Source organism: Meriones unguiculatus, chromosome 6 (genome assembly GCF_030254825.1).
Source record: "Meriones unguiculatus strain TT.TT164.6M chromosome 6, Bangor_MerUng_6.1, whole genome shotgun sequence".
Classification (NCBI taxonomy): domain Eukaryota; kingdom Metazoa; phylum Chordata; class Mammalia; order Rodentia; family Muridae; genus Meriones; species Meriones unguiculatus.
In genome coordinates, this window is record NC_083354.1 from 51,873,749 (window position 1) to 52,017,927 (window position 144,179).

A 144,179-nucleotide genomic window follows, 5' to 3' on the forward strand; every position below is an offset into this window, starting at 1 on the left:
ATACCTTCTCGAAAGCAGCGGCTGGGCCATTTAGGAAAATTAAAAGGGAAGAGAGGAACGGAGAGCGGGGAGATTAAAAGCAAGTGTGATAGTGTTTCCAGTGCTGTGGCAATTAAGAGACCTCACATATGGCCTTTCACTTTATCCTCCTCTCGACTTATCCTGCCTCTGCACCCGCTCAGAGGCCTGCTCATCATGAAAGTGTTTTTGCAAAAAGGGGACTCAGATTTCCAGCTCTCTGTCATCAGGCCAGCCAGGTAATGGGCTGATGGCTGAGCCGAGATTGTGTGTCTCCAGGCCCGGTACACGTGCTCTGGAGCCCCTGTGTCAGAAAAAAAAAAAAAAAAAAAATGACAGCATGGAGAGATTTCTGTAAGGCAGCAGGTTTCAAGGGTTGTCTTCATTCAAGTACAGAAAAGCAAAGAAACTGGCTGCCAAGCCAGGGAAAGAGCGGTTCCCTTTGCTCTTGCCCATGTGGTACTAACCTAACAGAGCACCCCAGGGGCACAATGTTTTGTTTTGTTTGTTTTGTTTTTCCTGATTGTATTAACAGGCTGGGACAATGGAACACGTCAGCGCTGTAGGACGAAGGAGAAAGTGTGTGTACCACCAATAGGGGCATGTGGTGTGCGGTATGTGTGTGCGCTGTGTAGTTGTGTGTGGCGTATGCTGTGTGCGGCGTGTGTGAGTGCTGTGTGTGTGTGTGTATGTGTGAGGTATGTTGCGTGAGGTGTGTGTAGTTGTGTGTGGTGTATAGTGTGTGTGTGTGTGTATGGTATGGGGTGTGTGTGATTATATGGGGTGTGTGTGAGTGCTGTTGTGTATGTATGTATAAGATATGTGATGTGTGTATGTGGGATATGGTGTGTGTGTGTGTGTGTAGATATGGTATAAAAAGTCAAACACAACCTTAAAAAACATGCTGATGAGCTTTCTCTCCTCTGATGCCAGAGAATGACAAACTTGAAGGCCTGTCACCATTTGTCAGCGCAAAACCATCCTGATGTACATTTAAAAATTTTAGAGGATCATTAGTATCGTTTTTCCTAGTGATAGCTTATACACTTTACTGAGTCAACTCTGCAGTCATATTCTTGTGAAAAGAGCACATTTTTTTTTCTTTGTTCCCCCCTTAAGTTGCTCAGTGGCCTTGAACTCACTCTAGGCCAGGCAGCTTGGTCCTCCTGAGCCACATGATCGATCTTTGCCGTTCGACCAACTTTTTGATACGCTTTGCACCAGGCTTTCTCTGTATAGTTCACTTTGGTCTCAACTGTACGTTCTCCTAGTTTAAGCTTCTTGAGTGCTGGATTACAGATGTGCATTACCACACCTCACCGGTAATGTGATTTCAAATTCTAGTAACAGTGGCTGCATGTTGTATGTACATGTTGCTCGTGTATTTACGTGCACATACCTGCACACACATGGGCGTGGAGGTCAGAGGTGCTGGGATGATACCTGGTGTCTTCCTCGGTCACTCTCCACCTTATGATCATTATTTTTATATGTGCGTGTGTGTGCGTGCATGTGTCTGGAAGCTGCAGCATGTATAGAGGTCAGGGGGCAACTTGCTGATTATTGCCTTCCACGGTCTGGGTCTGGGGAGCAAACTCGGGTCATCCAGCGTGGTGGCAAGCCCTTTACCCACTGAGGTCTCTATCTTGCTGGCTCTGCACCTTCGTTTTTGAGACAGGGTTTCTCACTGAACCTGAAGCTTAACACATTGGCTAAGCAAGCCCCAGGCATCCATCTTCCTTCACATCCATCCTCACATCCTGGGGTTACAGATGAGCCAACATCCAGCCTTGACACGGGTGTGGGGCCTTCAGATTGAGGTCCTCAGATCCCAAGTGGAAAAATTTGAGGACATTTTATGTTCTAGTTTTTTAAATTGAGAATATGATTTAACTTTTTCTTTTTTTTTTTTAAAAAAGAACTATGACCTCACTATATCACCCTGGCTAGCCTGGGACTCTTAGGTGTGGAAGATCCTCCTCCCCAGCCTCTAAAGAAGCTGGCACTACAGGTATGCACCATCACACCTTCTTTGGCTAATTTGTTGGCTAATTTGAAATTTACTTAAGGTAAGGGGTTTACACATGGTTGCAAAAAATCCTAAGGATATCCACTGTATGCTTTGTGACAGCATTTTGTAAAACAAAATACAATATCAAAACCAGGACGTTTGCAACCATCCAATTCTTCGGTACCACTCAGATCTCCTGGATACTTGGGTGCTACTTGATTCATTTGTGTGTCCATTTGTTATTGGTTGTATACATTTCTAGCTTGAAAATGATCCTCTCTGTGTGTGTTTATTACCATAGTCACATTTTCTTTCTACCCTATGCTTTCTAATCACACAAAGTTATAAAAATCAGGTGATTATGTAGTAAACACATTAAAGGATTATGCATGAATCTGATCCCCTAAGCTGAAGCTTGCAGCGGTAATGGTGCTGCTACCATCATCATAATATAGCACGTGTGTGCGTCCGTACAAACACAGGTACATGTAGGGATCAGTGCAGCGTCACATAGCTTGTCTAATGCTGCCAAGTGTCAGTAATAGTCAAATAAAAGAAGTTAAAGAAGACATTATATAACGCAAAGCTCTTCCCTGCTCCTGGATTGGCAGAATCGATATTATGAAAGCGGCTATACTACTGAAAGCAATCTACATATTCAACAAAAACCCTATGAAAATTCAGCTGATACTCTTCACAGAAATAGAAAAGGCAATCCCCAAATTCATATAAAAAGCAAAAGCAAAAGACCACAAGTACCTAAAGCAGACGTAAGCAGAAAGCGTACAGCAGGAGCTCAAACTATACCACAGAGCCATAGCGATAACAGACAGCGGTACTGACAAAGGGGACCAGAGGATCCAGAGAGAAACCCACACAGCTATGGACAGCTAATTTTTTACAAAGGTGTCAAAGCCACTCAGTGTAAAAAAAAAAAGTCCTTTTAGTGAATATAGGTTCTTATAAAGACATAATGCTATAAAATGTATATAATAAACAGAAATTCCAGTCATCCTTTAAACACTAAAGGAAACACACCCTCCCAAATTGTTGCCACAACAAAAAATATCACAGGCAAGCTAGCTTCTGAAGGTTATTTAGGATAGTTGGACATTAATTTTACACAAATTCTGCTACAAGACAGAAAATAAAGGCAGTGACAAACTTACTTCCATGAGGCAAAGTCATGTTACTAAAACATGACGTGAATGACATGAAATAAAAAGGTGAGTCCAGTTTCACTCAAATATAGATTAAGATGTAGAATAAAATATACCTTGCACAAAACTCTTTGAATTTAACCCCAAAATGCAAGACTATCTTAACATTTAAAAGCCATCAATGTCATTCACCAAATTAACAGGAAAAAAAAAAACACATGGCATCTCAGTAGATAAAACATTTGATAGAATTTTATTTATTATTAAAACCAATCACTTTTAGAAAACTGAAATAGAAAGGCACCCAGTAAGAAGAAGCACCTGAACAAGCTCTGGGCAACACTATCGCAGACAGTGAGATTTGGGCTCCTTCACCCTTCTTCCCATAGATTAGAAATAAGGCATCTGCTCTCCCTGTTTAACATTGGTCTAAAAGTCCCAGCTAGAGCAGCAGGGGAAAAATACACAGACTTTATAAGGAAGTAAACAAACTGTTTTAAAGGAATGGGTCACATATGTAGAATATCCAAAAGCATTTGTGGGTGAAATTATTAGCCATAGTGAGAAAGTCTAGCTAGATCTGGAGACAGTCACTATGGCTTGAAAGTCTTCCAGTGGCAAGCCACAGTTGCAGGCTATAGAAACGGTGAGTTTGAGGTGAACTGGGAACTTCTGTCCTTCTAGCTGGCCCCCTTAGCACTGGAAGGCGCTGTGCACTTTGCTGGAGGAATACAATCAACAGCATCGCTCAGCCGTGGATCCTGTGTGCTGCAATACAGACTGGCCACCAAGATGTACTCACGTTTGCAATTGTGACAGGTCTGTTACTGGGTAATAGGCTCCTTTTGGATTAGATTAGAGGTCCACTCAACAGGAGGGGACCTGGTTAAAAGCCATGGCTGGGCAGGTTGTAGGTCCTATAGGGGATCTATTGAGGTTCCCCCAGCCCCAACCCAAATGAACATGATGTGCTTGTTAAATTGCCCTGCAAATAAATATGTCTATGTCCTAGGTGCCATAAGAAAGCAGAATGAGCAAGCCATGGGGAGCAAGCCAGTAAGCAGCACCTTTCTGTGGCCTCTGTATTAGTTCCCGCCCCCAGCTCCCTGACCTGATTTCCCTTGGTGATAGAGTGTAACCCGAGGGTTGTAAGAAGAAATAAATGTTTTCCTTCCACTTGCTTTTGGTCATGGTGTTTTATCAAACTCTAAGTCAGTAGCGGAATTACCTCATAGGGGCTCTGAACCTATGACCCAGAAATTCATTTCCTAGATATTTACCTCAGGTAAGTATATACTTATATTCCAGTATAGACACAATAAAGCTCATTAAAAGCTTACAATGAATTATAGCATCTAAATATGCTGTAACATTGTACAATGATTAAAAACAAGCTATTTATAACAACTATGACTAATAATGTGTGTAGTGAAAATGTATAAGATACACTTTAGGAGCCATTTATCTATATAAATCCATACATCCATGCCACAAGGGCAGCGGCTCTCAACCTTGCTAATCATGTGACCCTTTAACACAGTTCCTCATGCTGTGGTGACCCCAATAATAACAGTACTTTTGTTGCTATTTCATAGCTGTAATTTTGCTACTGTTATGAATCATAATGTAAATAGTGTTGGACACAGATGTTTGCCAAAGGGGTCATGACCCACAGGTTGAGAAGTACTGAACTAGGTTCTAAGGAAAGGCTGTGGTTAGAAAGTGACTGTGATGGCTAGTGTTACTTGTCAGCTTGATAGAATCCAGAGTCACCTGGAAGATGGGCCTTAGGCCATGACTCTGTGGGATTATCTTGACTGAGTTAACTGAAATTGGAAGGCACGCCCACAGTGGGCGGCTCCATTCCCTCAATGGGATCTTAGCCTTCATAAGCAGGGAAAGTTGCTGAGCAGCAGGATGCACTTAGCCCTCCCTGCCTCCTGACTGTGGGTGGCACGCGACCAGCTGCTCCTAAATCCTGAAGCTTTTTGCTCTCATGAGAACAGCATGAAACTCAGATAAATGCTTTCCTGGGTACCTGTAATGGGGTGCAAGATGACATTGCAAGGGGAGGGCCCAATTGCCCACTTCTGAGTCCCCTGAGAGGCAAACCTGATTGCATAGAGGTTGGTGTCTGATTACCCCTAACCACAACCTGCTGGGGATGCCCTCAGGTGTTGATGGGGTCTTCCTCTCCTCCCCAAAAAGGCACCCAAAAAGGCTGCAAAGTCCTTGGGAGGATCAGGTCACTACTTCCCCACTCTGGTTAATGCCCACTGTCTGCAAAAGACCTCATGTTCAAAATCTACCTGCTAGCCTCTTAAATTGTTTAAGAAGGGAGGAGCTTTTGACCTCTCCTCCATGATAGTTTGAAACTGCAAGCCAGAACAAGCTCTTTCTCCTTTAAGTTACTTTTGTCAGAGTGTTTGATCATACAGATATGGAAAGAAACTAAAACAATGACTTATGGTAGATTCTGGAACCAATCCTTTTTTTTTTTTTAACTTAGATAGAAATCCCATGGGTATTAATTTTATAGTATGTTACTTTTTTTTGCATGTGTGTACGTGTGTATGTATATGTATGTGTGTTCAGGTATACATGTGTGTGAATGAGCATGTATTATATGTATGGGCATGTGAAGGCTAAGAACTTACCTGAACTGTCATTCCTCAGGAGCTGTCCTCCTCCTGTTTTGAGACGGTTTCTCACTGTCTTGAATCTCACCAGGCAGCAGGCCCCAGGCTTGTGACCATCTTTCCCGTCAGAGTGCTGGGATTACATGTCACCATATCCAGATTTTAATTTTATTTTATCGAGACAGGGTCTCATTGTGTCGCTCTGGCTGGCCTGCAACTCTATATAGATCAATTTGGCCTCAAACTCATAGAGATCCACCTGCCTCTGCCTCCCAAGTGTTAGGATTAAAGGTGTGTGCCAGCATGCATGGCCATGTTCACTGTTTTTATGCAGGTCCTGGGAATGCAGCTCAGGTCTTCACATTTGCACGGTAGGTGCTTTATTTACTGAGATCTCTGCCTAGCCCACTCTGATACATTTTACAGTGCAAGCTGAAAATATGAAATCAAAATGCTGTATAGTCGGAAACCTTTTGTGTGCCAACATGTGGAAAATGTCACACCTGCCTCCCTGTGACAAGTCAGCTAAAATGCAGGTGCAAGAAATACTGTATAGAATTACCTTTGGGCTCTGTGTATATATTGTATATGTATGTATAGTATAGATACAGTAGAGATGCATATATAGTATATATTGAAAGATATGCCAACTTCATCTTTAGTCTTAGGTTCCATCCCAAGCAGTCTCATGAATGTATAGACATTATGAAATCCCACATCTAAAATATGTCTGTTCTCAAGCATGCCAGGTGGTGATACTCAGCCTGTAAGCCATTGTCACCCTCTGGCACTATTTTTGAATGTGAGTTATACTTAACATTGAAGTGCTTGAGAAGTCCTACCGTCTTAGAAACAGAGGGCTGGCGTGCAGGTAGACGTGGGACTAGAGAGGCTGAGGGTAGGCTCAATCTCTTTTGCACCCAGCCGATCTCTTTAGCATCTCCTCTTGTTGGACTTTGACACATCTGATTACAGGTGCATTAACGGAGGCCCCATGAGGTCCAAGCCAATTAAGGGAGTTTCTGTAGCTGATGTGTGGCTGAGCTGGCGTCAGACCTAGATCTGGCCTCTCCTGCTGAAGGGCCGCAGACTCTCCTGAATGAGAGGCTCGGCCACATTCTGCTGTTTGTCAGCAGCACAAAGACAGCTGCCATTGTGTTAGGACTCTGGAACTCCTCCCCTGTGAGTGCAGGTGAGCTGACAGTGTCTTCAGTGGAGTCAGCTCTGTCACTCAGCCCCGTCCCCGGCCACAGCTTCCGTGCTCTATGCTTTTCCATGGCCTTGAGAAAAGTTAAGGCACTGCTTTCTGATGCTCAGGCTTTTCCCAATTCTGCACAGCCTCTACTTTTCAGCCCTCTTGTTTTGGGCAGCTGACCTAGGCTGTATGTTTGCAGACAACCTGCTATGACAGGTGGACCCCTGCTGGCCAGGGGTCCCACCTGGTGAGGATCATCGTTGTACTGCAAGCAATGGCTTCCCTGCCCAGCAAAGCCTTCCACACAAACCTTGCCCCTTGGCCCCTCTGTTTGTTTTGCTTTGCACCGACCTGAATTGAATACCTTTACGGGTTTCTGCAATGAGGCTGACAGTGGTTGGGACATGCAGGGACAATGGCTGTGGCCACCTGTAGGTCAAGGGTCAGGCTTGGTGGAGCAGCCTTGTCACTGCTTCAAAAGCTGAGGCTTCTGTCCTTCTAGGCCCCACCCACAGATCAGTGACCACTAGCACACAGGTGTGCCTGGCTATTGATGTCCCTGTGGCCAGGACAAGGGGAGGTGCAAGGCTATGTGCAGGCAGCTTACCTGGGGATTAAAGCATGGACACAGGTGTCCAGTCAATGCCAAGGAAAGGAGGCTTGGTTGGACTCACACGAAGTCGGAGGGGTGGTGAACTGGATGCTTTGGGCTCCTCAAAAATTTTATACAACTGCTTCCCAGTTCTTGGCTGGCCTTTATGTTTTGTTTTTGCCTTCTTCTTCTCCTTCTTCTTCTCCTCTTCCTCCTCCTCCTCCTTCTTCTTCTTCTTCTCTCCTTCTCCTTCTTTTCATCTTCTATTCTTCTTCCTTCTCCTCCATACCTCCTCTTCTACTTTAAAGAAGAGCTTCTAGAACATAAGTTTGAATATAATCATTTCCTTCCTCTTCTCTTTTTTCTTTTCCCGTGTAGGTCAGCCTAGCCTGTAAGCTGAAATCTTGCCTCAGCCTCCCAAGTGCTGGGATTATAGTCTAAAGTCCCACTGTGCCACTCCTTTGTGCCACAGGGTCCCAGAGACATAGATGTCTCTCCCTTCCTTTCTTCCTTGCTTCCTTCCTTTCCCTCCTTCCTTCTTTTTTCCCTCCTTTCTTCAGCTGAAGGATCAGTATTCTTAAGTAATGATTCTGTCCTATATTCTGGGATAAATTTTGAACACACATAAATAATTTCCAAAAACCACGAAGTACCTGCCCTCAAGGCTTGTCTGTCCTTAAATAGAGACAAAAATATGAACAAATAACTGGGTATGAAATGAATTTGTCAAGCCATAGCAGGATGTCTGGGGAGGTGTGCCTTGGAGGAAGCCATAGTTTAAGCAGTTCTGATAGGATTCTGATCTGGGTTTGAAGGGCAGACAGAGAGGAGGGGAGGCAGGCGTAGGGGTTCCGGATCTGGAGCTCTGGGAAGCAGGCTGGCACTAAGGTGAGGAGAGGCAGGGTCAATGAAGCAGTTAGCTGGTGAGGCTAAGGATGTGTACCTAGCTTAGAGGGAGCAACTATGCTGAGGACTCCAGACCTAATTGGAGGACAATGAGAGCCAGGCTGGGTCTGAAACCCAGATGTGGCCTGAGAGATTCAGATGTGAAGGATGTTCTCAGACTGAAGCCAGGGTGCTGGGTGGTTGGGCTCTTACTTCAAGGGATTGAGAATCGACTGCTCTGAATACAGATGGTGGACAGCAGAAGTTCTTGGGAATGACATGTTTCTAGATCCCTGGCCAATGGCGTCATGGCACCTTAGAGGGGCAATTGTCCTAGGCTCAGACGAAGATTGTATCCTTGGGAAGGCAAGCTTTGCTGAAGATGCCTCACAGTAAATAATCAGATGACCCTGAAGCCTAGAGCAAGCCCTGCTGGGTCTACCCCATCACCTCCACAGGGATGGTGACCTTTGAACCACCCAGAGCTTAGGATGCCAATGTCACCGGAGGCACATCCAGCCTGCCGGTTGATTTGCTCATTAGACCTTGATACCTACTTTTTGCTAGGAACTGATATTGCAAGATAGAAAAGAAGAAAACATTTCCTACCCTGGTAGGCTGGCAGTCCAGTAAAACACCGGGAATTAAAGGAGTGATGATGTCAGTGCTAACACTGGCCCTCAAAAGCTGCTTGCTGCACCAGGCACAGTTCTGAAAACTTTATAAAGATTAACTCATTAACTCATTTTCACTGGATATGTTGACACATACCAGTATCTTCAATACTTAAGAGACTGAGGCAGGAGAATGGAGAGTTAAAGGCTACTCTAACTGGCTACATAGAGCGAGCCCATTTCAAATAACTTAAAAGGAGAAGTTATGTTGTTTTCAGAAAAATGGATAAGAGTTAGAGAACATTGTGTTAAGCAAAAGAAGCCAGACTCAGAAAGGCAAACATCCTATGTTTTCTCTCATATGCTAAGGCTGGGAATAAGAGAAAAAAAAATAGGGGCTGGAGTGAGCCCCAGTGGTTAGGAGTACCCGCTGCTCTTTTAGTTGCTAGAGTTCAGTTCCTAGCACTTGCACTGACAAGCTCAAAACTGTCTGTCACTCCAGCTCCCAGGGAATCCGACACCCTCTGTTGGCCTCTCCCAGGACTTGCACATACATGTCCACACACACATGCATGCAAATACACATACAAACAGAGGCATACACATGGCACACAACACTTACTTGCAGGCAAAACACCCGTACATGTAAAATAATAATAAATTAAGAACAAGAGCAACTTAAAAAAAATGAGGAGGGTGTTGAAAAGGTGGATAAGCCTACTGGGGAGATAATTTTATTCTCCATAGTCTAATTTTGGCAGATAGATGGGGCCCCAAAATGTAGAGGGTCCTTCTCAGTATGATGACTTCATACCATGATTACGTATTATCTTAGGGCTTCTATTGCTGTAAAGAGGCACCATGACCAAAAAGCAAGTTGGGGAGGAAACAGTTTATCATCTTACACATCCACATTGCTGTTCACCACCAAAGGAAGTCAGGACAGGAACTCAAACAAGGCAGGAACCTGGAGGCAGGAGCTGAAGCAGAGGTCATGGAGGAATGAGGCTTCCTGGCTTGCTTTGCCTTACAGTTGGAACTCATGGAGGTGTTTCCTCTACTGAGGCTCCTTCCTCTCTAATCACTCTAGCCCCTGTCAAGTTGACACAAACCTAGCCAGTGCACGTACTCTGATCTGTAACTCCCCTAAGAGAATGCCACCCCAGCTCTGCCCAGGGCATTTGAGAGGGCTGCTCTGCCAGCCCACTGGGTGTAGTTGGGATGCGGCACAGGCTCTTACAGGACTTGGGGTCTTGTGGAGGGACTCAGCAACATGCCTGTCGTGACCGCTGTGTCTCTCTCTCGGCCCTGCCGAATTTGTCTAAATAGCTTCATACTTTTGCCGGTCACATGCTTGTGCTTCAAAGCTACTATTTTAAACCATTGATGCACATTCCAAGTTGAAACCATAATTTAAAAATTATAATGCTGTGGAAATAACATGGGAATTAAAAATAGCACCAAACCTCAGAACTTCTGTTTTCTTTGTTTGGGGATAATTCACTGTGGTGGTGGGAAGCGGGGAGGAGCCCGGGGCTTTAAAAACTGAACGCAGTCCCGGGAAACAACAGCAGCCGCTGAAGAGAGTGGGGAGGCCCAGTGAGGTAGCAGCCAGTAAAAGTGAAAAGGAAACCGCTTTTGGAGTCAGCCAGCTCCTTTTTCAGACCCTCTCAGGGAATTGCTACGAAACAGGCCCGGCCCACCGTTATGTCTGGCATGTGCCTGAGACCCCATGCAGATCTGATTTTACGGTAGTCATGCCCCAGTGCGTTGGCAAGGGTGACCTGCAGGACGGAGAGTTCAAATGTTCCATGCCCTGCTGCATGTCCCACCTTCCAGAATCTGATCTCTGGAGAAAGTGACACCTTCCACGGAGGTCGGTGGGACTTGCATTGTCATTTGCTGGTGCACCTATAAAACATGGACCCTTTTGATTTTGGAATTTCTGTTGAACACATTTTAAAAGTTATGAAAACAACATTTTACTTTGTGGTGGGAAAATACTCTGCTGAGGATACCTATCACGTTTTTTTTTTCTTCTTCTTTTTAAAGATCATTTATTTTTTATGTGTAAGTGTGTGTGCTCACATGAGTTCCTGGGTACCTTTTGCATGCACCAGCTCACAGAGGCCAGAAGAGGGCAGCAGAACCGCTGGAACTGGAGCTACAGATGGTTGTGAGCAGTTGTGTGGGTGCTGGGAATCAAACCCAGGTCCTCTGCAGGAGCAGCCAGCACTCTAAACCACTGAGCTGTTTGTCTCTGCCTTCCTGTAATTTTTTTTTTTTTTTTAATGAGTGGATTCTTTTACTTAGTATGGTGTCCTCAAGGTTCGTACCTGGTATCATGTGGACAGTTTCCGCATATGACAGAATTTCTTTGAAAGGTTGATGAATATCCAGGTGTGTGTGCATGTGTGTGTGTGTGTGTTCACATATTCCTTATCTGCTCATCTATGAATGGACACTGGCTTGTTTCCATGTCTTGACTATTGTGTATAGTGCTTCTGTAAACATGGGGGTCTAAGTAGACCTATGAAGGACCAATTTTTACTTCTTTGGGCTATATAACCAGAACTGAATTAGTGGAGTTAATGATAATTTTACTTAAATTTGTGAGGGGTTTCAAAAATTGTTTATTTGGGTCTTTATTCCATTTTTTATTTCAATTTTTTTTGTTTGATGTATTACGTATTTTTTTAAAGATAGAGTCTTTCTGTGTAACTGCAGGTGACCTGGAGTTCACTATGTAGCCCCAAATGAAGAAGAACATGTGGTAAATCTCCTGCCCCAGAATCCTAAATGCTGAGATTGTGGGATTGGATTAACAGCTGAGCTCACCTCATTCCATTTTCACGCTTGGTCTTAGCTGGAGGGTGGAATGGACATCGCTGATTAGGTTGTTTTCTGTTTCAGTGTAGACATATAGGAATGTAGAGGAATTTTAATTCAGAGCAAGGCTGTTCTGGCAAGAGATCACATCCAAAGACCTTCTAGGTCTGTATGATCCAGATGTAACACAAACATGCCTTTAATCTAGGAGACAGAGGCAAGCAGACCTGAGTTTAAGGCCAGCCTGGTACAGAACAAGTGTCAGGTAAAGAAAAGCTTAGATCCAGGCCTGGTGGTACATGCCTTTAATCCCAAACAATGAAGGTTAAGTTAGTTTGTAGAAGGAAACATCCTTGTTTGAAAGTGATGTCTAATTGAGTCGTGGAAACAGTGATGAATCAAAGAATGACTTGGCAGAATAGGACATGCCCAGCTATTACAAAAAGAGAGAGGAAAGGGAAGCTGCTTAAGGGACAATGCAGAGGGGAGAGGAGACAATTTTTACCGGGACAGTAACAGAGAGACAGGCTGCAGAAAGAGAAGTCAGGTGAAGATGGAATGAGCCAGAGAATGAGAAGGAGCCAGGAGATTAGAGCAGATTGCTTGAGTTAGTTTGAGGCTAGGCAAAGCAATTCAGAAGTCAGGAAAAGCCAGATTGAATAAGTCAGCTGGGAGAGGAGTTTGAGCCAGAACAGCTGAGTTGAACCAGCCAGCCCAAAGCTCAGAAAGAACAAGAAAGGATGAGCTAATTAAGCAGTAAGTCTCAGAGGCTGAAAAAATTCTAGGCCTGGGTTAGATTGTATGGAGGCTGGAAGTTTCCAGGACCAGGCCTAGGTTAGCAGACTGAGCCAGTAAGCCCCTGGGACAACAATTGAAGCAGTGGAATAAAAGTTCCCTTTACATAGGAACTCTTTCTATCTCTTGAATGTTAGCCCTTTGTCAGGGATATGGTTTATGTTTAATCTCACTGTGCAGGCTTTCTCCTTCCTCCATGGACAAATGCATTTGATATGCAGAAGCTTTTTGGTTTGATGTGATCTCATTGTCTTTTGGGTTTTGTTGTTTGAGTACCAGGGGTCATAGCTTTAAAAAGTTATTTTAGAAAGTTTATGCTTATTATTGAATTTTCTGTACAATATATTTTGATCATGCTTTTCCCCTCTTCTACTCCTAGATCCTCTCTCCCTCCTTACCCACCCAACTTTATGTGATGTCTTTCTCAAAAATGAGAAACAGGAACCCTCCCACCCCACCAAAAACAAAACACAACACAACACAAAACAGAAAATCAAAGCAAACAGGAAAAAGATCAATAACACAAAAAATTTCCACAGCAGCATGTACAAGATTTGAAGAGGTTCAAGCCCAGATGAGGTCGCACTATTGAGAAGGGGGCAGAAACTATGGATCTTGCCCCTAATCAAGATGCTATCTGCAACTGCTATCTGCAACTGATACACACTGGAGTGTCATTGGATATATCAACAACACTCCAGGGTAGGCCCCAAGCCCAGGTGCAGTAGGCCAACACAAATGGATGCTAAGTTTTACCTTATTTTCATCTAACAATTATATAATTTCAGGTCCTGTGTATAAATGCTTAATCCATTATGAATGAATGTCTTGTATATGTGAGATGTAAGAACTTTGCACTTGTATTCATCAGGTATATTGGCTGATAACTTTCTTTTCTTAAAATGTTTTTATCTGACAGGATAGTGTTGACATTAAAATAAGACGTTGGACATCTACCCTTTTCAATACAACTTTTAAAAATAATTTGAGAAGGATTGATATTAATTTTTTGCAATATTTTTAAAAATTATAACCGCGTCCTTTCTCCCTTCTCCTTTCTCCTTCTAACCCCTCTTATTTAAGGTATGCCCTTGTTTTCTCTCTAATTCATAGTCTCTTTTCCTTAATTGTTTATATATATTGTTTTTCCTAAATATATATATGTATGTATGTATGTATCTATCTATCTATCTATCTATCTATCTATCTATCTATCTATATAAATACAACCTGTCCAGCCCATATAATGTTGCTTGTATGTATGTGATTTTCTCCTTCTCTATATTTCAGTCTTGGAGGTAGTTATGGTTTGAAGGACTTTTACTTCTTTTAACAGATGACTCACTGTTTTGGTATGCAGTTGGTCTTAGATTCCTATGATCCTTGGTGTTTCTTTGGTACCAGTTATAATTGTGTTAGGATTTTATCTGAGTATTTCCTCTTTTTTTTTTTAATTTAATGAGTTAGCTAAAGGTTTTTCTATTTTATCTTATCAACAAAACAAAAAACAAACAAAACAATGAGAATTCTCCAATTCTTAAAGTTGTTGACCATTTGTGCTTTTTCTAGTCTCCGCTTTATTTACTTCTGTCCTGAGTATTGTTACTTACTTTCTTCTGCTAAGTTTGGTTTTACATTTTCTTCTTTTGCTTGTTTCTTTATGAGTGATGCTAAGTTTTTTGTTTGGGGTCTTTCTTTCATCTTGGCTTAGACATTTGTTACTCTAAACTTCCTTCTCAGAACGGTGTTTACTGTATCCAATACATTTTAGAGTATCCCATTTTAGTTTCTTTTCTTTCAATATTAAAGAATTACATTTATTTAGCGTGTATGTGAGACACACACAACGTAACTGCATGCATGGGGAGGCCAGAGGATAATGTGTAGGAGTTGGTTCTTTGTTTTACTATGTGGGTCCCAGGGATTGAACTCAGGTCATTACCCTTGGCAGCAAGCACCCCTTACCCTCTGAGCCATCTTGCTGGTTCCTTTCTGAGTTCTTCTTTTGACCATTTGGTTGCTTTAGAACATGTTGTTAATTTCAATGCATGTGTGAAAATTTCAGGAATTTCCCTGCTCTTGAATTCTAATTTTATGCCATTGAGGTCAGAAAAGGAAATCATTATGATTCAGTATTATTTCAGTCTTCTTAGAAAATTGGAAGACATATTTGTGGTCAAACATGATGTATGGTGGATATTCTCTTTGTGCCCTTGGAAAGAAAGTTTATTGTGATGGTATTGGGTTAGATGCTCTATAAAAGTCTAAATGGATCATAGTGTTGTTCAAGCCCAGTGTTTCTGTGTTGTCATTCTGTCTGGGTTATTTTATATTCTGTACACAGGCTACTGAAGTCCTTCACATCCGTTATATTATTATTTCCGTTAGTATCTGATTTACATGTTGGATACCCCTATGTTTGCGGCATATGTATTTCCACTTGTTACATTCTCTTAATGAATTAACCTCTTTATCATGCTAGCTACCTTCTTTTCCTTTGATACAGTTTGTGACTTGAAGTCTATTTTATCTGATGCAAACGTAACCACACCCATACAGACTTATGGTTACCATTTGCATGGGACATCTTTCCATGTATTTTAATCTTAGTCCATGCGTGTCCTTAAAGCTGGAGCGAATCTCTTCTTAAATTTTTTATTTCCTTATTTTTTAGGTTTATCAGTTAAAAAATTTATGTGTATGGATGTTTGCACCTATGTATGTCTGTGTATCATGTTTTTGCCTGATGTCGCAGAGTCCAGAAGAGGGCGTCAGATGCCCTGGAACTAGAGTTACAGATGATTGTGGGCTGAGACTCAAAACTCGATCTTCTGGAAGAGTAACAAGTGCCCTTGACTGCTGAGCCATCTCTCTAGCCCTCCAGCATCTCCAGCAGTAAATATAATTGTATCTTGTACTGGTTTTAAAATCCATTCCACTCCTTTATAACTTTTGATGAAGGAGTTTAATTCATTTACATTTAAAATAATTATTGAGAGGTAAAGACTTACTGTTGCTATGTTATTGTTTTCTGATTTTGCTTTGTTCTTTTTTGTTTCCTCCCCCTCACCATTCCTCTCTTTCTCCTTTCCTCTCCACCCTCCTCCTTCCTTCTCTCCTTCCCTCTTTCTTTCTTGCTCTATTTCTTTGTGAGTTGCTAATATTTTGGTAGTGATATTTTGATCTCTTTCTTTTTATCTTTGTATTTCTGGTACAGGATTTATTTCTTTGTTTTACCATGAAGCATACATAATAATACCTTATACCTATAGTTGCCTATATTATTAACAACTTAATTTAATCACAGATGGAAACTACATTTGAACTTCTCCTTGCTCCACACTCGATGTTATTGGTGTCATGGGTTTTATGTTTTTATAATTGTGTACCTATTAGCAAGTTATTATACTTTCTTTTGTTTTTCTATTAACTTTTATGCTAGAGTTTAAATTAATTTGTATGCCGTTTTTCTGTATTAGAATATTTTGAGTGTAACACATCTTTGCCTTGAGTTTTATATTTTCTTATGCTTTCATGTTGCAAGCTAGTGTCCCTTCCATCTCTGTGTGAAGAACTCCCGTTAGCATTTCTTGTAAGGTAAATCTGGTGGGGGTGAACTTTTTGAGGCTGTTTGTTTGCAAAATACTTTTTCATTTCTTCAAGATAAGGGTTGTTCTTGCTTGGTGCTTTTTTAAAAGCTAATTATTTTTCAGCACTTTGGATCTGTTCTTCATCTCTCAACCTTTCAGGCTTCTGCAGAGTGACCCTTTGACAGTCCTCATAAGGTTTTTTTGTGTGTTGAGTTACTGATCTCTTTCAAATTTCTTTTTTTTGTCACTTCCCTCCCCCCCTCAGGCAGGATCTCACATGTATCTCACTCTGGCTTTTAACCTGTGTATCTCCTTTTCCCGCTCCTGTTTTTTGACCATAAAACATGTCAGGTAAACATCTCTTCAATTTGGTTCTGTTTAGTGCACTTTCAGGTTCATGGGTCTAGATATTCATTTTCCTTTACAAAGTTCATGGGTTTGGGTCATAATTTATTTAAATAAAATTTTTTTCTACTTTCTTGGTTTTCCTGGAACTATGATAATGTGTGCATTGCTTCCATAGGTTATGTCCCATGAGCCCTTGTCCTAGTTAGCTTCAGGTGTCAACATGACACAGCCTAGAGTCGTCTGAGGAGTCTCAACTGAAGGGTTGTCCAGATCAGATTGGCCTGTGGTCATGTCTGTGAAAGACTGTCCTGATAGATGTTGGAGAGCCCGGCCCAGTGTGAGCAGTGAGTCTGGGCTGGGTAGAAGAGTGATCTGAGCATGAGCCAAACAGGTAGTAAGACTAACCCTATATGTGCAAGCCAGGTTAATGCAGCTGTGCCCGGAGTACACCTTCAGGGAGACACATAAGAAGCCAGAGGACCCCGAGAGTCCTGTCCTAACCTGCCTTTTCCTGCAGAGTCTTTAATCGTCCGGCACAATAATGAAGCATGCTTCCTGTCTCCCTGGTTGATTCACTTCATTGTTTTCATTTATATATGTTTATTATGTTTTTATGTGTATGGGTGTGTTTTCCTGAATGTATATGTGAGTATCCCATGCATGCCCGTGGAGCTCAGAAGAAGGAATCAGATCCCCTAGACCTGGAGTTATGGGTGGTTGTGAACACACATGTGGGTGCTGGGAAGAAGTGCTTTTAACTGATAGGCCAATTCTCCAGCCTGCATTGTGTTGTTGTTGTTGTTAATAATAATAATAATAATAATAATAATAATAATAATTTTAGCCTCTCCATCTCACGACTGGGCCAACTCCTGAGAATGGGTTTTGTGTGTCCCACTTCATGGTCCCCATGCACAATAGATGTCCGAAAACATTTCTTCAAGGAGAATGAGCCCATGCTTCCAGTTCTCAGAGGGTGAAGATGGTGCAGGAGAAGATGGCAGAACAGTTGTGTGTGAGGAGGGTGCAATGTGGGGGGCTGGCATTCCTTTGCTGAGTCTTTGAGGGAACAGATGGGGTACAGAAAGAAGGCACTCTCTACACTTCTGCCTCTGGCTCTCAGTGTGGCTTTTGGAAGCTGTTTCCTGTGGCCCTTTCATCCTCTATAAGGGACAAGGGCCTCAGAGACGGTAAATACAGGCTCCACGAAAGCAGGCACCGTCTCTCTTTCCTCCACACATTTTCCCAAGTCCTCTGCATGTCAGTGGATGCCTGCTAATTATGTGCATGGTAGATGGATGAAGATGAACAAATGAATGGGCAGGCATGAATAACAATAACAATAATAACAGCAACAACAACAACAACAGTGCAGGCTGGAGAACTGGCTCACTGTGTCCTGGGCATCATATCGTGTCCCATGTGCCTGACGGGCATCGTTAAGTCCTCTCAGTTTTAGATGCACTTTTATCTTAGTGTGGCTGCAGTGGGCACTGGCAGTCACCCGATGTTGGTGGAAGAGAGAGACCCCTGGGTTGGCTCTGTGTTGGAGCATTGAGCTTCCTGGGGGAGCTCAAACAGTGCTCCTTTGAAGAATTCTGGTTTCAGAAGAGACTCTGGGCCAGCGTACCCAAGGACAGAGCTGTGGGCCCATCACACACTCTCTCCTGCGGGTAATTGCAGCTCAGTCCACCACGGCCCTGTTTTCCTTCATGATGTTTGTATTTATCATAAAATCAACTTGCTATGAGGGGGCCTCAAGGCCTGGGATTTTTGTAAGGAAATGGGAACAATTAATGGGCTTATCTGATGAAAAGTAATGCCGCTAATGATTTATTAATTATCACGAGACTTATCTTTCTGCTTCTTATTAATCAAAGATGTCGAGTGACTCTGGAACTACACATGAGGGGAGAACAGACTAGTTGCAGCCTCGTGTGTGGGGATGTGGGCTGGAGCCAGGTGTCCATAGCTCCTCCTGAACAGGCTCCAGCCTGCTGCAGCCTGTGGGGAAAGGCTCCCTGGATTGTGGACAGGAGGATGAGAGAGACAAAAAGAAGGAGGCCCCAGGTCGTGCTGCATGCAACGTGCCGGGAGTTGTTTAGAGTACCTCATGGCCTCTTCTGGGAACCACAGAAGAGGAGTTACTGTTTTAAATGTTACGTGGGGAAACTGAGACTCAGAGACATTAGGGGAGGTTGAGTAAGGAATGCAGTTAGAAGAGCCGGGGTTTGTGCTCGGGTGAGTATATCTGAGGCAAGAATGGATGCCTTTTAACTAGGAAGGCCTCAATTGTAACGGAAGAAGTATGGGTCAGTACCCTGGGTGTTGCTGAACTGGGTGTCCAGTAGGTGTATTAAAGCCTCAAGAGAAGCGGGAGGGTCACAGTTCTATCCTTGGTCCTCAAGCCTTCTGATATCTCATAGATGACACAAGATTCATACCTAGAATACAGGGCATACCTGTGTGGGTACAAGCTTGTTCCCAGGCCGGTGCTTCTCAGACTCAGGGGCTGCCTCACTGATGGCAGGGACTTAGAGATTGGATAGGGGCCGATAGATGGGAGACTGGCATCCTGGCTACTTTTAGGTCAACTTGACACAAGTTAAAAATCATCTGAAGGGAGGGAAACTCAACTGAAAAAAAAAATGCCTCCATAAGATCCAGCTGTAAGGCTTTGTCTCAATTAGAGACCAATGGGGGAGGACCCAGCCCATTGTGGGCGGGGCCACCTCTGGGCTGGTGATTCTAGGTTCTATAAGAAAGCAGTCTGCTCTAGCCATGGGAAACAAGCCAATTAGAAGCAACCCTCCATGGCCTCTGCATCAGCTCCTGCCTTCTGGTTCCTGCCCTGACTGAGTTCTTATCCTGACTTCTTTCAACAAGAGATTTTATGATGTGGAAGTGTAAGCCAAACAAACCCTTTCTTTCCCAACATGTTGCCTCTTCACGGCAATAGATCCCTAACTGAGACAAGTTGGTAGCAGGATAGTGGGGTATTGCTGTGACAGACCTGTGACAGATTCCTTCCAGAGGAATCTGGAAGGATTTGAAGCTTTGTGCTAGAAATGTCATGGAGTGTTGAGAGCTCAGTGGGCTATTCTGTCGGAGCTTGGAAGGTTAGCATGTTGATAGCAGCGCAGATGATAGAGCCCTGGCTTGTGGAGGTTCAGAGAGAAAGACTCTATCAGGCCTTTTGTGTGAAGAACCTGTGGTTTCTGGTCAGTTGGAGCTGAAGAATTGACCATGATTAACAAGAGACCAGAACCACCAAAGTAAAATCTTTGCTGGGACAACGGATGCTGATTAGCTGGGGCTGTGACGTGATGGATTGTGATGAAGAAGAGACTGGCATCATTGAGGCGAAATCTTCTGGGAAGTGTTTCCTAAGAGTGAGCATACAGAAGCTGTGTTCCAGAGGTGACCAAGGTTGTACCTGTGCTCGTAGCCAAACCTGATGTAAGAGTCATCCAGGAGGCATGGGAGGCATGAAAGAAGGGGTCATAAAGAGCAGCTGAGGCTTGGCACTGTGTGGCGGGACTGGAGTCTCTAAAGAGAGCCCAGGAGAGCCTATTGGTGAAAGTGCAGCCCAGGTGCAGCAGAAGACCCCATTGTTTTGGAGATGTCAGTATCACGGATGACCACAGCAATGGAGGAGAGGAGTCAGCCTGAGCCTACTTGGAGACAGAGAAGTCACCCGGGTCCTTGGGAGAGCCCAGAAGACAGTGAATGGATCCTGGACAATTGGGCCTTGAGTTACTTATACTTTTGGAGTTTGGTTTTGTGCTGTTCGGAATATGGCTGTGCCTTGGTTCTTCCCTTTTGCAGTTAAAAAAAAAAGTCTTTAACTATTTTGATTTTGAATTTATAAAGACTGGGACTCTAAATAAAAAGTTTGTTTTATATTGTGATGTTGATGTTAATATATGACCTTGGGGATGAACAAGAAAGAAAAGGTTTGTTGCAGGATATCTGATCCCATTGTGAATCCTCAAATTGTAAAACAGTTTCTTGTTTGGTGTGGTTGAGCACTACCGTACACCTTTAATCCAAGAACTTTGTTTATTGTAAACAGGTGATTATGGTGTGGTTCACTGAGCTCTAGCACACACCTTTAATCCAAGAGCTTTCTGTACACCGGCTTTAATAAAGTTAACCTTCGGTCAAGAAACCAGCTGACAGGAATTAAAGCATAGGAGGGCCTTTGAGTTGAGGGGTATTTACAGACATGGAGAAGGACCTTTGGCTTTAGCTCTCTGGCGTTTGGGCTTTGAGCTAGCAAGCCTCTGGGTTTTTTGTTGTTGTTTTGTTTGTTTTCTCCTGGGCTGTCAGCTGAGCTAGTGAGCCATTTGGTTGTTTTTTTTTTTTTTTTTCCATCTAAACCAGAGCTGAGAAGGAAGGTCAGCTGGGTCCCTTCTCTGCCTCTCTGAGCTAGCAGGTTTTCACCTCAGTATCCCGCTCTTGAGGCTTTATTGGTAAAATGGAATGGTTGGGACTTTCATTTTTTTTTAAAAACAACAAAGGTTGTAGCTTAATAGTGATGTTTGTGTGTGAAGCTGACAAGGAGTCCATTGTCCTGGCTGGTTTTATGTCAGTTTGACACAATCTAGAGTCATCTGAAAGGAGGGAACCTCAATTGAGAAAATGCCTCAAAAGATCCAGCTGCAGTTTCTTAATTAGTGACTGACATGGGAGGGCCCGGAGCACTGTGGGTGGGGTCACTCCTGGGCTGGGTGTCCTGGAAGCTATAAGAAAGCAGGCTGAGCAAGCCAGTAAATAGCATCCCTCTGTGGCCTCTGCATCAGCTCCTGCCTCCACATTCCTGCCCTGTCTGAGTTCCTGTCCTGACTTCCTTCAATAACAGACTATTATGTGGACGTGTAAGCCAAATAATCCCTTAGCTCCCTAGCTTGCTTTTGACACTGGAAGGTATTTTAAACAATGCAGATAGCCTGACTCAGGTGAAAAGGCTAAAAAATGATTATGGTTTACAAGACCGTGTAGCAAAGGAGATCCCGGATTACGTGTCTTAAGGGGCAGAGCTTCTGAAAGAGGCTTCAGTAGGCTGAGGTGAGGGGGTCTTAAGGAGCTGTGCCTGTAGTCTGAGGTTTCTACCCTCTACAGACTTTTCTGAGGCTGATGATAAAATGCTAATCTATAAGAATGTGCATGTGTGAGAGTTTGTACTCAGGTGTAGGGGTGTAAGCATTGTGGATCTGTGTACTTGTGGGAGTCTGTTCAGATAAATTCTATGCAAGGATTTGAAAAGCCCTGGGCTGGAAACAGGTTTGTTTTATTTTTTGGTATTTTTGTTTGTTTGTTTTTGAGATGAGGTTTCTCTGTGTAATGGCCCTGGCTGTCCTGGAACTTGCTTTGTAGTCTAGGCTAGCCTTGAACTCACAGAAATCTGCCTGCCTCTGCCTCGGGAGTAGTTTATGTTTATGTGTAAGAGTGTACAACATTTGTGTGAGAGAAAGAGTGAGAGAGAGAGAGAGAGAGAGAGAGAGAGAGAGAGGAGGAGGAGGAGGAAGAGGAGGAGGAGGAAGGGGTAGAGTGGGAGTACTTGAGCAAGACACAGCTCTGTGGACGCACATGAGGAAGTGTATGTGGCTCTAGAAAAGTCTACTTGTCTTTGCCCTGTGTGAAGGTTGTGTTTGTGTGTGTGCTGGGGGGACAGGGACAGTCTGAGATCCTGGCCAGTGGCAGAAGGAGCAGGAAGAGCTGTGAGTGGCAGAGAGGAGCGTGAGATGTCTCTGCTGAGAGTGAGAGAAGATCTGAGAACTGTCCTTCAGGCTTGTTAACTGAGGTGCCACCCTAGATGTGGCGTGGGGTACACAGACATTCAGACAGGGGAGCCATCTTTTCTTCCACTGAAGGGGGAGCCAGTTGGCCTATGTTTTCTTTGGTGATTTGTGGATACCCCAGAGAGAGACCCAGAGAAGGGGCTTAAGGTATCCTAAAACTCAGATACACCATCTTTAGGCTGAAGCCCATCTAGTCTTATCTCCTTCCCTCTGAACCCCAGTGGCTCCAAAGGTGACTCCTCCCTGTCTCCTGGATATGCTGTGAATGACAGCATGGCTGGCCTTTGTGGCAGAGAGAAGCATGTAAGATCAACGGTGTCTGTGGTGCCGGGGATCCCCGCTAGGAGGGGAAATTGGCGCTCTTGGCCAGGTTGTATCCTCCACAGCACACCTGGGGTCAGGAAATGCCCTTAATCCCTGAGTTCACATGAGTCACCAAGTTCTATCTCATGTGGATATCAACTGGGCTAAAGAGCTCCTTTGCTTCCTATCTAAAATGTCCCCTAGGGTAGCAATTCCCCTTCATGCTGCAGGGTGTTTGCGGTCATCTTGTGGAGCAGTGGGAGTGAGGAGGAGAGGCTCTGGGAACAGTGAGCCTCTGCCTGTCCCACTGCAGCCCTTCCTCTAGAGGGAGGGCTCTCTAGTGAGTGGCAGCTCTTTTCCTATTCGCTGTGCCCTCCCTGCTATCCGAGAAGCTGGCCCACTCACTTCCTGCATCCTGATCTTGGCCAGCCTGGCTGACACAGGATCTGTGGCTTTCCATGGGGGGTTCCCAAGGGGTGGTCCTAGCACATTGCAGGTCTAGCCCAGACCAGGTACCCCTCTCCTCAAAATGCTTGTCTGGCAGGCCTCTGCTCATGGCTAGGTCCAAAGGTGGGGGTGGAAAGGCCAGCCAGCCGCTTGCATCCGGGTGGGCCTGGCTCTCCTCAATCTCTCAGTGCTCCAGCTGTAAACTCCCAAACACATACTTTGGGAGGTCAGCCTGGCCTGAGGCTGGGGCACTCCATTATTCCTGTGACATATCTTTGAACATGCTACAATCCTTCCACTCCTGGCTCAGCCTCGTCTCCACCACAGAGCTGGCTTCCTTACCCCTTTGAAGGACTGCTTAGACCCGGACTGGCTCCTAGGTGGAAACAGCCGTACTATTGGCGGGCCCTGCCTGGAACCCCTCCTTTGTGGCCATCTGGCCTACACTGGAGGAGGATGCTTGGCTCTGCTTCTTAGATACGAATTCCCTTGAAGAGTAACATATGAGACTCTTAATACCCTAGCATGGGAGACTTTTTCTATCTTTATCTCCAGCACTGGACTCGAAGATGAAGGAGCCTGGAAAAGGGGAGATGAATGTCCTCCTTTTTGCTTCTTTGTTTCTTCCTTTGCCATGATCTAGCCTTGGGCCACTTCTGATTCCAACAACCCCGTCTACAGCAGTCCTTTTCACATGCTTTATCCTGAAGTATTGAAAATGTTTCTCTACTCATGGGATCCAGGGAGAAAAACCCTTGGGTAAGGACTTGTCTGTCTCGTAGACCTATCTTGCTATTATTTGCTGGGTAGCAGAAAGATCTGTCAGAGACCCTGTTCCTCAAGCATCCATATCCTGAAGCCTCTTTATCTACGGCCTAGGACCATATATGTACATGTATGGCATCTGCCTATGCTGCTGGACCCATCATACTCCTGTCTGTAGTTGGAAATCCTGCTGCCTATGGGGCTGGGGTAAAGCAGGTGACCTAATGTACTGGAGTGAGAATGATCTCAGGTCCCAGCCATGAGCTCCCATCTAGACTAGCAACTCTTGGATCCAAGGAATGCACAGAGGCCCAGACTGGTTACTTCCATGAGGCTGGCTAGTGGGCACACTCCACCTAGGGAACTGTTAGATCTTTCTCCCCAGCTCATCATCTGTTATGGAAGAATCAGAACTGTAGGAATGATCCATACAGTGGCTATTGTTTCTTCTTTTATGCAAGGGGAACTCGCTTATTACACACTTTGGGTCTTCACAAGGTTATCTCATCCTCATGACAAAGCAAATATTTGTGCTTTAGGTTCATAGGGTAGGAAGTTAAACATCAGGTGTTAAATATCTGCCGCGCGTGAGCCCAGAGGGATGTGGCTGGAATAGGCCCTGAAGCCGGGTCTGTCTCATGTCATCATTTCGGTGTGTCTTTAGGGTTGTCTGCAATATGGCTGGGCGTCCACTTAGAGACCCCTCTCTTCCCGTCAGTGCCTCAGTGCCCACTGCAGTATGCACTCGACTACACCCAGGCTTCCTGGTGATCGGCTCCCGTCATCTCATGATGATGTTAAGGAGTCAGGATGTGGCCAGGAAGTGATAGTTTTGAAGAGGAAAATCAGAAAAAAGGCAATATTCAATCCAGTGAAGTTACTTTTGGAATATTAGAGGCTGGTTCGGTTCATTCATAGCCACCTTCCCGGGCTCACAGATGACACCATATGCACTCTGCCTTCATGAAAAGCTACTCTTTCACTGAATGCCCAAATTCCAGTCTTTTTTTCCCACTGTTTCTAACTTTCCTAGACTTATTATCCACATGAAAAAGTTATAGTCAGTCTTAACAAATACAAAGGGGTAGAGAAGAGCTTAAAAATGCAAATGTGATCATTTATGTGGAGGCCTTGAGCAGGGCTTGCCCTCTGTCTGGGTTTTGGCACTTTCACGAGTGGAATTCCTAGGCTAGACCAGTCAGGACTATCCTATTTGCAGATGACCATAGTCTAAACTGATGAGGTAAAGAAGGGAATTGTACTGGCGCATGCAAGCGCAGACTGTCTGACTTCCCAGAGTGTGGGGCCCTGCTGGCTACGGTTGAAGTCCGTCATCTCCAGATAGCCATTTATCTGTGCTCAGTCTGTGATAATAGACTCCCTTTTCTCAGTGGGGTTTTAAAATTCTCCCTGATCTGGGTGATTCCAGGTCTTACAAGGAGGTCACATAGCCATCCCCTGGTAAGGAAACTGCTCTAGCAAGCATCTAAGAATTCCTAGAAACACCCCACCTTGCTAAGGATCTTGGTCCAGCAGTGATCTTCACTTGTACTCGGAGATTTTGGGGTGGGGGGCTTCCTCCCCTAAGATAATTAAGTACTTTATTTTTCTTCTGTGATAGAACCAAAAAGTATCCCTGACACCCTGACCCCAGCTAATCAAATACATTTACCCCTCCAAATCCCTCCCTCTGCCCAGGGTTTACATTGCCCTTGATTTTTTTTGTTTTGTTTTGTTTTTTAGAGATATTTATTATTTTTATTTTTTGCTCTTTATTTTATTTTTAAATTTTTATTAATTACACTTTATTCACTTTGTATCCCCCCCTGTAGCTTCCTCCCTCTTCCCCTCCCAATCCCACCCTCCTTTCCCCTTCTTCACGAATGCCCCTTCCCAAGTCCACTGATAGGGGAGGTCTTTCTCTCCTTCCTTCTGATCCTAGTCTATTTGGTCTCATCAGGAGTGGCTGCCTTGTCTTCCTCTGTGGCCTGGTAAGGCTGCTCCCCCCTTAGGGAGAGGTGATTAAAGAGCAGGCCAATCAGTTCATGTCAGAGACAGTCCCTGTTCCATTACTATGGAACCCACTTGGACACTGAACTGCCATGGGCTACATCTGTGCAGGGGTTCTAGGATATCTCCTTGCATGGTCCTTGGTTGGAGTATCAGTTTCAGAAAAGACCCCTGGGCCCAGAATTTTTGGTTGTGTTGTTCTCCTTGTAGAGCTCCTATCCTCTCCAGGTCTTACTATTTCTCTCTTCTTTCATAAGATTCCCTGAACTCTGCTCAAAGGTTGGCCCTAAGTCTCAGCATCTGCTTTGATACCCTGCAGGGTAGAGCCTTTCAGAGGCCCTCTGTGGCAGGCTCCTGACTTGTCCCCTGTTTTCTCCTTCTTCCGATGTCCATCCTCTTTGCCTTTCTGAATGGGGATTGAGCATTTTAGCCAGAGTCCTCCTTCTTGATTAGTTTCTTTGGGTGTACAGATCTTAGTAGTTTTAGCCTATATTATATATCTAATATCTACTTATGAATGAGTATATACCCTGTGTGTCTTTCTGCTTCTGGGATACCTCACTCAGGATTATCTTTTCCAGTTCCCACCATTTACTTGGAAATTTCATTATTTCCTTGTTTTTTTATTGCTGAGTAATATTCCATTGTGTAAATGTACCACAATTTCTGTATCCATTCCTCAGTAGAGGGGCATCTGGGTCGTTTCCAGCTTCTGGCTATTACAAATAAAGCTGTTACAAACATGGTTGAACAAATGTCCTTATTGCGTACTTGAGCATCTTTTGGATATATGTCCAGGAGTGGTATAGCCAGATCTTCCTAGTTGTTTGAGGAAGCGCCATATTGATTTCCAGAGTGGTTGTACAACTTCACATTCCCACCAGCAGTGGAGGAAGGTTCCCCTATCTCCACATCTTCTCCAACATGTGTGGTCACTTGAGTTTTTGATCTTAGCCATTCTGATGGGTATAAGGTGAAATCTCAGGGTCATTTTGATTTGCATTTCCCTGATGACTAATGACACTGAGCATTTCTTCAGGTTTCTCTGCCATTTGATATCCTTTATCAAGAATTCTCTGTTTAGCTCTGTACCCCATTTTTTTGATTGGATTACTTGCTTTGTTGTTCTTTAACTTCTTGAGTTCTTTATATATACTGGATATTAGTCCTCTATCAGATATAGGGTTGGTGAAGATCTTTTCCCAATCTGTAGGCAGTCGTTTTGTTCTGACAACAGTGTCCTTTGCTTTACAGAAGCTTTTCAGTTTCATGAGGTCCCATTTATTGATTGTTGCTCTTAGAGCCTGTGCTGTTGGTGTTCTGTTCAGGAAGTTGTTTCCTGTGCTAATAATTTCAAGGCTCTTCCCCACTTTTTCTTCTGACAGGTTTAGTGTCAAAGACTTGTATGAAAAAATGTTTCCAGTCTCTGAAGAAAGAATTAGAAGAAGATATCAGAAAATGGAAAGATCTCCCATGCTCATGACTTGGCAGGATTAACATAGTAAAAATGGCCATCTTACCAAAAGCAATCTACAGATTCAATGCAATTCCCATCAAAATACCAACACAATTCTTTACAGACCTTGAAAGAAAAATTCTCAACTTCATATGGAACAACAAGAAACCCCAAATAGCTAAAACAATCCTCTACAATAAAAGATGTTCTGGAGGTATCTCCATCTCTGATCTCAAGCTGTACTATAGAGCAACAGTAGTTAAAACTGCATGGTACTGGCATAGAAACTGACTGGTGGATCAATGGAATCAAATAGAAGACCCAGAAATAAACCCACACACTTATGGACACTTGATCTTTGACAAAGGTGCCAAATCCATACAATGGAAAAAAGATAGCATCTTCAACAAATGGTGCTGGTCTAACTGGATGTCTACATGTAGAAAAATGCAAATATATCCATACTTATCACCCTGCACAAAACTAAAGTCTAAGTGGATCAAAAACCTCAACATAAAACCAGACACACTAAACCTTGATCTCACATGAATAGTTTCCCTCTTTCTCACTTTAAGACTGTCTGAGGTTTGTCGTTTATCCTGTGCTGGCCTGTGTCTTCACCGGGCCTGCCCTCGGGCCCACTGGCGCTGGGCCTTGCTGGGCCTGGGCTTCACCAGGCCTGTGGCTTGGCTACAAGCTGAGTAGGCATGGGCCTTGCTTAAGCAAGAGCTGTAACACTTTGGGATTGCCATAGGCTTTGGAATGCCCCAGCTCCAAATATGCTAAAACAGCTAAACTGTAACACTGTGGAAAACCTCTCCACACCCTGGCATAGTGCACTCAGGCTTCACCCTAAAGTGCTCTAGCTGGCCGTGAGAGACACAGAGCCCCCATTCTCCATCAGGAAGCCTAGTTCAGGGACCCCAGCCGGAACCACAATAGAGGATGGACCTAGCTGTGCCCTCCCTCTGTGATCAGAACTCGGTCTCTATCTCAGTTTCCTTTTACCTGCTTTCTTAAAAGCTTTATAACATAGAGATAATACTGCCCTCTCCCAAACCTTGAGAGAGGCTCTGATTGGCTTTATTTTAGGTACCATCTATCTTTGAACCAATCACTGTGGCTAGAGATGGAACGCCTGTTGTCCAGGTCCTGTGACCTCTGTGGGTTGGGAGTGAGACGTATAAAGGCTTGCTTCATCCAAATGTAGCAAGGGAATGTAGAAGGAAGGACTGTTTGCATAAAAAAAGAATGGGTGCTGGCCAGGCCCCAACTATGCCATGTGTCATTGCTAAGTTAGTGATTTTTATCCCTGCTCTAGGGATCCCAGACCTCTGAGGCGAAACCTTAGGGCTATCTGTAAATAGTGAAGTCTTTTTCCAAATCTCAGCCAGGGTTTAAATGGTCTGAGGAACTGGTTTTTCTCTCTTGGCTGCTTTACTATTGGGATTTCACATAAGTTTTCATTTTGATAAATCTTTTTGATTTTGCTGATAAGAAAAAAGGCCTGGAAACCATTGCGATAGATGATATCTGAGGCTTCCATTTAGAATATCCTTGTGAGCTAGATGCCAAAGTGAATAATTTTCTCCAATTGAGGGCACATGTTAAAGAGTAAATCCTTAGCTCCACCCTGCCCTCTCTCCTCGCTGTCTACTTTTCCAAATGACCCGGCTGGCTTTATTACCATCTCTGTCAAGCCAGTGCCAAGCCTGCCAGCCCCCACCTCCAAGGACCCACCTGTTTCCTGCTTTGCAAATATCTTGCAGATGCAAAGGGAAGCCAGTTTTTAGTGCAGAAGGAGGACACTTTTAATTTAGCCGGGCGCCGATTCCTGCCTTCCACAGCCAGGATGCTGAGTTCCTTAGAGCTGGAGGAACAACACACGTGCCATGCTGCATTCTGCGCCACATAGACCAAAACAAACAAACAAACAGACAGACAAACAAAAACAGCTCTCTTGGAATGCGGATCCCAACATTTTGGATTCCAGGGCAAGATACGAATGAAGGCCTTCAAAACATACACGTATACATCATCACACACACGATCGCAAAGTAAAATGCATTTCTTTCCCGCTTTGATAAATGCACTTTTTTGACGGCCTTGAGGGAGGAGCTTCAAGTCAGAATTCTCAGACGGGACAGGCCTGCCCACTGCGGTGTGGCAGCAGAGGGTGAGCTGGCTCCCAATACACAAGCCACCCTGTTTTCCCACACTGCTCTAGGAGGGGTCCTGCATGCAGGAATGTAGACACTCCAGCTACTGTCCAGGCTCTGCAGACAGATATCCTGTGGGCCTAGAGCTACATACCCTGGTGGACAGCATCATGGAAGATATCCATCCCGTAAAGAGGTTGTTAAAATGCAGTTTAGAAACCCAGAGCATGTTCTGGAAGGAAGGATATGTGCTCAGCCATGCCCTGTTGGGCATGAGAAATCCCCATTTGGGAGCATCTGTACAGTTAGTAAAGGGCCGGATCAGAGCCATCTAAGGCCTGGGCTTTCGGTTCGGGATAGGCCCAGAGATCAAGTAGTGATTTATTACCATTCAGCGTTACTGGTGGCATCCAGGGTCTGGATGGTGCATTCTTAACTATTCACAGCAACTGGCTGGTGCCCTGTTGGTAGAAGGGGCAGAGGAATGGAATGACAGATTAGAGGTTTCAACTGAACTGCTAAGATGAAGTGGAGATTGGATACCCAAGTGAGAGGTGAGGCAATTCAAGGTGTGCGCCTTACCAGAGGGAATCAATCCTAGAACGCCTGCTTTGGTGACTTTAAGAAACCTCATTCCCAGAGGGACTTAGTGAAGGAAAAAATTTGATTTTGGAGGCAGCTATTGGAACAGAGGTAAGATGTGTCTGCTCTCACCTCAGGCTGGTGAGAGGGGCTAGAAGGCTTGCTCTAGAAGGATCTTATGAGGAAGCATGCCATTGTGTTCTGCACCTCTAAGATCTGTGAGTGCTTCCTGGCTACAAGGTTGGGCCAAGCCCATGAGAACCTGCCTGGAGCCATTTGCGCTTCTGCCCAGGAGCCCTGCGTGGAAACAGTCTTCAAAGTCTCCACCACCTCTTGAGTGCCGATATCGTCACCTGGGGAGCCAGGAAGAATTATCTTTCTCTCCTTAAATATCTCCTCCCTCTGTTCTGCCAGGACCCTGGCTATAGTCCTTTTAGCAAGTCTGTACTCTCAATGACCTGCTTGTCATCTAGAATCTACTCTACCCTTATTTCATGACAATGTTCTTGGGCACAAGGCTATATAGCTGGAAGACTGTATTTCTTAGCTTACCTCATGGTTATGGGTTGACCTTGTAAGTAAGACTTCACCAATGATTCTGGGAGGAAGAGCTGGGTAAAAGATGTGCTGGTAATTGCTTAACAACAGGGGTTGTTGCTTTTGTCAATTTCCATGGTGTAAATATCCTGACCGTGGCAGTTTGTGTTCCATATAAGGCACAAACACCTCTGCTGTTTTCTGAAGGGGAGAGCCAGTTAATGCCATGGAGGAGAGAAGAAAATGTGGGCTTTCTGTCTCAGCTTCTCTTGTTGCCCACTCTGCTTGTTGTCCTTTTCTATCTTTCTACAGAGATTCCGATGACTGGAAAATGTACCTGGTCATGACCAGAAATCAGTTGTGGGTTGTGGTTCGGTCTGATTTGCTTCATGGACACAATGGGCTCTGTGTTTTATTTGTACTAACCAAGTTCAGCTGCTCTTTTCCATTTTCCGCCTCACCTCTTGTCTCAGTGACTTTCCTTCAGGGTATGCTGTCCCACACACGTTTTTTTTTTTTTTTTTTTTTTTTTTCACGATCCCCCTGCAAACCTAGAAGTTCGGTGACTAAGGGCTGTTCTTGCCATGTGACAGAGGAGTAAACTAAAGCCCAGATAATCCATCCTGGCCTTGTAATCTCTTGCTTAATAGTCTGACTTCCTCAACTGGCCCTGGGAGGCAAAGATCTTATCTAATGTGTTCCTCCTCACAGCCTCAGCATCCAGCTTGTTGCCTGCTGTGGGTGGGGCTGGGAATGTTCCCTGAGGTCATTTAGGAAAAGAGCCCTTACTACAGAGCGGGTTACAGAGCTCAAGCTGCAGCTGTAGGTCTTCACAGACTTACAACTGCAAGAACTGTTGGCAGCACATGCGAGGTATCGGGAGGCCCACAGCACCTAAAAGCCAGAAGAAACCCCATCTGTCACTTTGGGGTGGGCTGGTGTTTCTGTGAGTTCCCCGGTACAGACTGCTTTTGAAGACTTGTGGACAGCCTCACTTTGCAGATGTGCTCAGAGCCCCGGGGGTCCCTCTTTGTCACAGTTATCAAGGGTGTTAGCTGATGTGCCATCTTTCTTTGGTACCAGCCGATGTTGGAATGAAGTCATCAGTGCTCCTTTCTTCTCCGGGTCATGTGACTACCAGTTCTGAACCAGCATCTTCACTCCTTTTTGAATTGGGCGATCGATCCCTTAGGCCAGTTGCTTCTGGTCTGGAGTTAGTCTTTTTTTCCTTCCCACAGGGAGCATGTGGCAGCATTTGGAGACATTCTAATTGTAATCGGGGAGCCGAAGATGCTACTGCCATCCAGTGGGTAGCCCCTCCTCCCCACTGCTGCTAAACATCCTACTGTGTGCAGGATATCTCCTACAGTAAAGAAGTATCCATAGCAAATGCTAGTTATGGTTGGGAAAGCTTGGGTTAGGCTTTGTAGAGAACAAGGAGCCCCTGCAGGGCAGGAATGGCTTCAGGCCCTTCTTTTGTCCACCATTTTCCCTCTTCAGACTTTCTGCAAAGCTCAGATAGTAATCCCTGTGAGCCCTATTTTGGACGTGGTCACTCTTAATGGGGGAAGGCAAATGTGGCTCCTCAAGTGGCCTATACACCATCCTACTCACCTGTGGCCTCATCCTCACACACCTGCATGCCATCAAGGACAGACACATCAAGAGTCAAAAAAGCACACACCCCCCAATAACCCCACCTTCTCTTTCCCTGTAACTTTTAGACTAAAACAATTTAGTTGGTGAAATACATAAAAAGTCGGTGGAAATAGACATTGTGGTATAGTCGTATAGTATATGTACACTCAGAATGCCTTCAATAAGGAACTATCACAAGGAGTTTATTATCGGTAACAGAAATCCAGGGTAGGCAGTTCAAGTCTGATGCAGCAGCCTTGAAACCCCGTTGAAAACTCATTCCATCTAATTTCTGTTTTCTTCCTTCAGGCCTCAGTATGGTTGCTGCTTCTTCAGGCATGACATTACCATTCAAAAGAAAGGAAAAAGAACCTGCAAAAAGGCATGACTAAATCTATTACTTTTTATAATCTTTACTGGAAGATTTCACCCAGGGATTCATCTGTTGGCTTCATCTATTGGCTGCAACATATCACATGATTTCCTAGCTACAAAGGAGTCTGGGAAGGTAAGAATGTGTGTTCTTTAATAAGAAAACCAAAGGAGTAAGAGGTTAGGAAACCAAAAGGCTGTTGAGTAGCCAATCTGCTGTGTTAACCACAACAAATCCAATTTTAGAAACTGCTTCGTAATGTGAAAAAATTTCTCTCTCATCTAAGCGCTAACCCAGCTCAGCCATTCTTAGCTTCTGAGGTCAGATGAGATTGAGCATGTCCAGTCTGACAGGTCCAAAGGCAACTCATTTCCCCAAACTCTAAAAGGCAGTCCAAAACTCCAACCCGGGATGTAGGAGGGTTTCTGATGGTTAAAAAGCCAGCATTCCTCAGGAACTTGTGAAACTGATTCCCCTCTACCAAAAGGAGTCATTTTCCTTACCTCAGGCAGAAGGGACTAACCGCTACCTGCGGTGGCCATCAACATAACAAAGCGAGTGAGGCCTCCAGGCTCCTTCAGTGCCTGTTAAAGCCCTGGCTAGCACCCTGGCTCTTCCTACTCTAAACTCCCTCCAGCTCACTGCCTTCTGCCCTCACAAATAGTCATTTCTTCTTAAAACTCTGCTATTCTGGCTCTCTCTCTCTCTCTCTCTCTCTCTCTCTCTCTCTCTCTCTCTCCTCCTGCTTCTCTCACTGTGTTTCTTTCTTCTCTTTCCCCTGATATTCTCCTCCTTCTCATAGATAGCCCTGACCATGTCCAGCCTGCTGTCTGCGTTCAGTCTACTTCTTTCTCTCTCTGCTCTAGTTTCTTTCAGATGCCTCTCGCTGTTTGTTTCTCTCATATTGATGATGAAAGTCTCCCCCATAACTGTACCATGGAGTGGTCATGTCCTTAGTTTATGCACAGTCTTGTCTGCATCCATCTACTCATGTCCACAGCTGCCTCCCTTGATCATTTTTCCACCTAGGTAGGGCCTGTAGTGTGCTGCCCTCAGATTACCTGGTTTATGATTGTTTCTGTTCTCAGGCCCTCAGTATAGTTCCCTAAACAATAGAGGGTGCCCAGCCACAGCCCTCTGAGACATGAGGAATAACAAGATGACACTATGTCATCAGTGCAGGAGTTCTTCAAAGCACTAACAATAGAACCTACACAAGATCCAACTATACCCCATCCTGGGTGTATACTCAAAAAGTTCTTAGACAGGAAGCTGAACAACCATGTTCATGAGCTCCACTCGCAACGGCTAGGAGATGGAATCAGCCTAAAGGTCTATCAACAGAGGAGTGGACAACAAAAATGTGGTTCAATGGAATTTCAGTCAGCTGTAAAAAGTGAAATTAGGTCATTTGAAGAAAATGATAGATCTGGAAAAAATTATACTTGAGTGAGGTAACCCAGACCCAGAAAGACAAATGATGTATATTCTCTCTCAAATCTGTGGATCTCAGCTTCAAAGTTATAGATTTCTGTATTTAAAGAAGAGTATCTAGATAGGCCAGGAGGTAGAAAAAGGAATCCTGGGGTGGGGTACTAAAACATAGGATATGATGAACTTGGGTATACTAGGCATGAAAATGCTTAAATGACGTTGGGATGGGAAAATACCAGTCACAGCAGATTTAACAAAAATTAAAGGCGAATAAAAAGGCGATACAGAAAATTTATAAACTAAAATAAAACCTAAAAGTTAAATAATAAGCTAAAAAATAAAAAAACATAAAAATTAAATAATAGAAATTAAATAATGGTGGCACATGCGTTTAATTCCAGCACCCAGTGAAGTGACCCAGATGGGTCACTGTGAGTCTGAGACCAGCCTGGTCTGCAAAGCAAGTCCAGGACAGCCAGGGCTACCCAGAGAAACCCTGTCTCCAAAACCAAACAAACAAAAAGTTAAACAATAATAATAAAATAGCTTGGAATAGATATACTTTTCATGGGTTACTGCTGCTTTCAGGGATTATAGGCCTGTAACCAAAACTCTACTGACAGGAGTGAGATAGATCCCTCTGAATTGTTGCCTGAAAGGTCCTATCGTCCCCAAAAGAATACTGGGCATTTTTGTCAATCATGCTTGTCCGAAGAACTAGATGGTAAGACCCTGTTGCTGAAGACATCACACGCTTTGGTTACAGGACAGAGAGAAATCTAGCTGGAATAGTTCTGGAAACTCTTCCTCTGCTGGTAGTGTTTATAGTGACAGAAGGTGTAGGTCACTGAGGAAGAAAACTCATCAACAGTCTTCTCTAGCTGTAGGCCATGCTTGGCACAATATGGACCTGCCAGGCAGGATATGCCTATTGGTGCAATGGTGCCATGACTGTATTGGGGTATTGTTATCAGATCGATCCTAACTCATAGAAGGGAATACACATCTATTACTATAAACTAGGTCAAAAGACTATGGTTAGGGTGGTTATGGGTTCAAGGCATAAGGTGAGGGCGATGTACCACCATTGTTTCTTTAAATGAATACATTATCAAACTTCTATCTAAATATTCATGTTTATACCCAGACACTAGTGACACTCTCAGCCTGGAGTGATGGTTAATACAGAGACTGTCAGAATGATGAGAATAAGCGACTGTTGAGCACTTAGCTCTAAAGAGGAGCATCCTGGAAGAGAGGGTTTAAAGAATGAAAGAGCCGGGGCTTACGCAATCTCAAAGTTTACTTGTGGGGCCTAGGTTTCAGGGCCAGTGTCCCGGGGTTCATCTTGTAACTAGAATTCTGACTTCAGTGGTTCCAGAATTTATCAGAGGACTGAGACTTTAATAACAGCAGCCCTAGACTTCACGAGGATGAGGGCTTGGGCTTCAGTGGTCCTAGAGTCACTGTTGAGAGTGGGGCCTGGGCTCCATTTGTCGCAGAATCCCTGTGGCACCGGAGTTCTGACTCATTCCAGGAATTCTACAGTTCACTGTAGGACCCGCAGAGCTTCATTCTAGTGGTCCCCAAACTGACCCTAGTTCTGGGGTTCCAACTCCAGTGATCCTAGAGTTCACTGCAGACTGCAGTTCTGAATAAAACCCTAAGTCAGTTTACAGAGTTCAGAGCAACTGGTGTTTTGACTGGAGGCCCCAAAGGGTTTATAGAATTCAACGTGTGGCCAAGGTTTGACTTCATCTTACTGTATTAGTAATCAGTGTGGGAAGCTGCTCTTGATCCTGCTGTCACTTAGTCAAAACCAGATTGCCTCAATGACCCTACCTAGAAAGGAGCTCCATGATTCCTCAGTCTCTATAGCTGAACTTCATGCAGACATCCCTCCAGGAAGACTTACAGAAAACAACACTAAATTGAGTTGTAAGGAAGGGGGAGTTAAAACTGAAAGACAAATCCATTCCAGGATAGGTACAAAACATAACTCACCTACCAACCATAACCCTTTCTCAACCTGCCAATTCAAGGACAACTGAAATGTCTGAGAAAGAATTCAGAGTCTTCCTCTTTAGAATTAATGACCAAACAGATACATAAGTAAGGAAATACATCCAAGAACGTAAAAGAAAGTCCCCAAAGGGAATGAAACGGTTAATACATTGGAGAAGAAAGCAAAAAAAATAAAAAATAAAAAAAAATCATCAAGGAAAATGAAACATTGATAAAGACCTGAATAAAAATACTGGGAATGAAATAAAGTGGTTGATCAGAAAGCATCACCAACAGACAACATCATACAGAACAAATTCCACGGATGGAGGGCAAAGTTGAGACACTGATACAAACAGATGTTTATAAGGAAAGCCTGGGCGGGAAGTAGGGAAATCTTCTGGATGACACATCTGGCTCAAGCTCCCAGGAATGAGGATGCCCTGGGTACCACCTCACAGCCTCATTGACTGTGAGTCTGGGAAAAGCCTTCTAGGTGAACGAGGAGAAATATGAAGATGAGGATGGGCAGTAACAGGCTGTCTTTCTGGCCTTGCTCAGGGCTGCTTCAGCTTAAATGTATCAGAAGAGCAGGGGCCAAGGAGGTAGGAAAACGCTGTTGCCAAGACTCCGAGACTTGCATCTGTCTCTTTCATGCCCAAGTGGCACTCAGTGATGAAACCATTAAGTCCCATTCAGTGAGCTCCCCACATTCCTGTGAGGAAGGCTCTCTGAACACACAGGTACAGAGGTCCATGATGCTCTGCTTGTTCTGAGCTGTGCCTTTGAGGTCAGGATCATCACTCACTAGTGCTGTGGTTGAGAAAATAATGGAGTTCTCCGTGTCTCATGTTCTATGAAATGAACATGAGAGCGGGGTCTAAGTGATAGGGCTACACAGACCCTCAGTAAACTGTCAGGTTTAAGCAATATTGGATTTTTGTGCAGAATAGAAGAAATGAAGTCCATAAAATGACAGGAACTCAGAATTTACACTATGTGGGTCTATATTAATATGCACAAAGTCTGTGCCATTCTCTCCTGAATTGGACCAACAAGGAAACTACAGCCTGGGGGACAACAAGGAAATTTCCTAAAGTCAACAAATATAGATCCTATGCAAGGTTTCTTGCTTTTCTAGAAAACTGCTCAGGCCTGTAATCCCAGCTACTTGGGAAACTGAAGCAGCAGGGACTGGAAGTTCAAGGCCTGCTTGGGTCTAGTTTGGGCAAGTTAATGAGACCTTGTTTTGAAAAACAGAAAGAAGTCTGGGGAAATAGCCCAGGGGTAGATGGCTTGGCGAGGTGAGCAAGGTCCTAGGTCGACTCCCCAACAGCACAAAACCCACACCAAACAAACCTGAAAACCAAAATTCACCAAAGACACTCAGGAAATTCTCTGGAAAACTTAAGTCAGACTACTATTTTTTTTTCTTTCTTCTTCTTGGTATTAGTCAGACTTTGGGTCACCGTGACAAAATACCCAACATAAACAACTTAAGGGGGAAAATTTTGTTCTAGCTCAAAATGTTGTAGGTTTCAGTTTGTCGTCGTTGGCTCTGTTGATTCCAGCCTGCAGTAAAGGGGACTTCCGTGGAGCAGGGAGTGTGGGCAGGAAAGCAGAGGGAGAGGAAGTGACTGGGGACAGGCTCCAACATTCAAAGGCACACCTCCAGAACTCTAGTTCCTCTCTCTAGTCCCGAACTCCTAAAATAGTGCCAGCCACTGGGGACAAAGCCTTCCACACCCAGTCCTGTAAGGAATACTTAGTATCCAAACCATGGTACATTTAAAAAGAGGAGTTGGCAAAGCACCTGGGGCAGGGCTCCATACCACTGCAAGGTGGGAGATGGGCTTCAGGAAAGGCTGAGAAGGAATTTGCCACCACAGAGACCCCTCCGCAGATTACTGCTGTCAGGGAGAAGCCACAGAATGTCTACCCTCTCAGCCTCTTTCCTGGGGACAAAAGGTGTGTTTGAGCCACCTTGACCTGGCCTCCCCTGGAACAGAAGAAATGCTCACTGCTGTACCTGATCCTGTGCAATCACTGAGGCCTGCACACGCGCGCACACACACACACACACACACACACACACACACACACACGCACACACACACGCACACACCCACACCCTGCCCCTCAACACATCCCAGAGTTCCCCCCACTTGGCCTTCCCTTAGTGTCCCGTCCAGGAAAGCAGATGGAAAGTGAAACTGAGCAGTCATTGGCATCAAAAGCACAACTCTGGTGTCACAGACCCTGGGTCACTTGGAACCATTTACTGACCGAACATATTGTGGGGAGAGAGCTCCGAGGAAGCCTGAGTCTCTTCTGGCCCAGAGCCTCACCCACAAGTGAGGACTCCCAGAGCACCCCGCTCTTTGTGGGTGTGCAGCCACATGATGGGTGGTTGCGAGACACTGCTACGGAATTGCAGGTCAGTCCTTGAGGTTGGGTAGACCTGACCCAGGATGTTTTGAGGCTGATGAATAAGACTGAATGTGAAGAGAAACGTCTTCAAACATTTTAAAAAGCTGAAGAGAAAGCCAATATTAACCAGAATGGAGGGTTCTAGGTTGCCTAAAGCAGGTTGGCTTAGTCTGTGTGAATTCTGCATGGTTCTAGAGGCCAGACCATCCATAGTCCAATGTTCATGTTCATTGGCTTTGATGACATCATTAGACTTTGTTAAGTACTGGAGTGGAGTGGGGGGTGAGTGATGAGAGATGTTTTGTGAGGAAGAAGGTGGCGATCTCCAGGTAACGTGAGGTCACCCTGTGCCAGGGCTCACATGAGAATCTGTTTGCTATCCCAGCGTCAGAACTGATCCCTGGGCTGTGGATACAGCTCAGCTGATAAAGCACTTGCCTGGAATCCTGGGCTTGGGTTTAATTGCCAACACTTTAAAAGCTGAATACAGTGGTTCGTGAGTGAGATCTGGGGAGGTGGAGGCAGGAGGATCAGATACTAAAGGTAGTCCTCTGCTAGTTTGAGGGCAGCCTGGGATACGTGAGACAGTACCTCAACCCCTAAGCCCATCCCTCCCCAAACAAAACCACCAGCACCGGAGAACTTGGTCCTGAGTGCTGGCTGTTCAACCTGAGGCACACACGTAAGGATACTGGGCTGGTAAAGTCAGAGGCTAACATCAACCACATGCATTGTCTTCCACATCTAGAAGCAGTTGGTGCTGAAAACAAACTGAGAAAGAGTTGGGATGACCACAGTTTCCAAGATGTTCTGAATATTTTGCTGCCCATTCTGGCTCTGAGGTTTAATGTTCCTCTTTCCTTCTTTTGGGTGGTGAGATATGTTTTATCCAAGGGAATCTGGAGCCTATAAGGGACTCCAGGCACTGCTCTGGCTATGCTATGCTGTCAGCAAAGGGTTGGAAGAACTGACTAGCCCCTCTTCCCTCTCTGCCCCAGGACTGTATTTTATCTGGCAAGCCTAGAAAGAAGAGAGGTAGAGGGCAGGGCATGAAAAAGATTGGCCATCCCTAGGTTTGGACTTGTGCTGATACTGCTTGCCAGCCTGGGAGAGCACATGCCTGCAGGCACTAACTGCTGAATTCATAGAGCTCTGGCTAGGGCAAGGAGACCTTGGAATAGGCTGGGGTAGGGAATGGGCTCTTTCTTCTCCCACTCCCAAGGCCTGCTCCTGCCTTGGATTCTGCCAAAGGGCCTCAGCAAAAGTACTGAGGTGTGTCTCAGCTTCCTGTCTACCCTTAGCCATAGCAGATGGGGGCTGACAGGGAGCCTAAAAACACACAGCAGCCTGACGCCCCGATAATTTCCATGGCATTGGTGGGTGAGTGTCAACCCCAGAGGTGGAGAAGATGATTATAAAAAGCAGCAGTATTTCTGTGCAGAGGCACATCTAGCGAAGCGTGTTTTCAGGCAATTCACGCCAGCGGATTTTTTAATACCCATGAACCTCTGTCGGCAAGGGTGGGAGCAGCCTTGTGCCAAGCCCCTGGCTTTGCAATGGCTCTGGATGACTTAGGAGAAAGGGGTTGGGAGGAGGCGGGCAGCACTCCTGTTGGCTGGATTGTCCCAGTATGCTGACTGCTAAGTGCAGTGTCTACACTCCACTCCCCTGTAGGTTTCCCAGAAGCTCGGTCCTTATCCTTAGAGTTGCCACACCTAGGCAAATTCCCTGTCTAAATCGTCACTCTGGAAGTTTGCTTCGGAGGACATGCTTTCCTATGGCAAAATTGTTTGTGGTTCAGAGTCAGGCTGACAGCTTTTAACTGCTTGGTGGTAAATGTGATGGCTGGCCCAGCTGGATCCTACCTGGCTGTAATAGAAAATAATCTGGGCCCCAAAAGAACCAAAGCAGACAAGCATCTGGAGATGATGGGGATGGCAGGCAAAGCACTGGCGATTAGCTAAGGTGCTGGCCCGCAAGAGATTCCTGGTACGGTAGAGGTCACAGAAACAACCCAAGAGGCAGCAGTTAGTCAATTAGTCTTCACATAACATTCCCAGAAAGTTCAAGGAGCATAGGTTCCTTCCAAGAATGGTTTCTGATTTCAAGAAGCTAGTTAAGAAAATAAAGAAGAAAGCAAACACAGGTCGCCAGCTGAACAGTTAGGGGTATGTGATGAGGACAGCCCTTCCCCCAAAGTCAGGGGATGAACTGTCACTCTCTTGAGCTTACCAGAGAACGCTCTGTGGATACAGTGTCAAGGCAAAGGTGTGAGGTTCAGTTGCTGAGAATAGGCAGCAGACAGTTGAACCCTTGCCCTAGTCTGGGTATGGAGTTTGGATGTGGAGTAATGAATGGTGATAAGAAGAGAGGAGAATCCCATTTCCAAAAGCCCCCCCCTTTTTTTTTTCATGCAGAAACATAGGAGGCATCCAAGAGTTAGCCCCAAATGATCTCCAGCCGCTTATCTATAACAGCTAGGTAGGATCCGGCTGGACCAGGCATCATATCTCCCAGTGTTTGGAGGGAGGAGCTCTTTTAGTGAAGACATTACAGAGACCACAACTGGGTAGGTGGGGGGTTATTTCCAGTGGCTCAGAGGTCCTGAAAGAGTGCTGCATTACAGCAGGAGCACCAACATTGGGCATGATGGTGCTTAAGTAGCAATGTCAGAATACTAAGAATATTTCAAAATTGTAGACTGTAAAATGGTACATTCTTCTCATCTCTAGATTGCCACTGGCTCTTCACCAGCCCCAGAATTTGGCATCTTTATATATGGTGATGGCAGTCACCGTCATTCATTTGAAACAGACCCCACCCCCAAGATTTACCACCATGTAAGTCACAGTGATGCTTGTGCTCAGTACCTTCAATGGGTATAGAAGTGTGGCACAGTGATGTTTGTGCTCAGTACCTCTGGTGGATGTAGACAAGGTAGTCGGTAAAATTCAACATCTATTCAGGATGAAGCCCTTAGCAAACCACAGGACAGAGCTGAGGAAGTAGCTTAAAGAGCACATAGACTCAGAGAGATTCCATATGTTTGAACCCATTGGTTTCCCTCACCCTCTCAACCATGTCCTTCACTTGGGTCCCTTGTCCAGGAATAAGAGAGCTATGGCCTCAGTAAATCTGCCTTCGAAGCTCTTTCCTGGCACTGCAGCGCTGGGGAGGAAAAGCGTCAGATGCCTTTGGTAGCTTAGGGATTTTTGCGTTGTTTTGCTTATTTATATTTAATTCGGATAAACAAGTGCATAAATCCAACTTGTGATCAGAAGGCTGTGGACTCTGGAGGGTCCCTGGTCCAACCCCCTGTTCTTCATAGCCACTCACCCACAGGCATCTCTTATAAAGACATGTGATTGGCTTCTTCCCTGCCTGTGTTTCTTCCCAGACTACTTTAGGGGTAGAGAGAAGAGGAGAAGGGGATCACCTCCTTTCTCAGGCAGGCAAGGGAGCTGACCTCATGGACTTCACTCTTTCCTCTTGGCTACACATTAAACTGTAAATTTAATTTAAAAAAAATGTCAAGCCACAGCCTGGGAGAAAACATACCATTTTGTTTAGTTTGGGGTCACCTTGACACAGCTAGGGTTATCTGAGAAGACAGAATCTCAATTGAAAAAATGCCTCCATCAGATTGGCCTGTCATCAAGTCTTTGGGGGCATTTTCTTGATTAAATTGATGTAGGGGGCTCAGCCCAGTGTGGGTGGTGCTTGCTCCTTTGCTATATAAGAGTCAGCCTGAGTAAGCCTTGAAGAAAAAAACCAGTAAGCAGCAATTCTCCATTAGTCTCTGCATTAGTTCCTGTCTTCAGGTTCCTGCCTTGAGTTCCTACCCCAACTTTCCTTCATGATGGAGTGGAAATGTAAGCTAAATAAGCCCTTCCCTCACCAAGTTGCTTTTGGTCATAGAATTTTATCACAGTAATAGAAAGCTGGGAGAACAATGCATCTATCCAACAAGGACCTTGTATCTAGAATATATCAACATCTCTTTAAATCAATAAGGGGAAGAAAACTATTTTCAAAGGAGTAACAAACACTTGAAAAGATAGTTCCTAAAATTAGATCCTTAAATATTTATTTAATATATGAAAATGTGTCAACATCATTATTTGTGAGGGAATACAAATTAAAATCAAAATGAGAAGGCTCACAATACTCTCTATGGCTAATAAGCAGATCAGCAAACAGCACAGAAAACTTGAGAATAGCAAATGTTGGGAGCAAGGGAAACTCCTATGACAGTGAAACATGCATATTTTACAGCTAATAATTTTACCTTGAATTATAGATGTAAATAAATGTAGAAATGTGATGATAGAGCCAGATATAAGCATGTTTGTAGCAGAAGTACAAATATCCATTAAACACATAAAAAACTTCACCATATATAGCAATCAGAGAGTTTCCACTTTACCAGTCAGAATGGCTACTATCAAGAAAACAGACAACAAATGCTGGCAAAGATGCCCAGAGAAAAGAAAACATTACCCACTGTTGGTGGGAAGACTAATTCTTCCACCGTGAAAATCAGTAGTGATGTTTCTCAAACAGCAGAAAATAGAACTACCTACCCATCCTTATCACTTTTGGCTGAAGGCATCAAAGTCAGCTTTTAATGGAGATTGCCACATACACACTTATAATAACACGTTTGCAATAGCAAAGACATGGAGTCAGTCTATGTGTCCATCAACAGATTAATGGGTAAAGAATATGTCACAAATATACACACAAGCATTGGTCAGCCATAAAGATGGATAAAATTGTGTCATTTCCAAAAAGTAGAGAAGACATGGAGTCATGTTAAGTGAAATAATCCATCTCAAGAAAGACAAATATTAACTTTTTTTTTTTACCTCAGAGGCAGAGTTTTTTTGTTTTTTGTTTTTTTTTAATTTAAGAGTAGAAAAAGAGTATTTTGAAACAAGAAGTGGGCCATCAGAAAGAGAGAGAGAAGGGACAAATGTATAAAAGGAGGCAAATGTGATTGATTTATCTTGTATAACTGACATATGCAAATAAAAGATCACAGCAACTTTATTCAAAAATAGTTCAAAACAAGACAACATAAATATCCACCTACAAGAAGGCAGAGAAATAAATCAAATCTACTCATACAGCAAAACACCACACATCCAAAAGAGGACTGCTGGTAACCATAGCAACATGAATACATCTCATTCACAATATCCTGAGCAAAAGAAACTGGACTCACAGGAGTCATTGTAGTATGGTTTACATTACAAGTAAAAACAAGGGAAATGACTACCATGAGAGAAATAAAAAATGTGGGCTGAGGATTGCTAAGTAGGGCAGGTGAGGGAGAAATGCAGGAGGAGGATGGCACTAGCAGATGTGGGAGGGCTGCAATGGCCACTTGCTGGCTGCAAGGTAAGAGAAAGACTTCATTGAACTGAGCACTTGTTTTATAGTTGTTTGTTTTGATTGGCATACCTCAATTAAATGAGCTTCACCTCTTTTAATTTATCTTTTATTACCCAGCTGTAGTGCCCTCCCTCCCTCTTCTCCTCCCATTCCCCTCCCCTAATCCACTGATAGGAGAGGTCTTCCTCCCCTTGCATCTGACCCTAGCCTATCAGGTCTCATCAGGAACTGGCTATATTGTCTTTCTCTGTGGCCTGGTAAGGCTGCCCCCCCCCCCCCCCCCGTCTCAGAGGGAGGTGATCAAAGAGACAGCCACTGTTCCCCTTACTAGTAAACTTACCTTGAAGACTGAGATGCCGTGGGCTACATCTGTGCAAAGGTCCTAGGTTATCTCCATGCATGGTCCTTGGTTGGAGTATCGGTCTCAGAAAAGATCCCTGGGCCCAGATTTTTGGTTCTGTTCTGTTGGTTTCCTTTTGGAGATCCTGTTCTCTCCAGGTCTTTCATCTTCCCCTTCTTTCGTAAGATTCCCTGCACTCTACCCAAAGTTGGGCTATGAGTCTCAGCATCTGCTTCAATAACGTGCTAGGTAGAGTCTTTCAGAGTCCCTCTGTGGTAGGCTCCTGTCCTGTTTTATTTTTTCTCCCTCTCCCCATGTCCAACCTGTTTGCCTTTTTGAATGAGGATTGATCATCTTACCCAGGGTCCTTCTTCTTGCTTAGCTTCTTTAGGAGTATAGATTTTAGTATGTTTATCCTATATTATATGTCTAATATCCACTTATAAGTGAGTATATACCATGTGTGTCTTTCTGCTTCTGGGATACCTCACTCAGGATGATCTTTTCTAGTTCTCCCCATTTGCTTGCAGATTTCATGATTTCCTTGTTTTTAATTGTTGACTATTATTCCATTGTGTATATGTACTACAATTTCTGTATCCATTCCTCAGTTGAGGGACATCTGGGTTGTTCCCAGATTCTGACTATTCTGAGTAAAGCTGCTACAAACATGGTTGAGCAAATGTCCTTGTTGTGTACTTGAGCCTCTTTTGGATAGGAGTGGTATAGCTGGATCTTGAGGTAGAACTATTCCTAATTGTCTGAGAAAGCTCCAAATTGATTTCCAAAGTGGTTGTACAAGTTTACATTCCCACCAGCAATGGAGGAGGGTTCCTCTTTCTCCACATCTTCTCCAGCATGTGTTGTCACTTAGTTTTCGATCTTAGCCATTCTGATGGGTGTAAGGTGAAATCTCAGGGTCATTTTGATTTGCATTTCCCTGATGACTAAAGACGTTGAGCATTTCTTTAAGTGTTTCTCTACCATTTGATATTCCTCTATTGAGAATTCTCTGTTTAGCTCTTTACCCTATTTTTAAATTGTATTACTTGATTTGTTGGTGTTTAACTTTTGAATTCTTTATATATTCTGGATATTAGCCTTCTCTCAGATGTAGGGTTGGTAAAGATCCTTTCCCAGTCTGTAGCCTCTTGTTTTGTATTCCTAAAGGAAGGGAGGAGAAATGTGAACAAAACCATGAGAGCCCAGAAGAGTAGGAAATAAACAAAAGAGAACTAGGAAATCATTAAACATTAGGAAAAAACCAAAATGACAATGTTTAGTGAATGGCTTTTAACTATAACCCTAAATGTTAATGATATGAATTCCAATTAAAAGATACAGACTGGCTGATTGCATTTAAAAAAAAAATCACAATTTATCTGCTTGCTTCCTTCAAGAAATGCAACATCTTATCAAAGACATAGACATATGGTAAAAAGGAACATTAAACCGAGAATGTATGATTGTGACTATATACACACACAATATTCAGGTACCAGCTTTATAAAACAAATTCTACTAGACACAGAGAGGCACAGTAGGCCATAATACATTAATAGATGACATGTTTTCACCAATATATGGGTCATCCAGAGCAAGAAAAGTGAACACAGAAACTTCACAGTTAACTTATACTATAGATCAAATGTAAGAGATAACCACAGAATACTCCATCTGACAACTTCAAAATGCATTCTTTTCAGCAGCTCATGGGACTTTTCTATAAAAAGTTTATCATAAATTCAGTGTTATCTAAGTAGAATAACTTCCTGCGTGATAATCAGATCGTCATAGAATAAAACCAAACATTAACATGGAAATCACAGAATTTAGCAACACATGGAGGTTGAACAACACACTTTTCAAAAGTCAGCAAGTCACGGAAAACCAAGGGTAAGCTTTTTAAATTCTTAGAATCAAATGTCAACTACAGTAGTTGGTTTTGTTAACACAAATCAAATTACCTGGAAACTTCAGTTGAGAAATTGCTTCTATCAGATTGGCCTGTGGGTGGGGTGTCTATGAGGCATTTTCTTGATTAATAATTTATGTGGGGAACCGCACTGGGAAGGTAGTCCTGGGTTGTATAAGAAAGGCCGAATAAGCCTTGGCGAACAAGCCAGTTAGCAGCACCTCTCCACAGCCTCTTCTTCCGTTCCTAACTCCGGTGTCTTTTTAGTTTCTGCCCTGACTTCCCTCAGATACAAATTATGTATGACCTGGGAGTTGCAAGACAAAATAAATCTTTTCCTCCCCGGATTAGTTTTGTTCAATGTTTTATCACAGCAGCAGAGAAGCAAACTAGAACATTGGCCAAATTGTGCAATCAGCCATGTTTCCATCAGCAAGCAACTGGATAAAGAGAGTGTGACATGCATATACAGTGAGGAGTTATTCAGCTACAAAGGGGAATTTATTTACGTTGTTTACAAATGAAATGTAGAAGAAACAAACAGGACTCAGAAGGGTCATGCTTCCCATGTATTCTCCCATCTGAGGAATGTCAGAAAGAAAAGACGTGAAAGTACAGGGGCCTATTAGTAAAGAGAAAGGGCATAAGGGCAGTGTGACAAAACTCTTCATGGAGAGACACATGCACATCTCTACTCACCCCAGATAGGGACCCAACAGCAGAAGGGATATCACCAAAGTCCAACTCGCGACTCAGTGAGTTTTATTGGGGTTACTTATAGGAGCGGAAATGCACAAAGGCGGATGTATTTAAATCACTCCTCTTGTCGACAATGCTGGACACGAAGAGTGATGGGATATCCCCCGTAGGTGTGGGATTTACATCCTTTGTGGTTTCTTTCTTCTGATCCTGTTCATGTAGGTGACATGGAGTAGGGCTTCAGGCCTCTCTAGGTATGCCTAATTAGAGCCTGGCCACTGGCTTCAGAGCTTAATCTCCCCTCTTCTTTGAGCTAAGCTATCGCGTGACATTCAGTTGGATGTCCATCACATACAGAGCAGGATGTGCAGACTCTTAGGTGGCCTGAGGGTGTGGCTTAATGGCAGAGCCTCTTTGCATCTCACTCAGTGCGATCCTCCCCAAGCACCACACGGTAAAGAGGGATCAAATAACAGCCATGGCAACTAATGGCAAGGACCGTATACATAAAACAAACGAAAACCACACGTGCCATCTGTGACGCCCGCCACCCCGACAGCAACTGGGGAGATGGGGGCAGAAGTAATACCACCCAGGAAGTTCTGAAAGGCAAACAAAGAGAGAAGGTAAGTAAAAGAGAAGACAATGGGAGGTGGATAGCAAAATAAAGGTTAGGGTATCTAGAAAGTGGAAGGGGATAAAGAAAGTAAAAGGTGAGGGGGGTAAATACAAACTAGAAAAGAAGGGGAAGAGTCTTAAAAGATATTGTTAGAAGAGGGAGACAGAAGAACAGATTAGACGAAGTAAGGAAAAAAATGTATCAAGAAAAAAAGCAAAAAGCACACATACATATGCAACAAAAATACATATTAAATACATACATGAACATGCGTGCGTGTGCATGCACACACACACACACACACACACACACACACACAAGCCCTATACAAAAAGAAAAGAAAAAAGAAGTATTGAGTGATTGTGTAGGCAGGAGTAGAAGCCATTACCTCCTGTAAACTGCACTCTGCCTTGTGTGTTTCTGGGCCGTGTGTTCTTGGAGAGAGCAAACACGTGAGGAACATTCCCCCTTCTTTTCTGTGCGTGGCTGTCTACTCTGTAGGAGCAGTGTGGGGCTGGAGCTGGTTAGATTAGCTTTACATCCCTGCTCTGTTTACTGCAGACAGATTAGCTGAGCGTGCCCTCAGGGGACGCTCATACTGTGCTGTTGTTCATCTGGCTCCCAGGCACCCGGTCAAGCCCACAGTCAGTCGGCAAGCGCTAGGCTGCTGGGTGAGGTGATGCAGCCTTCGATATACACTTTTCACTGTCCAAGACTGTGGTTCTAGGAGGCCAGTCTCTGCACACAGCTTGCTCTGTCCCAGCACTCTAGCTGGCTGCCCAGCTCAATCCAGGAGGAAGCGAACTCCACCTCATTCCATGTCATGATCCTGTTCTACCACATGAGTTTTTTTCAGTGAACTTGGTTCCATGGTTCTGCCAGGGCCATTCTGGGTCAAAATTAGGTGCTGGCAGGGACAGCACGGACATATTGCTGTGCACTGGGGGAGATCTTCTGGAGATGGCTCCCTGTCCCTGCACACTTGCTCTGACAAGTTCAGAGCGTTGGCCACCCTTCTGTACAGCTTCCAGAGCGCTGGTCTCACCCCATCTCTCCCTTCTACAGCAGTGTCTGGATTCTGTGTTCTGTATTGCATTTCTCCTCTTTGTCACTTCTCTCGCTCTTACCCTCTGCTGCACTGCTGATACAGGCTCCGAGCTGATATGCCATCTCTTTCTTTGTATTTAATTAATTTATTACAATTTATTCACTTTGTATCCCAGCTGTAGCCCCTCCCTCATCCCCTTCTAATCCCACTCTTTCTCCCTTTTCTCCTCCCATACCCCTCCCCAGTCCACTGATAGAGAGGTCCTCCTCCCCTTCCCTCTGACCCTAGTCTATCAGGTCTCATCAAGACTGGCTGCATTGTGTTCCTCTGTGGGCTGGTAAGGCTGCACCCCCAGGGGGAGGTGATCAAAGAGTCAGCCACTGAGTTCATGTCAGAGATAGCCCCTGTTCCCCTTACTAGTAAAATCACTTGGAGACTAAGCTGCCATGGGCTACATCTGTGCAGGGGTTCTAGGTTATCTCCGTGCATGGTCCTTGGTTAGAGTATCAATCTCACAAAAGACCATTGTGCCCAGAATTTTTGGTTCTGTTGGTTTCCTTGTGGAGCTCCTGTCCTCTCCAGATCTTTGTGTCTCCCCCTTCTTTCATAAGATTTCCTGCACTCTACTCAAAGTTTGACTATGAGTCTCAGCATCTGCTTCGATACCATGTTGGGTAGAGTCTTTCAGAGGCCCTCTGTGGTAGGCTTCTGTCCTGTTTTCTGTTTTCTCCCTCTTCCCATGTCTATCCTGTTTGCCTTTCTGAATGAGGATTGAGTATCTTACCCAGGGCCCTCCTTCTTGCTTAGCTTCTTTAGGTGTACAGATTTTAGTATGTTTATCCTATATTATATGTCTAATGTCCACTTATAAGTAAGTATATACCATGTGTATCTTTCTGCTTCTGGGATACCTCACTCAGGAAGATCTTTTCTAGTTCCCTCCATTTGCCTACAAATTTCATGATTTCCTTGTTTTTGATTGCTGAACAGTATTCCATTGTGTATATGTACTACAATTTCTGTATCCATTCCTCAGTTGAGGGACATCTGGGTTGTTTCTAGATTCTGGCTTTCATGAATAAAGCTGCTAGGAACAAGGTTGAGCAAATGTCCTTGTTATATACTTGAGCATCTTTTGGATATATGCTTAGGAGTCGTATAGCTGGATCTTGAGGTAGAACTATTCCTAATTGTCTGAGAAAGCGCCAGATTAATTTCCAAAGTGGTTGTACAAGTTTACATTTCCACCAGCAATGGAGGAGGGGTCCTCTTTCTCCACATCCTCTCCAGAATGTGTTGTCACTTGAGTTTTCAATCTTAGCCATTCTGATGGGTGTAAGGTGAAATCTCAGGGTCATTTTGATTTGCATTTTCCTGATGACTAAGGACGTTGAACATTTCTTTAAGTGTTTTTCTGTTAGTTGATATTTCTCTAATGAGAATTCTTTGTTTTGCTCTGTACCCTATTTTTAAATTGTATTACTTGATTTGTTGCTGTTTAACTTCTTGATTAGCCCTTTGTCAGATATAGGGTCGGTAAAGATCCTTTCCCAGTGTGTAGGCTGACATTTTGTTCTGATGAGAGTGTCCTTTGCTTTACAGAAGCTTTTCATTTTCATGAAGTCCCATTTATTGATTGTTGCTCTAAGAGCCTGTGCTGTTGGTATTCTGTTCAGGAAGTTGTCTCCTGTGCCAATGAGTTCAAGGCTCTTTCCCACTTTTTTCTTCTAACAGGTTTAATGTGTCTGGTTTTATGTTGAGGTCTTTGATCTACTTGGACTTTAAGTGGATCAAGTATGGATCTATTTGCATTTTTTCTACATGTAGACATCCAGTTAGACCAGCAACATTTGTTGAAGATACTATCTTTTTTCTATTATGTGGTTTTGGCATCTTTGTCAAAAATCAGGTGTCCGTAGTGTGTGGGTTTATTTCTGGGTCTTCTATTCCATGGATCCCCCAGTCTGTTTCTATGCCAGTACCATTCAGTTTTTATTACTGTTGTTCTATAATATAGTTTGACATGAGGGATGGAGATACCCACAGAAGAACTTTCATCGTAGAGGATTGTGTCATCTCTTACGCCCTTTTTTAGGAGACAGCATTTGGTCATTCCGTCTTTGTCTAGTACTGAACTTCATCCGCCAGGTAGCCACCTACTGATACACTGTTTTCTGGAGTCCTTGACTCCAAGCCATTAGGAAGCCTGAAGTCATTGCTTCCTTTCCCTGTGCCATTCTACCTTGAAGCTCTTTTATTAGTTTTTGATGCTATCACAAATCAGATGTTTTCTTAATTTACTTTCCATATATTCTGATTTCTTAGTGTATAGAAACATAGCTCATTTGGGTGTTATGTGTATGTATCTTGAAACTACTGTGGGTATTTATTAGTTATTACCATTTCATTGAGTATTCTGTATGTCATCTGCAAATAGAATTAGTTTCACTTCTTGTTTTTGATTTGGGCATTTGCTGTCTTTTTTTCTTGTCTATTTGTTTTGACTTGGACTTACAATGTTAGAAATGGTAGGGTGAGTATCCTAGCCTTGTTTTTTATTTTAGAGAAAACTCTTATTATAGTTTCCCACTATTGATTATTATGCTACCAGCAGGCATTTCATACATAGCATTTTCCCCTTGTGACGTTTAGAAAGCACATTACTAATATTTATTAATCAAAGCAGAATTGTACTGGCACACAGAAAACATATACACCTGTGAACAGAATAAGTATGCACACATACAGTGAACATCTCTGATGATGTTTCCAACAATGCACGTAAATACATATACAAAACAGTGTCTTCAAAAAGGGTGTTGGGAAAAGTGGCTATCTAATAAGCAAAACAATGAAATCAGGGTCTTTTGCTGCATAAAAGGGTAAATATGATAAAAATAATCATATAAAAATTTTAAGGAACTAATAATAATTACAAAAATAACAAATATATAAAATAAATACTTTAAATAAACAAATAAGCAAAAAAGGTTGTAGAAGAAAACAAAGTAAAAACATACATGGCACTGGCCATAGTAAATTATTTCACATATACACATACGACATCAAAATCACAGGTAATATAGAAAAGTCAAGTGAGATTATATCAACCTGAATAATTCACAGTGAAGGGGAAGGCAGTGAAAGCAGCTGAGGTAGTGGGAGGATATTTGTGAACCATGTATCTGGCAGAGGGTTAGTATCCAAAATACACAAGGCAAGACACCTAGTCACCTGATCTGAAAATTGGGTGAGGCCCCGGGCAGACATTTCTGTGAAGAAGGCTCACAGGTGGCCGACAGACACATGAAAAGGGGCTCAGCATCACTCATCACCAGGAAAATGCAAATCAAATGCACAGTGAGACACCCCCGTGCCTGTCAGCACAGCCATTACCAAATGAACGACAGACAAGACACTCAGCAAGGAAACTGGATCTCTTGTACACAGTTTTGGTGGGAATATAAAATGGGACAGCAATTGTAGAAAATTGGTACAGTAAAGGTGTTTCTTGAAAAGTTAAAACTACAACTACATCTGATATGTGTCCACAGTAACTGATGACAGGCTGTTGAAGAGCTGTTTAATGCCCCCACATTCATTTCAGCCCCATGTTCTCATGGTAGTAAAGATGTATAAAGGCCCAATTGACAGAGGATAGGTAGACAAGGAAAATATATGATGGATATACACACAATGGATTATTCAGTCTTAAACAGGAAGCAAACATTGATATGTGCTAGAACATAGATGAACTCTGAACATATTGCACTGTGTAAAATATACCAGTAAGAAAAAGCCAAATGTATATTATCACTTTCATGATACTTTACACTAAAGTATATATACATCTCTCTCTCTCTCTCTCTCTCTCTCTCTATATATATATATATATATATATATATATATATATATAAAATCTCCTAGAGATTCTGAATCTCCTAGAGGTGGTGTTATAGGTTTTTGGTTTTGGTTTTGGTTTTGGTTTTAAGAGACAGGGTTTCTCTGTGTAGCCTTGGCTGTCCTGGACTCACTTCGTAGAGAAGGGTGATCTCAAACTCACAGAGACCCGCCTACCTCTGCCTCCCAGACTGTTCGGATTACAGGAGTGTTCCACCAGGCCTAAGTCTGTTTTCTTGTTGCTACAACTAAATGTCATAGACTAGTTGCCTAAACTCACAATTGAGGTCCAGTGGGCTAATGGTTCTGGAGGACCATCAGTTGAGAAGTTTTTTTCCTGAATCATGACATAGGGCATCACATGGCAAGACAGGGAAAGCTGTTTATTAGGAACTCTATGTCCTCTATTCCTCCTCTTCATCATCATCATCATCATCTATTTGAAGGTCATTGATATTAATTTTCCTGGGAGGATCCCTACCTTACACTGGAATCAAGTTTTCAATATATGAAATTTGGGGGCACACATTGAAACTACAGTGCATGAACTGCTTAGATAGTCATAGCCCTGGAGATGAGAGCAGAATAGTGCTTGATCAGGAGCCAGGGAGAGCAGGCTGAATATGAAGTTAAAATATAAAAGTGAGTTCTAGAGCTCTGCTGCTCAGCATCCTGCCCACAGTCAGACACCCTGCTTTAAATGTTATGAAGAAGATAGGTCTCACGTTAAATATCAAGTTACAATGAAATATAGGATAACAAAATATGCTTTTAAGGGAACTTCAGAGAAAAATAGTATTAGGTGGTTTCTGCTTCCCTGGTCTGAACCCTCCCGGCGTGGAGACCATAGGCTGATGGCATTTGATTTTGAATGTCAGTTGGGTGAGGGAAAGGGTGATGATGACTCCCTGCTACTGCCCCCACCATCCTCCCACCTCCAGAGGGAAAATAAGAACCAGAGGCCCCAGGCACTCCAGGGAGGTCTGTTCTGACAGCTTCCTCCCCAACAACGAGCTGACACTGGATATCTGCAATCACCAGCCAGTAACTCTTCCTGTAGGGGCTCAATCAGCTTGTCAGATCCCAGGAACGAGGTGGGGTCTCTGGATATGTAGGTTCCGGTTGGACAACCTCAGAGACTTTAAATGCATTCCAGCTCTCCAGGTTCTAAGGCGACTGTTCTGCCTGCCCATGTTCAGAAAGATGTTTAAGAAGGAAAGAGAGAGAGAAAAAAGAAAGAAAGAAAGAAAGAAAGAAAGAAAGAAAGAAAGAAAGAAAGAAAAAGTTGCCAACCAAGTTAGTTGGTTTCCATTTCCTTTGCCTAAAGATGTGGTTTGTGTTTTATGCTGGACGTCATCAGTGCTTCCTCAGCCAGCCACTGCAGTCCTAGTCTTGTTGGGAGAGGAGAGGTGAGCATTAGAGTATTAGACCACAGCTGCGTCCTATCTTCCCATGGCTGACATATACTTTACAACCTACCGATGGCTCTAGAGACATGGTCTCTAACCTTCCGTGGCTGATGGAAATGGACATTCCTCAGTCACAAGCAACCGTGGGGGCGCAGGACAATGAGATGGCATTGGGCCGCTGGCGGGAAGGATGGATGATGCCACCTGCGCGATTAGAAGAACAGAACTTCAAGTGCCATGTTGTCTGGAGACCAGTATTTACCCGGGTAAAGGGGGAGAAAAGAAACCCATTTTAGCAATCCCACAGAAGTCTTATTGGGCCAGACATCAGCTGTGTTGTGGTCAGTGGCAGGCAGCAAGGCCCTCTGGTATTGTTGCTTACCAGCATCTTGTATGCCATGGCCAGTAAACCAAGTGCCATTGCTCTGGTGTCGGACTTCAAGAACAAACTCACGAAGGTGTTGTTTCTCTGCATCAGGCCGGAGCCCCCAGGAACACTCCACAGCACTGAAGATGCCTCTCCAGCAGGCGGCACTGCCTCTTGCACGTGAAGAGGAAGGTGAGGCAGTGTTGGCTGTTGGGGTCACCATCCATCCAAACAGAGCCCCTCCAGGCTGGGTACAGCTCTTACTCAAGGTCCAGACCAGAGGGTGCCCACGATGGGGAAGCTATGATCTAGACTGGAAACGGCTGTGCAATAGTGCATATGAATCCTGACTAGTAACTGCACTAACGCACAGTAGACTGAGTACTCCATTTCCCTGTGCCTTGCCTGGACTCAACAATATTAGAGGAAGCTGGGGTCTTCGGGGTACCTGGAGTTTTCCAGGTGCATTCACTCCAAGATCCAGTAGCATTAGCGTTTCTTTCTGTCTTCATTCATTACAAGCGCGCTTTCTACACATTTTTATCCATCTCCACTAATTCCAACAGCCTGGTCTCCGTTAGCTATCTTTTCTTCAGGAAATTAGTCATGCCTTCGTGTTCTTTGCATATTGAATCATTTTTGGTGCCTTAGACATTGGAGGTATAAAATGAAGACAAAGACTATGTTATGTAATTATGTAGAATGTTGGTGTTTTGTTTTCTCTGGAGAGTTAAACAGTTGGGTTTAGTCTGTAAAAATGTCTCAGGGAAGCAATTCAAATCTTGGCTGAGTTCTTTTGTCATCATCTGGACAGTTTGGAGCCTGCCTGTGAGCACACGGTTCATTGCTAGCCAGGGGCCCATAGTTTTTTTTTGCCAAGAACTCAAAGCTCTATCCTTTGACTTCTTCTCTAGAATTGTTCCTTTATCCCCAAGCTCTGAGCATTTCCTGAGTTCTGTTCTTTCTGTTCTTCTTTTAAAGGAGACAAACTTTGTGTTTTCTGCAATAGATTTAGTCACTCCACATGATGCCTGTTGCTCAATGCCTACTCAAGATGACTGTGAACTACTGTAAAGTAAAACATAAAATTCACAGTCACTCACTGTCCTATCCCTCCTTCCAAATGTCAACTCTCTCTCCTTCCAAATCTGCCTTTCATTTTTTTTTTTTGTTTTGTTTTCCAGGGTCCCAAGACAGTTACAGCTTTTATTTTGCCTAGAGTCAACAGTTATACATGGTGAGAGGTTTGGTCAAATAGTTTATGTCACTATGTCAGAAGTGAACCTTTTTCTAGTTTTTAAAAATATGACCATTTTAGGACCCGTATTGTTTGGAAGATTGCCTCACATTTGCAAGATGACCAGGGTGCTCCTGGCCATCATGTCCACATTACAGGCTGGAGGAATGATGGAGAAGAAGGTATGCTTTCTAGATGCAATGGTCACAATTTAAAGAGTGTGCTTATAGTCTCCCCCAACAGCTTCCACTGTGACTGTTTAATTGTGAGCAATGATACATGATTAATAATCTGGGCACATTTCTAGTCACAAAGGGATTAGTTACATGATGACAAAGGAGGGAGAATGACAGGGTAAAGCAACTGTGTCATAAGATAGTGTAGAGAGTGAAATCATTACACAAGCCAGCCTTAATGGTACATGCTTGTAGTCCCATCACCCAGGAGGCACAATCGGTCAAAGTCTGAGGATAGTTTGAGCTACAGAGTGAGACCCTTTCTCAAAGCAAACAAGTGTGTGATACAAGTTAACTATAGAGTGAATCTCTTGTATACTGTATGGAAGCATCACCTGTCAGTAAAAAGCTGATGACCTAATTAGCTGAGGTGGGAAATAGGAGGTGGGAGTTCTGGCAAAGAGAGATGAACTCTCAGATAGAGTCAGGGGTGGGAGATTTGCCCTGGACTCTGGGGAAGATGGATGCATAAAACTGAGGAGAGGTAATCAGCTATGTGGTATACATAGAATAGGATAAATGGGTAAACTAAGTCGTGAGCTAGTCAGGGAATGAGGCAAACTTATGGCCTAGGCATTTATTCATAAACAATTTATTCATTATTTTGGGAACCAGGGCATGGAAGGAAAACCCATGGCTACAGTTAACTGCTTAGTACTACTCCTGAAAGACTCAAGGCATGCTATATATATTGGTCTGATAATCGCTGGAAGGTTCATAATACATATAACTCAAGGTGTGAAGGGAATCCCAAAGAGAAATACCTAGCCCAACATAAAAATGTAGGAGTGTCAAGGAAAACTCCATAGAGACAGTGACTCTCAAGCCCAACCCAAAAGACAAATGACTTTCTGACCAGGCCAGGCAGGACAGGAGTTCCAGATAGGTGGAACAACACTGAATAAGGTTAGGGAAGTAAGAAACAGCTTGTTGTGGGTAGGGACATACTCACCTTCTGATAAAGTATGGACTGGCAGGCACAGATGTGAGAGGGATGGTTAAGGAATGACTTAGAGAGGAGGTGATTATTTTCCAGTATCCAAAAATGTGCTCAGGATACAGTGGGAGACATTTTTCTATGTGGGGAGGTAGTGGTCTTATTGGAACAACAGAATAAATACATACACTGTGGCAGTTTGAATGAGAATGTCTCCAATAGGCTGATACATTTGAATGCTTGGTCCCTAGTTGGTGGAACTGTTTGGGAAGGATTAGAAGGCATGGCCTTGTTGGAGGGGTTGTGTCACTAGCGATGGGCTTTGAGGTTCCAAAAGCTCATGTTATTCCTAGTTCTCTTTCCTCTTTCTTTCTTTCTTTCTTTCTTTCTTTCTTTCTTTCTTTCTTTCTTTCTTTCCTTCCTTCCTTCCTTCCTTCCTTCCTTCCTTCCTTCCTTCCTTCTCTCTCTCTCTCTCTCTCTCTCTGTCTCTTTCTTCCTGATTGTGGATCAGATGTGAGGTCTCAACTACTGCTCCTTTGCCATGGCAGCCAGCTGTTGCCATGGTCCTTGCATGATAGTCATGGACCTTCTAACCATGAACCCCAAATTAAATGCTTCCTTTTATTAGTTGCCTTTGTCATGGTGTTTTGTCATGGCAATAGAAAAGTCAGACACAAACACACACACACACACACACACAGAGAGAGAGAGAGAGAGAGAGAGAGAGAGAGAGAGAGAGAGAGAGAGAGAGAGAACGTTCCTCTCTGGGAATTCAGGGCAGAGGTGGAAACGTGAGCAGCATGGTCACTATGACCCTCTGAAAGATTCAGGCTTCTCTATAATTCTCAAAGATAGAAGCTTTTAGAAACATACTTGACATGCTTGGTCAGGCAGGAAGTGGAGAGCTGATAACCAGAGCAGGAAACAAGGGAGAGGGCAGCTTGGCTGGCCTTCCTCTGCCTTCTGTTCTTTGCAACATGCCAACCCAAGTCCAGTCATAAACTACCAGGTCTCTGGGTGTACAGGAATGGGATGAGGGCGCACTCTTCTGTCTCGTGTGATGGGAATCAGGCTGTGCTCTTCTAGTGTCCTTTCTTCTTGCTGTGTGGATGGATCATCTCCGAAGGGTCAGCCAAGATGTTTCTTCTCTTCCCTTCTTTTCTTTTTGCTTAAAGAAACTTCTAGATCTGTTTCTGTTGCTGTTTCTCTGGAGTAGTTTGCCTCTTTTAGTTCAGTTCAGTGTGTAGGCAGTGTCCACTTTTGAGATGCCATGCCCTGTGCTGGGCTTGAAAGAACTCTTCCTTGGTGTGCATGTGTGACTGTGTGTGTGCATACACATGAGTACACGTGTGTGTATGTGTGTGGGAGGGTTGGGGAGTGGGTGAACATGTGCATGTATGTTTGTTCATGTGTGTATGTGTGTGAATGTGTGTGGGGTGGACGTGAGTGTATGTTGGGGGTGTTGAATAAAAAACATCAAAGCACAGTGGATTTATTTACTCTTCCCTTCTTTATATTTCCACCCTCCTGACCATTCCTCCACTAATGGGCACTCAAGATGCTTCTGAAGCTAAGGGCCTATAATAAAGAGGAGTGCCAGGTAGCCAAAGGCAAGGTGTCCTCTGGAACAACTGAAGTAGCTGGACAGCCCACTTCCCCACCGTTTTCACTGAACCTTGACCTTCATCGTGCACATTGAAGGTGCCATCAATAGAGTGGGTGCCTCTTGCACGGACTCAAGGTCAGGGACTTAGCTTTGAGTAAGACTTTTGAAATTCTATTTGCTTCCTTTAACTGACTTTGGCAGTCCACTCTCTCATTTTACTGATTCTTCTTCACGATTTAGAATGTGTTTTCAGGAATTACAGGCAAATATCTTCCTCCCACTCTTTAGGCCTCACATCCTTTTGCCAGCCATGGATTTCATTCCAAATTAATTGTTATCCCAACACCATCCATTGTTGTTAGTGTTTAATAGAATTTGGATCTGTTTAACTATATCTACATTTTTTTTTCTTTGTTTTCAATTTCCTCTCATACCCTTGGCATACTGGATAGCTTGTAATCTCAACACTCTGGGAGGTGGAGGCAGAGGGATGGCAATTGCAAGACCAAGCTGTGTAACAGGATGATATCTTAAAAATAAAATGAAACAAAACAAAACAAAACAAAATGCCTCTTGTTTCCTAGGCCTTTTTTCATAAACCACTTGCTGCCTTCTGTCCCTTAGTGAAGCATGCGTTATAAATTGAGTGTTTTGTTTGAGCCAATTCTTGTGCTCTTCTTCCTGGGTGAGAGCTAAGCTGGGCTTAGAATTCTGGGTAGGCCCTCAGTGTGCCAAAGATGCTATCTCACTGCCCCTCACTTCAGTGTTGTGATGCAGAGGCCTCCTTACTCTTCTTTGGGTACCCAGCGTTCCTAAAGATCTTTCTTGTCTTGCATATTTTCACCACGGTGTGTCTGCTGGTGGGTGCCTTTCCGTTCCATCTTCTGGGATTTCTGAATCACATCATTTCCTGAGAGATCATCTACTCCCATATCTCTTTAGACAGTTCTTTAGACAGTTGCATTAGCACCCATCTGACTTCCTAACCTTGCCCTGTGCTGTGTTGCTTGCTCTCAGGCATTTTCTGCTTCTCCATCCCTATGCTACACTTACTGTTTGCATTAGATTCAGCCTCCCAGTCACCCACCTCTGCTCAACCGTTTCGTCAGTTTATTTCGTTTCAGTAATTTGCTTCTGTTCGAAGAGGTTTTATTTATTTAGTTAGTTCCCCAAAATGTTTAAGTCACTGTTTCTGGGTTGAATTTTCAATTCTCTGTTTTACTTCATTAAATCTTGGGAATCATGTCCATTCTTTTGATCAATCCAGAGTTTGAATCCTTCTGGAGACCCTGTAACAGCTGTGTCTTGCTGTTCTTGGGTGTCCTATGCCTTAATTTTCAGTGAATTCTATTTACCAAACTCTGACTCAATAGGGACCCTGCAGTACCCATGGGATGGCTTGTGACACCTCCAGAGAGCAACCTTCTTGGGATTGCCTGGCTTTCTAGATGAACAGGTAGGTAAATTAGAACCCCAGACTCTTGGAGAACAAGGCTGTGGTTAGGCCTGCGTTCTGGTAGATCCCTATTTTATTTTTTCATTTCTCTATTTGGATATGAGCTAAGAATGTTGTGTCATCTTGCCTTGCTTTGCTAGTGGCAGATCATTTTTCCCCTATTCTATTCTTTTGCTTCAAGGAACCCACCTTTGATGCTGGGTTGGGGTGATCATGCCCAAGGGCTTGTTTTCTTTGTTGTGTTGGCACTGAGACTTTACTGTGCTGGTGTCGGCTTATGCCCAGAAGCTGCCCTGGCACAACACTGTTTCTCTAGCCTGAGACCCCGCATCTTCATCATTTTTGTCATTTGCGGAGTCTCATTTCTCCAAATTCACCTCTGCATTTAAAAAGATATTTGCCATAATCCATCAGTCCCTTTTTACTCTTCAAGACTATCAGATCCTCAGTACCGTCAGGAGCAAAAGTCTTCATCAGAATGTTGAAGTACGATTAGGAGTTCAATGCTGTGTCACGCTCTGGCCATTCCGCCCAGTGTCTTTACTTGTTTCGTGTTTTGACTCTCAGGTTATGTTAGTTCTTCCGATGTTTCTAGCTTTGGGGCTTGGTTCTAGGCCACGTGTGGCTCCTGCTGTATGGTGTGTACTGAGGGATCTCTACCTCTGTCAATGGTGTCCGGCAGTCCTCAAAATGCTGGTGGACACACGCCCTCAGCCCAGACGTGACATATAGTTGTTAGCAATGCCCTGCCCTGTCTCAGCATCTCCTCGTCTGTGATGCAGCCTTTCTCTCTCTGCTGGTTCAGCAGCCTGTGTTTATATTTCTTCCTCTGGTTTGTCTTGCCTCTTTCCCAAGCTGGGACCCAGGCAGAGGACTATGGGAGCCCCATAGGAGTTTGTTCTCTGTGACTTTGTTCTCTTAGAATGCTTCCAGAAGGGACCTGTCCACTTCAGCTTCTCTTGAGAGCTTGGTGTGGATGAGCATGCCTGACAGCATTATAATGATGGCTGGGTCACTAGCTCTTGAGTTCCTGTGATGCTGTGAATGACTCTCACTGACACTGTACTGCTGAGGACATGCAAATCATCACCAAGTGTCCTGGCCACTCGAAGTGGAGCTCATGACTAGAAAAGATGGAGAACAGGCAGCCCTTCATCATGTATTCAATGGACAAACTCCTTGAGCACTTTTAAATACCAGAGATTTGTTTTGTTCGTGGCCGCTTTGGCCATAGATAAGAATGAGGTCTCAGGGCTGGAGAGATGGCTCAGAGGTTAAGAACACTGGCTTTTCTTCCAAAGGTCCTGAGTTCAATTCCCAGCAACCACATGGTGGCTCACAACCATCCATACTGAGACCTGGTACGCAGGCAAAACATGCAGGCAGAATGCTATATAAATAATAAATAAATCTTAAAAAAAAAATTAAAAAAAAAAAGAAAGAATGAGGTCTCACTTTTGTCCCCCGGAATCTGAGAAAAGCCTGCCATACACAAACCCCAGCATGCCACCCAGCATTACCGACCCAAGTTTCTCACTGTACAGATGAAATATCTAAGGCCCAGAGAGGGAAGGGAGCCAGCTCAGGGCTGCATAGCAAATGCGTATATCACAGAGATAGCGAGCTTGACAATGAAGGAAGAGGAAGCTTTTGCGTCCTCCATTCCCAAGACGTCACCTGCCTATCAAGTGACCTGCACTGTCGTGGGCATACCTGGAGACACCATATCTGCAGCGTTCTGTAGAAGCTAATCGCTTTGTGCTTCAGAGGTTGGCTTGGCCTGAACCCACCACCCTTTCCAGTTCCCAGGCAGGCAAGGGAGACAGCTTGAACAACAGCTTTTTTTTTTTTTCCTGCAGTCTAGGTCAGGAGATGGGATGGCCTTCTCTCCCACCTCATCAGAGCCCACACCACAAAGTCATGGTTATCAGGCTCCAGCTGGGACTGTCCCGGGTGTGCTGGGAGGTGCTGGGGCTGGAAGCACAGTTCGGGACAGGCTGACACGCCGGGAGGAGATAATTTCCAATCTGCGTCTGCAGACAGGGGGAGAGATGTAAACACGGGCTGCTGGGCCAGCAGCCCTGGCTGTGGCCAGGATGGGCAGTGGGCACCCTGCTGCCCCTGTGCTCGCAAAGCCCACAGTAGGGGTGTCCCCAGGTCCTGTGAACAAGAGGCTGCCGCCACCTTGGCTGCTGACATCTCCACAGGACAGCCTTGCCCACGGAGTACCCGAGTGGTGAACCTGACTAGCATGAGTGTTGGGGGTGAGGGTTATGTCTACTGGCAAAGCTTAGTCCCATCCCTTTCTGTCTCATGAGCCCGTATGGGGGCCTCCTTCAGTGGGCCACTTGATTTTTCCATGCCTCGATATCCTTTTCTGTAAAATGGGGATTGCTTTAGAACCTACTTTATAGCAGTCTTTGAGCTTTATTGTTTCTGCAGACCGTTACTATCATCTCTTAAGCTCTAGATCAGCGGTTCTCAACCTCCGGGTCGAGATCTCTTTGCGAGTTGAGCAAGCCTTTCACAGAGGTCATATATCAGATATCCTGCATATCAGCCATTCATCCTACAATTCATAACAGTAGCAAAACTTGCAGTTAATGAGGTAGCAATGGAAATAATCTTACGGTGGGGAGTCACCACAACGTGAGAAACTGTATTCAAGGGTTGCAGAAGGAGGAAGGTCGAGAACCACCGGCCTAGATGATCCAACTGTAAAGAAAACTCACATAGCTCCCGTCTCCCCTGGGGCTGAGATAACAGGGCTTCCATGCTGACTGGAGGCCTGGAGCACAAAAAGTGCCCAGGACCAGTTGTCAGTGTATGGTTGCTGGTTGGTGTAAGCAGCTACCGGTAACATGAGCTACCGCAGCCTGCTCTGTGTCTCAGCCTCCTCACTCCATCACTGACGGACTTAGAACTCAGCTGTTGCTCCTTAGCTGCACTGTCCTCCGGGAAGCCTTCCATGATTTCCCACAGATGAATTATTACTCCCCTGCCTGGCTGACTTACTGCAGCGCTTGCCTCTGGTTACCCTCTCGGTACCCAGACTTGGCTGTGTGCTCAAGACAGTGCAAGGTCCCGCCTTGTCCTGCTTCCCCAGGGCCTGGCGCATTGTAGATGCCCATTACATGTTTGTTGACTGAAGATGAGTCTAACTATCACCCTTCCTCTCAGGGCATTTTTAACCTATGAGAGTCCATGACTAAGGATCACTAAGGATATATGGGGCACAGAGTCATAATCACTGGCATTTATTAGCCTGCTTACGGTGGTTAATCTCTAGCCCATTCCTGTGAGGTTTGAAGGATGCTTTCCTTACCAATTTTGGATGGGAAAATGGAGGAGACAAGAGTGGTTGAGTACTTTGCCCAAGGTCAGCTGGCTTGGAAATATACATGCAGCCAGGACTCACACCCATGTAGTATATATCTAGAGCTAATGCTGTTGATGTGTGTGTGTGTGTGTGTGTGTGTGTGTGTGTGTGTGTACGTGTATGTGTGTGTGCTGGTTGGTGGGCAGGGGGCACTTGCTTAGGGGTGGTATATTCTGGGCAGTTCCTGTTGTGCTAGGAAGGCTCTGTCTCTAGACAGACCCTAGGTCTGGAAGAAAAAAGAAACAGCTGCTGCTCTGAATAATAGTAGTTCATGTGATCCAAAAAGCCATTTACCTGGCTGGAAGTGATGAGGCATGGGGCGGCAGGTCTGGGAGGCCATTGCGCATGTGCAATTATTTGCTAACTAGTTTCATCATCTTTCAGCTCACGCCTCTCCAGGGACTGTGTGCCGAGGGGTACTGGGTGCCTGCCATTGTAGTCTCCAAACTCCTGATTCCAGGCGCTCCCCCCCTCCCTGCCCTGCAAGCAACAATGGACAAAATGATGGCTAGGGAATTGGTGAGAGGCTTTTTTGAGAGGGAAAGTGCCTGTCAGGGCACACGTTTATGTCACACCTGGGCTCCTGGCCGTGTTACCAGGCTCCTCACCTTCTAGCATGGGGATCTGACCTCCTTACACAGGGAAGGAGGAAGCTTTCTCAACATGGACTGTCAGCCAGGTTCTTCTTACCCTCAAGGAGCTGCCAGGCTGGGAAATGGGACAAGACAGTGAGGATGCTCGGTGTGGCTAGGAACCCTCTGGAAGAGCATGCACATGCAGCTCCTAGGGCAGCTTGGGAAGTGGGCGGGGTGGGGTGGGGAGGGGCAGTCAGGGTGGGACCTGAAGGATGAATTTAAAACAGCTAAAGAAATAAAATGATTTTAGTCTGTTTGTCCAATCTGTACACCTAAAGAAGCTAAGCAAGAAGGAGGAGACAGGGTAAGATGATCAATCCTCACCTAGAAAGACAAATGGGACGGACATTGGATGTAGGAGAAAACAAGAAACAGGACAGGAGCCTACCGCAGAGGGCCTCTGAAAGACTCTACTTAGCAGTGTATCAAAGCAGATGCTGAGACTCACAACCAAACCTTGGGCAGAGTGCAGGGAATCATATGAAAGAAGGAGGAGTTAGTATGACCTGGAGAGGACAGGAGCTCCACAAAGACCAAATATATCTGGGCCCAGGGATTTTTTATGAGACTGATTCTCCAACCAAGGACCATGCATGGATATAACCTAGAACCCCTGCTCAGACGTAGCCCATGGCAGATTAGCATCCAAGTGGGTGCCCTAGTAAGCGGAACTGGCACTGTCTCTGACATGAACTCAGTGGCTGGCTCTTTGACCCCCCCCACACACACACTAGGGAGGAGCAGCCTTGCTAGGCCACAGAGGAGGACATTAGAGTCAGTCCTGATGAGACCTGATAAACTAGGGTCAAATGCAAGGGGAGGAGGACCTCCCCCATCAGTGGACTTAGAGAGGAGCAGGGAGGAGATGAGGGAAGGAGGGTAGGATTAGCAGGGAATGAGGGAGGGGGCTACAGCTGGGATACAAAGTAAATAGCCTGTAATTAATATTAAAAAATAAAAATTATATAAAAAAATAAAATGAGGGGTACTTTAGTGGCCTACAGGTGGCATAACTGTGTGGCAGAAAGAAAAGGCATGGAGAACTACTCAGTAGTTGGTTAGGATGGGGCGCCATGTCTTTCTGTCCACACATATATTTGAACAATGAGGGAGGTGGTGACTAGAAGCACTGAAAACTTCTATGTACATTTTTCTGTGACGTTAAGTTTACCAGAAACATTTAGCTGTGCACATTTCAATGTGAATGAGAGGCTTTTCCCCCCTTGAAAAGCTTTAGATCTTTGCATGGGAATGAATACTGAATAATGATGCAGGCCGCCCTGTTCGAAGGCTGATGTGCGGCCTCTCTTGTCACATTCCATGCAGCTCTCCAGCCCCCTGGAACCTGTTGACACATTCAGCTTATAGCCCCTCTGAGACCAAACAATCTTGTTTGCCCTGCCCTGCAGGAAGCTGGGAAACCTGATAGCTGCCCCACGCTCACCTCTTGCTAGCCCTCAGGGAGGAAGAGGCCCTTCTGGCCTTCTGGTACAGGAGCATGGCTTGGCCCAGGCCCCAGACTTTAGGGCAGTGCTGGGTGGCCCCCTGGCCAGACCACCTGCTCAGTGCCAGCTCACTGATCCTATAGCCAGCCTTGCCTTGTTCCCAGACATGGTGCCCTCTTTTTGATAGATTAAAACCTAAAGGTAAGATGGCTCTGACCCTCCAAATTCCAGGAGGGAAAGACTTGAGAAAGAGCCAGTCTCAGCTGTGTATGTTCCTTTTGGAGTCCCAAAGAGGGTGCTGGACCCCCTGGGACTGGAGTTACAGGTGGCTGTGAGGGGCACATGGGTGCTAGGAATCAAACCTGGGTCCTCTGCAAGAACAGCAAGTGGACTTAACCACTGAACCACCTCCTAGTCCCCCCCCCCAGCCTTTTTTTTTTTCTTTTTTCTTTTTTTTTTTGAGATAAGACTATCTAGCTCCAGCTGGCCTTGAATTTGCTGGGTAGCTCAGGATGAGTCTGAACTTCTGATCCTCCCAAGGGCTGGGATTACAGCCACGTACTACCAGGCTGTTTCATTATTGCTTGTTTATTGAAGCTCTAGAGTCAAACCCAGAGTGCTTAAGCACTGTACAAACTGAACGACACCCCTTGCCCGTCTCTCACATCGCTGTGGTTGGTAAATGCAGCCTCAGACCTATATGTTTCCTAGATAGCTGAAAAAGTTCTCATTATGCATGCTGTCCCAGAGTAACCATGAGCAGTGGCATCTTTCAGTGTCCCACAATTCCCTTTGTTTGTACTGTAATTGATAATTATACTGTCAGCCTGGTCTGAGTTGTGGGCTTCATCCATCAGTGCTCAGTTTACCTAAATGTCGTGGTGTATTGAAGAAAAGCCCCTCTCACTTGGCCAAGCCTGCCAGCATGGACAACAGGGATCCTGGTCCAGTGTGAGTGGAGCCAGTTCAAGAGCATATAGGAACAGCCACACAGCACTTGGGAGTGACATTCTCCAGAGCTCAGTCCAGCTGGTGGTGTGGAGGCCTGGCCTACAGCTGGGAACCAGCACAGCTCTGCCAGACCTGGGGAGATCATAGTTGGTAGAAATATGAACTATTAATCTGGATTAACTTTTTTTGTGTTTTCCTGATAATAATAGCAAAAGTTATGTAATTTTAACTATCTTTAATTAAGCCCCACCGAATCACCAGCTTATAGATACTTGTACCTGCACATATTTATGTATGAAATATATACAGCTTATACATATATCTTTGTGTACTAAGTATGTGTGAGAAATGATGTACATGCAAACATTTACAACATGCATACATACATATGAACACACACACATGCATACACACACTCTTTAAATTAGTTGTTGTTGAGTGAAGGGACAAAGACATGAAGGGACATTCATGTCACATCATTAGCAAACGGTTCAGTTCTGTGTGACCTTGGCTGTCAGTGCCCCTCCTTGTCATCCCTTCTTCCTCGATCCTCTCTGCCAGAATCCAGTAGGCCATTCATATAACCCTGCCAGTCCAGGCTAGAACTGGAGGATTAGTAAAGGAGGTAAGAGTCAGGCTTGCTGGGGACATTTCTGTCCCTGCTTGTCCCTTGCCCTCCCTGGGCCAGGCCTGCCCGGGGAAAGGCCAAGCTCAGGGCCACATGAGTTGCCGCTAAGCTGTCTTTCATCCGCTCCTGCGGTGATTTGTTCAGTGTGCAGTGCAAATTTCCCTGTCTCAAGACATGGAATCTGGTACAGCTTTGGCTGGATCAATGTCCAACCCCTTTCAAGTTCTGGAGAAAGTTACTTCTCTCCAAAGTTCAGACCTGCCAGACTCAATAACTCTACAAAAATGCTTGGATGAAAATTGCTCCAAGCAATCCCAGCGGAAAGCCAGCACCTCACCCCTCGTTTAAAGTTATGATCCTTATCATAATTAATTCAATAAAGAAGTAATGTGCTTCAACCTAGGCAGAGAGAATAATTTTCTATCCTGACTGGTATAAACTTTCAACTAGGGACATTTAAACTCTGGGTCTGAGCTCTCGAAGCAAGTAATAAATTGCAGACCCCGGCCCGGACTGCAGAACCCTAGCTTAAACTGTAGTAAATAGGCCACTCTTGGAGAGAGGAAGGTTTGGATTCAGGTGGGCAGCTCCAATAAATAGCAGAGGGTTGTTTATAAACCCTGCAGTCCCGGCTGGCCTCTGCTTTGAGAGAGGCAGTAGCATTTGCTTGTTGAAAGCGCCGGAGCGTTTGATCTTCAGGCTCAGAGAACCCACCTTGAGTCCTTCCTTTAAAATCCGTTCCCTCCTGTAATTGAAAGGTAGGATTAGCCTGGCTTCCAAACAGACTCACACATTCTCAGGCAACTCAGGCTGGGGGAATCATGCCAGTCCCTCTCCAAGCTGTGTTCCTATTCTTCCTCAGAGGTCATAGAGGTTAAAGTTCATTCTGGATTTGCTTCTCACACTCAGAGTGATGAATCTCCTGTGTCATCCTGGAAGACTGTTAGGTTCGCAGAAATTATAACTTTAGCAAGCAAAGTCTCTGGAAACAAGTTAAAAAAAAAAAGAAAGTTTTCATTTAAACCACTTTCAGATCACATATTATGGGAAGAGATGAATTCAGCATCCAACGTGTTCTGAAAATAACTGCACGGGTCAAGGAAGGTGGAGTTCCTTGAAGCCGTTCAATTTGGGAACATCAGGGCCATTGTCAGACGTGCATTCTTTCATTCCTGGCTTAAGGTTTTGAGATTTCTTTGTGAGCTGACAGTGAGCATACATTCCAGAACTCAAGAGGGCTTCAGTCTTCATTCCACAGGGGTGAAAACAGTCAGTGTACCAGCACTGGAGTTCACACAGAGAGGCACAGTGATGGGGCTTCCTGTTGGCCTTTCCAAACCCCCACCAGGCTCATACAAGCACCCACACCCAAGACAAATAGCCAGTTCTGGTGAATTGATTAAGAATATTTATGGATGTTATTCATCAAGACACATAAACTACATACATACACACACACACACACACACACACACACACAAACAAGGCAGCCTCTGGCCCTTTTTGTAATGTGAACATGGGTAAAGGAAGAGGGGCTTTCTGCCAGCTAGATGGCAGCTGGCAGTGAGAACCCAGGAGACTGGGTGGGACAGCGGATGGATAAGCCAGGCCTGGTGCCATCCCACTTGACCTTGGGGTGAAACAGCATAACTGCGTGCATAAATAATCATGGGTGTCACATATGTCAACCTTTTACTGCAGATTTGTGAGGGAAATTAGGATTTTCCGTGTTTGTCTTACTTGCATTTGTATCAGTCACTAGTTGAGGATACTTTAGTTTTTGGCACGGTCAAATAACATGCAGTGATGGTGTTTCATCTAGGCCTTTCTAGTTTTGTTTTTTTTTTTTAAGTGAGACAAATTCCCACCTAATGAATTGTTAAGCTGGAGACCCAATTTATGTATTTTTTAAAAAAATGAAAAAACTCAATGAGCATTTAACAGTCCAGGCTATTGGCAGCTAGGATCAGCTTCTAAGAATCCTGCTCTGTTTGTGTCTCTGACCCTTTTCTGGACCCATCCCCGTGGGGTGAAGAGGTTGGGAGGCACTTTTCCAGGGTCTCGTAACTGGCCCAGTTGTCAGTGGTATCTGTGAGGTAGGCTTCCCTGACATTGTCCCCAGAGGGAGAAATGACCTTTTTAAGGCTTTCTGGGGCTTAGGCCAGCACTGCTCAGTGATTTCAAATAGACCCAGTCACACACTGAAACGGCATGATGCGGGAAAGCCGGGGACGAGAGTACACGTTAGAGCAGCAGCCCAGAGTCAGAGAGCTAGCTCCATCTATTTCATGACACAAGCATTTGAGCCAGCACGTTTGACCAACGCTCTCAACCCCCGCTCATGCCCCCTTCCACCCCCAATCCCTCTTGGATTGATTAAATTGGCTCAAGATGACACCAATAATTGGCTCAAGATGGGCCTTCGACAGGCCCAATGATCCATATCTTCACATTCCCTAAAATCAGTCCTTTCAGCTCTGTGTTGGATTTAGGATGGTTTACATTGGCTCCGTCACAAACATTTTAATAAAGTCCCAGAGAAACCGCAAACGGGTGACATCATTGGATGGTGTTAAAAAAAAAAAAAAAAAAGAGTCCCATTTTGTTAGAGAGAGGCTGGGCCCCCTGAGTATGGTCTGGGTTTGCCCTCCCAATTTGGTCATTCTATAATCCTCTGCTGTAATTAGGACCATAATAGTTAAAATGAGGTGATATGGGGGATGACTGACAAAAGACATTAGCTAATAAGTCAAAAACAAATATGAATATTTTGACATAAAGTAGCCAAGAGGATGAATGGATGTAGCTTGGGTATACAGGCCCCGGGGTCGAGGGGCAGACACTTTGTAGCACTAAAATAAGGACACTCCCATATCCCCTGTGTCAGGGCACAGGCTGGACAGCAAGGCCCTGGAGCTAAGGACCTGATGCTGGACGGGGGATCAAGTCTGACTCGTGGGCTCCCCACTAAGGGAACTCCTTTCTGAGGGGTAGGCTGTTGGGAGTTTTCGTATTTTCCTTATTACTCTCTTGTTTGTTTTTCCTGAACATTCTCGAAAGGTTGATGTTAGATATTTTTTTTTCTGCCTTTCAAAAATTTCGATTAAGTCCAACGATTGTAATTATCTGTCGGACGGACGATGTCTGAAATAAAATGTGCTGCTAATGTCACTGGTGGTTCTGTTTGGATAGTGAGATTGGGAGGACGTCTGCCTTCTCATCTGTTATTTTTGTAATGGATTAAGAACTTCCACAGGAGACGGTTGAACTTTTTGAAATCAACTCAGTTTATTCAGACGTAGAGTAACGTATGTTTATATGGGTCCTATGAAAAAGCACAAGCTGCTGTCTGAATTTCGGTGTCCTACTGTACTTTGAAAACACCTTCTGCTTATGCGGTATGAACTTACGAGAAGGAAGAGATTTTGAAATGGTCGAGGCCAGCTTCCCAGTTGAGGCTGAGGTGAGCTAGCATGCAGGTGGGGTCCCCTTGCCCCTGCTGTCACTTCCCCAGGGAGGACCAGTGCCTTTGATACGTGCCTTGTCTTCTTGTCAGACTGCTGGCTGAACGGGGTGGTGGCCTTTTCAGAGTAACCGCCTCATGCTGGCCACCACCGCTGATCGACTCTCCTGCGACTCTTGGTCCTTGATGCCTGAAGCCCATGTTGATCACTTTTTTCTGGTGAGAGATCGCAGGGCAGTTTTGTTTAGCTTCCTCTAGAAATATATGTGTTTCGTGGCTTACACTGAGAGAGGGAACTGGGAACCTCACGGTTCACTGGAAACAGAAAAGTAAGATTGTACTGGGCGTGTGTGGCTTCGTTCTAAGCGGTGCTGTGAGTCTTCTAAAGGCTGCATCGGGCAGGCACTGCTCACAGAGCTCAGCCTCACTGCTGGGGAACAGCCGCCGGCTTCACTGAATACGCCTACTATGGGAATTTGATCTTTCTCTTTGCACTGAACAAATGAATCAGCAAATTTGTAAAATGCAAATTTATTGTTTTAACTCCTGTTTGTTCCCAAATAATCTTTCCTTCTGTGGAACTTTTTTTTTTCCCCAGAAAGGAGAAAGGACTTTGGGGTGAGACATGAGAGATTCAAGTCCTTTCATTTCCCCCCCCCCCAACTGTTTAACCATGAGTAGGCTTCTTCGTGATCCCAAGGTCACAGCATGAATGGTGTGTAAGGTGAACAGAGTGCTGAGAAGTGTAAAGTTCCTGCACAGACAGCCTGATAGGAAGGTGATGCTTACAGGCTCCAAGTGGGGAAGCAAGGAGACAATGGTTTCAGGGGTAGCTCACTCTAGGTGTCCAGATAGTCTCTCTGGAATCCAATTTTTCCACTTACAGCATGGGGCTCAGCTAAAGAACAGCATGACAAGAACTCAGCAGCCCAGCCTGAAATCTTGCCCTGGGCCAGTCCGGGGTCTTGTGAGTTAGGACTTTTCCTTCTCTGTAAAAATCAAGCCTTATGAGGGTCGTTTGGAAACCCTGAGGCCAGGCTTCGAGTATGATAAGAAACTTTTGTGTGTCTGCTTTTGTCATAGTTTTTACATTCTTACAGTAACTTTCTCCTTTGTCCCTTCTGATCCCCCGCCCCCCACACTTTAAAAAATTTGTATTTCTATTTCCCCTGCCTCACATTTCCAGGGCAAGAGCGATCTTTATTGTGTTCCTCAATATTAAGGTAACTGCAAACATATTGCTGAAAGAAAATAAAAGGTAAGTCTCCGGCTTTAGTCTACGATAACTTAAAGAAGCAGACCCAGGGGGGAAAAAAAACAACAAAAAACCAAGGATCCAGCAGTGTCTTGATTCCGTACAAATGTTCGCTTCCTTCAAAGAGGCAAGAAGGCGAGTCCTGCCAGATCTGATTGCACAGACCCAGAGGATCTGATCGCCTGTCACTGAGGCTACTAATCAAATTTCCATCCAATATGCTCACGAAGGATTTCCTGATCAAACACTTAGGGCTGCCCCTCCGCACTCCTGTTAGCTAACATGTTTTATGTGCAGAGGGGTCATCAAAAGTGTAATTGCCTTAAGAAACTTAATCCCGCATTCTTGTCAACCTGAAGATAGCTAACGCGCTGGCTAGCGATATTTTTGCAGCATCAAGAGTGCACCAGAAATTAGGATCTTGCTCTCCTTTCTCACAGCAGACCTGGAAACCTAAGGTACGCAGATGTCCCTCACAGGCCAGGTGAACAGATAAGTTTGCTTTACAATTAACCGGCTTTCCTGGAGAAATAATGTCATTTGCACACAATGATAGAAGCCTGGAATCGGCCAGGAAGGTCCAAGCCCAGTGGTTTTTCCTAGTCGGAGTGACATTATTTTGGCCTCTAAGTCCAACCCTTACATGGGAATGCTTTTGAGACTGCTGCACCCATATTGTATTCCTGTTCATCCACTTGGCTAGTGCTTTTGGAGTGCTTTCCAAAGAGGCTTGCTAGATTTGCAACGAGAAAGAACAGCAGAAGGTGAAAGTACAGCATCAGAAAGGAGTTGTGTGATTATTGACTTTAATGTTAGTTATTGTGCTCAATAAAGCTAATTAAAATCATTACATGCTCGATACCGGCAAATTATATGGATATTCTAAACACATGCCTAACATTTCAGAATTTTGCCATGCTTTATGGCTTTTATGGAAAATTGAGGGGGTCATTGATTTCTTTTTTAAGCTCTTCATGAAGATATTTCTCATATTTGAATAATCACTTTGTAAAAGTATGTTTCAGGGCGCCTTTCCTGTGTTTCTCCTGTTTTTAAAATTCAGATTGAAACTAGCCCTGGAAGTTGTTTCACTAAATCCATTTACACACACCACACTCACACACACACACACACACACACACACATATATGCACACACTCAATGTCTTGTTGAGATCTTGTGGTTTGAATGAAAAGTGGTCCCAGTCAGGTTGGGATAAGTAGGCCAGGAAATTTAACCTGACTCTCCCAACCCCAGCCATCATCCACAAGGTCTAGAAAGGCCAGCTTTGTCAAGACTCGAGGATCCTTGGTGTCTGAGTGGCAAAACCTATTTGAAGTCCTGTCTGTTGTGTCCTAGCATTTGCCCCAGACTTCCCCGACAGCACTAACTCTCCCCTGGCTCTGAGTACAGTGCCTCCCTCTGTGATTACCCCTGACTCCACCGAAGGGGAGGGTCAGGGGTCATTTGCATGGGCTTGTTCGACTGCTTTGGGCTGACAAAGAAAATATGTTCCTTGTGTTTGTAAAGGGCGAGTACAACCTGCTACGAGAGCCAAGCGAGACAAGTTTAAAACAGGTCAGAATGAAACGGAGGTGAACGAATGAGGAAAAGTTACTCACAGAGGGAGGCCGAGCACACACCAGTGAGCAAGACGGGGCTCTCCCTTCTTTTCTAAAATATTACACGGCCTGTCAATGTCATAAGGTTCTGCAGAGACATCCCTCACGCCTAGGACAAAATTCGATCATGCTGGCCTCAAAAGCCCGTGTTTCCTACCCAGACTCCAAGAAAACAGTCCCAAAGTTAGCCCTGGCCTAGAATATGTGTACACGGCCATACCTGCGATGTGGCGTTGCCTGTGCCTTCCATGGCTGTGTGGTGCTCATAAAAGGGAGACATCCGCGAGGAAGGATGGTTCTCTGGTGTCCTGGATGCCTGGATACAGGGAGGAGATCCTCAGACATTAGAGCATCGAGTTAGTGTTGATGCTCTGGGTATCCTCAGCGTCAGGGAGCAGTTTAGAAAGAAGGCTTCCCAAATTCCCTACAGCATTTCCCTCCAAAGCTACCCTAAGCACAGCCCAGATAAACAGATCAACAAAGAAATAAATTATGACTTGACTACGTTCAGTATGAAAGCTTGTTGAGCCTCTGTAGGTAGAAACATCTACACTTCAGGATTCTGCTAGTTGGAAAAAAAATGTGGCTTAACAGCTGAATATAAAAATTATTTTTATACGTTAGCGAGCCATCATTTCAGAGAACGTTCCTGTTTGGAGAGCTCATGCAGGTCTTGGAGGACAGCTCATGCCTTTGGGGGACAAAGATCCTGAGCCCCAGAGAATAAAGGCTTTTTCCTCAGATGGATCGAGAATCACCAGGCAGCAAGGGAGCTGTATTGTCAGTGAGGAGGTGGTTTTCCTACGAGCTCGCTGTCACAAATAGAGCAGGTCTCAGTTACTCCAGGCAGCCACAGAGCTTGACACAGGGCTCAGGACATCGAGGTCCACATAGTTTCAACTTTGTTTTTACCCAAATGCATCTGCAGTTCAGAGACGACCTCTGTCTCCTAGGAGTAACAGCTCAAAAGGACAATGGGGATATTTTCTATTTTCATAACGATGTCTGATCTTTTACCTTTGAGAGACTTGTAGTTAAACCAACTCAGCTTGTCAACTTCCCTTTAAAAAGAAAGAGAGAGAAGAGAAGAAAGGAAGGAAGAAAGAAAGAAAGGAAGGAAGGAAGGAAGGAAAAGAAAGAAAGAAAGAAGGAAAGAAAGAAAGAAAGAAAGAAAGAAAGAAAGAAAGAAAGAAAGAAAGAAAAAGAAAGGAGAGCGATTAGAGTTCCCATCGGAAATCTGAGCATAAATGAGAGATTTCAAATGAAAACAGTGAGGAATGTGGGAAGGCGTCTGGTCCTGTACCGTGGTCCCAAATCTTCTTTAAATTAACTCTGTGTCAAAGGCTGCATGCAAAGACCTTCCCTTTCGTCTGATAAAGGAAAAATTGGAACAGTATCACTTCACTTAGGATCCGGCAATCATTTGGCTTCATTCCAAGAAGAGATTGCTTTCGAAGCTCAGCCTGTAATCGCACACGTGTATGAGGTTAACCGTTTTCTCCTGTAACTTTACTGCCATTGAAAATCTTCCCGATTTACTGACCATCTCTTAAACGAGGGTCTTGTCTGCGATAAGGCACTTATTCCACCAGAAGACAAATAAGCAGAGCTGAGAATACAGCGATGTTGTTTTGTGAGCCGAAAACAATGGCTCTATAAAGGCACTGGAGAGCAAGGTGAGTTCATTCCCTGCACCAGTGCTTCCTAAGGCTGTTCCTTATCAAAGCGTGGGATTCCTTATCAAAAACACGTGACCATGGAGAAACTCTTAAAGACCCCCGCCTTTGCCCACTTTCCTCCGGTCCCCTTTCACTTCTGAGATTCTTTGCCACGGTAGAGCCCGAGTGTGCCTCCATGGAAAGTTGTCACAGAGTGCTTGGCCCTATGAGGCTACTGTCAGCTGTCACTCAGCACTATTGAGCTTGAAGCCCGCTTGCTGCAGACTTCTGCCAACCAAGACAGTCAAGGCTGCAGCCAGGGTCCTTGGCCACAGTCAGAAACAAACACACTCAGACTGCTTCCTGAGGCTGGTGCAGTTTGTTGCTTCCCTCCCTGCTTTTCTGCTTCAAACTGTGAGCACATACTCAGTGGTCCCGGGCACCTAGCATGACTTCCTCCCTTCTTTCCACCGCCCCCCCTACCCACTCTCCCAACCTCTTCTCTCTCCTGATCCTTTAAAATATGATGGGAGGAATGAATTTAAATGTTTTAGGATTTAAAACAATTTAACTAATTAAAAATGTCCTTATGATAGTCAAGGGGTCTCAAGTTAGGCTCAGAGAGCAACAAGCTATCCAGAGAATAGGAAAAACCTTACCTACCTCCACAGCCTGCCAAACAGGATGAAAATCTCAAGGCCAAAAAGCATGCTAAAGTCCATAAGAATACAAATGAAACCAACAAACTATTTCGGTTTTGCCTGTCAGGTGGCTAAATATTATAGTGTTGAGAAGGTTAAACTGCTAGCAAGGACAAGGAAAGAGGAGTCTGTGTGTATGGTGCCTAAAGTGATGTGTAGATCATGTAAGCTCCACTAGACTGCCATTGGTACAGTCCAGCCTGAGAGAAAATACCCATGTTTGGCAGTCCAGAGTTTCCATTGCCTGGTATGTCCCTCTCTTGAGTATCATCAGAGTTGTGGAATGGTACGTGCAGCCTGGAGAGACATCTGATAACACGCAGGCTTATAAAAGGATAAAATGGGGGACTAGATAAGTGACTGTCAATAAAGAAATACATATTGAGTCCCTGGGGACCTGGCCTCTCGATGCAGACCCAGCTTAGCTCCCCTGCCTCCTTCTCATACTTCCCTCTAGACCATCTGCATTGTGTCAGCTGACAGTACCCACAAACACTTTCTGCCAGGGACCCCCAATGGCCACACCCAGTGGCATAGTGTAGTGCCTTCCTGCACCACCCTCTGAGCAGCTGCTGCTTCTTGCAGTAGATGGGAACTAACACAGAGCTCCACAATTGGACAGTGTGCAGAGAGTGAGAGATATTGAAGCACTCGGTCCTAAACGGGATGTCCTCATCAAACCCTTCCCCTTAGGGCTCAGGGAGCCATGCAGAAGAGGAAGAAGAAAGACGGTATGAGCCAGAGGCAATGACTCTTAAGGAAGCAGTATCCTCTGGATACACCAGGACTGGTGCACATATGAGCACACAGAGCCTGTGACAGCACACCCAGGGCCTGCAGAAGTTCAAGGCAGATGGGGTGAGTGAGAGAGGATGGACACAGGTTCCCACTTCTTACCTAGAAGCTATCTGCAATTGATACCTGCTGCAAAAGGAAAATTAGTCAGAGGTCACAGTGGCACACACCTGTAATCCCAGCATTTGGGGAGGTAGACACAGGTGGATCTCTGTGAGTTCGAGGCCAGCCTGGTCTACAGAGTGAGTCCAGGACAGCCAAAGGTACACAGAGAAACCCTGTGAAAGAAAGAAAGAGAGAAAGAAAGAAAGAAAGAAAGAAAGAAAGAAAGAAAGAGAGAGAGAGAGAAAGAAAGAAAGAAAGAGAGAGAGAGAGAAAGAAAGAAAGAAAGAAAGAGAGAGAGAAAGAAAGAAGGGAGGGAGGGAGGAAGGAAGGAAGGAAGGAAAGAAAGAAAGAAAGAAAAGAAAGAAAGAAAGAAAGAAAAAAAGGAAAGAAAGAAAGGAAAGAAAGAAAGAAAAAGCAAAAAAAAGAAAAATCAGTCTTTTCCAATGGCGTCTCACTGGGTGTTCTATTAAACATACTTCAGGGATGCCCACGCCTGTTACAGATGTAGATGGCCAACACAAAATGGACTCAATGATGTTTTGTAGGCTTTTTGTTTTTATAACTTTGTTTTGGGCATTTTTTTTTTTTGTTCTTATTGCTTTTTTTTTCTTGTATATTATGGTTTCCAGTTTTGTGATTTGTGGAGAGAGAGAGAAAGAGCACTTCTTGGTATTTTATCTGTGTTTTAGTTGTTTGTTAAAGAGTGAGAGAGAAAGGATATGGAGTTGGGTGGGGAGGATCTGGGAGGAGTTGAAAGAGGTCGAAAGCTTGATCAAAATATATTGTATGGAAACAAACATTTTCAATAAAAAAAAATGTGTATTTGCACCCAAAGGAGCTAACCAAACACAGATAAAAATATTTAGAAAAAATGTCATTGTATTCTACAGATTCAGACTTTATTCTTGTCATTATTTTTTATGCAATGTAGTATAATGAGGGGGAAAGGTAAGATCTGAGCAGAGAAAAGAAGCTAGAGAGGACTAGGCAAGGTGCTGGAGCAGGAAGCCACAGGAACTCTATTTCTCATCCATGGCATCTCCACGGTCATCCCAGTATCTTTCCTGTTTTTTGATGTGTAGACGGCTTACTTCAGTTCTGTTTTTATTATTCGATGCCTAGCATGTTTTAAACTGTTTTTTATTTATTATTTGACAATTTCATACATGTATATAATGAATCAGTACATCCCACTTCATACCCCACCACCCCTCAATCTGATCCCTGCTGCCCACTGTGACACTGGCTGATTTTGTTGGCTTGATCTGGTTACTGTGAGTTCATGAGTACAGTCGCCCTGTCATGTCTCATGTCTAGCTTGGGACTCCTCGCCATGCTCTGGCTCTTACATTCTTTCTGCTGACCCTTCTGTGAGGCTCCCTTAGCCTTGTGTGGTGCTGACACATATGTCCCGTTGATGGCTATGCACTCATCGCTGTGATCAGTTCCAAGTTCCTGTGTTGACCGTTACCCACCGCAAAAAGAAGCGCTTCTAGCCAAGGGTGAGGGCAGCGTCAATCTGAGTGTGATCACACATATTTAGGAAGCAGTTTAACAGCGTGTCCATTTAGCAAAATAATGGTGGGTTTCTTCCTAGGGCCCATGACCTATTGAGTCTAGGGTTTTTGAACAGGTTTATAGCAATACCCCAAGTTCACTCCCACGAAGCAGGCCTCAAATTCAACCAGAGAGTGGTCGATTACTCCCATAATCTATATGCCACTATTGTACCCATGGGCACATCTTACCTGGCAAGTCAGCACTGCAGCCCCAGATAGGACCACTGGTGATTTTTCTCCCCAAGTGATCTATATAGCACCCTCCAGCACCATGAATGCTAGCAAGCAGGAAGTTTTTCAGGTCAGTTCTGGTTCAATTTCTCTATGTCCTTAAACCAAATATGTTGGGTCTTCAGCAATGGGGTTTTACCATCTGTCCCTGGTTGGCAACTGAAAGCAATAGTCTGTTGTTTGAGGGCCCTTGAGGCCTCCTCACCGCTGACTTGTAGAAAGCTATCCAATGCTTGGCACTGAGACTGTCATGTCTTCTGTATTGTTCATACGTTTTATTGTCAATATTCGTTAATGTTAGCAACATGTTTCCACATTAATATTTTTTGATGTAGAGTCTATCTTTAGGCCATTATTTAGAGATAGTGCATAGAAAACTTTCTGAAGTATTGAATGTCTAAAAATATCTGAAGTGTGATCTCTGAATCTTCTCTTCCTCCTTTTTCCTCTTCCTTCTCCTCCTTTCCTTCCTTTAATCTTCTCCCTATTATTGATGGTGCTGGAGATAGAACCCAAAGCCTTGTGCAAACTAGGTAAGTGTTCTAAGACTGAGTACATCTTTATCCTTAATAGGTTTTTAACTTTAATAGATAACCTTTGATAAATAATAATAATTCTCAGTTGCTTTATTGCATTTAGTAGTGCTGCTAAGAAATACCTCATTAATATAATTTTATTCCTCTCTATATTCTCATTTTTTGAGAATTTTAGAACTGAGAAAGAATTCTTAAGATTGTGATACAGCTTTTTATTTATTATTTATTTATTATTTATTGCTGTGTTCACTGATGCTTATTTCCAATCAACCCTAAATATGGTTTTGAAGACCTAGAGTCTCTGCTTTGGGGATTTGTATTCTGTTCATTCTTTGGGGTTTCTTGTTTTTGTTTTGTTCTTTGAACTTCTCTGGTGCAGAGTTGAGTTAATCACTGTCCTGGATTCAAATTCTTCTCCCCGTTGCTGTGTACATAACTTCTTTCTTTTAATTCCCACCTTTTTGTTTTTCCACATAACTAATTTGTCCTCCCATTCTTCTCTCTCCAAGAGCAACTCTTTCTCATAATTTCTGGCACATCCTGGCCCCATGTGGTTATTTTTTTTCTACTCACTTTCCTTTCTTTCTTTCCTTTGCTAGACCTCGAGTGCACAGAATTGTTTGTCAAACCCTTCAATCCATGTATGTTGCCACTTTCGTCTTCTTAGGAATTATTTCTTGTCTTGTTTATTCTGTTTTTGTGTCCTCAATCAACTCTTACTTCCCTACCCATCCTTGGATCTGCATGCTCTTTTGTTTGTTTGTTTATGACAGGGTTTCTCTGTGTAGCCTTGGCTGTCCTAGACTCACTTTGTAGACTGTCCTCGAACTCACCGAGATCCGCCTGCCTCTGGGATTATGGTCTTGCACCACCAAGCCCGGCTCTGCATGCTCTTAAAACGATGTAGAGTTGCCCATCTGTGAAGCTGTCTTCAATTCGGTTCTCCCCGCGCCTCTTGTCTGGTGGTGTTTATCTATATAAAAAGGATCCCAGTATAAATGAGGAAGGGAAGAGGACAAGATACACCCGCCCTTTAGTGAAGAGAAATCAGAGGGCAAGAGGGTAAGCCTCATAAGGGGGTGGGAGGGAATGTCATTTAAGGCTTAACATAGTCTGTAAAAAAAAAAAAAACAAAAAACTGGGGGAGTCTCCACAGCCTCAGAGGAAGGCAGAGGCTGCCTTTTCACCAAGGTCCTCTCCACTCAAGTATCCAGAATCGGGGAAAGGTTGCTGCCCTTCTCACTCTGGGCCACCTTCTTCCTTGTATAGATAGAGTGCTGCAGGGCCCAGAAGGCAGAGATTCGCTTATGTGGGTTAAAAGCCAGCATTCCCAGTAGCAGCTGCGCTTGGGCCTCCTCCATCTCCCGCACCACTGACTACACTGGCTGAGGCCCTCTGGGGGAAAAGGCTCCTAGGGGTAGACACACTGCTTGAGGCCAGTCATCTTCCGGAGGCGATCTGATGAGATCAAAGTTTAGGCCCCATTGGTCAGCTTCAGAGTCTCCACAGAAGAGAGGCTTTAGAAACATCTCCGCTAAGATGCCGCCAGCGCTCCAGATGTCCACAGGTGTTGCATACTATAGACCGCAGAAGAACCTCAGGAGCTGGGTACCAGAGTGTTAACAACCACAGGTGTGAGGGCCATCTGGGAGGCCGAAGTCAGCCAGCTTGACTGTCCCATTACTTGTCACCACAATGTTCTCTGGCTTCAGGTCTCGGTGAACAAATGCAATTTGCATGAAGAAAATCCAGGCCGCTTAGAAACTGCCGCCATCAGATCCTTGATGGTGTCCACTGGCGAACCTGGCCGGGGCGCCTTGTCCAGGTATGTCCTCAGGAAAGCCCCCTCCAGCTCTCCCTCCACTAGGAACTCTCACGCTCTTGAGGGGCCACAAAGTGGCCACTGTGGGGGCTCTCAGGCCTTGTACACTGTCCCATAGGCACTGACACCAACTTCAGCCCCTGGTTCTTACCGAGAGGTAGCTATTCTCTGAGCAGGAGATGTCCTTACACCTGGCCAAGAGCTGTGGAGGCGGCCCTTTCTCTGGGTCTGGGAGCCGGTTCCTGCGGCGCCATACACGGGGCATCGGTCCCTTCGACCCCACCCTCACCATGTGCTGTCTTCAATTTGTGCACAGGGCATTCTGTTACAGACTTGGTTCGCATGCTTCCCATCATACACTGGGGCGTCAAGACCCTCCTTACGGCTCCGTGAGCATGCAGACGTCAGCCAAGAGTCAGCAGCCCACTGCTTAGGATGCTCCTTCCCCAGGAAGGGCACCTGGCTTGCCTCCATGCCTGTCTCAAGCGTCAGGACGGTGCGCATCCTCACAAATCCCCTTGGGGACCTCTGCGGGATCTTGTTTGAAATGGATGCCCGGGAGTGGAAATCTCTGCCTCACTGTTGTAATTATTCCCTGCCACACTAGCACACGGAAGTCTCATATTCTAGCGGCCTGTCAGCGCTGCCACTGCACAGGTTCTTAATTTTCCAACCTAGAAAAGAATGTGGGGCTCTCTCTTGTTTCATTTATTTACAGTTCTGTAATCACTAGATACCAGAGCTGCATCAGCTTTCCTGTCGTGATTGTTTGTTTCTATCATTTCCTTCTAATTTTTGGATTGGGTTTCCAGCATTTTTTTTTTTAATGATTATTGTTGTTTTTCCTAGAGATAACTAGAAAAATGATATTCTTTTCAGGTTAATGCATTGAAATTTTCTTTCAAATCTTCTGTCTCTAGTTTGGTCTTCAATGTTCATCAGCAATGAAAAAAAAATCTCAAATTTTATTTAATTAAACCCATCTTGTAGTCGTTTTTGATTTATTTATTGATGTGTAATTTTTGTATTCTATTTTAAAAATGGTTTGCATCTCTGAGATTCAGAGATTTTTTTTTTTTTGCCTTTTGTGAACTTGACAGTTTTGCTTTCCCTCTTGAAGCTTTGATCTACTTAGCTCTTGCCACTGTGTGTTACACTAGGTAAGGATCTTATTTAAAATTTTTCTCTGATATAAACCATTGCCTAAGAATCCATTAAAAAGCGGAGTCTTATCTGCATTTCTGTGTTTCTCCCCATCTGTATCAGATTCTCTTTTGTACAAGGCACGACTCAGAACTCTGTCTTCAGTTACAATCACCAGGTTTCTGTTCTTCCGTTAGCAATAGAGTATTGTGATGGCTTTGTAATATGTCTTCGTAGCTAGTTTGGCAGCTTCAAATAAAGCTTTGCTATGGTCCCTTACTTCTCTTATATCCTTCCATATGTGTTTATTGGTCTTTCTATGACCCTCATTTAGAATTTTAATTATGACTGCAGGGAATTTTGCACACCCCCATCTAAGGGTGTAGGATGTCTGTACATGAAAATCATTTTTTGTGCCCTTTGTTAGAGTAGAGCTATTAGCTACTATTCTTTGTTAGGATAATTCTCACATATAGCTTTTGTTGTCCTCCTGAAGGGCGTTTTGCTTTGTTGCATTTTCGTATTCTTTGTGGGTTTAGCGAATGATGTTGATCGTGCAGCTTGATATGGCATCTTAGTTCAGGCTGCTAGTCTAAAGCGCTGCGGCCCACGTGGCTCATAAAAACATCCCTTTCTACAGTTTCTGAAGCTGCAAATGTATGATCACAGTGTCAGTAGACCCAGTGTCTGGTGGGAGTTTCCTGATTTATGTGCGACACTCTCCTGTCATGTCTATCTATAGTAGAAGATGTGAGTGGTATGCCAGGCATCTTTTATAAGCACCCTAGTCCCACTCACCAAGTCCCCACTTTCAAGAACAATTCCCTTCCTCTATACCCCATCTTCAGTTTGGGAATTAGAATCTCAATATATGCGTTTACGGGGACACATTCAGATCATGGCATTATATATGACAATTTGCTAAACCGTCTTTTAGTTTAGTATTTGTTTATTAGTTCTTCTTGCCTAGGGCCTTTGGAAGGCTAGATCTTTGAAATATTTTGAAGTTGTGTGTTTGTATGTGTGTGTTTTAAATTTGCGTAAATGATACGGTACAGATTCATTCTGTTCCTGTCTTCTTTTTTTTTTTTTTTTGTCATTCAACACAGTGTTTCTAAACACTATCCATGTTTTATGCGGCTCAAGGGATAATTCCTTTTGCTATCTGTGAAGTACATTATTAGGCTTTGTTTACTCATTTCCTTAACGATCAAGTCCCAGTTTGTCCTCCCATCCCCGCTGTGAGAAGCAGCGTGGTGATGGGCCTGATGTGTATGCTCCTTCCTGGAACTGTACACTGGCTCCTCCCGAGCAGCATCAGGAACAGAGACGGTCGGTCACAGGATATGTGCGTCCTGGATTTCACTAATTCCTTCCAGATTGCTCTCCAGAATTACTGTACCAGTCCACAAACCCGCTGACGTTGAAATGTTTCTACTCATGTGTACGTTATCACCATTTGTTACTCAGTTTTATAATTGTATACTTTAATGGCTGCAAAGTTGTATCTTGTTAGGCTGATTTTCTCCTAATTACGGCAGGGTAGAGTGTTTCTTCATAAAATTGTTAGTCAGCTGGGTTTCTCCTTTTTGATTTGCCTCCCTCAAATCTGCAAGGGTCCCTGTAAAATTCTGATATTAATTATCGCAGATACCTTCTCCCAGTCCATCCCTACCTATCTTCTTTGTCCTGGGTACTTCTTGTTGATACTTTGTAAAACAGAACAAAGTACAAAACAAAACAAAAACAAACAAACAAACAAAAAACCAATTCCCAGGAAATCTTTTTGTTGCTTTATTCTTGCTCTCCCTCTCGCTGGCCCTATGGTTTTCAATCGTCTCTCTGTTTCTGTCTCCCTCTCACTCACTCCACTTCTCCCCTTCCCCCTCCTCTGTCTGTGTGTGTATACATGTGTGCTATGTGAATCCAGACACAAGCATGACAACCCTAGACATCAGTCCTTGCCTAATGGCCTGTCTTAGAGAGGTCTCTGTTATTCTCTGCTACAGAGGACTTGCTAGCTCCTAAGCTTCCAGGGACTCCCCTCTCTGCTTGTCACCCCTCCAAGGGAGCACTAAGATTATAGTTGGACATGATTATGCCTGGCTGTACATGGGATGTATGGAGCCAGACTCCTGCTCTGGTGTTTATACAGTGGACACTTCATTGTCTGAGCCATCTCCTCAGTCCCAGCCGCTCTGCTCTGAGTTTTTTGCTTGTTTTGTATCTTGCTGTTCCTGTGAATGGTGTCATGTTTATTACACATTCAGTGGCTATGGCCACTGTGGAGAACAATATTGCTATTTGGAAACTGATATTTTACAAACCTTTCCAAACCCTCTTACTATTTCTGTTTTAAAGTCCAGTTTGGTTACATTTTCTGTGCAGATAATAAGATTCTTCACAAATAAAAATATCGATTATTCTTCTTTTCCATTTATATCTTGGTTCATTCTTGTTGTAGTCATTAATCTGAGATTGTTATTTCTTAGTCAAACTTAATCAAAGCAAGGATATTGGGAACCTTTGATTAGCTATGAGGTTAAAGACAACATGTTTAATGATTTCCCATAGAATCTGTATCTATGTCAAGATTAAGAAGGCATATCTCTTCTTAGTTATCTGAAAACTTTTATCAATGTTACAATTTTGTTAATCTTAAGTAACTAGACTGTGTTTTCGTTTGTTTGTTTGTTTTTTCACCTAATACACCCCTGTGGTTTTCTCCCTTGGGCCATTTAATGTGTGAATTACATTAACTTTCAAACTTTTTTTTTTGAGATTATGTGTTATTTCAAAAGCTTTTGAAATCCATGTTTGGATTCAACAGTCAAGGGGCTTATTTCATGTTCTTAAGTAGATCCTTATCTAGCTGTGAAATCATAGAGATATGTGCCTTATTGCAAATTTTGGGTAGTTTGGGCTGCTTCGTGGGACATCTTATATGATACAGTCTCATGGTTTCAGGTCCTGTTGACCCCTTCTTAAAGCCACCAGAGATGGAGGTAAAGTCTGAGGTGGGGAAGAGGCAATCTTTAATAATCGAACTTACATTTTCTTGGTGAGCATTTTATTTCTCGTGTGCCATTTAATCACATTTTATACTCTGTATTTCTTCTAAACACTTCATCATTTTTGTGTAGGTCTTCATTATTTAAATTTTTCATTTCTATTGGAACTAACAACGGCTTCTTTTTATCCTGTGTTTTGCTTGTAATTTTGTGTCTTTTTTTTTTCTTTATCAGTCTTGAGGATTTGTCAGCTTTACTTATGTGTCAAAATTTAGTCATGCTGCTGGTATTCTGAGAGATACACCAAACTCTTAAAAAGGCATTTCAAAAATCTCTGAAGCGATTAACTTAACTATCTCATAGGAGATTATTTTGCCTTGGAATCTATGAAATCTGCTGCGTGACTTTTCCTGGTGAGATGGGAAGAAGCATCTATCCACCCCAGATTAGGGAACCGATGACACTATAGAAACAACCCAGCAGAGTCTATCCGGGTTACTTACAGAAACATATATGAGTTGTGACTGAGGGGAGCGTGCTGACTCAGAGGCAGCTCCATCACCTCAAAGCCCGTCCCAGCACGACACCTCACTAAAGCCCCATCACTGCAGCTCCCTGCATGGCATGCAGGCAGCTTCACTGAACAGCCTCTTCCCCCGAAAGCCGTTTACTCCTCCTTGCAGAGGAAGCCTTGTGGATCTCATAATGTTCTGTGCTTCTTGAGTGTTTTTTTAAGTTTCATAAACTTCTGGAGTCTCAGGAGCCTCCCACCTCCTTCCAGAAAATAATATTTCAGTTTGTAGGAAGCAGAAATTTCATCTTTTATTTTGCCTTTTGCATGCAGTGCCTTCCTTGATCCCTCCATTTCCAGAATTATATATCCTTCTGTTTGAAATATTTTCTTCCAGACAATGTATTATTTGATTTTTAAAAAGAAAAAAATTCTGAAAACCTTTGTTTTATTTTTTAAATCTTTGTACAATATATTTTTATTATATTCTCCCCTCCCCCAGCTTCTCCCCAGTCCTCAGGTACCCAGTCAAATTCATGTCCTTTCTCTCTTTAAAGAAAAAAACAAAACAAACAAAAAGAACAGAAAATGTGGCTTTGTGCCCACTTCCCTTTCTCTGTGCTGGGATGCTTTTCTGGCTTGAACTTGTGCAGGTCTTGTGTCTGCTGTCATAGTCTCTGAATTCATATGTTCTTCAGCCCTGTTGTGGTCTGGAAAACACTATTTCCTTAGAGTCGTCACCACTTCTGGCTATTGCCATCTCTCTAGCCTCTTTTCCATACGTCACCGAGCTCCACGGCTGAGTGCTCCAAAATCTTTGCACATCGTCTCTGCGTTAAATACCATCTTCTGAAGGAAGAAACTTCTCCAGTGAAACTGGAATGAGGCGCGCTGATGATCTATGGGTTAATACGTCATTGCAACTCGTTGCTGTCTTCCTTTAACAGAATTATAGTAGCAGCTTCCTCCCTACAGCGCGCCACCTGTCTAGTCTGAGGTTCTTGGCCTCATTAACGGGGTCAGGTACACATTGCATCTTATGGAGTGGGCCTCAAGTCCACTTTGATCACTCCCATAACATCTGCACCATTATTGCATTAGTATATCTTATGGGCAACATTGCAGCTACAGCTCACAGAGTATGTATCTGGGTGAGACTAATGATTATTCTTCTCCCCTGGTAGCTGTATAGTTCCTTCCAACAGCATGAACACTAACCATTAGGAGTGAGGCTTCTATTTGAGCCCCCTGCTCGATTTCTACAGAACTTCGTTGGGCAGATATAATCAAATTTTGAGTATCAACCTACCTGTAATTACTGTTATGCTGGGACTTACCTTACTGTTTGAGTATTGTTTTTCCTTTTGCTATCTTTTTGTGTATTTTCTCCTTTTTCCTTTCCTGATTTAAAATTGTTCTTTTGATATGAAAGTTGTGCGTCTTCATTTAATTTTCTAGTTGTTTCTAGTTTATTCTTTTCTAATTTTCAACTTTTGCTCCTTGTTTCTGAATACAGTTCCTTGGCCATGTCTTATTTCCTCTGTTTTCTTCTTCTGCCCGTCACCACGTTTCATTCTGAATTCTATTTCTGGAATTTCAGGGATTTTATGTTTGTTTTATTAGGATATTATCTACGGGCACTACAATTACATGTATTATGTTAAATGTTCATACGAATGCCACAAGGGATTACTTCCTAACCTAACTACAGGGTGTACAGATTTTCTTTGGCCCTCTCGCTAAGGCTCACCCACCCATCTACCAGGAGTTATTTATTCCATTTGGAATGTGCTCTGTGCACATACTATACAGTTTTCAGGTAGCGCTTATCCCTTCTGACTCTCGCCTTTTCTTTCCAAAACTCCCATCATATCTTCAGGGGAGTTGAATCTTCCTGTTTTAAGTTGCTTGTGGTCCTACTCTGCTCCATTTCCCCTGCTGGATACACACTGCTCATCACATTCATAAGATGATTCTATGTTTTCTTTCGATCAAAAGATCTCGATCACGACACCTCTCAAGGGCCACGGAGATGTGGACAGTCGATAGGAAGTCATGAAGCATTAGCCACACTCTGTGTTCTGTACTCCCAGGAGCTAGCCCACTGCTAGCTGACCAACATGGCATTCAGGTGGGGCTGTTGCTACCCACACTGGTGAAATGCAGATGGAGATGAGCTCCCGCCTCTCCTTCTTGTTTTTTAAGATTACTCTTAACATTTTAAAATGTGTTTATGTATGTGAGCACAATGCCTGCAAAGGCAGAAGAAGGCTCTGGATTCCCTGAAGTTGTAGTTACAGATGGTTGTGAGCCATCTGGCATGGGTACTAAGAACCAGGTCCTCTATAAGAGCAGCAAGTGCTCCTAACCACTGAGCCATCTCTCCAGCTCCTGCCTCTACTTCCTAATGGGCATCAGACAGGGAAGTTGGTCTGGACGTGCCTCAGATGGGGCGCTCCTAACATGACTATCTTTTTCTCTCCACTGGCACTGCTGACTTCTCAAGCCCTGGCCTTGATCTCTGTCAGTCAGCTAGCAGTGGGAGTAGAGAACACAGGATGTAGCCAGTGCTTCTTAACTTTCTATTGACCGTTCCATGTCCCAGTGGGACTTGCAAGCTGCCATGATATTCTCCAGCTGCTGTCTTTTTGCCTCACAGAAGTCAAGGGAAAGCCGTGTTATTTTCAGAACAATCTAGGAGAGAGAATGGGGCCGACCCAAGTCTCCCTCTTCCTCTCCACACATGGTGCTATGGAAATATCCTCTGTGGCCATGGAATGATGGAGTTGTCTCAGAGTTTGTACGCTGGCTTGCAGGCTTGCCAGCCTCCTTTGGGCTCTGGGGTGACACCAGGTCTAGGTTTCTGAGAAATAGCCTGCACCTTGTGTTTCATCTGTAACCTTACCCTCTCTGCCCACTTCTCTGCATCACCTTAGATGCTGCGAACTCTAAGACCACATCTCTTAATTATTCTCTTATCCCGAATCCTGGAGAAATTAATACAGGCATCTAGCACACTTACTTACTCCTTCTTGGAATTAAGCATTCTGGGCAGGTTTTTTTTTTTTTTTTAATATTTATCCTAATAGATTTCATTTTAAAGACCTTTGATTGTCTTTCCTTTTTTCTTGTTTCGTCGATGTGTCACACTTTGTTAATTCTGAGGCCATGAATGTATCTTTAAGGTCATTTTCAGATCATCTCCCTGGAAATGCTATTGATCTTGCCTATCCCCCTTCTTCTAGTAATATCTTTATAGAGGGGAATTGGCATGTGCCTGGGCGAGCAGAAGTGTATGTGGCGATCCACACCACACTCAGGGGTACAGGTCTTATTGCAGACTTGTCTGGTCTGAGCTTCTAGCTTCAGCACTGAGGGGGGTCAGGGATGATGGGAAGCATCCATGGGCCTAGCTGTTCAAATGTCACCACCTCCTGATGCTCGCTTCTCTCCCCTCCCAATTCCAGCCCCCCCATAGTCTTGGGTTGTGTCACATCTCGCACTGGAGTCGACTGAGGGTCTCTGTGGGCATGATGACCATCAGGCTGGCTACGTGCTGTCCCTTGGGGACAGCCACTCTTGTGACTTCTTCATTATGCCTACACTCTTTTGCCTTCGTGCTTTTTTGTTTTGATGTGGACAATTGTGGAGAAGGCAGATATGCCCACTCTGTCACCATAACTGATACATTTTCATATTCATTTAGTTGATATGGGCCCAGGGCCGGCCTCAAACTTGAAATCCTTCTGTCTGAGCCAGCTCAGTTCTGGTAAGAATTTCTTATTTCTAAAACTTAGTTATTGTTTTAAATTTATTTATTTATTTATTTAACTAAATATTAATTAGAGAAAAATCTTATAGCAGAGTAGCCCATACTGATAAGTACTGGGTAGCAGTGAGGGGGGCTGACAAAGCTTGAGGGCTATGGGTGGAGGCTCCCTGTCTCTCCAGTATGAGAAACAGAAGCTGGGTCTTCAGGCTGGATCATGTGAGGTGAAGCCTTGGTCTCCAGATCCTCCGGAGCTTTCAAGGCAGTACCTCCAGTCACTCAGTCAACTCTATCCCATCCCTGTGCAGCAGGGACCTAGTAAAGACTCGGGGCCTGATGCTCACAGTCTGGACAACCATGGGCTCTCTAGTAATGTCACTCTGTTTTATACAGCTATAGGCATGGGTCGTCCTCCATCCTCAAGTCTCTGCCCTCTCAGTTCCAGGGTGTTTCCTTCCCCTGGTCCCTCTTCCTTTCTCTTCTGTATATCTCATCTTTATCTTTCTTTCTCTTTCTGTTCCTCTTCCTCTGGTCCCACTCTCCCCTGCTCCTGTTCCCCTCCTCAGAGGCAGACCTTTACAATGAACCACAATTAGAGTGGACTCCAGGTAATTTCTCTCTCTCCATTGATCTCTTCTGCTTTGAAGATCCCAAGATGAAGGAAGGCTGGAGCTTATCAGCCTTGGGCTTGGTCCCTTGTCCAGGAAAGGCAGAAACAGAATCCCTCAGCTTCTTTTCTCAAGGTCCTCGTGTAGCAAAGGTAGGGTGAGTCCACCGAATAATTCTTCAACACTGCAGCCATGTGGGTGAGCAGCTACCAGGCTGTTGTCATAGCAACTGTGCTGCTGCCTGGACCACCCTGACTGTGTGGGTCTAGGTTGTTCCCAGAAGAGCCTAAGCCTGCCTCTTTGTCTGTTGCCATTTCTCTTCATATAGCAGCTCAAGATACATATGTACCCATCTAATAACCAACACGGTTATCTCTTCTCTCTCCTGGGGTTCTGCAGGATCCATCTTGGGTCTATGAATGAATGGGGATGCTAGTGGTTGTGGGCATGAAGGGTAGGGATGAGCAGAAAAGAGGGCCAGCCTAAGAGACATCTCTGAGCTTCAGGACATCTCTGAGTCTTGAGACAATCTGGCCTTTCCCTTCAGGACAGCCAACACTAGAGACACACAATGAAGACCTTTCGTGGCAGAAGAGGCAGGCTTTTGCTGGTGAAACTCTAGGGCCACTCAGTACTAAAGTCTAAATCAAGGCAGTCATCCTTTGGATCAGGGGCTGCCCTCTTCTCACAAGTAGCCATCTGAGTGGGCCAAGGAAGCCGTTAACCTTCCTGCGGGTGTGTGTGTGTGTGTGTGTGTGTGTGTGTGTGTGTGTGTGTGACAATTCTGAGGTGTCCAGTGACCAGGGCTTTGCTGGGATCAGCAGAGGTGCCAGGAACCCAGGGCAAGCTCTGTGCTTCAGTCTGAGTCTTTGAAAAACACAGGTAGCTGGACCCCTGGGTCAGCAGTGACCTTTCATCTCCACTCATGTGCATGGTCATCTGGTCACCTGGGATCTCTCTCTTATCCTGTGGCTATACCCCGTGGGATGCCTGTCTCAGGCTCCTGACAAGGGTCCTGATATCTCACATAGGTCACAGTTGGTTCTACCACTTTGTCCCCATGACATACAAGGACTCACCAGAGGATGCTTTCCAAAGCATACCATCACTATTTCTATATCCCAGGCCTAGCCTCAGGCCTTGGCAGGTGTTGGTGGGCAGGGATGGGTGGGTGTCCAGCTCTTGGCATACTTACTGAGCCCAGCTGTGAGATGAACCCTGGGCCGTGGGAAACATCATGAAAGCCCTAAGTATGTCCCCTGAGCCAAGATGGGGCCTCTTGCAGGTGGTCTTTATGGAGCCCCTGGCCTCATTTAACCCACGCTACCCAGCCTCTCTCCTGGGGACAGCCAGGCTGATGCATGAGAACTCAAGGCTCCGGCTGTGTTTGCCTCTGCTAATCTCAAGAATGCGCTTGTTTTCCCTTTTGGGTTGGAAAGCCCTCAGCAGCTCCCCGTCATGGTGATAGGGTGGCAGAGGAGGCCGTGGGAGCCAGAGGGCAGCGTCCTGGCTTGTCCTCTTGCTGGGTGGCTCCCTTTCTAGAACTCCAGTGTTTCTGTTACCTCTGGCTCACATATCAGAGTTCCCAGGAAACACGGTACTGCTCTGGATTTGGGCACATTGGTCACTTCCCATCCTGTGACAGTCCCTATGGCAAGGCATACCCAGGCAGGTACCACTGTCTGGACTCTACAGACCAGGGAGTAAACTGATAGTCACAGCTGCATAGCAGGTAGGAGCAGAGCCCAGGAAGAGCTTTGCCCTCAAATACTCCTGCCCCAGCTGAGGTGTGGCCAGGTCTGTTGGTCAATCTTTCCTCTACTTGAATCTCTCAAGAACAGGAACCCAGGCCTGCCCCATCTCCAGAACTGTGGAAAACACTCAGTGAGTGTTTGTTCAAAGAATGAATAGTGGATATGAAGCCTTTACTATGTACCCAGAGCTGGTGTCTTGATCTGTCCACGTCTTTACCTGGGTGTCACATAGACATCTCACCCGAATGGTTCTGAACACATCTGCATCTTTTATCCACACTTGGACACAGGCACCGGGCAGTCATCAGCTCATCAGCTCATCAGCTCAAGCCTGAACCTCAGGTTCTCAGGCTAACCCCTGCCCATCCCCTACCATCGTGGCCTTACTTCTCTTTCCTGAGGTTTGCTACCAGGTGGCCCAGCGGCACCATCTTTAGCAATGTGGCTTGTGCTCACCAACTTACCTGCAAGATCCCATCAGCCTCCGCTTCCTCCCTCAACTCCACTCCACCCACTCTCAGCAAAGCATGAAAGGATTCCTCTGGATCTCCTTTTCAGACATGTTACACCGTCACTTAACAATCCGTTCTCTAAGGGAGCCTCGGTGCCCATTATGATGACACCAAGGGTCTGGGCAACAAGGCAGCCACAAGCACTTACTGTGGGCCCAGCCTCCTACTCTTCAGCCTTAATAATGATGTCCCAGCCAAACACCACAGCCACTGAGCACTCATTGCTACTGAGGTGGTCTTGGGGCCCCTGAACACAATGCCCCTGAATGTAATTCTTTCCCATCATCTATGTATCCAGCTGTCCCACTGCTTTCAGGAAAAAGCCCAGATACTATCTTCTTAGAAGAGATCCCTAATCCTACACGCTGAGCATGGATCCCCTTCTCTGCCCCCTCCCAACTACCCCTCAAGCCCTTTTCAGGTATGGGCTTGCAGTGACCCCTGACACTTCCACATCCTATGTGCTTTGCTCAGGCTGGCACAGGCACATCCAACTAAGACTGTGTCCAAGCCCCTGGCAAGAATACAGGACCTTCTTCCCTTAAGACTTTGCTGTGGGCAGCAGGACTCATGGTCCCTCAGCTCCCTGCCATGTCCAGTGTGTTCTGGGATAGAACTGCTTAACCCAGTGGCACCTCCTTCACTCCACAGCCATCACCTCCTTAGCCCTTCAGAACACATCAGCACACAGATATACTACTTTAGAGCCCTAGGTCAGCTTTCAATCCAGCCACACCCAAAGCCTCCAATTCAATTCATTTCCTGGGACACGAGAAATCTCACTGTAAAGTTAGAGGTGACTATCCTATGTCATATCCCATAAAGAGCAAGAGTTTTAATTTCACACCAAAGTGTAAATGGCCAACATAGTACAGGTGTGGACAGATGAGGCAGGGCAAGGAGCGGGAGTTCTTTGGCTGCTGAGGGTAAGAACCTTCGAAAAGTGGAAGGGATTGAGTGGTGTGTGTACTTACATCATACCACAGAGCACAGCTCTCACACATTCATTCCAACGTGGTGTCTCTGTGCGTGTGTGTGTTTGCTCTGTACTTCCTGGAAGAAGCAGAATGATGCTCTCACTATGTGTACTATGCCCACAAGCAGGACCCACTAAGTGCTTGCTGTTGCCATGTTGTCCCAGAAGTTGGCCTACTATGTGTTCCCCATCAGCAGCTCCCTTGCCTGGTTGGGGATGTGTTGGCAGCAGGAGGGGGATACTTCTGGTTTCCCTGGGTAGGCTGAGGAGAGAGCCAGGCCCCTTTCCCATGAACTCCCTGCCCTTGCAGAGGCCAAACTCCTCATGAAGTAGAACAGCTCCCAGGCGGCAACAAAACTGAAGCCGGGAAGCCTGGGAGTCTTCCGTGTCCCAGCCCAGCCTCAGGGTCAGCACTCCTCTTTGAACTGTGCGCTTCCTAGTAACACCGGAAGCAGCTCCGGCGTCTCACATGCAGCCAACACATATGTATCTATTAGTGCCAGGTTGTGGACACAGCCTCACGCTGACAAAATCCTCTGCCCTTATCCAGCTTCTAGTCTAGAAGGTTCGGGCCGTCACCAGGGGAGGGGCAGAAAGCATGCATGGACCAGAAGATGAGGAGGAGCGCTGCGAGAGGCTGCCTTCTGGACATGATGTTGTCACTGAACCGTGGACTCTAGGCAGTTGTGGTCACACAGAACCTTCACGAGGTCAGGCTGCCCAGAATTCCAGGATGGGGGGGCCCTGTTCAAGAGGATTAGCTTAGGAGCTATTCACACTTGATGAGCTCTGAGAGAGCAACAGATGTTTTCCTTTAGGGTTATGGCTACTGGGAGGTTGCCCATACTCAGGTGGCTGGTCCCACACCCATGACCATGTGGGAAGTACCAGTTGGATGCAATGGTGTGTGTGTGCGTGTATGTGTATATATGTATGTATGTATATATACACATATGTGCATATATGTGTATATATGTATTTATACACATATGCATATATATATATATATATATATATATATATATATACGAACATACGAAATTATCAAAGAATAAATTTAACAAGTATGTATTTTTTAAATACAGGGAAGAAAAAGTGACCTGTGGATGAATCCAGCTCATCCTCAGGAGACAGCGGTCCTGGTGACTAGCTATGCAAGGCTGAGCTCTGGGGACTCTGTAAGAGTGAGCTGTGTCCCAACTCCCCTGGGTAAACCTGGGCAGTTGAGGCAGCCGGTGGGTGGAAAGGGAAGGGAGCATGGATCCGGGCAACAGCTGAACAAATGTCTTCAGTCAGCTGTAGAGATCTGGAAAGGCCAAGGAGAGGTGAGAATGGAACTTGAAACCCAGGCACAGGGAGAGCTAATGGCCAACTGCCCAAAGTGTGGGCAGTACCAGGCTTAGGACCAGGCTGGAGGGGCACTGGGGGTGCAGCTTTTTAGGGTGTTTGATTCGCAGGCGAGAGAGGGAATAAGGAAGGCCCATGGACTCGGAAACACCAGAGAGAACGTGGGAAGGCTTGAGACAATCTCCCATGCCATTTGGGAAAAAATGGGGCCGTTCTTGGGCTCTTCCGGAGATTAATGGCCAAAGACAACGGCCGCACGCACTGCTAGGAGACGATTTTCAGGACCCTTGAAGATCATCGGGAAACATTTTAAGAGGAAATTGCTCACAAAGCAGCCAGAGGCCCGCCAAATGTGCTGGCGGATAGCTCACCAGGCGATGCTTGTAATCTAATTGCCCACGAGCAAGAGTTTAAAACAATATTTACGATGTGGAAAAATAGCTCATGATTTGATTTGTACAGAAGAAACACGCCTAATGAGTAAATTAGATTTTGATCTCGCTGGCTCGGGTCCTGTGGGTGGAGCTCTGGCTCTTTGGAAGGCCAAGGCCCTCCTGCCCCCTTGTGTCCCCAGCGTGGTCCTGTGACAGCTCTAGAACCCACTACTTGCTCCAAGAAGCCCTCTGATTGCTCCACACCGCTCTCTTCACTCCAGCAGCCTTGAGTTTATGGCACACACTTGGGCTTTAATGAGATGGAGCTGGTTCTTTGGCCAGGCCTAGGCCTGGTTTTAGTTGCTGAACTGTCTCCCTGAGGCAGCTGATGTACCTCATAGCAAAACCCGGTCCTTTTTTTTTTTTTTTTGGCATTATTAAATGGAGATGCTCTGGTGACTCTTGGTCCCTCTGCTTTGTTCCGTGCCCGGTTCCTGTTCTGGAAGCAAATTTCCTTTAGCAAAGTGTCCCACCCGACACAGGCGACGCAGTCTTCACAGCTCCTGCCAGCTCAGGGCACATGACACAGACCTGGCCAATCACAGAAGCCCTCCCCTTAGGCCACAGTGATTGGGCTAAGGCTTATCACATGACCCATAAAGACGCCTGCTCGGCGAGGCGTGCACATTCCTTGATGTGGAATTACTGAGCTGGACCATCAGGAGCCGGAGCTTTCTTGTGGCCTTCTGGTCTCTTTGTGGGAACACTTTGAAAAGCGAAATCCAGACCTCAGAACTGAGACAGAGGAACGGAGACCTGGGGCTGTGGTCAGGCACTCAAAACCCACGATAGACTGTTCTAAGTCAGTACCCTTCACCTGGGACTCAGCGGGTGTCAGGTGATTTTTCCCTTGTGCTGGGTGTTTGGCCCCTCCGTAGGGCTGGTGACATAGAGAAGGAGATGAGCTAACCTGAAGCTCCGAGAGGAGAGCTGGGGGCCAGGACTCACAGCAGCTGGGAGTGATATTAAACATCTCTGGAGTGGCCACACAGCATCGCTTTAGACCGCAGGCCCCCGAGGGAGAAGCAGACTGGGAGAGTGGGTGAGTAGGGGTGTGGGGAGATAGGAGTAGGGGATGGATTCTGTTAGATCTCAAAGAAACCCAAGTCTTAGTACCTGTGGCTCCTCCCAGCACGATTCACCCCGCCCCCACCCCAAACCTCTCCCTCCCAGGGCCGGGCTTGGCTTTTCTTTGGCCAGATCCCTGTTTGAGATCAGCCATTTTGGCTACTTGTTCTATTGATTCTTGGCCCTCCTCTTAGACTCTGGTTCCCAGGTACTACTCTCTTTGCTCCCTCTCTCTTCTTTTCCTCTCTCACTCACCCCCACTCTCCACCCCTCTACTCTCATGGCTATGTCCAGTCTGGAGCCTTCCAGATGCCTCTGGCCATACTTTCCCACATATCTGCCATTGCTCCTCAGCTGTACCTGAGACTAGTCATTCCTCATTTTTATTATTATTTTTTTAATTCAGATTCCCTCCAGAGGATATGGCTGGGGGTGAAACACACCGAGTCCCCTTACTCTGGTTCTCTGGAAGGAGGCCCCCAGTGTTGCTGCTGTTTGCCTGATGGAGGCCTCCAGGATCTCTTCCCTGACCCCTGCACAGGGGTTGTTCTGGTTCCTAGGGTTTGGGAGCAAGCTGGGATTCCAGGGCAGAGGGGAGGTGGTGAGATTGGCTAGCTTCAAGGGGACAGACAGATACGTCTATAGATAAGTGTCTCCAACAGACAGCCACGGTCACTGTGGTGCTCATTATCCAAGGCCTTCCGGACATCTGCCACAATTCCTGACATTTTCTGGGCGTGCCCATGCAGCAGGCCCTGCACTGGGGTTTACACTCAACCTTCCGCGCATGGGTGTCCTTGCACCGTTTGCTTTGGCTCACCTGCTGGCTGTGCTAGGTAAGGCAGAAGTTTTATCTCACCCTGGCAAGAGTTGGCAGCTATGGCCGAGGCTTGCTATAAAGACTGTCCAACTGAGCTCACCCAGCCCAGCATGCCCTCTACTTTCTGACCCCGTCTGTCCCTTCCCTTGTGTGCTGAGGACAGTGAGAAGCAGGTCGGGGGAGGGGGCGGAGGAAGCAGGCAGACTCAGCATGGTTTCAGTAGATGGGTGTGTGAGGTGAGGTAGGCTGTCATCCATCCATGGCAGGGCTATGCAGGCAGAGAAGAGTTGGGTCCGTTCTGTCTCTATGGTCAGAAGAACCACAAGCTGCCCATGGATGGAAGCTAGCAATGAGTACCTTCACCTAGGGAGCCTTTTGCCAGGTCTTCTGACAGTGGCAGGGCTGGCCCTCCAGATGACTCCCATAGGCCACCTCCTGAGAGTCAGGTACCATAACTTCATTTCACACAGAAGGTAAATTGCAGAGGTAGTCATTGGAGGACTCAAACCCAGGGTGAGCAATGCCCAAGTCTTGGCAGTTTTCTCGTTAACTTGATGGCCCTGGGAATCTGTAGGGTTTGCCCCTCCCCTCATCAGTGACCCTGCAAAATGGGTCCCCTGGTCCATGACCCTGGCTGACTTCCCAGTCCTCATTCACTGTCACAGTAAAAGAGTGAGCATGGCAGAGAAGCCCTCACACCTCACCACCACTTCAGAACGAGGTGAGGAGGCTTCTCTCCTGAGCTGTCCACACTGTCCCACTACCCTGATTGTGGCAATGAATGTCAGGCTTCAAAGGCGGCAGCAGTTCCCCAGTCCTGAGAAAGCACCGGAATCCCAGAACAAAGGCCATTCCACCTGCTGGGCACTTAGCAAGGAGCTTAATTAGAGGAAACGGAGCTTGGGGTGACAGCGAGGAGTGAGTGAGAAAGCCGGGAACACGACAGATGCCGCCATTTATAAAGCCAGGTCGCGGCTAACATCCCAGTTGAATTCAAAACAGGACAAATAATTGGAAACCCGAGCAGGGTGAGAGGAGGGAACGGTGAGGCAGATGACAGAGGTCTGGCTGCTGTGGAAACCCGTGTCTGGGGCAATGTGGTCGACACAAAAACTCACATGGGGTGTGTGACTCAGCCTTGAAGCCAGCACCAGTCTCCAGACTGACAGCCACAGGCTGACTCTAAATAACACTGAAAGCGTGCCGCTCACCTTTTCTTTTATAGGTTCTATTTCATTTAATCACAGAATAAGTAAACTGATCAATCGTCCTCTCATCTAGATAGGTAACCCCACCCACCCCCACCCCCGTTTTACAGAGGGGGAAAATGAAAACACAGCGGGGTTAAGCGATTTCCCCAGCACCTCTAACTTAAAACTGGTTATGCTAGGATTGAGAACCAAGGGACTATGCCTCCAAGTACCCATGTTCCCCTAACTAGCGGAGAGGAGCACAGCAGGCCTCCCCCTCATCCCTCCCACCCTCATCTCTGCACTAAGGCTTCCCTTTGCTGTTCTCTCCTGAGGAGCTGGCTCTCGTTCTTGGCTGGGATACTTTTGGACAAATACTACCATGAATTCGGCTGTAAACACTCGACAGATACAGTGCAACATTCACCAACCCATGCCAGACAGTAACCGCTTTGTTTGCGTTTTACACCTTTGTACTCTTCGTAGAACAATTAGGTGGGTATTTTTACCACCCCCATTATGTAGGGAGAGAAACCCAGCCCCAGAAAGGCTGGGTGGATTCTCCTTTGTCCCAGAGCTACTTAGCAGTGAAGCCAGAATTTGAACTTCTGTCTTCTGGGTCCAAATGCAATCGCTAAAGCACAGTTGTTATCCAGTACTTATTCTCGAAGAGGCCTCATGTAGATTCTGGGCAGATATGCTTACAGGCAGTGACAACTCTGACGAATCTATGCTTATTCACATACCAAGATGTGATGGTCTCCAAAGATAGGCCAGCCCCAGGTGTGGGCCGTGGAGTACCCCTTGTTAGATCCAGATGGTCATAACCCTGGCATGATGCTGTGTTCCTGCAATACTCCATGCCATTTTCTCTTCTTCTATCTCATTTGTTCACCCCTGCAGCTTCGAGGAAGGGAGTGGTCTCCTTGGGAACACTGGGAGGGGTCTGGAGGTGCAGGAGAGAGAATCCACACCGATTCGGGGGGGGGGGCAACACACAAGAATGAAAATGTATGGACATCTGAGTCAGGCAGGTTTCTGGTGAATTCTGAGCCTAAGTTTTCCTATCTGTGAAATGGGTCCATAGATTCAGAAAAAAAAAAGTATAGAGAACACAAATGCTGTAGCTCCCACTATAATTGCCATCTTCTCTGGGGAGAGGATGAAGAGCAGAGAAAAAGCCCCGAGAGGAGAGGGAAAGACAGAGAGAGAGTGAGAGAGAGGCCAAGTCCCTACCCCAGGCTAATAGCTGAAGAAGGTCCTGAAGGTGAACCCATGTAGCTCAGATAGACACAGGAAGTAGGTCTGGGGCCTCCCTACTCACAATGCTAAAGGGTGGACATGTCCGCCGATCATACCTCAGGCATGGGCCAATGGCGGTGAGATGGGTCAGAACACAATTTCATCTTCAGGTCACCAGCGTGGAAGAATTCAAAGCCAGCTGTTCCACAGAAGTAGCTTGAAAAGTTGCCTCCCCTGTGATCCTGGCTCCTGGCTCCTCTCAGGCCTAGAAAAGAAGTCCTCTCAGGTATTTGTCATGGTCTGAAATCCCCTTATGTTACACACAGAGAGTTATTGGCCAGGCTGCTGTGGCATCTTCGGGTGAGTGGAAAGAAGAGAAGGTAGACATGGGGGGGTCACTGTGGGAGAGTGGACAGAGCTGGTGGGAAGTTCTGAGGTCACACCCCAGAGAGTGTGACCTCATCACTTCTGGTGTACATCAAGTCTGATAACTTTGGCCTCTGGACAGTCCAGTATGCCCAGAGCCAGGAGAGAGGAGGCAGGCAGCCTATATGGCATGTGCTATTTTCTATAGTCTAAATTCTTAGAGTAGAGCTGGCCTGCAGCCATAAGCATGTGAGTGACTGTGAGCTTAGGACAAGATGCTGGCAGCTGGCTCCCTCAAACCTAAACATGAAGACTCCTGAAACCACAAGACAGATTCACCGTGAGGCTGCAGGGACCCTGAATCTAAGATCTCCTGTGAAGAGATCTTCTGAGGCCTACACGTCATGTCACATATGCAGATATTTTTGCTCAGGTGACAATAGTCAGATCTAACTAATCATGCCTCCTTCTGGCCTGATGTCCTGCCCATGCCACTTCCTTGTGTGTTGAGAGTCCTGGAGTTGCCGTAGACATGTCCTGTTCTCATTCAAAACAAATAGACATTTTTTTCTCTTGATTTCTATTTCAACTTTCTTTTTCCTAAAGATGGCTTCAAACACTGTATAGATTTGCAGCTGCAAAATCTGGATCTACCCCAGAAGTAAATTAGATTGCAATTTATCATCCAGAGAGTCTTAGAGATCATTACCCTGTGTCTTGGAGTCACATTGGTATATACAAATTGATCACTGGGTAATTCAGTGCAGATTGGCTTCCTAATGTGCTGCTTTCATGTGTCTGAGGCTGCGTGAAGTTCTCGGGGCTCGGGCTTTGATCCCGTGTAAACGATGGCTCAAGGCTCTCTGGATAGACTGACCTTCACCGTCTTTTCAAAAATACAGTCTTTACTCCCTACACCCCTAAATCCTTTGTGTCTGCTTAGCTTGCTCCCTTGCCTGGAGCACCTTTGTCTTCTTGCCTCCCTTTTGGGCTTCTCCAAATGTTTTCTAGATCTGTGGAGACGACAAGTGTGGCTTTCGTTCTTTGTTCTATTAATACAGTGCAAATCATTAATTGACTTTCAGATGTTAAGAAAAATCTTGCATTGCTAGGATAAATCCCATTTGGTCCCGGTGTGTAATGGTTGCTGAATCGAGTTTGCTGGTATCTGGGCTGGGGAAGTGTGCCAGTAAGTAAAATACAAGGGTGAGAACTTGAGTTCTGATCCCAAGAATCCCCATAAAGGATATTACCTTCAATCGCGATGATTCTAGGCAAGCTGGGAAATGGAGAGAGAAGAATTCCTGGAAGCTTGCCAGCCCACTAGCTAGGCATATGCAAAGGTAAACAAGGAGACCTTGTCTCAAGCAAGGAGGGAGGTGAGGACTGACACCCAAGATTGCCCCCTGACCTCTACACACTCACACACAGGAACTCACACACATGCTATATACACATACCCAGAAAAATGAAAATTTGCTGATATTTGTTGAGGATTTTTACATTTATGTTCAAAAGCACATTGATCTGTAATTTTTCCTGGTTGCATTGTTTTTGCTGGTTTTGTTTTCAGGATAACCCTGGCCTGAGAGAATGAGTTATGAGTGTTGCTTTCTATTTTTGGAAGAGTTTGTAAAGCATTGGTTATTTCAATGTGTGGCAGAATTGAAGCCTTCTGGACCTGGGGGTTTTCTGTGTATTGAGGAAAATTTTAAAATGGGAATCCTCTTCTCCTGTTCTGGATCTAGCTGTACTTTCTACTTTTTTCAAGTCAGCTTCAGGAGGAACTTGTCTGTTTCATCTAAGTTAGCCTGTTGGTTGGCATATGTCATAGTCTTCCTTGTCATCCTCCTGAGAGTCAGTAGTGACGTCTCTTTTCTCATTTATGACTTTAGGTATTTGAGTCGTTTCTCTTCTAACTACAAGTTTTGTCAGTTTTATGGATCTTTTCAAGGAATGAGTCTCAGTTTTGTTGAGTTTCTCTATTGTTTCCTATCTTATGTTTCATTTCCGTTCATTCTGTTTTGTTTTCTTCTTTCTACTTGCTTGGGTTTTAGCTTGCTTTCTAAGAGAAAGTACTAGAAAAAAAAACCCTGGACATTACATAATACAGACTTGATAGTATAGGATAATGATTGACACCTCAGAATTGAAAATACATTACAAAGATGCCAGCCACATTCATGCTTGCCGTTAAAAGGTAGTGGGGATAAGGCAACAACCGTCTCTCCTGCTCCCTACCTCTAATCTACATCAAGGAATACAGTCTTTGAAAGAACTCCAAGACTCCTTCATATTCTTTCCCCATGGGGGCGAAAGGGGTACTCCCCACCAAGTTCAGAGGACTTCAAAGTACTTGTAGAACTTGGGAGGAGACTATCTGTGGGAAATCAGGAGGCCCCAGGAACTGCAGGACCTTTTCTGGGCTTTGGAACCCTCAGGCTATCTTTCACCTGTGGATGGGGAAGGACAGTGAGTGATGGTGGCTCATATTACCTAGAGAGGGACTGTGTGTAGAGAGGGACCGTGAGCATAGTGACTGCTGATTCTTTCCCAGGATTCTGGGGAGCTGGCTCGAGTGGTCTGTAGTGACAGAAGAAAGGAGGGCAAGAGAGAAATCTCACATGAATGTTTCCCATGGGCCATGTGGCACCATGGGGATTCTGGGGCTCCTGCTGTCCTGATGCCTGCAGGAACCTGAAAAAGCAGAGGCTGTGAGGAGGGCAGCTAAGGGGGTGCTAGGGAAGGGGTTCAGTCAGAGATCAGTCAGAGAAGTGTTCCATGCATCAAGTAGGCCCCTGAAAGAGACTAGCAAGAGGGTAGCCAACATTCTCGGGACAAATGGCTGGTCTTTTTATATACTTGCAGAACTGAAAGTGGTGAGGAGAAAACACAGGAAGCTCTATTCCTCCTTCATGTCTTCCCTTCTATCACTTTCTCATCCTGGCCATGGAAGGCCGTGGGACCTGGGAAAGAAAGCATGAAGAGGACCAGGACTTTATCCCCACCAGAGGTGCCCGAGCAATACATCATTGCCACGGGCCAAAAGGGAAAAGAATATGGAATTGGGAGTGCAGCTGAAGCTGTCCATGAGGCATGCTGCCGGGGCTGTTTATTCCCTGACCTGGCTTTGGGATCTGTGAGACTATAAATGGAAAACAGACTTTCGAGGACTTTGAAAGATGCCAGCTAGGGAATCCTGAAGTTGGTCCCTGATCCCCACATGTTCTCTCAGGCCCGTCAGGATCCAGGCAGGCAGTAACACGCTCTGCAGCCCCACCCTACACAACCCATGTCTGAATTCTGTGTGGAGAGCATGGACAGGGGGTGCTGACTCCTGTCACTCCCCTGGGCCATATTGACCTGAATGATGAACAGATAGCCTTCCCTCTCAAAGATGGAGAAGCAAAGGAGATAAAGGGCTGGCCTGGGACCTCATGATCAGGCTGTTAGAGGTTGTTAGGAAACCAGGGCCATCCCCTACATGTTCATGTGGAGAACTCTAACTTCAGAAGGACTGGGCTGAGGGGAAAGTGACAGACAGAATGCAATGGAATTTCACTGAGTGTCCTTTCCACCATCAGGGTCTGATGAACCTAAGCTCCAGCCCCTGCTGAGATGTGGAAAGGGCCTGTGGGAATGCCAGTTGCAGAAAGTACCCCATTTAACACTGTGTTCTCAGAAGTCCCACCCATCCTTCTGAAGCTGCCAATCAATACCCTAGCAGCAGACAACACACACACACACACACACACACACACACACACACACACACACACGAATACACACACTGTCATATATTATAAGAAATAACACACACGCATGCAGGCTCATACACACACACTGTCATTACATATCACAAGAAATAACACTCTCTCTCTCTCTCTCTCTCTCTCACACACACACACACACACACACACACACCACCTCTGCACAAATGGCTTTGATTAGGCTTAGCTGTAGGTTCAGGAAAATTTAATCTTCTTAACCTGTTTAGTCTTTTTCCTTGATGAAAATCACCAGTCAGATTCCAGCGCGAGCTGTGAGCTCTGAGCTGCTGTCAGCACTGTTGTTTATGTTAATACATTATAGGCATGAAATGGAGAGAAGTAGAATTAGAGGTCCTGGGTGAATTAGAGAGAAGGGGTCCGTGGCTGGCCTCTCAGGGGTCCGTGGCTGGCCTCTCAGGCCAAGGGGCAGGGGCTCAGACTCACTGTTTATTTATGAACCTCCTCTGCCTCCCAGAAAGCATGTTGGGAAACATACTCGTTCTTCATTTCAGAGGTGAGGACTTAGCTTCCGCAGAACTAGGGGTCTGGGGGTCTGGAGACAGCGCTGGCCTGCCGTGGGACCTCTGTAAGCAACAGCTTCCACAGCTGAGCTGGTGTCAGGGGGCAAAGGGACAAAGGGACTGCCCAGTACCTGGTGCACAGCAAGTCTCCATGGAAACCATCTGATTCCTTCCCTCTCCCCCCCACCATGCTGCCCTGGCCGCTGACAATGTATAGTCCGCTGTGGAGTAGTCTGCTGGGGACAGAGAAGAGGCTCTAAGTTCAAAGCCTTGTCCCACTGCTGTGGGAAGGAAAACTGACTCTCCAGACCTCTCCTTGCCGTCAATATCCACTGCCCTCTCCCCCACCTGGACCAGTGGCTGCTAACCAAACAGTCACATTTCTTAGCATTTGTGTGGCTAGGTCACTGAGGCTCTATTCAGCCACTGAAGTCCAAGAAGGAATGTGGGTGGAAGTTCAGGTGACTCTGGAGGGGAGGAAGTAAGTAAACACACATGCCCATGGCATGGAGGGCTACCAGCGTCAGCAAGGAAAAAGCCACGCATGCCACACAGTAATGTGGCTAAGTAATGTGGCTAGTTCTCAAGAGCACTGTGCCTAGGAAGAGAATCCAGACACCGAAGCGTACTTACAAGATGATGGCAGGTATAGAAAGTTCTAGAATGGGAAAGTTAGTCTGTAGTGACAGGGTTGAAGAACTCTGCCTGCAGAGGAACTCTCTAAGGAGAGAGTCTCTATCTTAATTAAGGATATAGTTACCTTGTTTAGCCTAGAGGCATCAAACTATACTCAAAATATATATATTTAATTTTAAACAAAGTTGCCCTCAGTAAATGTTTTTAGGTTAAAAAAAAAAAGGAGTTACTTTGTCTAGAGATGTCATGGCTGGAGCTCTAACAGCCATGCTCAGCATGAAGATGAGGAACAGGTGCCAGTAGCTGCAGAGTAGTGTACCAGAGGGAGTCTGGGGGGAGTGTACCAGACTTGGGGGAGGAGTGGAGGGGTACTGCTTCTGCATTTCTTCTACATGAAACATCTGTCTCTCTGTGGCACCGTTATCTTCTTCTGTGGCCCTGGGTATATGCAGTTGAAGTGTCCTTAGGAAGGAAACACCCACTGAGTAACAGGAAGACTAAAGGAGAAGGCTACCATGTCCTTCTGACTGTTGTTGTGGTCTCCTCTTGCTCCAGGCCTGCTCCCCCATTGCACGGCTCCCCAGCCTGACATACACGCACTTCCAGTGTGCACACGGTTATCTACCCACAGGGCTGTCACCCACGTGGGTATGCACTCGTGTGTACACACATCCAGCTGCACGCGTATTCCAGGAATACACAATCAGCTATTTAAAGCCACACGTGCACACACGTCCACTCACATGCACATGTACACACTCAGTGTGTACACACAGATCCACACCCACTCCCAGCCTGTGCGTTCATCTCCTACACGTGTGCATTGAGGTAGACACACACACACAGGTTTACAGACCAATGTGCACTTCCAGTGTGTGTCCATGCAGATTCACACACGTACACACAAAGGCATGCATGTTTGTGGGGAGACCCACACTTATGGCCAGCATGTGTATAAATGAAAACACACACGCATACATTCAGGAAAGTGTGAACCTACAAACATGTGTACACACACCCAACTCCATGTTTACTTCCAGAATGTGCTTGCTTGGAGACTAACCTGCATCTCCACCACCTGGAGGCTAGAGCCTCTGGTTCTCTGCTCCTCTGCCCTCGCCTTGGCTCCTTGGCATAGCCAGAGCCAGGGAGTGAAAACAAAGCTTCGGAACCAATCACACACCTTCTTCTCCCTCAGGGGCCTGCCCTCAAAACTTTTGCTCTTGAACCACCTAAGGAACTGATTTATGCAAGGCTGTGAATGACGCTTCTGGCCTTGCTGTGTATTCCTTCTAGTCATTGTGAGGTCTAAAACGGGCTGTCAGGCTTGTGAACTGGTAATGGTGAAATAACATAGTAGGACAGAGAGAGAGAGAGAGAGTTGAGGGGAGGTGGTGGTATCCACTCCACACATGCATGTTCCATTCAGTATTGGAGGGTATGTAGGAAACTGCTGGATATTTTTCAAGTGTTGGCTCTCCTGAGGTTCAGGTTAGTATATACTCACTTCCTGGTTTTCTTGAGCATTGGCCCACTTCCGAGAAGGAACATTCTAGAGTCAAAGGCCTATGGTTCTAAAGTTCCAGTCCCAAACTGTGGGGTGAGATGGACAAATCCCCATGGCTGATCTTTAGACCTGCCCTCTGATGATACAGTGCTGAAGGCCCATCTGGAGTGGAGGTAAAAATGGTACTAGTTACTGCTTATTGCTGTGACCGGACACTCAACATGGAGTTTAAGGAGACTTCATCTTAAGAAAAATCAGAGGGGTATGTTAAAAGTTTAGAAGAACTAATCATTCGTATCAGAGAACATAGATAGGCATGGGGAAGGTCATAGAAATGGCACCCTATAGGCAGAGGATCCAGAAGGTTGCAACCAAGAACCAAGCTACCCTCAGAAACCTCCCAATGGAGCCCAGATCCGCAAGTGTGTGGCTGCAACACAAAGTCCTTCTCTTGCAGATGAGCCAGGGTTAGAGGCTGGGCCACTGCAGGGAAGGGGTCAGCAAGGCCTTGAAGAGGTACTGGGGAGGAGGCCAGGTACTGGGAAAACCTATGGCTTGCATGTCTATGGGGTGTGGAGGTGTCTGAGGGAAAGGGCAGGCAGATCTAGAGTGAGCCTTCATGGGGACAGGAGGGCCCCAAGTGGCCATGGGAACTTGGGCAGAGAATGCTGTAGACAGATCAACAGCAGCAGTCATAGTGTTTCAGACAGAAGCAGGAGGGAGAGGCAAGGGCTTCCAACCACAGCCTGGAATTTCCATCTCCTGGAGGACAGTGAAGAGAGGGAGTGAGGAGAAGTTCTGGAGTCTGTTTAGGGTCGCTGGAATTTGGTTGAGAAAGTTATATAAAGATCACTATGATGCTACCCAAAGGCTGGCAGCCATGTAGGTTTACAGGGTTCAAGGGTGAAGTGAGGTTGATAACAGGAGCACCGTGTTGTCCACCAGGCTCTGGGTCAGAGACTTTCCAGTTCCCTCTGCAGAGTCAGTCCCTCTTCTCCAAGGCAGGCCTCCTCCCCTCTTCCATCTGGGGAAGCTGAGGCAAGGGGACCTAGCTCATGCAAAGCCACAGCAGCTGGGCTGGCCCTGCGTCCCCATCATCCATCTGACTCCAATGCCCATGCATGTCCCTCTATGTTTCCAATGCCCCTGTGTGTCTTCAAATCTGCTGCCTGGTGACCCTGGGACAGCATGTCCACTGCACTGTCAGCAAACAGAGCCACAAACCCAGAGTGACACCCTCACCCTGCTGGTGTACCCGTGTTGTCCAGCCCCAGCCTTGTGGCAGGAAGCAGGAGAACACGCATGAATGCCAGGACCCTTTTCCTTCCCCGTGTTCCACTGAGCACCAGTTCAAGCGTCCATCTGAAGCCTGCTCTCAGGCCAGGCTCCGCGCACACAGACATCGGGATGACTTGTCATCTAGAGAGCAGAAACCACGGCGGGGCTTCTTGACAAGCCCATCACGAACTTATGAGGCAAGTCCTCAGCTTCTGCCACAGACATCTCCAGCCGAAAGATCCCACCTCCAGATGCGGCGCCCTCTAAAAATAGCAGGTGGAGTCATCCCGCTGGCTGACTGCTCGATGTGGTCCCTCTGTAGCATCTGGAAGTGGGTCTCGTCAATGTACCAGGACGTTGCCCAATTATCTGTAGGAAGGCCCTTTAATGCGGGCCCCCACAACAGAGGGACAGCAGCTGTCTGCTTATCCCCGGAGGCTGCTCTGTCTGGGGACACGACACCACAGCCTGGACCCCAGGCCTGGCCAAGCGAGGCTGTGCTCATTTATAGTAGAGTCCTGGGCATGAACAGGCAGTGAGAGTAGGCAGGTGTGTGGGGTGCTTGCTTTCTTCTGCTGGTGACATAGGGGACAGAGTCTCAGGGGACTTTCTTGCCAGAGTCCTTGGTAATCAGGGCAGGAGTGTGCACCTGCCTCTTCCTCGGGCCTCAAACATCACAGATTAGTGTCCAGAGAAGACAGGGAAAGATGAAAAGTGGCCAGTTGGCCTGAGGCCTTTTGCCCTTGAATTTGAACTCACCACTTGAGGCTGAAGGAAGACTCAGACTGCTCACAGGACTCAGGATGCAGACAAGGAGATGGCCCAGGAGCACTGCTCTGATTTTGTCCTTTACTCACAAGGGGCTTCATTGCTTGGGCTCAGAGAAGGAAAATGACACACACGCTGTCACCCAGAAAACAAGAAGAGGAGCATACCCTGGGCGGAGGGCTGGGAGCTACAGCCCAGGCTGCCCCATTCCCTCCCAGCCCTTCTTTTCCTTCTTTTCCAAGAACTAGTCTCCATCTGGAGCCCAGCACCAGGTGCCCTGGCCAGATAAAGAAGAGCTGGGCACTGAGAGGCTCTTGAAATTGCCAGCTTTGGGGAGCCCCGCTCCATCCCTGTGCCTTTCAGGAACCTTCACACAGTGACAGCATAGCAGCTATGACCCTACTGCGCTGCCTAGAGCAGCACTGTGCCTGCTTGAGTCAGGCCTGCCCAGGTTATGAGTATGTCGTGCCCTCTAGGAGAGGGAGGGCACCACAGCCAGAATGGGGCTTCCTGTGATGACTTCACACAAGGTATGCCTTTGCCCGCAGAACCCTTCCAACCTTTCTCTTTTGGAAAACTTATATTTAGCCTTCAGAACCCAACCCAAACTTCATTTCCTCTGAGGAACCTTTCCTCAGATTTCCACTGTGCCCTCAGGGGCACTTCCTCAACACAAATGTGTACACACACACACACATACAGGGGTAAGGGCGGTGCTTGCTTTCTTCTGTCAAGACATTGCCACCCTTCTAGATTACAAGCAAGTGAACGATCATTTTACCAGCATGATGTCATCACACAGCAAGAACTCTAAAAATGTTTGTTGGATGAATATTTGGAAGACAAGGAAAAATGAGCAGCTACAATGTCCTTCACTCATGTGACCAGGCCAGTTTTGAACTGTAGCCCAAAGAAGAGCTTCTGCTGGAAGAGGAGTGGAAAGGAGCTAGGGTGAGCTGGGACTGCTGGCCACCTGGCCGAGAAATAGAACCCTGTAAGCTGCCTGCTGGGATGAGGGGGGAGGTACAGAGCAAGCAAGCAGCAGGCCTGTTCTTAGGAACATGCAGTCTGATTGGACCAGACAGACAGGAGTAGGGCTGGCTGCAGGGCCACCAGGCAGAGGCTGGTGACATTTGCTTTCAGTTCTCCTCAGAGGAGTGTGGGAGAGGAGTCTGTCCTCCCAAGAAGGGTGAAGGATAAATTTCTTTGGCTTCTGTGAACAAGAGGGTGTTGCAAGTGGGGAGGGTGGGGAGTGGGGACAATGACCGGGAGACAGAGCCAGCCGGGTAGCTGCAGGGCACCACTGGTAAGGGGCATTGCAGGGAATCAGTTGCATTGTCCTAGACAGAGTGGGAGAGGAGGCAGAGGTAAGCCTGGTCCTGCAGTGGTGTGTGTGCAAATGTGTTGAGGGGTGAGCCACCCATAACGCCCTGTGTCAAGCAGGTAAGAGCTAATGAGGCCAGCTGCCTGCCAGAGGCCTGGGCAGGGGGGGAGGTTTCATCACCCCCAAGCAAGAAGCCACTCTCCAGTGGGCACCCTCACCAGTGCCGCTGTGACAACAGGAAGATGGATCAGTGACACTTAGATCTAAGAAGGCTTCTGCCTGAGCTCCCTGTAGGCATCATTCCTTAAAGGAGCCGGCTCCTACCAATGCCAGAGTACCTGGGAGAGCAGCCTACGAGGTCCCAGAATCCCAGCACGGAACAACAGAACTTCTCCCGGATAAAACTGAGCCGGCGAGGAGGTCACTATCCTGAGAAGATGGTGTTAGTGCTGCCATTGCCTCTGGCTGGGAGTTGCTCCCAGATCTCTGGTCTCGCGTAAGGCATGGGTCAGCTTGACCTACTACCCTGGGGTTAGGCCACCTCCCACTGTATCAGCCTATGGGTGATGGGGCCTCACTGTGGCCATGAGTTGGCCTCTGGGTGAACTGACCTCGATTCCTTGACTTCTGTTGCCGTGGCCCCAAAGAAGGTTGGGGGCATTTTAGACACTGACATGGGACCTCCCCCAGGAGGTAGGAAGGGAGGAGAGCAATCACAGAGCAGCACCAGCGTATGGTGGGAAGCATTTCCGCAGAAACTGGTGAGTATGGAGAAGAATGTTCCAGAAGGGACTTTCTGTAAGAGTGCCTCCCTGGGCCAGACCTGTGTCTCCAAGGTGAAGTGCATAGTTAAGGAACACACCAAGGGCAGCCCCCACACAGTGCTCCCTCTTCCCCCAATTTCCATCTCAGTACCTGTAACCCCAAGGCACCTACATTCCAGGCGAGGACCATTTCACCTTCCTTACCTCGCCAACACTCCTAAGCCAGGGCCCTCCCCAAGCCCCACTTTACCGACCTTGGAGACTGGAGCCAGGGCAACAGCCCTTTGGTAGCCTTAGATGTAGTGATCACGTGTGGGCTTTATAGATGGCCAGAGATCTAGGAGCCTCTGTGGACTACCAAGGACAGTGGCCACTGAGTCCTCCCCATGGTCAAGAGAGCAGGCGGTCCCCGGGAATCACCAGGCTACTGTCCTCGGATATGCTAATCTGTTGCTGCTGGTCGTGGAGGACAGGAAGGAGGCCTGGGTCTGATCCCAGCATGCTTACTCTCTCACTGTGACTTGTGGGCCTAACAGCCTCACCTCCCTCTTTGTGATAGGGAGGGACCAACATCTGCCTTGAATGAGGACTCAGAGGGTAGAACCCAGGTCCTGATCAGCAGGCGGACAGTGGCATCTGTACAGCTTGGCTGCCTCCCTGCCTGCCTATTGGGGGAATGACCCTGGCAGGTCCAGAGTCCCAGGTAGCCTGCCACAAGCATGCCTATCACCTAGGCTGTAAGGTCTCTCATGTCCGTCTGTCCCACTGCTCTGAAGGTGCTAATGGGAAGGGTAGCCTGAGGATCAGTTGTGCTCTGGTGGTGCAGGGACCATGGTTCTTCCATGATGCAGACAGTAGCAACCTGTGAAGATCAGATTCCCACCCTACACTCTTTCCTGCCAGCTGCCATACCGTGTCTGCCATGTTGTTCCGGCTTCCTGTTCCCATGGAAACATGAAGTGATGCAATAATGTCAGGGAGTGGGACAGAAGCAATGCGATTGCAGTTTCTGCAGAGAGGTTGGAGGAGGTGGGGCTTGCTGGAACCACCTGGCTTGTTGCAGAAGACTCCTCATCTGCTCCCTCGCTTCCTGATCTTCCCCTGCAGCTCCCCTTCCCCACTCTCATGTTCTGGCCACATTGCTCATTGGTTTCTCCCCCACACATACTGCACACCTGGCTGGCTCTGACAAGGCTTTGAAGCCAAGTACCTGTGTCTCCCCCTCAGACTGGGCTGGGCCCAACTGGATGCGAGCTGTGCACCGGGCAGAGGTTGGGGCCCACATGGCTGGAGGAGGGGGCAGGGGGCCCCCCTTGCCAGCTGTGGTGGGCAGGGAAGGACAAAGGCAGCCAGTACCTCCAAAGAGGAACCAGATCCCAGCTGGGCCTCGGGACTCACCCAAGCAAACCTAAAAAATGCCTCCGAGGGAGGCCTGGGTGCAGTAGGTATGGTATCTACCAATTGAGTGTGCACACTGGCTTTCCCACTTGAGCAGGGCCTGTGTGAACACACTACACTGGGCCCCGCCTGAGAACATCCAAAATGCATCCAAATACATCTAGAAATGCATCCAAAATCTGCATTTCGAACCTACCTTAGGGGATGCTGATGCTGCCTGGTTTGAGGACCAGGCCTCACCATCCTCTGTGGAAGAGCTGAGTACGCAAAGGAAGCTGGGCTGGCTGAAGCCCAGGGCATCAGCATTCACTGTCAGCCACACCGGGATTGGGCTTGCATTGTTTCCCAGCCTCCTTGTCTTCATTCTCCTTATTGGGGAACCTTACAAGGCTTTGTCAGTAGGATTAGCATACCTATTGTAGAAAGGGAAAAGCTGAGGCAGAATAAGGACCCCAAGTCACCCATTGGCCGGCAATAAAATGAAGATTGTTTGTTTGGGGTACTGGGAATCAAACCCAGGGCTTTGCACGTGGCAGACAAGTGCTCTGTCTGAACTGTATCCCCAGCGCGCGCGCGCGCACACACACACACACACACACACACACACACACACACTTTTTAAAATTTGAGACAGGGTCATGATGAATTACACAGGCTAATGTCAAACTCAGTCTGTAGCCCAGGCAGGCTTGGAACTTGCCCCTTGTCCTCCTGCCTTAGCGTCCTGGGTAGCTGGTCTTACGGACTTGGGATAGACAGGCAAAGCGTGTGCATGATGGGGAGATGTGGTGACCGTGCCTTCTGAGGACAGTTTGGAGCAGAGGAAACCAAGGTGAAGAAGGGCAAAGGCATTGCACACGTGTCAATGGGGGCAGAGCTGCTTCTACATGGCCTGGTGTTTCCAGTCTAGGCCAGCCCCCTGCATCCCTGCTTGACTGTGCCCCATAGTGGAGTCATTCTCTGATGGGTCAGGGCTGAGTCTATCTGGGTCAGAAAAGCTCCAGGTCATAGTATCAGGGCACCTGAATATTGGCTAGTCCCTTTTATTTTATTTTATTTTTCCTTCTTTTAAAATCATTTTGAAATTTCCTTATCCTATATTTTCTTTTGTACCTGAAAGAATCCTATCGCTCTCCAGCCCATTTGGCTGTATAAGTCCTCGAATGAGGGCACTTCATTGATATGTATATGTACATCTGGATATGCATAGGGCCCTTGTGGATGCGTGTGGGACACTGTCTCGGCAAGTGTGGGCAGCACACGACATGAGGGTCCAGGTGTGTGCTTGGCTGCGCAAAGATGTGGAGATGCACACGTGGGAGTCTGAGTGCACGCGACCTCGCTCACTCGTCTTGCCAGAGGGGCGCTGAACTCTTGAGTGTGAACAGATACGCCGTGCAGGGCAGGCAGAGATCATAGCTGGGTGGCTGAGAGAAGGCATCCAGCTCTGGGGGCTCTGAGAGGAGCCCGGGGCCCCTCCACCCAGTAGAAGAGCACCTTCCCCTTGGCTGCCTCTCCCGGCTCACGCACAGCTGTGCTGCCAGGTGTGAGGAGCAGCTGCCAACCTGTTTACCAGGCTCTGTAAAACAGACGGCCAGGGGCTGCTGGCCAGGCTGTGGGGGGAGGGGGGACACGGTGCATCATAGGCATGACTTTGCGGTGACCCTTGACCCTCTCCTCTGCTTCTCTGCCCTTTCCATCCCACCACCCCCACCACCCCAGACTGGAGTTGCTGAGAAAAGAGGCCTTGTCCTTCCCATTCTCTATAACCATGTGCACAGGGCCAGAGGTGGCCGGTGGGGAGTCCAGATTTGATCTTACAAGAGTCCAGATTTTTCTCCTCTATAGCTGTCGTCAAAGAGAGACTCCCCTCCCCCCCGCAAGGAGGACAGAAATATCAAAAGGTGCTGTCCTACCTTGTGTGTCAGATGCTTCATCGCCCTTGACACATAGTAGGCACCTTAAAATAGTCATTAAAATATATTTAATTTTTTATTGTGTGTATATGTGTGTGTTCTGTGTGTAGGTTTATTGCATGTAAGTGTGGTGTCCTGGGATGCTCAAAGATGGTGTCAGATTTCCCCGGAGCTGGAGTTATAGATGTTGTAAACCACTGGGCATGGGGGATTGGATCCGAACCAGGGTCCTCTGCAAAGATCAGTACATGATCTTACCCACTGAGCCATCTCTCCAGCACCTTAAAATGGTTATTGACTCTTCAATAAGAACGTCTAAGTGAAGGGGGAAGAACCAGAGACTCAAGAATATGGGGATAGTGGAGGGGGAAAAGAGAGAACAAAAATGGTCTGGGAAAGAAAATCAAGAGTGCAGTGTGAGGCAGCCAGCAGCTGGAGGGAGGGAGAAGATGGAGTGGGGAGGAAGAGCCTGGGCAGCGGGAGTGCTTCCCCAAAGTCTCCCAGCTTCAAAGGCCTTGCTCACCTCGACTCCTTAGGGATGCCAGCCCTTCCAAGGTCAGCCAGTGCCAGCAACTTTATCTTTGCTCTCCCTGGGCAGCCGGTGGCTTGAGACGCCCAGCAGAAGCATCAGGCTTCAAGGTTGTCCTGGAGAGCTGGATCCTTGGGGCAGAGTGCCCAAAGGAGAACACCAGTTCGTCCCTTCTCCCACCCTCACCCCTTCCCGCTCCTGACTTCAGAGCAATGGGCCTCAAGGGGTGAGGGAGAGGTGGGCAGGGGCAGAGCCAGAAGGCCACACTTGATTGAGAAGATGTTTCAGAGCCAAGCCTCCCATCACCATGGCATCCCATCATGCTCACCACACGGTTCTGCTGTGGGGGTTCAGCCTGTCCATGCTGCAGCTGAAGAAGCAGAGACTGGAAGAGGCTGAGAGGTTTTCAGTAAGGGGAGAAGGGAAATGGGATGGAAGAGACAGATGGAGAGGGACCAGCTATGCCTGACACAGGGCCCAGGTACCCAGAAGGGCAGGAGGCTCTGGGGAGGTAGAACTGGGTTGGCTGAGATTTTAGCCACAGTGACCCACACTATCCATAAGATCTTGTTGCCCTTGATCTCCTAAACTTGTCTTATTGCCCTGGTTAAGATCTCAGACTATGTTGATGAGGTGTGGAGACAGTGAACTTTTTTGTATTGTACCTTATTTTAGTGAAGAGGTTTTGATTTCTCTCTCCATTTACTATGATGTGGACCATAGGCTTGCTGTAAATTGCAACTTATATTTTTATGTATGTCCCTTTCATCCATAGCCTTGCCAGGGCTTTTATCAAAAAGATGTGCCAGATTTTTGTCAAAGGCTTTTTTGCACCTAATGAGATGATCGTCTGGTATTTGTCTTTCAGTTTGTTTGTGTGGTAGATTTTGTTGTGTTTAGATTTTGTTGAACCATCCCTCCATTTCTTGTGATGAAGCCAACAGAAGATGACGTTTTTTTGGTGTGTTGTTGAATTCAGTTTTCAAGTATTTTATTGAGGATTTTTGCATCCAAATCCATAAGGAAATTTGTATGCCATTCACTTTCTAATTGGGCCTTTATCTGGTTTAAGCATTAAGTTTAACTTTCCTCATGAAAAGAATTGGACAGCGTTTCTTCCGCTTCTATTTTGCAGAATAATTTGTGGCGTATTCATGTTAATTATAAAAGAATTCTTAAAAGTTAAAAAAAAAAAAGGATCCTGTTGCAGAGAAGGCACCTCACGTTCCTCGAGTTGGGAGAGATGGCTGGCTCCTTTGCCACGCCTGCCAGCCTGTATTAGGCAGGCCTTGGGCCTCCTGCACGCAGCAGGGGAAATTAGAGCCAATCAAGGCGATTTCAAGGCCACTGCTCCTTCCCAGCAGCCTGTGACCATGCCTGTTAACCAGCCAGCAGCCCTCATGGCCTGATACCACAAGCAAATGGCCCTTAATAGGGACCAGATCTCCTCCCACCCTCCCACCTGCCTGCCTCTGGGTCTTCGTGCCTGAACGTTGAATTGAGCACATTGACCTTGGAGCCCCTCCCTCTTCTGCCCAGGTGCCAGGCGCTACAAGGGCTTGAGCAGAGGGTCAGAGTGGTGGGACCCCAGGATGTCTGTGTGCTAGAACTAGTGTCCTCCTCTTGACTGCGGCTGACATAATGCTGGGGTAGCCATGATGATGCCCTAAAGTGGACAGCTCTTGTTGGTCTCCCAGAACACGATGTCTTCACTTCTAGGTACCCAGCAATACCCTTTCTTTAGCTCAGTCTCACCTGGAAAAAAAAAATATATATATATATACATAGATATGTGTGTATGTGTGTGTGTGTCTAAACAATGGTTTTCAACCTGTGGGTCATGACCTTTTTGGAAGTCGAATGACCCTTTCACAGGGGTCACATTTCAGATATCCTACATATCAGATATTCACATTACAACTCATAACAGTAGCAAAATTACAGTTATGAAGTAGCAATGAAACTAATTTGATGGTTGGGGGAGTTGCCCCAACATGAAGAGTTACGTACATTAAAGGGTCACAGCACGAGGAAGGTTGAGAGCCACTGGCCTACCACTTGCTTCCATCCTGAGATTCCTTTCCATGTCGCCACCCTGTGGCCCCCACAGCCTGGAGGGTGAGAGAGAGAGAAACCCCCTGAAGTGACAGGTTTGTGCTGGCCCTCGTTGCGCATTTCCCAGCCCTCCTTTCTTCCATGAGCCAGGCTGAGGACAAGGCTAATGAGACACTTATATTCCTTGGGTTCAGAAGTCAAAGGGACACCAAAAACAAACAAACAAACAAAACTCAGCAGCCACAACAAACACTTTACAGGAACATCTTAAAAATATCAAGATCCGTGAACAAAGAGAGGAGCTGAAGATACAGCTCAGTGCTAGAGAGCATGCCTGCTGTGTGACCCTCTGGAATGCATTGCTAATGCCAGGGCTGGGGGGTTGGGGAGGGATTCTACAATGAACAAATTGTCAACATTGTAATGAAGTGTGGACTGACAATGACTCAAGAGAAGTGAGCGTCTGAGAATGTGGCGGGTCTCACACCTCGGGCACCTCTCCCTGGTGCTGCCTCTGGCTGTTTCTCTGCCTGTAAAGAGACCCAAAGCACTGCGTAGAAGTCCTCACACAGCCTATGGCCCTCACGTACACACCATTCCCCCCTCTGGAACCATCACCCTTCTCTCTTCCAACCTCCAGTCTCCATGTCCAGCCTTTAGAGTTCTTTCTCATAGTAGCAATGGTACCTCCTCCCCTTCTCCCCAGGCTAGGGCAAGAGGCTTCTGCGTCTCTCCCATCACCCATCTGGCCTGTGACTGCCGGGCACTGTGGGCCTCTGGAGTAGCCGCTAACTCAGTCATTCCTGTGTGGTGGGACGTGAAGCAGATTGTCTTCAGTCATCTTTGACAGATATAATGAATGCACAGACCAATGGAAGAACTGCACGGCCACAGTCACATCCCATCTCAACTTAATGCTTTACTTGAAATGAACATAACTGTGGGGCTCCTCGGATCCTCAGTGCTGCTGAATAAATGGGGCAATATTTTGGTCCAACAAAGAAATTGTAGCAGCCTGAAAGTCTTGGCAATAGAATTTGGTCTATACTTTAAAAAAAAAAAAAAGCCCACTTTTATTTTTCATGATTAAAGCCCTGCCACTTGCTCTGGAAGATAACATAGGGAAGGGGAGGCAACATGGAGCACTCTTCTCCATATAAGGCAAAAATCTAACTTTCCTTTATTTTTAGCAGTGAGTTTCCAGCTACAAGAAGGCACAAGCCCGAGAACCAGCCTTGCACAGGTCCTCTAACTTCCAGAAATGTATTAACAACTCCTGAAGATGTGCATGTTCCTGAAGTATCAGGATGTCCCTCCGGGAAGAGGCCCCCTGACAGCCTGAAGCTTGAGTGCCTGTCTCCATGGCAGCTCTCCAACCAGTGCTGGACAAGCCATCTCTCCTCATTCTCGGGGAGAAACTCAGGTTTGTCCTTTTCTAATGTTAGTTGGCCCGACATGAGAGCGTCTTTGAAAGCAATCACATTCCCGGGGCAGGCTGCAGGCCTTAAAAAGCGAAGATCGGCTGGCTTCATGGGGACCCTGTGATAGCTGAGCCCTCTGCAGAGGTTCTGGGTGGATGGACAGACATTTAAAGCATCCCCCTTCACATCCCTGGCTTGATTGCCTTCATCCCTACGAACCGTGGCATGACTCATTTTAACCCTCCGCAGCTGCCAGCAAACGACGAGCGCAGAAACCAAACACTGGGCTCTCCTCTGGGCATCCTGATACCGCATCTGTAAAATGGGATAACATCAGGATGAGCTAATCCATGAGCGAGGCAGCCAGCCCACTGCCTCGCCATCTCTGTTTCCAATATGACTTTTATGGCTTCCAACATGGTGCCTGCTTCTAAGCTTTGTCTGCAGCAGGCTCGTTTTTCTCAAATTCCTCTGGGTTTGGCTAAGAGCAATCTGTTTTTCCTACATTTGTCAAGTTGCTTGAAATCCCCAGTGCCCATTCATGTTCCTTCCAAGGGTTAGTGGAGCAACCCTTGTTATCTTTCATCACACCCCCTCCGCACTCGGGGTAAAAATTACATTTGAGTAGAAGCCCGGCTATCAATGCCCATAAAATGGAGACTTTGGCGAGACTCGCTTGCCTGGGTCAGAGTGGGAATGAGGCCCAAAAGCAGTCCTGAGCATCTTTAACGATGTGTAGAAAGAGAGGGGCCTCTGCCCGCCTGGGCAGATGGACACAGCTGTTAACAGAGAAGCCCCTGATACTGCAACCAGCATGGAGAAACAATCCCCTCGATGCTTCCTAGTGGAGTTAAGAAAATTTTTTTTTGTTGTTGATCGTGCCTTTGAACTAAGGTCATTTAAGTATACAACAGATGTTCCTCTGAGGGAAACAGACTTATAAAGTCAGGAACACAGAAGGGACCTAATGGTTCACTGGGGGTGGCGCATTAAGTTCATAGCGGTTCAGCTCCTCTCCACGTTAAACAAAACAATGACGCAATTTTATGCACAATAAAGACCTGTCAAAACAGTCATCCTGGGCCGTGGAGGTCCTTTCAGTCATCCTTTCTCTAAAGATAAACGGAGGGCACGGGGATGGACGTGTTGGCTGCTGCGCTGAAGCAATCCTCTGTGTGGTATGCTCAGCCACTTAAGGCTGAGTCAGCCAGGATGGTAGAAGGCTGGAGCATAGGGGGAGAGGGCGGACAGGCATGAAATACAAAGGCAGAAGAGCCATGCTCTCGGTGGCTTCCTTCCCAGTGCGGCTAACCTGCCAATGGGCAAGACCCACTGTCTCATAAGCCCCTTCCAGCCTACATTGTCACATATCAGACTCTGCCGGGAGAGCCTTGTCACTGAGACTATTTACCAAGTAGCCAGTGTCAGGCACACCATGGGGATCATCAACATCCTCTTCAGAGTCATCTCCAGGCTGGAGACAATTGCCTTAAATTGAATTCAAGGAAATCGGTGGATCCTCGTCCTGGCTTTCATCAGCAGCGTGGCCTCAAGCAAGTCACTTCACCGTCCTGGGCCTTGTTCTCCCCATGTAGTGATCAGACTTATGTCACACGTCATTGATGAGGCTCAAGGGAAGGAAAGAATGGATAAAAATCCTCAGCATGGTTCCTGGCCCAGCAGGCGTGTTTCTTCTCCCTTCTCAGAGAAAGAACAGCACACGAGCCCTGTCTTCAGGGAGCTTACCGTCTAGATGGGCAGGCAAGCTCCATGCACACAGGCAGAGGCTTCTCCCAACATCTGGGTGCCGTAAAGCAGAGCGGAGGAAGGCCCTTTTAGGTTATCAAGGATGGAGTTGGGGAAGGTATAGGTCTTTATCGGAGCTGACAGACCGGGGAAATGGGAAAACAGATATTGAACTCAGGCAGAACTGCAGAGAGTTCCTCCAGTGCTAGAGGTCACATCTGAGGTCACTAGTGAGACAACCAATCTGGTTAAGCATGGTGTTCAATGGGATAATAGGTAAGAACTAAGACTATCAGACACCAGGCTTAGCTCTCCCTGATGTCAGCAGTAATTGATACAGCTTTTTGAAACAATGAACAATAAGCAAGTTAGTATTTTAAGATTTGTCCAGCCAATGAATGGGGAAAACCTGGCACACTCTCCATTCCTGTGCTCATGGCAGACATTACTAGTCAATCTCTTCCCGGCAGCAAACAGAGAGTTTTGGAACTGATAACATTCTTATCATGGAGTAAAGAAACTGTACTCTGATTATTTAGGAGTGAGTTTCACTCTGCTTTTTATTCTGAGGCTGCAAAGGAGGAAAAGTTTATTGTTAATATTCTGTCATCTTCCATCGGCAGAGTTTGGGGTGCCAGAACCCTCTCAGCTTTCTAGCTGCTGCATTCACTATCCTGAGCAGTCTCTGGTGCCCCCTGTTGGATGCCAGACCTAAGTCTGACTGCTGCAGTCTGAGCCTGGCCTTGCAGGAAAGGGGCTGGAGCCTGGTGGGCCTGGCCAAGGGGCCTCTGTGTCTGAGGTTCAGCAGAAAGTGGTGAGCTGTGGTTTGCCATCTGCACCCTCGCTGGCAGCCATGTACAGCTGAGATGTGTGACTGTTTGGGCAGGATCTTGGCAAGCCTGGTCTGACTCTGGAAACGGGGTGGAACTTTCCTGAAATGACAGAACCATTTAAAGATTTCAGGGCTTTCTTAAGTCACTGAGGTGGCAGAAATAGAAGGCAGGCCTGCCTCTCACTGGCGAAATTTTCTTTTTATTTGCAAATAGAGCCAGTTGTCACCTGGAAGCGGCAGCTTCAACCCTCCCCTGATGGTCTAGGCAGTGGCCACAGTTAAGGCAGCCAGAGCTCTCAGTCACTGTTGGGGCTGACTTTGTATGCCCTGGCACTTTAGGAAGTTCCAGAGTGGAAGCTCAGCTCACTGAAGAAACTGCTGCTGCAGTCTGGAGAGAGGCCACACAGCTGTCCTCCTGGGGGTGCCCACAGCCACGCTCCAGCCTCCATTCCTCAAACCCTAGCAAATGCTGTGCCTCTGCCTCCTAGCAAGCCCAGAGGCCCAGCCACTCTCCCATCCATGCTCACTGCCATCACTCACCCGCAGGATCATAGAAGCCTCCTTCATGTCCTCCTCCTCTGCCTGCCACCTTTCTTGCCCAAGTAATCCATTTGAAGACCAGAGGCCGAGCCACTGGGAGTCCAAGCGCACACACACACACAACAAGCTTGGAGGGATTGTCACTTTCCTTATCCCTATTTTATAGGTAAAGCAAACAAACAAACAAACAACAACAACAAAAAACAAAACAGAAAGCCGAGTAGTACAGTTGACATGACACTCCCATTTGTGGCAGAGCCATGTGGAAACCCAGCTTGTCCAGATTCAGGAAGCTAACCTCAAACCATCCTGGCTCCTCACTGAGCGCCAGCTCTGTGCAGGCCCGCTGTGTGAGAAGGAACAGTCTTGTCAGGGCCCTTCAGTCTTGTCCCTGAGCTCTGAGGCGTTTACCCTATCACTCGCTCTCATCTGGTTAGCCTGTACTAGGGATGATAGCCAAAACGTCGTCTTAAATTGAGCTTCAGATAAGCAACAAATACTGTTTTAGTAGAAATACATCCTATCTGAGGTAAACTTATGCTAGAGAAATATCTATTGTCTATGTGAAATTTGACTTTTGTGTTTGCATGTGTGTGTGTGTCTGTGTGTCTGTAGGCTGTCGAGAGAGCTGGAAGGGGGCTCTGTTTCTCCTACTGGATGATGGCTATTGTTTTTGCCTGCCATGTTCCTTTCTGCCTGCTTGGCTCTCTCTTGTTCTTTGTGTTTGGCTACAGTGCCCCCTCCTTAGAAATTTCTTCTCCTGACTCCCAAGCTAAAATAGGCTCCCCGTTATTTTTCCTCAGAACCTCCTCTTCTTCATGTAATCTGTGCCCATGTATCACTCCTCACCCCTTGCTCATGAGCTCCCCTGGTGCCTGTAGCTGTTGTCCCCGGCCATTTGCCATGTTGCTAACTATCCCTGTTCTTGTCTTTGCTGGTCCTTCCTTGGGGAAGCCCTCTCTCTATCTCCCTACACCCCAAGCCCTGCCTTTTCGAACCCTCCTTACTATCTAACAGATTCACTGTGGTCGATGATGCCGGCTCTGTCTGGGGCTTGTGAGTGTGGGTCCTCGGAGCTATTTCCACTCTCCGGAAGCTCATAGTGGCAGAAGGTAGCTTGATATAGAGTGTATCTCTGGTTTAGGAAAGCAGGACGATAACCTGGCATTGTTCTGTGGGGCACTGCTGCCCTCCTGGAAGACATGGTCCACTCTCACCTTCAGCCCTGAGAGAACCAGTCCTCTTGCCCCTGGCCCTGGAGAGCTGTACACAGACCTGAGCCATAGGGAGTCTTAGAGACTTTCTGCTTCTGGCCCATAAGAACAGGGGCTTTGCTCGCTTCTGCTCGCTTCTCTCCCCATGTCCCCAACTCCTCTTGGGCCATTTTGTGTGTTCAGTAACAGAAGCTGGGACTCAAACTGCCACCTTCTCTCACGCTGCAGGAAGCCAAGGCAGTGAGATGTATCTGGCAGCTCAGTGTCTCGGGGACCCAGGACTCCCTGTCCATTTCTTCCTCAGTGTGTTTGGCATGGGTGCAGTGGCACTGGCACTTGAGCTTTTGTGCTCCTCTGTTCTCACCCAGCATGAGTGTGTGTGAGAATCAGCTTCCCCGACCATGGCATATAAGTCCTTCCTGCCACACTGATGAGGACAAGGACCCACTCTGGACTGAGGACCGATGCCAAGGAAATCCCATATTCTCATAGCTTGGGGGCAAGGCTGCCAAACACTCAATTATACAACGCTTAGCACCTCACTTTTGCTTAGCATCCTAGATCACGAGAAACAAACACCAGTTTCTGTTTATCAGGCAGTTAAATGCCAGTAATTTAATAAATATGTCCTAACAACTTAGCAACTGTTTGAAAACATATTGCACATAGATTAAAAGAAAAATGATTATTTTTTTGTGTTATTGTCAGCTAACCACAGTTATTGATGGCATCTGTGTGCCAGTTGGGCACTGAACAATTTCTTAACGCTGAGAATTGGCCTGAACAGCCACTCCTTTCTTTCTCATTTACATGGACTCTCATTTTTTGTTTTTGGTACTCGCTTTTAATAGCAGTGACCACTGAAAGCCTGGTATCTCAAAGTTAACCTATCATTTAAACTGAGGATGTGAGCTACCCTGAGCTGGGAGGTGGTGTGATTCTAACATGTTGCCGTGTTTCCTGGAGAGGAAGAATGTCACTTGGTACTCCTGGGAATCATCTATGCATTCAGTGTGTGTGTGTGTGGGGGGTGGGTATGTGGGTGTGGGTGTGGGTGTGGGTGTGGGTGTGTGTGTGTGCATGGGGTGGGTGGGTCGGGTTTGGTACATCATCTGGGAGTCTTGGTTGACTCTTTTGTCTCATGGAGCTGAACGTGCCGGAAAGCAATACTAGACAAAGCAGAAGCCCTGCTTGAGGAGAGAAAAAGGAATGGGGGCTGAGTAAGGGTGGAACCAGTGACTGATGACTGAATATTGCATAGAAAGGAGAAACTCCTCCAGACCTGAGTTCTGGCGCTTCAGGTGAGAGCAGAGGAGAGTTTGCCACCAAAAGGAAGTTACTACCTTGTAGTCTCATCTGCAGTGTGGACGGTCCAGCCTGACACCTCTTTAGTGCAAGCTGATGGTAAGCCCTGCTTACGAGCCTCTGATCATGCATTTGGCTCCCTTAAATCACTCTGCTGATTTAAGCCTATTTTTCGAGCTGCTTTTACGCCACTGTCTGAGTGCCATCTACGAAATGTATCACTCATGCCCACGCCCCTCTTAAGGGCATCCTGTCCAGGGTTCAAGGATTCCCGTTGCTTAAAACACAACTGCCTGGGCACTGAGGCCCTATCCTCCCCTGACTTTATACCCTTGCACCAGGAGGTCCCGGCCTTGCCAGGAGCTAGCACCAGGCTTGAGCCTAGCTAGACCAGGAGGTCTGAATCTGACATGGCTCTCCCTCTCCATCCTCACCCAGGGAGACGGGCCAATCCTCCTACTCCTCTGTGAACCTGCTCCTAGACCCCAGAATCTCCAGGAAGCGTCTGCAGCATGTGTCACGGAGGCCTTCAGGAGACCCCACAGCAATCACCCCTTGGCTCACAGCCTTATCGGAGCCGGTGTCCTTGCTCCCCAGCCAACTGAGTTCAGACAATCTCTGAGCAGATTGTGTTCCCGGGCTCTGTGGCAGCCAGAGCTTTGATAACCACCTGGCAGAGTGGCCTTCAACTCTCCTCCCGCAGAAGCCAGCCTGAGAACTGTCTGCAGCCAGACCTCTGGCCAGATGAAAAAAGTAGAGCCCTATTTGGGCTGGACAGAAGTGGCACAAGGCAGCTTCCAGAGCATTTGAACCTCCGTCTTCCTGTTTCTACACTTTTAGAGCCCTTCATCTCTGCTGGCACAGGATCCAAAGCAAACCAATGCTGCAACATGGAACCCTCTGTATAATATCTGCACGGTACCAGGAACTGGGCCAAAAATGTGTGGTGCCGAGTTTCATTTTCAGTACACGATCACTTTCTGAGTAGCTTCATTGCGTTTACTCCCATTTTACAGATTATATGATTAAGGCTTAGGCCAGTCAAATAGCTTGCGCCAAATCGTGCTGCTGGCAATGACAAGTCTGGGTCCTGATCTAAAGCAAATGGTCATTATATCCAGGACCCCTGACATCTAGGCTCACAGACTGTCACTGGCAAGACTGGCTGGGAATCCATTAGTTCAGTGCCTCTGAGAACCCACGGAGAAGGGAAGGCCCGAGTTCACCTCTATCCCTGAAGAGAGTAAGGACGAGAATGTGTTCTTCCAGCCAGACTTATTTCCAAAGATGCTGAAAATTATTCTACAGAGTACTTGCTGCTCTTCTACACACCTGGAAACAGGCAGCTCCTAACTTCCTGCTGGAACTCTAACTCCAGGGGATCTGATGCCCTCTTCTGGCTTCCACGGGCATCCTCACGCATGGCGGGATACCATCGTACAGACACATACTCGCAGATAAAAATGTAAAAGCGCTTCTTTATTTTATGGAGTAGGTGGCCTTTGGGGCCTGGGAGACAAAGAGGTGTCTGATTGCTTGGAAATCTCTGAATGGGTCATGGGTCATAGCCAGTAGCAAGGTCTGCGGTTGAAGGAATCTTTGCCAGCCGTGCTGGATGCGATGTGCTGAATCCTCGTTAACAAAGCAGAAATGAGTTCAGTGGTCCCGAGGTGATTGGGCAACACAGACCAAGCACCTTAAAATGTTCCTATGTTCTACCCAATAATGCCGCTTCTGGGAATCTGTCCCTAAGCGTTACTTTGAAATGCAAGCAGAGCCTTTTCCTAGCATGACTTGCAAATACCGCAATTCAAACAAACAAACCGAACCTGTGTGAGCTGATATCCACCCTCCTTGGCCCACTGAGGGAAGATGGGCTTATAGCGGTGATGACTGAAAAGAGACTCTAACGCCCTGAGAAAGGCCTTGCTGATAATGTTAAGCCATGTTCCCGGCATGGTGTGTGAGGTGCTGTGCGTGGAACCCCAGAATCAGAAATACTCCAGGATCTTCATGAACGGACGGAGACGAACTGGGAGGCGGCCATGGAAGGCCAAAAGGCAGCACGCCACAGTGTCGGCGGCTTCTTCCTGCAGCCTTTGCTGTTTGCGAAGCCCCCACGGATTTCGCCCTTCTGTGTAGCTGGAGAAAACAAGCGGCCAGCCATAACAATAAGTGATGGGAAACGATCCTAGGCTGGTCCCTCTCCAGATGGCTAGGGTAGGGCCAGCTCCCACAGGGCTTAGGCAGGGGAGGGCTCTGGGAATGTCAGGTGCCCGTGCCCGTGTATTGCTTGGCTGGGGATGGGGGAGGGGAGGCTGGGATTCTGTGTTTTCGAGGGTGCTCCCTGAAGGAACAGCCTGTGCCTGGAGGTAGGGGCATAGTGAGTGGGGGGGGGGGGGTTGGGAGGCTAGAGCTGTATGTAGAATATGCACCTGTAATAATCCTGCTGGGTATCCCTATCCCAAGAGCTACTCCACTGTTCCTGGAGATCACAGGATGACCTCTTAGAGACGACCTCTGTTAGATTGCTGGAACCCACCCCACCTGGCCCGCCATGACTGGGGAGTCACTGAACAGCGCAGAGGACATAGCTCTGGCCACAGACCCGAGCATAGCCTGGCCTCCCTCCATTCTTTCGATTGTCTGCATTCTGGCTTCCTCTCCAGTGGCTCACCCCTCAGACTCAGGGGCCAAGTTGTGCACTCAGCCCCAGGGCCATGCACCCTGCGTACACTTGGGCACCTCGGAGCACTCGGCCCCCTACTGCCCGAGTCTCCAGTCTGCCGCACCCAGAGGGCCTCCTCAGGCCTGATCTGCTGCATGTCAACAGAACATTGCTCTCACACTTGACAGCTGCGCTGGCCCTTTAAGCTGCTCTTGGCATCTGTGTGTTCACAGGGAATGGTTATGGGTTACTTCTCACTAATTGTTTTGGTTTGAGATTTGCTTGTTGATTTTTTTTTTTTTAATAATTCTTAGGTCAGATAGACATGCAGTTCTAGAGAGTGAGAAATCTGAGCTGTGAGTACCAAGAAAACACAGTGTGCTCTTTGTCTGTCCACCTGTTGTGGTTGCTGTATACTCCCGCCCTTACTTAGGAAAAGTACTGTCCGATCATACATGCTTTGATCACCTGTGTCTTCCCGCCCCTCCTTAGAAAGTTGCTTCTGCATTTTTACTTTTGTACCATGTTCTAAGTCATGGTAGCTGAGGCTGGGAGAAGTTAGGCAGGCTCCTGAGGGTTCACAGCCGGAAGCAATGGGGGGTTGAGTGGTGATACTGAGAGGGCTTTGGGCTGGAAGAGGGCAGGAATGCTGACTGACAAGTTTGGAGTCTGCTGGATTCGATCCTCGGTTATTTTTGTGTTCTTCCAACCTTGCTTGGACAGAATGAACACAAAATAGCTGGCTGGGGCCACAGGAGCGGCTGAGTCTCTGGATTTGGAAGGATGCATATGTCTTATTGGCTTTGATTTTCACAAGGAAAATCTACCAGACTCCTGCAAGTAGCCATGCAGGCGATGGAGACATTGTGTCGTATAACACGGAAACTTCGCTCCTCACCGTTTTCACAGATCTGAATGTCATTGCATTTGATTCTGGCAAGGATGCAGATGGCTGGCATTTTGTCATATCCTCCCATGAAGGAAGAACATGAGATAGCTCTTTTGCCTCTCCGAATAGGGTGCTAATCCCTTTCAAAAGGGCTCACCCTCTCGGCCTAATTACCTCATGGCCTTACCTCCAAAGGCCATCACACTGGGATTAGATTTTAATGTGTGGTGGGAAGGACGGGGCTGCTAACCAACACCCAGGCCACTCGGGGTACATTCAACCCTCAGGTTGTTTTCCTCCTCCAGCAGATCCAGGGTGTTTTGGTGGACATTTACCATGTGCTTGGGCATGGGCTAGCTGTGTCAGGAAAGAGTGAAGGGACGAAGGGGGAGGGGAGATGTAAGGAACAGGATTGGGGTGGTCTCACATGCCGTGAGCTGCTGTCCAAAAGAGGCAGTGAGAGCAAGCCACTGTTTATACACTGGCTAAGGTGCTCACAGGTGAGCTCAAAGGAGGTGACATCTGAGTTGGGTCTTGGAAGAAGGGCAGGAGCTGATCAGAGCATGAGATGAAGCCAGGGCCATCCCAGGTGGCAAGGCCAGTAACAGGCATGACTGTTAAAGGGCCAGATCTGTGTGGAAAAGAGTATGAGAGGATCTGCGTCTTTGATGTTTCAACTAACCTAGGGCATTCCTGCTGAGGGAGCAGCAGAGTCTTAGGCCCATCTGGAATGGAAACTACCTTTCCTTCCAATTCCCTCCCGGGGATGATTATCTGAAATCCCTTTCTGGGAAAATGCTTGTTTGCGTCCTGTCCAATTGTCTATAACCAAGAAGTAACATGCCATTGTGAGCAAGAGACCAGCTCCAGATGAGAGAGCCTTAGGTTCTGGTCCAGGCTTCTCGGGAGTGCAGCTCGAGGTACCGCGTGAACACTCTGAGATCCCTCCTCTTGGCTCTTGAAGGGAGGATTCCTACAGTTTGGATCTAGAACACCACTCAACCTCACATGTGACAGGACTGGTCCTCAGTTGGCAGTACTGCTGGGAAATGGCAGAAACTTCAGAACTGGGGCCTCATTAGAGGAAGAACGTCCCTGAGGGTGTCCTCAAAGGTTACATTTAGTCTCCAGACACTTCCCCCACTCTTTGTAACCATCTCTATTCCATCACCTGCTCCCACAAGGATGCGCTGCCTCTCCTCAGGCCTGGATGTAATGTCATGTGAGCATAGACTGACATCTCTGAAACCATGAGCCAATGCAATCCTTCCTTCCTTTTAAGATGTTTTTCTCAGGCACTTAGTTACAGCAACAACAACAACAACAACAAAAAACTGGAACAGAGATGATGGCAGTTTCTATTGCTGTAATTATAAGGATCAAGAGGGAAGTGACCATTAGACCTTTCAGGATCTTGTTGGTTTAGAGTACACAGTCGCATTTGAAGACCAATCCAACAGCTAAAGTGACCAATATCTTCACTGGATATCGTAGACTCATCCCACAGCTCAGAGTCACCGTCCATGGCACCTTAGCTCTCTGGACTCTATTCCTGTTTTAAACCCTCACTTACCCAGGGCATTTCTTCTTGATTGATCCCCACTACTCAGCTGACTAGATCAGTATAGCACATTGGAAAAGGATCTGGATGTTCCTGAATTCAGAAGTTTTGACCTGTTGGAAGAATGTCCCCTCCCAAACTCTTAGAAAACTAAGGAATCTTTGGACAAATTCCTTAGAAATGAAGACCCAAAAATATTCACAAATGAAAACAGCACTTTTCCTTCTAAAATTTGTTAAATATCTGAAGATGGTTATTTATATATTGAAAACCTTTCAAAAGAATCTTTTGCTCATGTTTATTCCATAAGTGGGATTCCGGAACTATGTCTGTGGCTTGTGAGGGGACCGCTGCCATGCTTTGCTCCAGCAGACCCCTAGCTCCTGACCCTACCTCATGTGGCAGATGCCACAGCAAATGCCACTGGGATTCTGGAAGGGATTTCCTGGGTCCTGGATCTCCAGGGAAGAAAATGAGGGCCCTGGTAGAGATTAATGGGAATCTTAACTTGAAAAGAATTGTCTGAGGTCAGAGGAGAGATGAGCAGGGCAGAGCAGGGAACATCCATCCATCCAACCACCATCCACCCATCCACCCACCCATCCATCCATCCATCCATCCATCCATCCATCCATCCATCCATCCACCCATCCATCCATATCTATGCATCCATTTTCTGGTCCTTCACTGGGCATTTATTGGTAACAGATTATGGCAGGCTCTAATTTTCAAATACAGCCCCTCTTCCATGTTTATCCAATTCTGTTTACTTTCCTTGTAGTGTGAATGTCCATGTAGAAATGTCCATGTAGAAATGGACACCCATCCTTACTCCTTTTGGATAACTGGATGGCTGTGTGAGATGGTCACAGTACGGCAGAAATTACATGACTTTTGACTTCAGCTCATAAAAGTGGCATGGGTTCTCTGTGCGCCGTGCTCTCTTCCTCCTTCATGCTTCCTTTCTGCTTGTCTTCCTTCCTCTGTCAATAGACACTACATTAAGAGGACACCCACACAGAGAGACACAGCTAGCATCTCAGTCAGTAAACAGTGTGAGTTATTGAACGTAATAGTCCCTCAGATGGTTCTGGACTCTTGCTGAGGTCATAGCACTGTGAGCAAGATGCTCCTGCTGTATTAAACTCCTGACCTTGGAGACCTTGCTGCTGAGAAAGGGCTTATTTGAGTCACCAAATTTTTAGGACAACTTGTTACACAGAACTTGGTAGCTAATACAAGAGTCCTTTGAGAAAGTTGGGCCCACCAGGAGGAAGAACAGTTGGGGTCTCTGCGAAGATCATCAGGTAGCAGGCAGAAGTTGGATTGCTTAATACAATCCAAATTACATACTCTGAGGATGCACGTCTGATGCCCCTAGAGTAGGCATCTCTGGGACCTCTGAAAAGCTGAATGGAAGAGGTAACACCCACCCACGTCTGAAAGGACAAGAAAGCTTCCTTCCCAACAGGGGACAGGAGTGATGGGAGACAGGCCAAGTGTGAGAAAAGGACATTCCAGGAGGAGAACCTAGACCCGAGGCAAGCCTTGGGAAATGACCATTCAGGGAATTGCCACCCAGGCTTTCTTGCCATGTGGGCAACACATATCTCTAAGACAGCGGTTCTCAACCTTCCTAACGCTGTGGTCCTTTAATATAGTTCCTCATGTTGTGGTTCAGACCACAGTCTCTCAAACTCTGTCCCAGGCTAGTTAGACCCAGGCTCTAGCAAACTAGCTGGTGACACTGGTAAGGAACCTTCTCCCAACACACACTACTTTGTCCTTACCAACAGGAATTGCACTTGTGTATGCAAACCAGGGGTAGACAGGTCTTAGGATCCTGCTCCCCGGAGGGGAAGAAGCTTAGCATGAGTCACAGCAGACTCCGTGCTGTAAACTGATGCTGTCATGCCAGGTCAGCACAGCCAGGCTCTGACTCCCTCCAGATGTTCCCCCAGGTGTTGCTGGTGGCCCAGCCTTACTGTAGGAACTGCCCTCCCTGAACAGCAACTCCCTGTTGGCCAGGTTCCTTCTCACGCATAGAATGCCTACCTGCCATTTTCACAAATCTCTCCTCCAGGAAGCCCTACTTGAAAACCCCTAGGCTCCTTGGTATCCATACTCCCTCCATCCACAGCCCTGGCACATGGTACTCTCTCCCTGAATGCGCATCAGGCCAGGTGTGTGCATGGGGGAGGGGTGTCCCAGAGAGCATGGAAAATGGCTTCCAAAGGCCAGCCCAGCACAGACTTTCTTTGAAACCAGGTTTTGGGTGAAATGGCCCGGATGATGATAATCCTTTATCTATCATTGGAGTTGTGAGGACAGGTCTTGGGTCTCGCACGTCCGCACATGCCCTCTAATTGTCATCGAAGGCCTTTCACACCAGCACCCACTGACACCACCGAGCGAACAGCGTGCCTCTGTGTCTCTTGGTCCTGGGCTTTGAGGTCTATTGTTTGGTCCCTGAGAACCTGTGTCAGTCAGCACTCTGGGTAATTCTTGTTGGAATGAATTGAATGGGATTCCAGGTTAAAGCCACGGGATGTTAACGAGCCTGGCATTGCTCCATGGTTGATAGATGTTAGCCTGTGGGTCAGTTCTAGGTGTGTGTGTGTGTGGTCCCACATATATCCACATATGTCTTTCATGACAGGGTATGCTGTATGCTACATGTTTACATGAGGTTGCTTCCTCTGAGCTGAGAGCCGAGCAGAAACAACCACTGTGTCTTTCTGGAGCCTTTTGCCTGATGAGCCCCAGAAGAGCCAGCTGGGTTCAACAGGGCTCTCTATGACCTTTTTGGGAAGCCCTGAGTCGTGGCACAGTCACCGCCCACAGCCCTGCCCACCCTGCGGCCCCCTGCCTGGGTGGCGCTTGCGTGGATGGGACCGGCATTTCCCCAGCCTCTTTGCTGCTCTAAGTGACAGTTTATAATTTCTGCATGGGCTGCATCTGCAACCAACTTGAGAGGGGAAAAAAAATTTGTTGAGTGAGTTGAAAGGGAAAAAAAAATGTAGCAAGGAACTTCAATCCATCCATCCATCCGTGTCATTGAATTAGGCTAATCTAAATCCTCAGAGCCTAATTTAGCTGCCTCCAGGCGACCTTTCCATGGTTCTCTGGCGTTCCTATTGCAAAGTCCTAGGCAGATGTGCTCTTTGGAGACGGTGGGCAGTAGTGGCCCAGCACACTGAGGACACGGGGCCCATGAGGGACACCAGCTGCTCATGGAGACCTTTGCAGGAGGAAGCCTGTCTTTGCATGGCTCCCACCTCTGCCCGAGCTGTTCTTCCACCCCAGGGCCCTTTACTTTACCCAACCCTCCAGTATTATAGCCACTGAGGAGGAAAAGTCCCCCAAAGGGAGGAGCTGACACGTGAACCCCTCAAAGTTGTCCTGACGTGTCACACCACAGGACTTCACCGAGACACAGGACTCACTGACACTGTCCCGAAGTTGGCTGGAGGGAGGCAAGAGCGCAGCCTGTGCGGTAACTTTAACTCCATCAGTACTGCTATGAATCGTAGCTCCGACAGCTCACTGAGACACTTGCTCGCTCAGTTTGATGATCCCTCTCCCACTTTACACATCCTTTTCACTAGACTCCTCCCTCGTTCTGTCTGAGATTCACTCACCCATCCATTGCCCTCCTTCCCACCTTCCTTCCTTCTGATCCATGCTCTGTGGCTGCTCAGGGTATCCAGAACTTGGAGAACATCCATACCTAGACTGTGGCCCCCTTTTCCTATCCCTCTCTTTCTTGCCTATGGCTCCCCACTGCTCCCCTGCTCGGAGCACAAGAAGTGGGGAGGCCTTTGCCAGGGGCGCTTGGGAGAGGGGAAGGTGCCGAACTGACCTGAGACATGAACTAGTGGAGATGTGTGGCCTGGCTCCCCCACCCCTTTGATCAAAAGCCGCTGAACCCCTGATGACATCCCATGGCGTATTCCTCTATTAATCAGAAAAGCCTTGACAGATGTAAGCAATTTGTCTTTGGAGAGGACTGAAGGGGGGGCACGTGGGAGCCGAGCGAAGCCATCAGGATAGAGGAGACGCCGAGGGGAAGGCTTGAGGTGGGGGCTGAATACATGCATACTAAGAAGGCAGGAGCACGGGGAAGCAGGCAGATCAGAAAGGGAAGCGTTTTCATTTCAAAGCATATTTCTTCCTTGATTGAATGGCCCCCCAACTACTACCACCGCCAAACCAAGATGCTGGAATCAGGCTGAGATCCAGGGGTTAATCCTACCCAGGCCCCTGTGGGGCTCAGAAGCTTGACTCCGTGGGCTCCGTGTCGGAGCTCGGGGTGGTGTTCTCCTTCTTAGGACCTTCGTGATGTCACCGGGAGCTTCTCCCCTTGCCGGCTGATGCTGGTGTGTAAGCGTTACCCAGCCTTACTGAGTCTGCCATGCGTGTAGAGGCCAGCAGCTGGGCACTAGGGATTCGTAGGAGAAGCAGTATCAGCTCAGCCCAAGTCCCAATCTATAGATCTATAGGCTAGCTCTGATCCCCACAGGAAGTCACGGAGTACAAGGCTTCTGAACAGCTACAACCACAAGAAAGACCAAAAATATATAAAAGCACATTCGTTTTGCAAATGCAGAATGAATCAGGCATTTCGGGGCAGTGCCCACCTGTGTTGTGTTATGTGACGTCACTGCAGCCTCGGTTCCGAGCGCACTGCCCGCTCCCTTCGAACTGTGCGTGCCACCTTGCCGTGAAATGCTGGTGAATGCTGACCGAAACAGCCTGGCTCCGGTTTGAGCCTGTTGTGTGTTACGAACCACACTGTTCTTATTTAATGTATGAAGTGTTCTGCTTTTGACAGAACCATGGTGGCTTTATTACTGAAACAGACTTTTTATGTACACGTGTGTGTGTGTGTGTGTGTTTGTGTATGTGTGTACAGGTGCACCTGAATGTGGGTATATGTGGGGGGGGGTGCAGGTTCCTGTGGGTATGTGAGTAGGCGCATGTGGGCACATGTACAGCTGCACGTGGGTACACGATGAGGCCAGAGAACAATTTCAGGCGTCTTCCTCAGAAACGCCATCCACCTCCTACTGAGACAGGGTCTCCCCATTGGTCTGCAAGTGACCAGTCAGCCAGGAAGGCCCAGGGATCCTCCCGTCCCCTTCTCCCAGAGCTGGGATTGTGGCACCTGCCACTGCCCCTGGCTTTCATGTAAATTCTGGGTGTCTTGCTCAGATTCTAAAGCTCTTGAGGCAAACACTTTACCAGCTGGGCCCTCTCTCCAGCCTGGACAGGAGGACATAACATTTTCTTACCCTCTTTCTTAACACTGAAGTATCAAATTGGTGTGTCTCTGGATTGAACTGTACCAAAGTTACAAATCGCTTGTTTGAGATTCTGAACTAAGTTTCATAAAACAGTAACAACAACAACAAAACATTCAGTGAATTTTGGCTTGACGTTCGGACAGAATTTCTAACGATTATGAAGTGGCCCTAAAACAGCCTTTTACCAGTCTGTACTGTAATATTTATGTGCAATGCTGTTCTCAGCATTGATGATTACAAAATCAAATTATCATTATGTCACCCCTGAAAAACTTTTAAGATGCTGTATGTCCCACAGTATCAATATCCAACCAAGTTATAATCCTTTATGTAAAACCCACACGTTTCATTAATATGCAAATTTCCTTTTGTCTTTAACAAATGACAAAATGGTATGCACACCAAGGAATTGGCTTATTTTCCATTTCTTTGTGATTTTCCTTCAATAAACATTTGGTTTGTATGCCTGTTGTAGATACTGATATCCTTGGGGGCCACATAAAATTTTCTGAGGCATGAAAAGTTGAAGACGCCCTGGTTTAGAACACCAGGCAGATAATGGTAACACGGGCAATGGCTGGCCTTGTTTTGGGGACAGGCAAGGGAGAGCATGCCCAAGGTGCTGTGTGGATGCAAGGAGTGTCTGCCTCAACCAGGGGACACGTCCTAAGGGAGAGGATAGCAGCTAGCTCTTTCGTGGTGAGCAGACCTGCTCTTGCCTCCCTGTTTGGAGAATTCTTGCTCATCTTGAGGATTTAGCTTGAGTTTCCTCCTCCATCCCTCTTTGCCTCACTAAGTTTGGAGATAAAGAGCTGTGTCTGACTTGTCCCTTGGGTCTCCGTGTCCAGGCCAGATAGCTTGGGACATCATAGCAATGTGTGTGAGTGGGATGGAGGTACCAGAAGAGGTAACGATATATATAAAGATACAGAGGCCAGCACAGGTAGCCTGAGTGACAGGGCCTGTGGCCTCTGCATCTGTGTCCATGAGGCTACATCTAAACAACAGAAATTGAAAATAAGACTGATTTTTTTTTTAACTTTCCTCTTGTGTATCTGGCCCCAAACAGATACAGCCTAGAGATCTGACCACAGCTGAGTATTATATAATCTTCTCCAAGTGGCTTGGGAGTGGGAGAGAGGCTTCAGACTTAACCTTTACAACTCGTTCTTGCAAGTGTCTGAGACTCATGCCATGGCCAATGTTTTGATCATTCGCCTCTTTCCCCTTCCAATAAACACCTACCATAGCTTGCCAAGCTTTCTGTGGGCGGGATTTACAGATCTGTGACTCGCCCAAGATGAGCCAGGGAACATGAAAAGATGTCATTGGGGAGAAATATGCAGGAAAGGATGGGAGAGGTCAGCGCCTCTGCCGAGCAGGACAGACTCCCACAGCTTTTCCTAATAAACAAGTTTCCAGGGCCCTTTGAATTCTTCCGGAGAGGAGAGGAGCACTCGCATCCTCAGAGAAGGGAGGGAGGAAGATTCTGGGTAGCGACCACATGGTCCTGGTTGTCACATGGGAGTGAATGGATGCCGAAGGACACGGAGCAGGGAGGTGACTGGCACCAGGGTCATAGCTGCTGACAGCCGTCATAGGTCACCTGCTGTTTGCCAGATTCTGGCTTAGGCCCTTGTCACAAGGCTCTGAGATGCCAGTGGCTATGTTTCAGGTGGCAAATAACTAAGAATGGAAGCTGAAACTGCTGTTTCCTAAGCCCTAACCTATCCAGGCTCCACCGTGGTTTGGATTCGTCCTGGATTTTTCAACAGAGTCCTGACCTGGGGTCTGGACCAGAGCTTCCTAACTGCGCACACCAGTGCCATGGTAACAACAAGGATGTTTTCTGAGGCCAATGACCTCCTGCTAGCTTGAGATGTAACGGTTTTGTTTTTTTTTTGTTTTTTTGGTTTTTTTTTTCCTCATGGGATTTGCCCCAGTCTGTGTCCAGCATTTTGTATATATGATCTGAACTGATTCTTTCAACCTGTTCGAAGGTGAGCCCTGTTGACTTTGTTTCCCAGATGAAGTCTGTGGAGACTCAGGGAGGTCATGGAACTTTCCAGAAATCACATAGACCATGACAGTCTGTGCCACGTAGTTGATCCTAGCTGAGGGGGGAACTGACCTCTCTGCCCCCTGGTGCCATCTAAATCTACTTTTCCCTGTTTTACTCAAGGTATTTTGGTCTATTTAAAGCTCAGCACGTTGCTTCTGAAGATCAAAGGTGTCTGAGTGTTGTGTGTGGTTAACTGTACCTATGTGTGTATATGAAAGCACATGTGAGTTGATTCTGTGAGTGTGGGGTGTGAGAGAATGTTGAAGGAGAAGGTGAAGATGTAAGCAGATGAGCTAGCAGGAATTGTGGGGGGGCTATAAGTGATTGCGCCTATTCTCTGATGTATCTTACAAAGAACAACAACAAAAAACAGACACTAGAGTCCCAGAAGGGTGACAAAAAGTCTGGAGAGCCTGGGATGGCTGAGGCCCTGCAGGGAAGACACAGCTCCCCACAATGTATTTGATAATGGCTGCCAGGAAACCACGGCCCTGCCACAAACTTGTAGGACCCGCCTAAACACACGAGCTTTGAAGCGATAGATAGTGCCATTAACTGAGTGCTTACGATGTGCTAAGTGCTCTGTAGACTTGAAAGCACATGCCCCACAAACCACTGCAAGGACAGGCTGTGAGTCGTCCATGTTGAATGAGGAACATGGCCCGGAGAGGCAATGGAGCCTGCCAAGGCCACCCAGCCCATCGATGAATGTGGTAACCATGAATGGGAGGGTGGGCGGGGAGTGTCTGCTTTCCAGTTACTGGGCTAAGACCTTTTGAGGGTGCACAGTCAGCAACCTGAAGCCCAAGGGATGGATTCCAGAAAGCTGCAGAGGAGCAGCAGAGCAGTTTAGGGAGAAGCTCAGCCAGAAAACAGGCAGGGGAAGAAAAGGAAAGACCATTGTCGTCTGCTGATGAGACAGCAGGGGGCGCTATTCCTAGTTTCCCTTGGAGTATCAAAGAGCTGGAGTCCGTAGTAGGCTGAGCCCTGAAAACTCGTGGGCCCATCTTTGCAACAGCTAAGAGGGTGTCTGAGGAGCCTGCGGGTGCCCATGTAACTGGGAGGCTATCTGTAAATACATCTCAACATATATCCGGACACCAGGACCCACCTGTTCCCTTTTGGATCCTCTTATATAGGAAAAGTCAGTCAGGAAGTTGGTGCTCCAGGATGAAGAGCAGCCACAGCCCGGAAGAGCGACAGCCTGGGAATTCCATGAGACTACCAGGGAGAAAACTAAGTTTCTCCACTGTCCCTTAGGAATCCTAAGGGAAACCTGGTATAAGGACACGCAGGTAAGCTGGAGTGTGGATCTAATTTCAGGGCTTATCATTATTTCCATGGATGCAGAGGAACTTTCTCAGAGACGTGCAGCCTCCAACACGATGCCACCACAGAAGACAGCATCAGGGCTGGACCAAGGGCCCACAACCACGGTGATGCTCTCCTGTCCCCTACAGGAGCCTGGACCTGTCCACAAGTTCCCACCAAGCAGCGTGAGAAGTGGGAGGTCCAACTGTGTGGGGCTGCCTCCGTGAGGGTAGAGGTGCTCCCACAGAATAGGGGAGCCTGAGCAGGGCACATTGACAAGACAAAAGGTTCCTCGGCATCACTGAGGAAGGGTCAGCCAAGACGGCCCAGGAGTCCCGAGGGCACTGGTCCTCTGAGGAGGGAAGAGAAAACATACAGACTCCTGGCTCACCTTTCTCAAGTCCTTCCTCCCACCGAAGGAGACTCATCACCTTCTCTCAACTCATCAACGCCATCTTGGGAAGAAAAGCAGGGAGAGACCATGAGCACTTCCTGGAGAGGTAAGTACCAGGATTTGTCTAACTGCTCAGCTCGGTTCCTCCTTCCCACCATCATCATATAGGATATGTATTATAGGAAATAGGAGCTTAGTCCAGTGTCTAAGACTCTTGGTCATGCTGCAAGGTGAATCTCCGGTTCAGCTATGAACCCTGGCTGAGGTCAGCGTCTCCTGTGTAAGTTTACCTGCTGGCCCTAAGGGCCACTGCCCTCAACACCCAAGACAGCAGGCCTTTAAAGACCTTCTTCCCTCCATCCCCACTCTAAGTAGGGGTGTTCTAGCCACACTGCTTATATTTTCCTTCAAACCCCAATACACCTGCCAAGGCCAGCTGCGCTTCTCCCCTACCTGTGGGGCATGGGTGAGAGAATGAAGAGAAGGTGAGTGGCTTCACCTAGCCGAGCTTAGCTGCTCTTCCCCACAGGACAGGTACATGGAATAGTTGCCTAGGCAACAGACTGATGCATATCAATCAGAGCCTGGTAGTTTGACGTCATCTTTGCTGTCTTAGCTTTGGGGCTGCAAGTATCTAAATGTGATTTAGAAAACCTGGCTGTGCTGCAGGAAGATGAGCCCAAAGCCAATCTAATGGCCGTTGAGGAGCAAAATGCTTTCCAGATATCTCTTACCCTTCATGCTGGCATTCCTGGTCCCATGCATGTTCCCTCATGGCTGCAATAGGGCAACCACAACTCTAGACATCACGTTCTCATAAAGCTGTGTTCAAGAATCAGGGAGGATGACTTTGGGTCAGGAACCCAACAGTGTCTGCTAATGGATTGGGCGAAGACAAGACAAAGACGGGACATCAGAGCAAGAAGCTTCATACGACAAAAGTGAAAGGCAGACCAGAGAGGATGTTCAAAGTGGCCGCCCCTGAGCTGCGGGGAGGATGAGCCAGTGGCAGGGACAGTTGTCACTGTGGTGACATAGTGACGCAGCGGTGGAGGTGAAGTCCCTGATGAAAGGAGCTGAAGGAAGTGTCCACTCTGGCTCGTAGGCTGGGGACGCGGTCTCCATGCAGGGACGGCATGGCAAAAGGATGTGGAGGGAGCCGCTCACATCGTGTCTGCAGTCAAGAAGCAGAGAAAGGTGATGCGGGGACTCATCCTTTCACAGACCAAGACCTCACCACAGGTAACGGTGCCGCCCACACTCAGGACGGGTCATCCCTGTTCTGTTAAACCTTTCTAGAAACACCTTCCTGTGCACACCCAGAACCACAGCTTTCCATGGCGACTTCCAAACCCCACCAAGTTCATGGTCAAGGACAGCCGTGAGGCTGGTGATGCTCACAGTGGCGGTGTTGAGGGAGATGACAGAGATGGGAGCTACAAGTTAGGAAACAAAAAGTACATGGCACACTCAGTCCTCCTGATAGCCCTACTACTTCCTTTAGAGGGGACCCAAGTGCTGGCAGGTGATGGGGCTGAGATCTTCTCTGTGTAGGACTGGCTGCTACTGTGAACCATGAGGAGGAACACTCCAAGACACTGTCGCGAACAGGTACACAGGCACCGTTTTTCCTCTGCCATAGACGTGACCAGTATCCAGTGTCTCTTCAGTTAGGCTTCTCTAACATACTGGCGTTCTAGGGGATGGTGGAGAACAGGACATACAGGAATTCTTCTCCCACAGAGCTACCTTCTAGCGGGATGTACCAATGATTATTAACTGGCCGACAGATGGAGAAAGAATTGGATCATAGTAAGGGTGATGAGGACACTGTGGGCAGCTGTGCCACCAGAGCGCTTGGGGACACGGCCTTGTTTGTGAGTAGTCTGGGAAGGGGTCTGAGGTGGTACTGGCTGGAACCTCAAGGTGAGATGGGCAGGATGGAACCTGAGGGAAGGGAATCCCAGGCCCAGGATCAGCAAGGGCATAGGAAGGTGTGGGGCATGGCAGAGGGTGGTGCAAAGTCTGGAAACCAAAAGACGCCACTCTGGTGGAAGGGCTGTGCAGAGCAGGGAGTGGAGTGTGCCTGGGGCCTGGGTCTTTGCTCCTAGTGATGGGAAATGCAGCAAAGACTTCAACAGTAGAATGCATTGTTTGATTTATGCTTCTAGAAGGATTTTCCTGGGCACAGCCCTGCCGTTTTGCATGGGACACGCTGATGCTCCTTGCCTCGTGTCTCCCCAGGACTGCAGGGTCATGGGGTGAGGGCTGAACTTACCTCTCTTTGCACCCACCTGAGGCCATCAGCACTGAGCCTACAGAAGAGCCGCTGACTGTCATGAGCAAGTAGCAGTAATTTCCATTTTCCCCTGAAGGGACCTGAGAACAACGCCCCTCTGCAGAAGGTACCTGCTTCCCAGAAGTTTCTATGCCTACCAAAGAAGCAAAGCAGACCAGAAAAACCTTCCCCAGGTGGCAGGGTCCCTCTTCACCCTGTCTTCTGCACCAGCCAGGAGCAGCCCTGGGTCTCATTATGGGGGAGGGGGGAGGGAAGCTTAGTGTCCAGCGGGTCATTTCTCCAGTGATACCTGATCGGCAGCAGACGTGTGTGCTGGGGGTGACCTGGCACGCAGTCGTCCTTCTGCCCCTGCCTGCCAACCAAGGGGCTCCCCTGCCCCTACAAGGTGCTCTGCAGAACTCAGCTCCAAATACATGAAACATGAGGACATCCTCATAATCAGAGCTGACTTGTGGGAAAATTAAACACAGAAGGGCACACCAGCCCCGAGCGGCCTCCTCCTTTGCCGTCCCGGAGGCACAGTCTAGGGCTGGCCACCTTGAGGGAGAGAGGCTGACCCGCTGTCAGCCCGAGAGCTGTGACCTCGGGTGGCAGTTGCATCTAGATGACATGTTTGTATCAACCAGGACAGGGGGACTAATAACAAAAGGAGAATAAAAGGGTGAGGTCTTTTTTGAATGTTTGGAATGCCCGTCTATTCTCCTAAGTTCTTGTGGTTGGATATCATTTGTTTTCATTAAGTTTTACCAGGTGAGTCCGCTGCAAATTACGTAACTCCTTCTGAGGCCAACGGAAGGAATGTGGGGTTTGTGGAAGCCACCATATGAGCTGCAGTGGAGAACATCAGTCAGCACAGAGTCGGGCCAGAGAGCCCTGGACAAGGGTTTCAGAGGGCCGAATCTGGTAGGGCTAGGGGCAGAGTTGGTCCGAAGCAGCTCAGCTCCGCGGACACCTGTGTGGGTTGAAAGACATCCCAGGAGTCATTGACCTAGTCCCCAGGGTCCCAGGATGACACTGAGCTAGAGGTCTTCTTTGTGAGTCCTCGCTTGTCCAGAAAGCCCTTTGAAGGCTGGTGTGGGCTCTCTTTTCCACTTACAAAGACCCTCTCTCGTTCGGATTTAAAGCATATGCTTGGCTGAGGCTGTCAAAATGCATCACAGAGATGGTCCCAAAGCAACCGCGGAGCACCCCCCTGTCCTGATCAAAGCAGAAGAGGCAGGCATCCTCCTGCCCACAGAGGCTGGCCATAGAGTATGGGGGCAGGTGGGGACTTGAGGCTGACAAGCCTGCCAGCTACAGGCCAGGGGTCCTTTCCCCACAAGGCAGAACACTTGTACACCTGGTTAGGCGCAGTGTGGAAGGTTGGTGACTCCTCTTCCCAAAACCAGAGCTTAGGGAATCAGTCAGGTATACACTGTCATGGTGATGGCTCAGGGCTACAGAGGAGGCGTACAGTCCCTGTCAGTTGGGGTGGGGGGGAGACTGTGTGCTTATGTCCAGGAGGTTTCCTTTATGAAGAACCAAATAAAAGCCTAGACGACGAATCAAAACTGACTACAGCAGCTCTGTTGCTGGCATGCTTACACTGCTTAATCTTTTAATTAACTATGTTATTTAATATTCATAAATGCATATAAAGTGCTTGGAGCCAGTCCATCCCTATTCTCCCCCCTCCTCCCCCAATTCCTCCACACTCTCCTAGTTTTTTCCTACCAACTTCATGTTCTTTCTCAATACCCACCGAGTCCGTTTCGTGCTGCCTGTATGTGCATGGGGGTGGAAACGTCTTCTGGAGTGTGGGCTTCCTCTCAAGAGTTGTGGTCCCTGAAGAGAAGTTGATTGACCCCCTCCCAGGAGCCAACAGCTTGATAGCTCATCTTAAACTGTCAGCTTGATGGGATCAAACATCGCCAAGAAAACAAGTCCCTGGGCGTGCCTGTGAGGGATTGTTAGGTTGAGTTGGAAAGGCCCTCCCTAGGTGTGGGTGGTACCTTGTCATGAACTGGGGTCCTGGACTGAGGAAGGAGGACGGGGTGAGCTGAGCGTCTGTGCTGACGATGTTCAAGCACATGAGTCTCTCTGTTTCCGGACTCTGAAGAAAATGTGACTGGCTGCTTCCTGCTCCTGCTGCCGCATCTTCTCTGCCACAAAGATCTGTGTCTCCTGGAACTGTGAGACAGACAGTCTAGGGCTACACTCTTAGACAAAGGTAGAGGACGGGAGAACAAACAGGTTGGGCTTCCTGCTGCTGCACCTCTCCCCACCCCCTCAGGCTGGACCCTTAACTATCACCTCATAGCTTCCACAGAATGCATTCCCAGATCTGTTTTAGGCCCTAAGGTGACTTCATTGGAATCCATGGTGGTGCCACCTGCCCATAGCTCTGCCCTGCTCAGCATCTCATACTTGCAGACTTCTCTCTCTCTCTAGCCTGACCTCTGGGCCTAGCACCAGCCAAGCATTTCGACTCAAGCCCGGCCTCAGCCGAGCACCTCCAGATGGAAACTCCACTGCTCAGCTCCAGCGCTCCAGGGAGTGGCCTTCTCTGTGGGCTGTTCCTTGCTTAAGCTTCTATCTCTGCTCGAAACCTACCCATCTTCACTACACTCTGACTCCCTGGTGTAGCTGGAGCCACATTTTCACCTTCCCATGGCCGATTCCACCTGCCTTCCAACCTGTGCCAAGAAAGGTTGCCAGAAGAAGCCGGCAAGGCTGGAGGCAGAAGGGACCTGGTCCTTCCTGTGTGGCGTCCATCCTTCCCTGAGTGCACAAACCAGACCCTGTACCGCCTACCCTGGCAGCAAGTATTGGGGACCCTTTCGGAGGCCCCTCTTCCAAGTCCTCACACTTTTAACCTCCAGCTCCAGCCTCTGCTACCACAGCTGACCTGAGTGTTCTTCACACGCTTCTTTGAAGCGTCTGCTCAAACCATTTGCCCATCTTTTTAAAACCCTCATTGCAGAGTGGTAGGGATCCTTCCTTTACGTATCTGTGCTGTTATTTCCACCATGAAGCCTCCCCTCTACGGCTCCTGGACAAATGCCTTCCATGAACTTTGCTGTCAGAAGGATGTATCATCTGATGGACGAGCCTTGCCCAGGCCTCAGGTTCCTTATTCATCTAATGGGGACAGGGACATCACTACACAGTGGCTATGAGGACTCAGCCAGGAGATGCTTGTCAAAGGTGTTGTAGCCCAGGCCTAGCACCGAGGGGGACTTTCAGGAAAGGGACAGCAGTGTCACAGGATCCTATCTAAGCTCCTTCAAGCAGATTGGCCTGTCAGGTTGCTTCCAGATCAAGGGAAGACTGAAAAGCTCTCCCTGGGTGTTTTGTCTGGAGATTTTGTTTCTTTTTCCTGGAAAATCTACTTGTATTCACCCCAGAAAGAAAACGACAGACTGAAGAAATGATTCCACTCAAGTCCAGCTTGAACCAATGTCTTGACCTGGGGTCACCACCTGATACGAGCGTGGGCGAGGGGTGATGCCTGGGGGACTCACAGGCAGCTGCATCACACAAAAGGCCACAGTGGTGTGACAAAAAAACGACATTCAGGGAACTTGCCTACCCCGTCCACCAAGTAGCGCCTCTTTCCCAAGCAACTGGTTACTGCTTGCCTAGCATAGGGGTGAGGCTCCTAAGTCCCATAACTTTCTTGGGCGCCTCCTCTGTACCCTGTAAGAGGGAACATTTCAGTGAGAGGAAACAGCAGCACAACAAGAGGCATTTTTTTTTTTTTTTTAAAGAACTGAGAAGATTCCTGCAAGGAAAAAAATAGTCCTTTTTACTTGCACAGCCTAATTAGTAAAAAGCCCTAGCGAGAGAAAAAAGGAAACAAACAAACAAAAAACCCCTCTCTGATCCTTAAACCCCATTGTTTAGAAATGAAAACGGTTTGCAGGGCACAGCTCAACAGTTTGATTATCAGCTACTAAAACAATTAGGCAAAAGATCTGAGCAAAGAGCTGAGGCACGAAGATGTCTAAACTACCAACGGGCACACGAGAAAATGCCCAGTGTAGTTAGTCACAGAGAAACTCAAGTTACTTTGACTGCGACCCCATCTCCACCTGCTAGACTGATTGGAGCTAAGGTCCTGGAGAGACCAAGTGTTGGCAAACACGTGGAGCAGCTGGAACTGTAGCCCATTGCTGGTGGGTTGCAAAAGTAATAATACAGCTGCCTCAGAAAAAAATGGTCAGTATCCTATAAAGTTAAACATACTTATGACCCAGCAATGCCATTCGGAGATACTTACCTGAGAGAAGTGAAAACATATGCCCACCAAGCTTTGTATGCAAAATGCTCATTGATGTTTTATTCACTATGGCCAAAGTCTAAAACAATCCACATGTCCAACCACTGTGACATGTTGGTCCAGGGGAATACTAACTCGGCAATGAAGCCAGTGAACACAGGGATGTGGGTGGGACCTCGGAGCAATGCAAGGAGGAGAAAAGCAGACATGGGAGAGAACATGCGCCATTTGTAGTAACCTCTAGAAAAATAATAATGGAATCCACAGTGACAAGAAGTTAACCAGTGGCTGCTCAGGGCCAGCACAGGCACTAGACTGAGAATAATATTCTGCACGTTGTGATGGTGTTTATGTGGGTGTATGTGCACTTGCCACTAAAATATATGACTAACGCATAATTTTACTGTGTGTTAATCGAACATCAGTATTTTTAATTGATTTTTTAAAATATCACCTTGGCGTGAAGCAGTCTTTATGTGACTGATAGATGAGACAGGCACCCATCACCGTTGAGAGGCTCCAAGCAAACCCTGTGAAAATGAAGCCCTGAGATACACACCTGTGCTGGCCACTGTTTGTACCTG

The 144,179-nt window shown here is 46.5% G+C and overlaps 1 pseudogene; it reads right to left on the reverse strand.

The window, feature by feature from the left end:
- Positions 1–79,986: 79,986 nt before the first annotated feature.
- On the reverse strand, positions 79,987–81,073 carry LOC110548389 (cyclin-dependent kinase 4-like; annotated as a pseudogene).
- Between the last annotated feature and the right edge of the window lie 63,106 nt (positions 81,074–144,179).